The sequence below is a fragment of the Protopterus annectens genome, chromosome 6.part1 (genome assembly GCF_019279795.1).
Source record: "Protopterus annectens isolate FY-2018-M chromosome 6.part1, PAN1.0, whole genome shotgun sequence".
NCBI classification, from domain to species: Eukaryota; Metazoa; Chordata; order Ceratodontiformes; family Protopteridae; genus Protopterus; species Protopterus annectens.
The window spans coordinates 521,146,790-521,290,968 of record NC_056738.1 but is presented as its reverse complement, the minus strand read 5'-3'; the positions used below and the strand labels follow the sequence as shown (position 1 = coordinate 521,290,968).

The 144,179-nt window shown below is 44.6% G+C and overlaps 1 protein-coding gene across 3 annotated transcripts; it reads right to left on the bottom strand.

The window, feature by feature from the left end:
* Positions 1-65,247: 65,247 nt before the first annotated feature.
* On the bottom strand, positions 65,248-141,768 carry LOC122805661 (RNA-binding protein 4-like). Of its 3 annotated transcripts, none has more exons than XM_044075972.1 (4): positions 141,639-141,768; positions 132,423-132,846; positions 67,429-68,054; positions 65,248-66,043 (listed from the first exon to the last, which is right to left on the bottom strand). In XM_044075972.1, exons 2-3 carry the CDS (start codon positions 132,832-132,834, stop codon positions 67,453-67,455), a joined length of 1,014 nt encoding a protein of 337 aa, XP_043931907.1. In that variant the 5' UTR covers positions 132,835-132,846; positions 141,639-141,768; the 3' UTR covers positions 65,248-66,043; positions 67,429-67,452. The 3 variants fall into 3 exon arrangements, with proteins under 3 accessions (XP_043931907.1, XP_043931906.1, XP_043931908.1); XM_044075971.1 differs by having other exon boundaries at positions 67,444-68,054; XM_044075973.1 differs by lacking the exon at positions 67,429-68,054.
* Positions 141,769-144,179: the final 2,411 nt, after the last annotated feature.

Here is a 144,179-nt window from a genome sequence, read left to right as displayed (position 1 = left end):
ATGTAAAAACAAATACACCATAATAGATCCCCCCAGTTAGCTAATAGAGAGGTAAGCACCCTAGGAATACCACAGAGGGGAAGGAGGGAGGGTAAACCTGACTGCAGATGCATACCTATCGGACATCTACATTTATGGTAGGTACAAAACTGTACTATGTCCTTCAAGGATGCATCTGCAGTCATCACATATGGGTAGAATACCATAGCCAATCTGGGGGTGGAGGAACTAGGTAAAGGATGGTGTAGCTAAGATACCCTGCATGACAGCCGTAGCAAAGCCTGCTCTGGATCTGGAATATAAAGGTAAATTGTAATGCTTGGCAAATGTATGCGTGGAGCTCCATGTGGCAGCTTCGAAAATGTCTTTTGTAGCCACCACTCTTAAGAAGGCTGTGGAGGTGGCTGAGGCTCTTGTAGAATGAGGTCTAATGTTAGCTGGTACAGTCTTTCCATGGAATGAGTAACAAAAGTGAATGCAATTTCCTATCCATTTTGAAATTGTCTGTTTGGAAATTGCTTTTCCTTGAGTACCAGCAGCATATGCTACCAGCAGCTGGTCAGTTTTTATGAAACCTTTAGTTCTGTCCAAGTAGTAGCGCAACTGTCTGTGAATGTCCAGGGTGTGCAGCAGTTTCTCCCCTTTGTTTTATGGATTTGGGAAGAAGGTAGGCAAGTGAATGGCTTGATTCAATGAAACCCTGGATACCACCTTTGGCATAAAAGTAGGATTAGTTCTTAATGAAACTCTGTCCTGGTGAAAAATAATAAATGGCTGAACTGCCATCAGGGCCTGCAATTCCGAAACCCTTCTTGCTGAGGTTATTGCCAAAAGGAAAGCAGTCTTCCATGAAAGGTACTGTAGATCTGCAGATGCTGCTGGTTCAAATGGAGGCAGTGTTAGTTTTTCCAACACGTAGTTAAGGTCCCAAGCAGGTAGAGGTGGTTTCCGAGGAGGTTTGATGTTTTTGATTCCTCTTAGAAACTGTCTTAGGAGAGGATGAGAAAAAACAGGTGGATCAGTATTGTACTCTGCTGAAATTGCTGAAGCATGAATCTTAATAGAAGAGTAAGACAGACCATTGTGGAACATTTCTGCCAAATATTCCAGGATATGTGCCATGTTCATCATTGTCGCATCTAGGCCCTTTGTGGTGTTCCAGATGAGAAATCTTTTCCATTTTGCTGAATATGCCTTTCTTGTGGAAGGGCGGCGAGCTTCCATAATAATATTCTTCACTGTCTGGGATAGCTTATCCTGAGGAGGAGTCAAGGTATTGTCCACGCTGTTAGTTGCAATGTTTTCAGGTTGGAATGCAGAGTTTTGTAACTGTGCTGTGTCAGTAGAAGTGGCCATAGAGGTAGAGGCCATGGTTTCGTACGTGACAAGCTCCTTAGCAATGGGTACCAGTGCTGTCTTAGCCAGTCCGGAGCTATCAGAATCACTTTTGGCTGCTCTGTCCTGATCTTCAGTAGCACCTTGGTCATTAATGGGATAGGAGGAAATGCATACACTGTCAGATTTCTCCAGCTGAAAGACAGGGCGTCCACTTTCCACGCTTGTGGGTGGTATGTCCTTGAGCAGAATTTCTTCAGTTGATGATTGTGGGGGAATGCAAATAGATCTATGTCCAGGCTCCCCCAAGATTGTGTTATCTGTTGGAAAATGTCTGGGTGCAGCATCCATTCATGCGCATCCATGATATTTCTGCTTAAACTGTCCGCCAGTGTATTGTCTTTCCCTGGCACAAACTGAGCTGGTAGCTGTATATTGAGTTTCAAGGAAAGATCCCATAGATTCATTGCCAGTCTGCAAAGAGGATAAGAATGGGTACCTCCTTGCTTGTTTATGTACCACACAACTGTGGTGTTGTCTGTCCTTATTAGTAGATGGCCTTGATGCAGGAAGAGTTTGAAGGCCTCGATTGCATGTATCACTGCTAGCATTTCTTTTTGATTTATGCATGCATAGCTCCTTTCGTGACCACTGTCCTTGGATACCTCTGCCCTCCATGTGTGCTCCCCAACCTAGGTCTGAAGAGTCTGTTGTAATAGTTTGGGAGGTTTTTGGCTTTGTGAAGGGCATCCCTCTGTTGGACTGGCTGGCCTGAGCGCACCACAGAAATTCCTTGTGAAGGCATGGAATGAGTGGGATTAAAGTTTCCAAACTGTGACTGTGCTGAGTCCATAAACTCCTTAGGTACCACTGTAGCTTTCTCATATGTAGCCTTGCTTGTGGAATCAAAAGAATACAGGATGCCATGTAACCCAGGGCCTGCAGGATTTTCCTTGCAGTCAGCTGAGTTTGTCTTGTCAGATTCTTGAAGTAATCCGGTAGCTGACTTTGTTTTTCTTCTGTGAGATGAGCCATTTGGGTGGTTGTATCTAGATCCGCACCCAGAAAGGTTATTCTTTGGGATGGAACAAGTCTTGATTTGTGCATGTTGACTGTATATCCCAAGGCCTGTAGAAGATTGATGGCATAATTTAAGTCCTTTATCAAAGTTTGTTGGTTGTCCACTTGTATAACGCAGTCATCCATATATGGGTAGATTTGAATCCCCTGGAGTCTGCAGTGTGCTATTACTGATGCCAGGCATTTCGTGAATACTCTGGGCGCAGTAGATAAGCCAAAGGGCAATGCTGAGAATTGATAATGCTCTGACCCTGCAAGAAATCTGAGGTGTCTTCTGCGACTTTGTCTGATAGGGACATGCAGGTATGCCTCCTTGAAGTCTAGAGTAACCAGCCAAGACCCCTTGCCCAGCATGGGAAGGAGTTGCTGTAGAGTCAGCATTTTGAATTTTGGCACAATGAGATAAGTATTTAGTACGGACAAGTCGAGAATTGGCCTCCATTGATGCTCTTTTCTTGGAACAAGGAATAGCCTGGAGTAAAATCCTTGGCCTTGTTCTGAAATAGGAACTTTTTCTATGGCTTTCATTTGTAGTAAGTTTGAGATTTGTTTCAAAGCCTCTGCCCTTTGATTTGGTGGCAGACCTGGCATGCCTTTTCTTTTTGGCAATGTGTGGAAATGGAACCTGTATCCGTTGTCTATTATTTGGAGTGTCCATTTGTCTCTTGTAATGTTGTGCCAATTTTTGAGAATAAAAGCTTTCCGCCCAAAGGTGCTTCTAATTGAGCCCTGGTTGGCGGAGTCAAAGCAAAGTCATTGAGTTTGTCCTTGTGCAGCAGTTGCAGGTCCTGAACTGCCTGTCTGGATTGGAGGTTGCCATTGACGGCCTCTGTAGGAGCCCCTAGCTTGCCCTCTACCTCTGTCACGCCTGTTCCTGCCCCTTTGAAATATTTCTGTGTCCGGAAAGGACCAATTCTTGGAAGGCCAGTTTCTGCTGAATCTAGGCGGTTGAACTTGAAGAAAATCCTTAACTGTTTGTACAGATTTTGCCTTTTCCTCAAATTTCTTTAGGACTTCTTGAGCAGTGGAACCAAATAACTTTTGCTTTTCCAGTGGAGCATCCAAAACTTAGCTTTAACATGGTCTGGCAGAGATTGTTCCTTCAGCCAAGCATGCCTACGTATGACAACACCTGTCATTGCTGACCTACATGAAGCTTCCAATGCATCATAACCACACTGCAAGAAATGGTTGCTAACCTGCTGGGAGTTCTGTACCAGATCCTGAAGGGATTTACGGACAAGGGGTTCAGTAGAAGACAATTTCTTATGCATTTCTTCTAACAAATACTCTTGATACTGTATCATGTGAAATTGACAATTTAATGCCCTCATAGCAAGAGTGGCAGAAGTATACACTTTTTTACCCCATCTCTCTAATGCCCTGGACTCCTTTGCAGAGGGGAGTGGGTTCTTAGTAGTAACAGCTGCAACCCCTTTAGGGCCCTGTGATATAGTTTCAGGGTCAGCAGAGTGGGCCTTATAAAGAAAATTATGTGTGTCCGGGACCCTGTAATACCTATCGGGCTTAACAGGGGCCGGAGGCAGAGTGTCAGGGGTCATACTAGAGTCAGAATACACATCATCAATGACATTTAAAAGAGGAGGAATAGCCAAAGGTCTATGCTGAGGTAAATGAAGAAAAGTTCTTAGTCTTTTCCTGGAATCAGAATATTCCTGGCCCTGCCATTTGAAATGCTCTCTCATAGTGTGAAGGGTCTCCCCAAAAGAAAGCTCCTCAGGAGGGGAGGCTGAGGGAATAGATTCCTCTGCCTGGTAGTCTGAGTGATCCGAGCCAACAGAGGCCTCCTCTGAGGAAAGGGGATCAGGGGGATCCACCCTGGGCCTTTTGTCTAGAGGGGGTTGGGAGCCCCTGTCCGGATGAGGCTGAGAGCCCCTAATTAAGGAGATAAGGTCCTCTGCTAAAGTTAGAATCTGTGAACTAGAAGAGGGTCCCTGAGGAATAACTCTGGGAGGCATGGCTTTAGCGTGTTTTGCAGCTTTAGCCCTGGTGAAGGCCTTAATAGACATGGATGCAGGAGGCCTGGCTGCACCACGTGCTGGTGTAGCTTTGTCTAAAGGTATGGTGTCGGAAGATTCCAATACACCAGTTTCGGAAGGCAATTCTGTAACCGACTCGGTAGGAGCCTCCGGGGCCGAGGCTGTCGGTTGTATAATTTCAGGGTTCGGAAGTTCCAAGGACTCTATCAGCCGAGACCAAGACAATCGCGGTAGGCCTAGCCGCGGTTTCAGCCGAAACCGCGGCCCGTGTGTGTTGGTCCTTGTCTTTCCGTTTCTTAATTAAATGTGATGTTGGGGTTTCCGATGGCATTTTGTATGAAAAACTATCCCCAAAAAACTCTTCTGCGAACTCCAACAGACGTCTAAGAGTGCGTTGGTTGAAGGAAGCGCAGGCTGAACAGGCCGAGACGTCGTGGTCTGGGCCTAAACAGGGGAGACAGTAAGAGTGGAAATCCTTATGAGGTATTTGTTTCCCACAAGTTAAACAATTATTAACTTTTTCTGACATCGGCTGAGGCAAGAAAGAGTCCCCAATGGGGTACTTATCTTTTGAAGTCTTCGGATAGCGAATTTACAGGAGCTGGCCGACCGGCACTTGCGAACTGCTTCTGCTTCGGGCACCACGCGGCAAGAAAGACTGAGGAAGATGGCGTCGGCTGGCCTTTTATACCCAGGCTGTGGCGTCGGGAAAGGGCGACATTATCCGACGCCTGACCCAGACTTTGGAATCCGGCCGACCGAAGGGCTGCCTGAGGCAGGACAACCCATATGTGATGACTGCAGATGCATCCTTGAAGGACATCACTTGCAAAACTAAGAGAACTGCCCTCAGTTCCAGGACATTTATGTGCCAATTGACCTCAATGAGGGTCCAGGTGCCTTGGACAGTCTTTCCCTGAAAATGCCTCCCCTCCCATCCTAACAGTGAAGCATCCGTGGTAACCGTGGGCTGGGGAAGACCATTCTTTTGTGGCTCCATCCACCATAACATTTCTTCCTTGCAATGGTTTGTAAGGCGTATCATGTTGTTGACTGGGTGGGTTAACAACGACCATTGTGTGGAAAGGAGCCACTGCAGGATTCTCATGTGCAGTCTCGCCAGTGGTACTAAAGTAATGGCAGATGCCATGGAGCCCAAGAGTTGCAGTACAAGACGTGCTGGTACAAACGTGTGAGGAAGAAAGTCTTGAATTTGGTGTCTTATTTTCAAAAGCCTGTGAGGGGGGACAGAAGCTTGACAAGATGTTGTGCCGAAGAACAGTCCAATAAATTCCAGTGTCTTCATTGGGAACATCTGAGATTTGTCTTTGTTGATTGTAATCCCCAAGCGGGGAGCAAGACCTTGAGTGTAAAAGAGGCTATGTACTAGGAGATTCCTGGTCGGAGTGGTAAGGAGCCAGTCATCTAGATAGGGAAACACCTGGAGTCCTTGTAGTTGAAGATGGGCTACCACAACTGCCATAAATTTGGTAACACTCTGGGGGGGGGGGGCTGTCGAGAGACCGAATGGCAGTGCCCTGAACTGGTAGTGATTGGCTCCCAGCTGGAAGCGGAGAACCCTCCGGGAGCGGTGATCCATCTTTATGTGGTAGTATGCATCCTGTAGGTCTATACAGCACATCCAATTGTCCCACCCTAGAATGGGAAGAATGGACTATACTGTGACCATCTGGAATTTTTGAGGTTTGATAAATTTGTTCTGTAGACTGAGATCCAGAATTGGTCTCCAATCCTTTTGGCACTAAAAAGAACCTAGAGTAAAATCCGGTTCCTGTCTGTTCTGGTGGGACTGGTTGGATGACTTTTTCTTAGCAGTTTTTCTACTGCTAAGGCTGCTAATTCCCTCTGATTGGGTGGTACATTGGGTATTTGTTTGACGGGTCTGGGAGTGAAGTCAAATGGTATTTGGTAGCCTCTGGATATTATTCTCTGCACACAAACATTGGTAGTAATCAGATGCCAGGTTGGTAGATGCAAAGAAAAACGACCCTCTCGACTACTTCTAGAGGAAAGCAATCAGGCCACTGCTCAGGTGCGCTGGTAGGGTCTGCCGGAGAAAGAATTACTGGTTACACGGACCCCCTCTGCCCCCGGGGGGGGGGGGATTGTTCACCACGAGTATCACGAAAGGATCCTTGGGATTTCTTGAACCATATCCTTCCTCCCTTCTGGTTCCTGGAGTAGGACCTTTGGGGGTTGGAAAAGCGTATGCCCACAGCTGGCAAGGTCTTTCCGTCTTTCTCACTACATGCAAGTGTGTCTCGTACCTTGGGTCCAAAAAGTGCAGATTCGCCAACAAGTGCATTGACGAAGGAAGATTTAAAGGGGTCTGTGAAGTCACACAATCGCATCCAAGCATTACGTCTCATGACAATACCAGATGCGGCAGCTCGAGCTGCCCCCTCCGTGTGAGATAAAATGCAGAGGAGTTTGAGATGGATTCAAGGGTAGCTGGCTGCAAGGCAAGTGTCACGCACCTCATCAGGCAGTATCCCCACCAGAGGAAAACATTTCAGAAATTAGGTCTCTTTGGAGTCGAGTAAAGTGTGCCAGATAATTCAGTGACCGAATGGCGAAGGTCGCTGACTGATAGGTCCCTAATCTGTCCATGGTCCGGAACTCCCTGTTTAGAGGATGGACAGTGGAACTATCTTCTGTCAGTTCCCTCTTGGTGGCCGCCGCTACGACCATAGAATCAACTGTCAGCTGCTTAGACCAATGGGGCTGGTCTTCAGGTGTAGATAAAATTTTGTCCAGCCTCCGGGGGACAGGTTCTACATTGTCCGGGGCCTTCCAAGCACGCTGCACAATTCGTTTAACAAGATCATCTGTTGGTAGGGTCACCCAGGAAGTAGATGGCTGGGCACGGAAGGCCTGCAGAAACAGAGATTCCTCAGAAGAAGGGTTAGAAGACTTCCATTCCCCCTGCTGTTTGAGGATTTTGAGAATGTCTCTGAATGAGACGTCATCTGGGGGAGAACATGGAGACCTTTCTCCCTCATCACAATCAGTGTCTTCTGTGATAGATTCCTCCGGGGAGTCTAGGTGCTTCCTCTTGCACAGTTTCTTCCGGGGTGGCTCTCCAGTGGGATCTTCTGAGGACGACTCCGGAGAAGGGGTTCCCTTCACAATGGAGTCTCTTGTGACTCCCGTGCCTGGGGACCCAACATAGCGGGTTGGGAGAGGAGCATGCTAGGGGAGGTTTCTGATACTGGTGTCCTAGGTGCTGGCTGTGAGCCTTCGGAATGAAGGACCCTTTCCATCACCTGTACAGCAGGCCCACTCGAGCCCACCTCCAGTTGAGGGGTTCCGAGAGAACTGGTAGCTGCAGGAGCCATGGACAGATGGTGCCAGCGAGAAAATAGGTGCTGAATTAGGTGCCAAGGTACGGACACAGTACAAGCACCGCTCCAATAAAGCATTGGCTCCATCGTAGCTGATGCAGCAAGGGTGGTTGCTGCTGACAGGGGAGAGACTGCTGTCAGAGCAGAGACAGTATGTACCGAAGCGGACACTGGTACCAGAAACAAGGATGGATGCTGGAGGAGGATAAGCAGGGGAAGATGAGGTAAAAGATTCCAAGCCAGGAGGGATGGAAGGTCTAGCTGGAATAGGCAATCCCCTAGTAGATCTAAAGGAAGCTGCTGAAGGGGAATTGGGTCTTTTTAGAAATGGACTAAACCTCTGCCCCAAAAAAGGGTTGTAAGTTGGAGAATATCTTGCTCTTTGCAGGGTGCCATGGTTGAAACCGAAAAAGGAGTTAATACCGTAGTTGGCACCGAGGGATAGGACACAGATCCTGGTGCCGAGGAAGTCTGTGCCAAGGGCACTGGCAAAGCACAGAGCCAACTTGGTTCCATAACTGATGGATATGCAGGAACAGAGTGACTCAGTTTTTCCTTATTTTTTTTGGTCTTAGGAGGGGGGGGGGGTGAGAACTCCGACCCAGACAGAGCCTCAGAGAAAGGTGCCTTGAGTAAACCTTTTAAGAAAAGTTTATTCTTATGTTCTGCTAGTGTCTGATTACTAAAACTAGCACAAATGACACAATCAGCTTTAATATGATCTACGCCCAAACAGTTGACACAACTGACATGTGTATCGGAGTTGGGCATCTTCCATCCATACTTGTCACACTGTTTAAAACCCAACTTAGCTTTGTCTGACATGGTAATAAAACAATGCTATCCTACAGATAAAATAAGGAAGAAAATACCAGTGATATTATGTTAAGAAATACCACTAGTAAAAAGGGAAGGCCTGTCAAAGACAGGAGAGGACAGTAACAAAAAGGGTAAAAAATTAAATTACCAAGGAAAAGGGTAGGAAATAGGCCTAGGTTATAGGCGACAGTGAGAAAAGGCCAACCTGACTAAAAATGTTGTAATTTAGAAGAAAAACTGTCATAAAAACAATTTACTACTTAGCTTTGAGAGATGGCTAACATGTTTGACTAGGAACGTGGCAAACGAGACCTGGACTATCTAGGAGAGGGGCATTGTGGGTATGTTCTTAGCCAAGAGTTTTTGGCTTGCTCAAGCTGGAAAATGGCCTCATCTCCAATCTGTAATGTGTGAACAAAGATTCACATCATCAGATGAAACGTTTTGTGGTTGAGGTACAGGAGACAGACTAGGCAGAAAAAGAACATGAGCAAATCCAGGATTTGGAAAAATGTTCCTTAAAAAGTGTCTTTAAGGTTGAGTACTGAGAGACTTGACTGATAGATACTGGTAGTCTATTCCAGGTCTTGGCTACACAGTAAGAGTAGAGGGAGAGCCTGTTTGAACCTTAGTGGCTTGTAAATAGATAAAATCTGTTTGTGAGAATAATGTGTATAAATGTTGTAATAGGGCAGAGGTGACAAAAAGGGTTGTGAAGTACTTTGTGCGTTAGTAGTAATGGATTCATAGTAAATTGGTGTGGAAATGCAAGGTAGTTTAGTTTTTTTTTAATGGATGGGCAGTGGTGTGACTTGTAAGGTTGTCCTGTAGCAAATTTAGCTATTTTGTTATAAAGTACAGTTTTGTACCTACCATAAATGTAGATGTTAGAGTGCTAATACAGCTGCAGTCATAACAGATGGGTTTTCCTGCCGTCAGGCGGGTCCTCGGTCGGCCAAATTCCAAATTCTAGGTCCGGTGTCGGTTGTCGTCGCTTCCTCCCTGACGTCAGTGCGACAGGAGTATAAAAGATCCAGCCGACGCCATTTTCTTCAGTTTTTCTTGCCCCAGATGTCAGGTGCCCCCAGAAGGAAGGCAATACATAAAATTATGTAATAATGCAATGCAATATAATCAAAAAACAGTAGTTGCAAGCAAATACACCATAAAAGAATACCCCTAGAGGGGAAGGAGGGAGGGAAACCTGGACTGCAGCTGTATTAGCACTCGAACATCTACATTTATGGTAGGTACAAAACTGTACTATGTTCATCGTGCATACAGCTGCAGTCATAACAGATGGGTAGAATCCCAAAGCTAAAAAAGGGGTGGTAGGCACTAGGTGGAACTAGGAGGAGCCAGGATGCCCTGCAAGACTGCAGTGGCAAAGCCTGCTCTAGATTTGGAGTATAATGGTAGGTGATAGTGCTTGGAGAAGGTATGAACGGAACTCCAAGTGGCTGCTTCCAAAATATCTTTGGTAGGAACCCCCCCGAGGAAAGCTGCAGAGGTAGCTGTGGCCCTTGTAGAGTGAGATCTGATGCCTGCAGGTACAGATTTACCATGAAAAGAGTAACAAAAGCGTATGCAGTGGGCTATCCACTTTGAGATTGTCTGCTTGGAAATAGGCTTCCCTTGAGCTCCTGCAGCATAGGACACAAAGAGTTGCTCTGATTTTCTGAAAGGCTTTGTTCTGTCCAAATAATAACGCAGCTGTCTGTGAATGTCCAAGGAATGTAGCAGTCTTTCCCCTTTGTTTTGAGGATTAGGGTAGAAGGTAGGTAAGTGGATAGCCTGATTCAAGGCTACCCTGGATACTACCTTTGGCATAAAGGACGGATTGGTTCGTAAGGTAACTCTGTCCTGATGGAAAATGATGAAAGGCTGCACAGCCATGAGGGCTTGTAGTTCCGAAACCCTGCGAGCTGAAGTGATTGCCAGGAGGAAGGCTGTTTTCCAAGACAAGTATTGCAGTTCTGTTGAAGCAGCTGGCACAAAAGGAGGCAAGGTCAGTTTTTCTAGTATGAAATTGAGGTCCCAAGCAGGTACTGGTTGTTTCCTTGTGGGTTTTATATTCTTAGCCCCTCTGAGGAACTGTCTTAAGAGGGGGTGAAAGAATAAAGGAGGATCAGTGTTTTATTCTGCAGAAATGGCTGAGGCATGGATTTTGATGGAGGAGAATGAAAGTCCATTGCTTAGCATCTCAGCTAGGTACTGTAATATTTGGGGTAAATTCAGTATTCAAGGATTCTGACCCCTTTTCTCATTCCAAGCACAAAACCGTTTCCATTTTGCAGAGTAGGCTTTTCTTGTAGAAGGTCTTCTGGCCTCCAAAATGACATCTTGCACCTCCTTGGAGAGTACGGCCTGTTGTGAATTTATGGAATCTTCCATGCGGCTAGATTGAGTGTTTTCAGCTGACTGTGTAGAGCTTTGAAGTTGTGCTGAGTCAGTAGAAGAGGCATTAGAGGCAGGATCCATGGTGGGGAATGCATCAGGCTTTTCAGGAGTGGGTACCAGTGTTGTCTTGGCCAGTCTGGAGCAATGAGAATCATCTTTGGTCTGTCTGCTCTGGTTTTTAATAGAACTTTAGGCAGCAGAGGGAGAGGTGGAAAGGCATAAACTGTCATTGTTACCCAAATGAAAGAGAGTGCGTCCACCTTTCAGGCCTGTGGATGAAAGGTCCTTCAGCAGAATTTTGCGAATTAGTGATTTCTGTGGGAGGCAAATAGATCTATGTCTGGCCTTCCCCATGCTTGAGTTATCCTTGTGAAAACTTGAGGATGCAACTTCCATTTGTGTGGATCTGTCATATTTCTGCTTAGGCTGTCTGCCAGTGTGTTTTCCCTGCCTGGCAGGTATTGTGCTTGAAGCTCAATTTGTAATTCTAGAGCCATGTTCCAAAGAGACATGGCTTGCCTGCATAGGGGGTATGAACGGGTACCTAGTTTGTTTATGTACCACATTACTGTGGTGTTGTCCGTCCTTATCAATAGCTGGCCTGGATGCAGTAGGTCTTTGAAATCTATAATAGCATTTATTACTGCTAGCATTTCCTTCTGATTGATGTGTAGGTGCTTTTCTTTTTGGGACCATTTGCCCTGAATGCACCGATCTGTCATGTGCGCCCCCCAGGCGTAGTCCGAGGTGTCTGTTGTGATGATTTGATTTGCTTGAGGCTTGCAGAATGGGAGACCTGTGTTTCTTTGGCATGCTTGAGCCCACCACAGAAATTCCTTTTGAAGACATGGAATTAGTGGTATTATTGTTTCCAAACTGTGGCTGTGTTGAGACCATAGGTTTTTTAGGTACCATTGAAGTTTCCACATATGCAGCTTTGCACATGGGATTAGTAGGATGCAAGATGCCATGAATCCCAGAGCCTGCAGGATTTTCCTTGCAGTCAGCCTGGTGAAAGTTGCCAGTTTTCTGAAGTATTGAGTTAGTTGCCCTTGTTTCTCTGGCGTGAGGTAGGCCATCTGGGTGTTTGTATCCAAGCTGGCACCCAGGAAAATTATTGTTTGAGAGGGTATTAGCCCTGACTTCTTTTTGTTGACTGTGTATCCCAGAGAATTCAACAGCATTATTATAAATGCCAGATGTTTCATAAGTATGTGCTTGCTGTCCGCTTGGATCAGGCAGTCGTCCAGATATGGGTATATTTGTATCCCTTGAAGTCTGCCGTAGGCGATTACTGATGCCAGGCATTTCGTGAACACTCTGGGCGCAGTAGATAAGCCAAAGGGCAATGCAGGGAATTGATAGTGGGTTGAACCTGCAAGAAATCTGAGGTATCCTCTGCAATCTTGTCTGATTGGGACATGCAGGTATGCCTCCTTGAGGTCCAATGTTACCAGCCAAGACTCCTTGCCCAGCTTGGGAAGAAGCTGCTGTAATGTGAGCATCTTGAATTTTGGCATGAGTAAAAAAGTGTTTAGGATGGATAGGTCCAAAATAGGTCACCAATCTTTTCCCTTCCTTGGTACCAGAAATAGTCTGGAATAAAAACCTTGACCCTGTTCTTGTACAGGTACCTCTTGAATAGCTTTCATGTCCATGAGATCTGAAATTTGTTTCTGTGCCTCTGCCCTTTGATTGTGTGGCAGGTTTGGCATGCCTCTCATTTTTGGAAGGGTGTGAAAGTGAAATCTGTAGCCTCTGTCTATAATGTCCAGGATCCATTTGTCTTTTGTGACAATATGCCAATTTTTCAAAAATAATGCCAGTTTTCCACCTAAAGGTGCTGCCATTTGAGCCTTGCTTGGCATGCAAAGGGGAAAGTCATTGGTTCTGCTTTCTGAATGGCTGTGAACTATCCTCACCACCTCTGTGTGGGTGCTTGCCATTGTCTGCCTCTAAATGATCCTTGAGACTGCCCTCGGGCGCCTGTATCTACCTCTTTGGGGTCTGTCTGTGGCTGGAAAGGACCAATTTTTGGAAGGCCAATTTCTACTGAAACGTGGAGGTTGTATCTGTAGGAAATCTTTTACTGTTTGCATTGATTTTGCCTTCTCCTCCATTTTCTTTAATACCTCCTCAGCTTTAACACCAAACAATACATCTTTTTTGCAGAGGGGCATCTAGTAATTTAGCTTTGACATGATCTGGTAAGGTTTGCTCTTTGAGCCAGACATGCCTACGTATGACTGATCCTGTGACAGCAGCTCTACATGAGGCCTCTACAGCATCAAAACCACATTGCAAGGTATGTTTACCCACTTGTTCTGCACTATGTATCAAATCCTGCAACTCCTTCAAGTCTGGTTGTTCAGGTTGTGACATTTTGTTTCTCAACTGTGATAACAGAAATTATTGGTACTTTAACATATGGAACCGACAGTTTAATGCGCTCATGGTTAAGGTGGCCGAGGTGTAAACCTTTTTCCCCCACCTCTCTAAAGCTCTGGAATCTCTCTCTGAAGGTAATGGATTTTTAGCAGTGGAGGCCTTAATTCCCTTGGGACCCTGTGATATAGTTTCTGGGTCAGCCGCATGGCTTTTGTATAGGAATTGGTGCGAGTCAGGAACCCGGTAATACCAGTCAGGCTTGACTGGAGCTGGAGGTAAAGAATCTGGGTTAAGGCAGGCCTCCGAATGTCTAAGACAGGAGGTATAGCCAGAGGCCTGTGCTGAGGAAGCAAGAGGAAATCCCTAAGCCTTTTCTTGGAGTCTGAGTACTCTTGGCCTTCCCACTGGAAGTGTTCCCTCAAGGTATGCAAGGTTTCCCCAAAAGAGTAATCCTCAGGGGGGGGGGAGACAGAGGGAATGGACTCCTCTGCATCAGAATCTTCAAAAGGGGAGTAAGATTGTTCCTGGTCTTCAGAATGTTCTGAAATAATGGAGGCCTGGTCTGAGGAGGGGGATTCTTCCTCCACTCTGGGTCTTTTGTCTGGGGGGGGGGTTGAGAACCCCTAATAAGAGTAATCAAATCCTCAGCCATTTTGAGCATCTGCTTTTTAGGCATGGGGCCTTGAGAAAGGCCCTGTGGAGCTTGTTTTTTAGCATGCATGGCTGATTTAGACTTAGTGAAAGCCTTGATGGAAAAAGAAGAGGAAGGCCTGTAGACACCTTGAGAGGTGGCAGGTCTATCTAAACTGAGTTTCACTGCCAATAGTGGCTTCGGTATCTGTAGTTGGGGTGTGGGCCGAAGAGCCTGCGACCTCAGGCACAGAAGACACTGCCAATGAAGTGTCGACGGTAGTCAGGGGCTGCGTAGGCGCCTCACTGAGAACCGGACCACCTGCAGTCAGTTTTGGCGTGGTGTCGGTAGAAGTCACGGACTTCGTAAGTCGGTCCTTATCTTTCCGTCTTTTACTTAAAACTGGAGTCAGAGTATCCGACGACATAATGTAATTAATTTTTTTGTCAAAATAGTGTTGGGCGAACTCTGCCCGACGTTTAATAGTGCGTTTGTTGAATGTAGCACAAAAATGACAGGCCGAGACATCGTGGTCTGGGCCTAGGCAAGGAATGCAGAGGGGAAAGAAAATCCTTATGCGGTATTTGCTTCCCACAAGAAATGCAATTATTAACTTTGTCTGACATCGGTCTTAGGCAAGAAAAGTTTCCCCAATGGGGTACTTAGCTTTCAAGAAGACTTTGGCTGAAAAATATTCGTAATCTCAGGAGCTGGCCGACCAGCACTTGCAAACTGCTTCTGGCACCGCGCAGCAAGAAAGACTGAAGAAAATGGCGTCGGCTGGATCTTTTATACCCCTGTCGCACTGACGTCAGGGAGGAAGCGACAACCGACGCCGGACCTAGACTTTGGAATTCGGCCGACCGAGGACCCGCCTGACGGCAGGAAAACCCATCTGTTATGACTGCAGCTGTATGCACAATGAACCTCACTGACAATTTGTTTTCAAGGGAGGAATTTAGATTAGTTAGAATAGAGAAGGGAAGGTAAAGGGTAAGATGGGGCAAGTTTAGCTTTAGAAGAGTTGGTTAGGAATTGTTTAGTCCTGTACAGCATGCCTAGTTTTTGGTGGGTTAGTTTGATGGTGTTGTTTATGTGCAGATCACATTTGAGATTATCTATTGTGACACCTAATAGTTTAGAAAGAGAAAAAGCTTCAATTTCTGTATTGTTTAATTATGTTATTTTAAAGTTTAGTTCATCTAGAGACTATTGTTTGGGAAAAATAACAGCTGTTTTGTTTTTTGGGCATTTAGTAAGAGTTGGTTGTTGGGAAGGTAGCTGGCGATGGGAGTTAAAAATGTCTTGTGTTGGGGTTTGTAGACTGAGCCCTATGGAACTCGTGTTGACAGGTAGATAGGGGGATTGAGTGGAGTCCCATTTAACAGACTGGTGTCTACTGGAGAAGCATAATATGGTATTGCTGGCAGAACCAAGGAGAGAGAGTTGTGATAATAGGGATGAGAAATGGTATCAAACACTTTAGAAAGATCAAAAAAAAAAAAAAGGGGGTTGAGACAAAATTACCATCTCTCTGGCTTTATTGGCTGAATCAGTGAAAGTTAAGAAAGAAGTAGTGGTAGTGTGTGTGTGTAGGTCAGAATCCGTGCTGAGAGGGAGAAAGAAGTGCATTTTTACTTTAAGTGATTAAGGAATGTGGATGCAATGTTCTAGAATTTTGGATAGTGGTGACAGTATGCCAATAAGTCTGTGGTTAGATAGTTCTGTTGCGTTCCCACCCTTGTGAAGTGGAATAATGAAGATTTTTTCCACAGGACAGGGACATAAGCTTTACTGATTGATCTACTGATCAGTAACGAGAGGGTAGGTTTGGAACCAGCAGCAATTTTTATAAATTAGTTGGAGAGATTATTGGAAGAACAGTAAGGTTTGAGCTTACTAAGGAGGTTTTTAATGAGTGATGTAGGAACAAGTTTGAGAGAAAGGTGACTGTGAGGGGGATATGGGAAATGGGGGGGGGGGTAGCAGAAGTGGAAGAACTTATGGTCACAATGCTTTCTATGAAATGTATTAAACATGGAGGCTACATTAGCAATGGTGTTGTCAGTAGAAGGCTGTGGCACATAATTCGTGCCAGGATGGTGTGTTTTTTTTTTTTTTTTTTTAAAAACAAGAAACATCTTTACTAAACCATCACTTGTGACATAAGCAGTCATGCATTTATATAAATGAAAACAGACCACACCAACACACTCCTAATTGCCAAGCATTTTACATCACAAACCAGATGCAAACATTATACACCACTTATAATACACCCAATCATTTTCAAACAATACATAGCCTATTTAACTCCTGCCTTCTTTTAGACCTCATTCCTCCCATGTAAATATTGTTCCCACAATTCCCATTTTTCCAATATAGCCTGCTCCTGCTCTTCTAAAAGATCTCAATTCCAGTTGTTTCATCACTGTTACTATATTCACTGCTTCCAATATAGTTGGTTAACATTTTGATTTCTAGTTTCTAACTGCTTTTTTTGCAGCTACCATAGACACAGCAAGACCTTAACATGTATAGGCAATTCTGATTCTGTATCACAGCTCAGAAAAATCTCTCATCACACCAATCCGCTCACCCAGTATTTGACACTGCATCCCTCAGGAAATCCATAAGGTCTGCCAACCCACTGCACTCCCAGAAAACATGTTCCCAATTACCTCATTCTTCCAGTCGATTTGGGGTATAAAGAATCTATGTAAACATTTCCAAGCAAAAATCCTAAATCTTCTAGATTTTGTTGCACATTTGAGACATACATATATCCTCCCATTGCTTCCTTGTGAATTGCTTTATCCAATCTCTCTTCCCAATCTTTTCAAACCTCCTCTGAGTTATCATGCAATATTTTATATGCTCTACTAATTATTCATTTTTAATGGCAGCTTGGTTTCTAGACTACTAAAAACTCTGCTAGTGCTGGTCTTTCATTTATGACACCCCCCCATTTCTGTTTGCCTATACTCTGATATCAATCTTTGATAGGGAAGGCAATCTCTAAGCTGGAGTCCAAATAAATTCGTGTCCTCTTCCTATTCTATTACCTTTCCCTCTCTAATTATATGCTCCCAATACCTTGGTTCCTGTGCCAGTTTAGTTCCAGCCCCCTCTTGCCTATTATCTGTATCGCTAATTGCAGTCAACCCTATCAGCAGAATCTTTTCTCCATTCCCATGTTGATTTAGTTCTTAGAATTTCTATTTTCTGCTATTTTACAGATGTAATATTCTACAGGATTGTTCTCCTTAAAGGCCTGCATCCAAAATCCCAGTCGCTCCTTGTTTGAGTTTCACCCCCCGCTTCAATCATCCCCTTCCACTTTAAATTAGTTTTCTGCATGTGCAATTTATAGGAGCCTTAACTGTGTAGCTCTGAAATACCCCTTCAAATTGGGTAATCTGCCCTGTTTTACTGGAAAAATCAACATCCCACTTGACTCACCATCTTCCCCTCCCAGATAAAGTCCTTTGGCTATTAACTGCTGTCCAGAACCTCCTCTGGTTGATAAAAAATATGCCTGACCTGTGTACAACAATGTTGACTGCTTGCATCTTAATATCCATATAACAAAGCTTCCATTTTCTCAGTTTTTGTATCATCTTTTAGCCTCTCCCCACCAGAATCATTTTTAATCCATTTACTGAAATACTTAATTTTATCATTGCCCCATAAATGCAGTTACTGCTGAACCAATTTGTGTGGACACATAATTTACCACTATCGTCTTTGTTTTAGTTTCATTAATTTTGTACCTTGAAACTATCTGAAACTATCTGAAAATGTTGAACAGCATAATGTCTCTTTCCAGTTTTATCAGATATAAAATATCTGCAAATAGTCAGCTTTTCTTGACTACCATATCAATTATATCCTTGAATTTCTGGGCCCCTTATTTTCTTTGCCAATGGAATCAAACAAAGGGAGATAGGACACCTTGCCTAGTTCCTCTGCTTAAGCAGAAATTATCAGAAAGGAGACCCCCCCCCCCTTTTAATTTTTGCCTCAGATCCATCATATATCCTCCTAATCAACCTTGTAATTTTTTCAGGAAATGTAAAGGCTTCCATCGTCCTGCTCAAAAAGTCCCAGCTTACTCTGTCAAATGCTTTCTCAGCATAAAGACCCAACAACAATGTATTTTCTTACACTTTGCTTCCTTCTGGATCATCAATATTCTGTTAATGTTGTCAAATGCCTTGCCTCCCCCTCCACAAACACACACTGATCCATCAGTTTTGTTATTTTTTGTCATTCTTTTAGCCATTATAGACATGAAAACTTTATAAACATGATTTAGTATAGAAATGGGCCTGTATGAAGCTCTGATGGATCGTTACCCTCTTTAGGTATTACAGCTACCACTTTCTTCCAGGATGTTGGTACTGCTGCCCTCTTAAAATACCATTAACAAACCCTTCCAGATCTTTATCAGTTTCTTCCCACCTAACTTCCACAGGAATACCATCTATTCCCGGTGACTTTCCTGTAGATTGGTTATACATCACAATTTTTATTTAATCTCCTCCTATCCTGGTTAGTAATTGAGCCACATCTACCACTAATCTGTGGGTGGGTGCAGCTATGGTGAAATACCTGCTGCATTTTCTGTTTTGCAGAGAGGTTACAGCAAGGGGTGCCCCAGTTATTGAATATTTTGTTCGCAATCTCTGGAATGAGAAAGCACTTGTAAGGCAAAAGATTCCTACTGAACCTGTCCACAAAGGAATGTGTTGCTGTTGTCAGAAACCAATGAGAGGCCATCACCCATTCCCACACCCACCTTACATAATGGGTATGACTTGGTCTCCCTTGCTGATGTACCAGACTAGTGTCATGCTGTTTGACTAGATGTCACTCCTGGAGGGAGAATGTCCTGCCACACAAGGAGAACCACCATCTCCTTTATCTGAACACAAGCTTCTTTTTCTGTCCAAACAAATAATCCAAAACAGGAATCCAGGCACATCAGAGCTGGAAATAATCCAATATCCAAGTTATAATGTAAAAAAAAAAAAAAAACCTTTTAATATTGGCACTCTCATTCACATAAATAAAATATACTACTTCAGACAAGTAAAACGCATTCAAATGAGCACTTAAATACATTTCCTGATTCATGAATCACAAACCCACCCTAGGAAGTCATGTGATTATTTCCCATAGTTCATTCATAAACACATTATTCAAGTTTGATATAAAAAAAAATACAAACAATATATATACAGTTTCTTTAGACCCACTTGAGCATGTCACATCTTAAAAAAAAAACTTCACCCTAAAAAGTTTTGTAAGATTGCCACAATATCTCACAATTGGATTTGATGATACATTGAGGGTCTGACTAATACACTTTTTTTTATCTTTGACATGTTTTTGGCTAGATTTCACAGGTCGTGTAATAAATTTATTTTTCATGTAAATATTCCAGGCCTCATCTCTGTTGCACATAATCAATTTTGTATGTGATAAGAACCAAGGAGAGAGATTACATTTGGTTCTCTTTTTTTTTTTTTTTTTGGGGGGGGGGCCTAGGCTGTTTTAATATGTTTAGAAATACTGAGTTGAAATTATCAACTGCTTCTTCAACAGGCAAGTATTTAAGGAAAGACCATTTTATAGAGCTCAGAATACTGTCAAAGGTAGGTCGCAATTTTAATTTTTTTTTTTGGGGTGGGGGGTCTAATGGTAGTGGAATGATCAGTGAGTACCGCTTATTCTACATAGTTATTTGGGTGGGATACTAAAATCCAGTCTATGGCTAAGCTAAAGAGGATGGATAAGTGGGGTGATGTCTTAAATGGGGGGAAAAAAAAACAGAGAGGCTGATACTGTAACAAGGAAAATGTGTGGATAGGTTTCAGCCAATCAGTATCACCACCTAAGATTATGGTTTCATGAGAGACTGGAAGAAACCAGGATAATATATTTTCTATAGCAGATAAACTTACCCAGTGAGCTATATTAGAGAGCAACAGCTTTAGGTTTGAGAGGAGTATTTCAGCATTAATGAAATTAGGAACGGCAGGGCTATAAGACATAAGGGAGTGATGGGGATGGTAAATTATGGGGACTCCAACTGTTTTTATTTAGAGAGTCTGTTCTAAACATGTTAAATCCTGGGGGAAGTAATTCAGTCTTTGATGTGAGGTTTGAGCCAAGTTTCAGAGAAGTGTATTGGTAGTACAGAGCAACAAAAAAAAAAAAAATGTAAATTTGCAGAACACTGGGAAGGATATGGTGAGCTAGAACTTCCAGTATCTTCACTGTTTAGAAGACAGCAACAGTAGGAAGTTTGTTAGGGGTGTCTATATCATGTTATCAAAATCTTACATCAAATCACTAAAGGTCAACCTCTAGTGATTGATGTAGTAAGCCAAAGGGTAGTGGCGAGAATTGGTAATGCAAATAGCCTGCTTTGAATCAGAGGTATCTTCTGCAAGATTCCCTGACTGAGGCATGCCTCTTAAGTCTAGAGTTACCAACCAGGCATTCCTGCTTAGCATAGGCAGTAGCTGTTGTAAAGTCAGCATTTTGAATTTTGGAATGCCCAGGAAAGTATTTAGAATGGATAAGTCCAGAACTGGACACCATGCTTTGTCCTTTCTGGGTACCAGGAAAAGTCATGAATAAAACCCTTGTCCTTATCTTGTACTGGTTGAACAGCCCCCATATCCATGAGGGACAGGACTTGTTTCTGGGCCTCTGCCCACTGATTTTGTGGCAGATCAGGCCATCCATTTGGAATTGGCAGGGTTGTGGAACTTAAATCTGTACCCCTGGGATACCATATTTAAGACTCACTTGTCCTGGGTAATTAGATGCCAATTTTGAGCATGAAGTGCTAGTTTTCCCCCAAAGGGGCTGCCAAAAGATAAGTGCTTGGAGATAGAAGAGGAAAGGCACTAAGGCTGTTTACTGTAGGGTGGTACTTTGCTACCTCCTGCTTTGGAGGTGAAGGCACCCCACTGTTTTGTCCTGTAAGATCCTTGTGACTGAAACCTGGAGCCTTTGGAGCGTCTGGGTTTGGCCTAAGCAGCTCCGTTGGACATTGGAAAGGACCAATTTTTAGTAGGGCAGTGTCTACTGAGCCTGGGTGGCTGCACTTGCAAGAAATCTTTTACAGTTTGCATAGATTTAGCTTTGTCTTCCATCTTTTTTAAAACCTCTTCTGTCGTATTACCAAAGAGACTGTCCTGCTGTAAAGGAGCATCCAACAATTTAGCTTCAACATGATCAGGCAGATTTTGCTCCTTGATCTAAGCATGCCTTCTTATCACAGATCCAGTTACAGCAGCCTTACAAGAGGCCTCCAAGGAATCAAAACCACATTGCAAAGTATGCTTTCCAACCTGTTCTTCTGAATGCAATAACTCCTGTAACTTTTCTACAAAATCAGAAATCATCATTTTCTGGTTCAAGTAAGCCCATAACATGCTGTTGATATTTAAGTATATGAAACTGACAGTTTAAAGCCCTGATTGCCAAGGTTGCAGACGTATAAACCTTCTTACCCCATCTATCCAGCACCCTGGAGTCTATCTGAAGGGGTAGGATTTTTAGCTGTAGAAGCCTTTACACCCTTGGGACCCTGAGAAATAGTTTTAGGGTCAGCAGCAGGATTTTTGAAAAGAAATTTGTGGGAGTCAGAAACCCTGTAATATCTGTGGCTTACTAGGAGCCAGAGGCAAGGAATTAGGAGCCATGCTCGATTCTGAGAAAACATCAACAACGTCTAATACAGGAGGTATAAGCCAACAGCCTATACTGAGGAATAAGAAACTCCCTAAGCCTCTTTTTGGATTCTAAGTCCTGACTCTCGCAATGAAAAAATGTTCCCTTAAAGTATGCAAAGTCTCTCCAAAAGAGAAATCCTCAGGAGAAGCAGAAGGGATGGATTACTCTGCATCAGAGTCCTCATAAGGTGAGATAGAAAATTCCTGATCAGAAGAAATGGAAACCTGATCTGAAGATTCATAATCAGTGCCTTGCCTAGGCCTCTTAGCAAGGGGGTAGGGGGTTGGGATCCCCTGATCAAGGCAATTAAATCTTCAGCCATTTTGATCATTTGTTTTTTTTAGGCACAGGGGCCAGTACACATGGCTCATGCGTTGGTTTTTTAGACATAGATGTAGGTTTTGGCCTTGATTTTGATGATAGTGTCAGTTTAATACACAAATGAGGCCAAAAAACACCCTCAGAAGCCGGTGCGTGCTCAGCAGCTCCGACCCATCCAAGGGAGAGAAATCTGCAGGTTTAATACTTGCAGAATCTCGTGGCATACCAGCCTCCAAATGGGTCTCAGTAGAGGCCTGCAACTAAAAAGTAGTGGGATCAGGGGCTGCGAAAGCACCTCGCTTAATACAAACGAACCGGCGACTGGCTTAGAAGCTTTGTCAGTTTTGGACCTTGACAGTCTGTCTTTTTCCTTGATTTTTGTGAATTCTGGTAGTCGGATTGATAATCGACAATTCAGGACAGTTAAATCTTTAAGCAAAAATATACAGACGCTTGGTTAAATTTACCACAAAACAGACAGCAAGGCACGTTGTGATCAGGGCCTCAGCAAGGAATACAGTACAAATGAAAATCCTTATGAGGTATTTGCTTCCCACAAGTAATGCAATTATTAACTTTTACTGACATCAGTAAGGAGCAAGAAAAAGTTTCCCCAATGGGGTACTTGGCTTTAGTTTGAAGACTTCGGTTCTGATACTCAAACAAAAATTTCAGGAGTAGGCCAACCGGCACTTGCAAACTGCTTCTGCTTCGGGAACCACGCAAGAAAGACTAAAATGGCATCGGCTGCATGTTTTATACCAGATGACCTGACAACATGGAAGAGGAGACGGCAACCGACACAGGACCCAAGACTTTACTCAGGCCGACTGAGGGCAATCTGCCAGCAGATTACCCAAATGTAATGACTGCAACAGTGAAACATGAAGAACATGCAGTCTTAGACAAAAAGACAGGATCTGTTCTGAGAGACGCGTCTTTATGAAAAGAAAGATAGGAAAGTACCGAGGATAAAGCCTGCAGTACTGACAACACTGGCCAAAGTAACAGCCACCAGGAAGAGCCTTTCAAGGAAACTGTTGCTGAAGGTTCAAAAGGAGGTCCAGCAATCACTTGAAGCATAAAACAGCAGATCCCAGAGGACTGGGATCTTGGACAGAAGGCTGCAATAAAAACAATTTCCTTGAGAAAAGCCTATGAAACCTTTAAAGTCACTACTGGCATACATTATCTGTACAAATGTGAACGTCCGAATTGCTGCCAACTGTACCCTGATAGTGGAATAACTAAATCCTGAATGAAATAAGTCAGCAAGAAAATCAAGGATAGCCTCCAATAGTGCCGAAAAGGGGTCCAGACCCTTACAAGTCCAAAGACTTAAGAGTCTTCACTTGCTAGTGTAGACCGAGTAAATGGCTCCTGAGAGGACGACAAAAGGTGGACTGTCTGAAAGCCTGGGATCTCTGGCCATCAAGGGAATTGGAGGAACCATGCTGTTAGACCTATCCTATCATCGCACACTTCCTATCATTGCACACTTAAGTCCAATGGATGAGAAAAAATCCAGAACCCAGGGAGAATATTTCATAAAAGGCCATAGCAAAAGGGAACCACACCGATTAGGGCCAGAAAGGAGGAGTAAGGATTAAAGTTACTCTGCAACGAGCAATCTTCTGCAGGAACTTTAAATGGAGTTGGAGAATATGCACATGGAAGACCAGAGGGTCAAGCATACAAAAAAGCATCCCCTGTTGACAGTTTCTTTAGGGGAACCAAGGCATAACTGCTGAACTTGGTGTTGGAAGGGGAGGCAAACAGATCACAACACAGTGCCCCACAGCCAAAATATAAAGAGCAACACACTGATTTAGGAATGATTCAAAAGGAAGAATGCTCCTGCTCAGATTGTCCTGTAAACTGTTGGACCGCGCCAGGATGTGCATTGCTACCAGAAACAGAGATTAAATCACGAAGTCAGCAAGGGAATGAAGAAAGGGGCTGGAACCAAGGTATTGGGAGCAAATAACTAGACAGGTGATAGAATGGGAAGATGCCAAGAATGTAAGTGCACTTCAGGTTAGAGTTGGCATTCCCTATAGAGGATTGACAGATTACAGACACAAAGTAAGGGTCCTAAACAAAACACCGGCAGCATTTTTAGTAGAATCTAGAATAGCTGCCATTAAAAAAGGAATACAGAGCATATAAAATATTCCATGACAACTATAAGAATCAGAGGAGGTTACAAAGAATTGGGAAGAGCGACTGGATAGCAATTCACAAAGAAACAATGGGAGGATATATGTACTTCTCCCACATATGCAACAAAATTTAAAAGAAAGAAGATTTAGGATTTCTGCTTGGAAAAGTTTGCATAGATTTTTAATACCCCAAGTAGACTCCAGAGAAAGTACATTTATGTACACTTAACATAAATGTAGATTCTCAAGTGCATTCACTGCTTCAGTCATCACACTTGAGTTATCTGCCTGAAGGTAGCCCTCTGTCGGCCCGAATACCAGAGTCTCGGGTATTTGTGTCGGATGCTGTCACTTCTTCCATGACATCAGGGGTATAAAAACAGGCAGCAAACACCAATACATCAGTTTTTCTTGCCCCAAATGTCAGGATCCCCCAAATAGGGAGCTACTATATAGTGTGGAAACCACCACCAGTAAAAGGTAAATAGCAATACCATTAGGAATAGCCATAGAGAGGCGAGAGAGAAACAGGGTTGGAGGGAGGGAAGCCAGGTCTGCAACAGTGAATACACTCAAACATCTATATTTATGGCAAGTGTACACAACTGTACTGTGTTCTGTATTTCACTGATGCAGTCATCACACTTGGGTTGATTCCCAAAGCTGACAGGGGGGTGGAAGTAGTCAAGAAGAGTTAGGGCTGGCTATTAGGCCCTGCAAGACTGCTGTAGCAAATCCTGCCCTGGACTTGGAAAATATAGGCAAATGGTAATGTTTGAAGGTGTGTACACAACTCCAGGTTGCAGCTTCCAGAATGTCCCTGCTAGGAACTTCTGAGAGAAATGCTGTAGAGGTAGAAGTAGCCCTAATGGAATGTGTTCTGACCCCGAGGGGTTGGTTTTCCATGGTGCTTGTAGCAGAAATGGATGCAGTGTGCTATCTATTTAGAAATGGTTTGTTTAGAAATGGCCTTGCCCTCTGCCCCTATTGCAAAGCTGACTGGCAGCGGGTCAGATTTTCTGAAAGGCTTAGTCCTATCAAGGTAGAACCTGAGCTGTCTGTGCACGTCAAAAGAGTGCAGCATCCTCTCCCCTTTATTCTGAGGGTTAGGGAAGAAGGTTGGCAACTGGATAGATTGGTTTACGGCCACACTGGGCACCACCTTAGGCATAAAGGGCAGGTTAGTCTTGAGGAAAACCCTGTCAGCATGGAAGATGAAGGGTTCCACAGCCATCAGTGCCTGTAGCTCAGACACTTCTCGCTGAAGTGATGGCTAGGAGCAAGGCTGTTTTCCCAGAGAAGAATTTTAACTCTGCTGAAACAGCAGGTTCAAAAGGGGGAAGCATGAGCTTTTCCAATACAAAGTTAAAGTCCAAAGCAGGGGTGGGTGCTCTCCTTGGGGGCCTTAAGTTGTTAGCCCCCCTCAGGAACTGTTTGATGAGAGGGTGAGAAAAATAGCGGTGGCCCAGTGTTGTAATGAGCCGAAATGGCAGAGGCATGAATCTTAATGGAGGATAGGCTTCTGGAGTAGCTCTGCTAGGTAATCCAGGATTAGAGGTAAGGAGGGCACAGCTGTGTCCTTCCCTTTAGACTGAATCCAAGAACAATATCTTTTCCACATCGGATTTCCTAGTACTAGGCTTTCTGGCTTCAAGAATGACATCCAGCACCTGTTTACTTAGGGTTGCTGGTGGAGCATTCAAGGAATAAGCCAGTCTGCAAGATTTAGTGTTTGTAATTGTGGATGCAAAATCTGTCCCTCCTGCTGTGACAGCAGGGGAGGGGTCTGGTGTAGGTGGCACAGTTGTCAGGCTGTACATGAGTGGGTACCAGTGCTGGCATGGCCAGTCCTGGGTCTGGTGTAGGTGGCACAGTTGTCAGGCTGTACATGAGTGGGTACCAGTGCTGGCATGGCCAGTCCTGGGCAATCAGAATTGCCCTTGGCCTCTCATCTTGAGCAGTACTCTTGGGGGAAAGGCATAGATTGAGAGGTTTTCCCATTTAAAAGGATAGGGCATCCACTTCCCAGGCCTTGCTGTGAGGGTTCCTGGAGCACAATTTGCTTAACTGGTAGTTGTGGGGGGAGGCAAAGAGATCCACCTCTGGATCAGGAGGTTGAAGGCGCTGGGCTCCAATTTCCACTCGTGTGGGTCTAGGAGATTTCTGCTCAAGTCGTCTGCCAGTGAATTTTGTTTGCCTGGCAGGAATAGAGTTTGTAGATGGACTTGGTTGTCCAAAGCTGTGCTCCACAGAGTTATGGCTAACCTGTAGAGTGGTTAAGAATGCCCCCCCACTTGTTTATGTACCACATAACTGTGATCTGTTTTTATTAGAAGTTGTCCTGGAAGGATTAGGTATCTGAAAGCGGTCAGAACATTCTGTACAGCTAGCATATCCTTCTGGTTGATGTGCAGGAGAATTTGGCTTGGGCTCCAGTGGCCCTGAAGGCATTTGCTGGCCATGTGGCCACCTATGCATAGTCTGATTCGTCTGTGGTCAGGTTTTAGGCAGCGTGGGGTACAGTAGAATGCAGTCCCTTGTGATTGGATGCTTCTGCCCACGAAAGGAACTCTGCCCCTCAGACAAGGTACTATAGGAACAACTGTTTCCAGGTCCTGATAATGTTAGCACCAAAGACTTTCTAAGTACCACTGAAGTTTCCTCATATGCAGTCTTGCATATGGAATTAGCAGAATACCATATGCAGTCTTGCATATGGAATTAGAATACATGAGGCCATGAACACTAGGGCTTGGAGTATTTTTCTTGCAGTTAGCTGGGTTCTGATGGCCATTTGCTTGAAGCAGTCCATCAGATAGACTTGTTTTTCTGAAGTGAGAAATGCCATCTGGGAAGCTGTGTCCAAGCTTGCTTGCAAGAATACAACCTTTTGACTGGGCACCAGTTGTAATTTCTTTTAGTTGACGGTGTACCCAAAAGTAGTAAGAAGACTTCTTACAAATGCCAGGTGCTGAAGCAGCAATTCCTAGCTGTCCACCTGAATCAGACAGTCATCCAAGTATGGGTAAATTTGGATATTTCTCTGCCTGCAGTATGCAATGGCTAGAGCCAGGCATTTTGTGAATACCCTGGGTGCAGTAGATAAGCCAAAGGGAAGTGCAGAGAGCTAATGCATAGATCCTGCCCTGAAACGTAGATATTTCCTGCACGATTCCCTGATGGGGATGTGAAGATAAGCTTCTTTCAAGTCTAGGGTGACTAACCAGGCATCCTTTGCTAGCAAAGGGAGAAGCTGTTGCAGGGTAAGCATCTTGGGACCACCAGGAAGGTGTTGAGAATTGAAAGATCCAGGATTTCACCAAGAGCGCCCTCTTTCCTGTGTACCAGGAATAGTCTAGAGTAGAAACCCTGCCCCCCCCCCATTCTACTGGAACTAGCTGAATAGTTCTGATATTGAGCAAGGGAAAAAAAACATAGTTTTGAGCCTCTGCCCACTGGTCTGGAAACCCGCTTGGAGTTGGCAGTGAATGGAAATAAAATTTGTACCCATAGGATACAATGTTGAGGACTCATCTGTCCTGAGTGATGAACATCCAGTTTTTTGCATGAAGGGCAAGTTTTCCTCCAAAGGGCACAAGCAATTGGGCAGGGCTGGGAGATGGAGTTTAAAAGTCAGTGAACTTCTTTCCATAGGGAGGTGGCTTACCACTCCCTGTTTTAGGGGTGGGAGCACTCCATTGCTTAGATCTCTGCATACCCTGAGACTGCAGTCTGTGTGGTCCGTTTCCCCAGGTCTTGTTTGGGAAGGTCCGGAGGGGGCTGGAAAAGACCAGTGTTTTGAAGGGGAATGCCTATTGAATCGAGGTGGTTGCACTTTTAAGAATTATTTAACAGTTTGCATAGATTTAGCTTTTTCTTCTATCTTTTTAAGAACTTCAGCTTTGGTGCCACAGAAAACGTCCTTATTTAAGAGAGTCTAATTTGGATTTGACATGATCTGGGCAAGGTCTGCACCTTCAGCCAAGCATATCTTCTCAGTACAGAGCCAGTGACTGCAGCCCTGCTTCGAGCATCAAACCCACAGTGCAAAGTAGGCTTACTAACCTGGTTTGCGGAATGCATAAACTCTTGCAAATCTTTATTTTCTGCACAATCTGGAAATATTACCTTTTTTTGTTTAATGAGATCCACTATACGTTGCTGGTACTACAGCATGTGAAACTGGCAATTCAATGCCCTGATAGCAAGAGTTGCAGAGGTATATACCTTCTTACCCCATATGTCTAAAGCTCTGGAATCCCTGTCCGAAGTGGTAGGATTTTTGGCTGTAGTAGCCTCAATACCTTTAGATCACATCCCTGGGAAATCATCTCTGGATCAGCAGTAGGATTCTTTAAAAGAAACTTGAGGGGAATCAGGTACTCAGTACCTGTCCGGTTTCCTAGGGGCCGGAGATAAGGCATCTGGAGTTAAGACTGGATTCCAAGAAAACAACATCTAGGACAGGGGGAATAGCTAAAGGCCTGTGCTGAGGTAGCTCTAAAAATTCTCAGTCTCTCTTTTTGGACTGAGGTTAGTCTTAACATTCCCAATGGAAATGCTCTTAAAGTATGCAAGGTTTCACCAAAAGAGAAATCCTCCGGAGGGGAGGCAGAGAGAATGGATTCCTCTGCATCTGAATCCTCATAGGCTAAGGGCATGTCCTGATGAGAAAGGTCAGTCATCGGACTCCTGGTTTGTAGAATCTGAAGGCAACTGAATTCTTAGTCTCTTAGCAGGGGAAGTTTGGCTTCCCCTAATTAGCATTATAAGGTCTTCAGCCATTCTAAGCATCTGTTTGTGGCATGGGAGCCTGAGCATGCGCTTTGGTCTGTTTTCTAGGCGTAGTGCATACTCTGGGCCCAAGAAACTCTGTAGTTTTGGCTAAAAAAAAAAAAAAGTCTCTAATTTGAACATCGGTAGGACAGAAAACACCCTAAGAAGCCCGTGCCTGCACAGCAGCTCCAGACCCATCCAAGGTAGAGACATCCGCTGGTTCCATAGTCGAAGAAGCATCTCTCAGCATACCGAGCTCCGAATGGGTCTCAGCAGAGGCCTGCAAATCCACAGAAGTGGGAACCAGGGGCTGCAAAGGCACCTCACTGAGTACCGGCAAACTGGCAACTAGCTTAACAGAAGCATTGTCAGCTGTTTTGGACCTATGTGGTCCATCTTTATCCTTATGTTTTTTCAGATGATCAGTAGTCTGGCGGCTTACCGAAGCCATTTCGGAATGTGAAGAAAGAGCGAAAGAGCGAAAGAATTTAGCAACAAAAATAGCCCAAATGGTTCAGGCATTAAACAAGGCAGAAAACAGACAGCGAGGGATGTTGTAGTCTGGGCCTAAACAGGTGACGCAGTAAGAATGAAAATCTGTGAGGTATTTGCTTTCCACAGGCAAGACAATTGTTAACTTTTTCTGACATTCGTTAGCGCAAGAAAAAAAGGATCCCAAACAGGATACTTAGCTTTAGAAGACTTCAGGATTATTAACTCGAATAACGAAAATTTCAGGTAGCGGCTGACTGGCACGTGCAAACTGCTTCAGGCTCCTCCTCAGCAAGAAAGACTGGGGTAATGGAATCAGCTGCCTGCTTTTATACCCCCTGACATCATGGAAGGTCTTGCAGGCTTTACAGTGGCTGCCAAAAAAGCAATTACTAGAAAAATGGAAATCAAAATCGAATCCAACTATATTAGAAGTAGTAAATATAGTAACAGATAAACAATTGGAATTTAGACAGTTAGAAAAAGGTAGGAAAAAAATACAAGAAAAATGGGAAATGTGAACACAATACATACATGGAAGGAATGAGGTTTAAAAGCCTCCAGAAAGTACAGTTTTGTACCTACCATAAATGTAGATGTTAGAGTGTTCACCCTGCTGCAGTCATCACACTTGGGTTATTCCTGCAGTCAGGCGATCCCAGTCGGCCCGAATTCCAAAGTCTTGGTCCGGTGTCAGTTGCTGTCGCTTCTTCCGACGTCAGTGCGCCTGGGGTATATGAAGCATCAGACGCCATTTTCTTCAGTTTTTCCAACCCCAGATGTCAGGTGCCCCCAAATAGGTAGGCTATATATACACACACATATAGCTATATAAAAATAAAACAAAACCCTTAGGCACAAGCAAATACATCAGAGGTAGTATAGGATAGAGTGGTAGAGATAAGTTCAGCTAGTTCAGAGGGGATGGCAGGAGGGTAACCTGGACTGCAGCAGGGTGAACACTCAAACATCTACATTTATGGTAGGTACAAAACTGTACTATGTTCGTGTTACCCTGCTGCAGTCATCACACTTGGGTTGTGAATCCCAAAGCTAAGGATGGGAGGCGGAGTCAGGGTTAGAAGAAGCTAGTAAGCCCTGCAAAACCAGCTCTAGTCTTAGAGTATAGAGCCAAGTGATAATGTTTGGAGAAGGTGTGCACTGAACTCCAAGTAGCAGCTTCCAGAATATCCTTGGTTGGCACTCCCCTAAGAAAGGCTGATGTAGCTGTAGCCCTGGTGGAGTGGGACCTAATGTTAGCAGGTACTGGTTTCCCATGATGTATGTAGCAAAAACATATGCAATGCCCTATCCATTTTGAAATGGGTCTGTTTTGAGAGTTTTTCCTTGTGATCCTGTAGCATAGGCTACAAAAAGCTGGTCAGTTTTTCTGAAAGCCTTAGTTTTATCCAAGTAATGTAATTGCCTATGAAAGTCCAAAGAGTGCAGGAGTCTTTCTCCTTTGTTCTGGGGATTTGGGAAGAAGGTGGGCAAGTGAATGGTTTGGTTTAGGGCCACACTGGACACCACCTTTGGCATAAAGGAAGGATTAGTTCATAGAGAGACTCTGTCTTGATGAAAAATGATGAAAGGTTCCACCGACAGTGCCTGTAGCCGAGACTCTTCTAGCTGAGGTTATTGCTAGTAGTAGGGCAGTTTTCCCATGAAAGAAATTTTAAGTCAGCTGAAAAAGCTGGTTCAAAGGGCGGCAGTGTAAGCTTTTCCAGAGCAAAGTTTAGATCCAAAGTAGGTGTTGGAGCTCTCCTTGGCGGTCTTAAGTTCTTAGCCCCTCTGAGGAACTGTCTTAGGAGTGGATGTGAGAATAAAGGAGTTTCCATGCTGTAATGAGCTGAAATTGCTGAGGCGTGGATCTCAACAGATGAAAAGGAAAGTCCTTTGTGTAACATCTCGGTTAAATATTGTAGAATCTGAGGGATTTTGGATCAAGGGGGTTTAGGCCTTTAGCCTGGTTCCAGGTGCAAAATCTTTTCCATTTGTCTGAATAGGTTTTCCTGGTGCTGGGCCTCCTGGCCTCCAGAATGACATCCATAACAGCTTTGGATAAAGGTGTTGGCTGGCTGTTTAGGTAATTTGCCATGCAGCCAGGTTTAAAGACTTGAGCTGGCTATGTAGAATCTGATGGTCTCACTGGGTGAGCAAGTGAGGAATGTGTGGCAAAATCAATGGTGGGCCATGTTCCTTAAAATTGGGTACCAATGCTGGCATGGCCAGTCTGGTGCAACGAGTATAATTTGTGGCCTCTCTAATCGGACTTTCAGCAGTACCTTCGCTAGAAGAGTTAGTGGAAGGAAAGCACACAGTTAATGTTTTCCAACTGAATGAGGGGACGTCCACTTTCCAAGCTAGTAGATGGGGGCTTGCAAACAGATCTATGTCTGGGCATCCCCATTTTTGAGCCATCATTGCAAATACTTGTGGATCTAGTTTCCATTCGTGTGGATCCATGTTGTTTCTGCTTAGGCCTGCCAATGTGTTTTTCTTTCCTGGCAGGAATTGTGCTTGTAATTGAACCTGGTAAGACAGTGCAGTGTTCCACAAGGTCATTGCTTGCCTGCATAGAGGGTAGGAATGTGTGCCCCCTTGCTCGTTTATGTACCACATGACTGTGGTATTGTCCGTCTTTTTTAGTTGTCCTGGGTGTAGAAGGTCCTTGAAAGCTGTTAGGGCATTCTATACTGCTAGCATTTTTCAATTGATATGCAGATGCCTCTGATCTATAGTCCATTTGCCCTGAATGCACTGCCCTGCCAGGTGTGCTCCCCAGGCATAGTCCGATGCATCTGTTGTCATAGTTTGCCTGGCTGTGGGTAAGGTGAAAGTGACTCTTGTTGAGGTGACACGCCTGTGCGCCCACCATAGAAACTCCTGTTGAAGGCAGGGAATGAGTGGTATCATTGTTTCCAAGCTGTGGCTGTGCTTCAGGTACCATTGTAATTTCCTCATATGCAGTTTTGCAAATGGTATTAGTAGTATGCAAGATGCCATGAATCCCAAGGTATGGAGAATTTTTCTTGCAGGGAGTTGGGTCTTTGTTGCCATTATTTTGGAATATTGAAACAGCTGTCGTTGCTCGTCTGGCGTGAGATAAGCCATCTGGGCCGTTGTATTCAAGCTGGCACTCAGGAATATGTTTTGTGAGGGCACTAGTTTTGATTTTTCGTTTACTGTGTACCCTAGGCAACTTAGGTGTTTGACAAATGCCAGATGCTTTAAAAGAATGTCCTTGCTTTCTGCTTGAATAAGGCAGTCGTCCAGGTATGGGTATATTTGAATTCCTCTGTCTGCAGTATGCAATTACTGGTGCCAGGCATTTTGTGAAGACCCTGGGCGCAGTAGATAAGCCAAAGGGCAGTGCAGAGAATTGATAATGCATTGAACCTGCAATGAAGCAGAGGTATCTTCTGCAATTTTGTCTGATAGGGACATGCAGGTATGCCTCCTTGAGGTCCAAAGTGACTAGCCAAGCATTCTTGCCCAGCATGGGAAGATGCTGTAGTGTTAGCATCTTGAATTTTGGTACTTGCAGATAGGTGTTCAGAATTGAAAGATCCAGAATGGGTCTCCATGCTTTGTCCTTTCTTGGGACTAGGAAGAGTCTTGAGTAAAATCCTTGTCCTTGCTCCTGTGTAGGTACCTGTTGAATGGCTCATGTTCATGAGAGCTGTAATTTGTTTTTGTGCCTCTGCCCATTGATTTGGTGGCAGGTTTGTCATTCCTTTGATGCTTGGTAAGGTATGAAAGTGGAAACTGTATCCTTGAGAGACTATGTTTAGAACCCATTTGTCTTTTATGATGATGTGCCAGTTGTCTGCAAAAAATGCTAGCTTTCCTCCCAAGGGAGTTGCCAGGAGAGATTTGCTTGGGAGTCTGAGAATAGTCATTGTGTTGGTCTTCTGCTAGCTTGGGTCCTGTCTTTTCCTCCTTTCTGGGTAGCAGAACCCCATTGGCGAGGTTTGTAAGGGCCCTGTGACTGACCTCTGCCCCTTGGGTGTCTGTATTTGCCCCCTCTGTGATCTGTCTGAAGCTGGAAAGGACCAGTTTTTTGTTGGCCAATTTCTGTTGAAACGAGGGAGTTGTACCTGCAAAAAATCCTTGACCGTTTGCATAGACTTTGCCTTATCCTCCATTTTCTTTAAAACCTCTTCTGCTCTGACACCAAATAATACATCCTGCTGTAAAGGTGCATCCAATAATTTTGCTTTAACATGGTCAGGGAGGGTTTGTTCTTTTAACCAAGCATGTCTACGTATGAGAGCCAGTAACAGCTGCTCTACAAGAGGCTTCCAATGAATCAAATCTGCATTGTAAAGTATGTTTGCCCACCTGTTCAGCTGCATGCAACAGATCCTGCATTTCCTTGAATTCAGGCAGTTCTGAATGTGTGCTCATTTTTTGTTTTAACAGACATTAGGAATTGTTGATATTTCAACATGTGAAACTGGCAATTTAATGCTCTCATAGCCAGAGTAGCTGAGGTGTATATTTTCTTTCCCCATCTATCTAGAGCTCTGGAATCCATTTTAGAGGGCACAGGATTTTTAGCCATAGAAGCTTTTGCTTCCTTAGGACTCTGGGAAATTGTTTCTGGGTCAGCTACAGGGCTTTTATAAAGGAATTTGAGAGAGTCAGGTACTCTGTAGTATGTCTGGTTTGGCTGGAGCAGGAGGAAGAGAGTCTGGATTTAAATTGGACTCCCAAGTAAACATCATCCACAATATCTACAACAGGAAGGATAGCAAGAGGTCTATGCTGGGGTGGTAAAAGGAACTCTGAGCCTTTTCTTAGAATCTGAGTAATCCTGGCCTTCCAGTGGAAATGTTCCCTCATGGTATGTAAAGTTTCCCCAAAGGAGTAGTCTTCAGGGGGAGATGCTGAGGGAATAGAGTCTTCAGCATCAGAATCTTCATACGGTGGAAAAGTGTAATCCTGTTCCTCAGAAGAATCTGAGGAGAGAGAAACCTGGTCAGAGGATGCATAATCCTCCTCGTGTCTTATCAGGAGGGGGATGGGAACCCGATGCAGGTAATCAAATCTTCAGCCATCTTAAGCATCTGTTTCTTAGGCATGAGGCCTTGAACTGTAGACTGATGTACAGTTTTCTTTGGTTTTAAAGGAGTTAAGTTCAGCATAAGATTTAATGGTGAGTGTAGTCAGTCTGAAGACACTTTCTGCAACCAAAGGTGTTTCCGTTGCACTGGTATCTAGTTCTGCTCCGGTGTCGGTAGATGGCTGCATTGGCCTAGTAGACTCCACTTGGGAATCCAGCTCTGCAGTACTCAGGGGCTGCATAGGCACCTCACTGAAAACCAGAGAACTGGCGACAGGCCCAGCTGAGGCCTCTGTGTCTGGCTTATTCCTAGGCTGCCTGTCCTTATCCTTGTGTCTTTTTATAAATGGCGGTAGTCGGCTGCTCCGACGGCATGATATAAATTTCCTACCAAAGTAATGGCATGTGAAGTAAAAACGGCATTTGATAGTACATTAAACCTAGCGCAAAACCAACAACCTGTGACATCGTGGTCTGGGCCTAGGCAAGGAATACAATAGGAATGAAAGTCCTTATGAGTCATTTGCTTCCCACAAGAAATGCAATTAACTTTTTCTGACATCGGACTGAGGCAAGAAAATGTTCCCCAATGGGGGTACTTAGCTTTATTGAAGACTTCCTGACAGCAGGATAACCCAAGTATGATGACTGCAGCAGGGTAACACGAACATCTTAAATGAGCTATATAATGTTTGACTGAAAATGACTGGGTAGATAAGTGATTGATAATTTTTTGCAACTGGAAGTGTTTTTTGATGTAAAATGCTTGCAACTAGGATTGTGTCAGTGTGGTTTTCATTTATATTAACATATGATTACTTAGGTGGTAAAGTTACGTCTAACCAGAATGTTCCATCTGTATTGTTGATCCTCGTTCAGTCATTACACATGGGTATATGTTCCGAGCCCGGAACAGAGCCGGCTATTTTTCAAGCTCACGTCGGTGTCAAACTCGAGCTAAACTCTTACCCACAACCCCCCTCTTACCTCAGATTGAGTCTGCAAGTCAAAGAAAGTAGAGGCTACCCTCTGGTCAAATGACCTAAGACAACCAGATGGTGAGATCCACTAGAAACCACAGGAGGGAGGGTCGTAATGACTGAACAAGATCAACAATATAGATGGAAAGTTATAGTAAGGCAACTTCTTTATCGGATATTGTTAAGCCTCATTCATTCCTTCTGCATGGGACAGAGTCCCCAGCTACCTCTATTCCTGGGAGGCACTCCTGGAAGGACATTCCTGAACACCACAGAACCGAAGGATGCTCTTCTCCTGGAGACAAAATCAAATTTGTAATGATTGAAGGTATGAGGTGTAGCCCAATTTGCAGCTGCACAGAGGTCATGTACAGAAGCTCTGGCATGGAAGGCAGCAGAAATTGCCACCAACCTTGTTGAATGAGCTTTCATGGTAGTAGGCGAGATATGTTGTGTATAAAGGTCACAGTCCTTCAACCATCTAGCTAATGTAACCTTGGCAACAGCAAATCCTAATCTAGGTCCAGAAAAGCCCAAAAATAACTGGTCAGATTTATGGAAAGGTTTAGTCTGGTTTAAGTAAAAACGGATTTGCCTGGGTATGTAGGCAATACTCTCCTCGGTTTGAATGATTGGGAAAGAAAACTGGCAATTCATTGGCTTGATTAATGGACATTTCAGAGATCACTTGGGCAGAAATGACAGATTATTTTTCATAGAGAATCTCTAAGAACTAAAGTATGGACCCTTGATACATAAAGCTTGAAGCTCAGAAATACTTATGGCAGAAGTAATGGCGACCAAAAACAAGGTTTTCCATGACATATACTTGGTCGCAAGAGGAGGCTGGTTCAAAAAGTGACCTTGTCAAATGTAAAACTAATAAATCCCATTGTTGACTAGGTTCTCTATAAGGTGTCTTCAGATGATTCACACCTTTTATGAAGGTCTTGCACAATTTATGGGACATGAGGAATCTTGGACACCCTCATGAAAATTAGAAATTGCAGCCAAATGAACTCTAATGGTGGATGCTGACAGACCCGATTGAAACAGGTTGGTAATAGTCTAGTATTAAAAAACGACACAGGTGCTGAAAAGGGGTCTGTTTATCTTTCAGCAAACAGGTAAATCTTTTCCACTTGGCAGATAAATAATTCTAGTGGAAGACTTGAGAAGCAATGAGAATACCATGTACTGGTAAAGATCGATCATTCTGCCTGGCAATCAAGGGAATTGGAGTAGCCAAACAGTGAGCTTCAGGCTGTTCAAGTCGGGATGAATCAGGTTCTGTGGATGAGATATCATCTCCAGGGTTGGATGGAGAATCCAGGGTCGATCTAGTAGGCGAGGCATAAGGAAGGGGAACCAAATCTGTCAAGGCTAATATGGTGCTATGAGGATCACTTTACTCTTCAACATACTGGCTTTGTTCAGAAACTCGAAAAAGGGTGGAAATGCATAAAGACAACCCGAGGGCCAATCGTGGACTAGTGTCCCTGGGTGACTGTCCCAGCAGGGGAATCAGGGCAGAGTAGTTACTGCATTTGTAGTTGGTCAGGGATGCAGAGGTCGCAGCAAGAACAGCCCCTGCGGTGGAATATCTCCGCTGCTATCAAGGGATTCAGGGATCACTCGGGAGGTTGAAGAATGCACCTGCCGGTCTGCTATCATGTTGGAACTCCCGAGAATGTGTGTTGCTAAAAGAAAACAGTTGGTAGCCATCACCCATTGCCATATCCTCATAGCCTCTTGACAAAGGGGGTAAGATTTGGTTCCACTTTGCTTGATGTACCAGACCACCGCCATGCTGTCTGAATTGCAATTGTCCCAGATGGCAGCAGGGGATGGAATGCTTGCAACACCAGAAGCACCACCTTCAGCTCTAGAACATTTATATGCAGATGGGTCTCCAGTTTGGACCAAATGTCTTGGACCATCTTTCCCTGACATAGCCCCCCCACCCCCCATCAGGGAGGCATCCATGGTCACCGCGGCCTTGGGTTGCTGGGGGGAGAAGGGGCAAGACCATTGTGAGAGATTGTGTCATCCAGCAATTTAAATCCTGTTTGCACCTGCGGGTTATACTTGAATCATGGCTGAAAAGGATACCACCACTGGGTGAGCAGTAGCCACTGAAGAAGCCTCATGTGAAACCTGGCCAGGGGAACAATGGTGATGGAGGCTGCCATAGAACCCAACAGCTGTAGAACAGAGTGAGCTGTTGAGTTTTCCTTTGAAAGGACTGGAATTAGTTGTTGCTTTAACCTTAGAATTCTGTGCTCTGGAATAGCAGCTCTGCAGTTTTTTGTCCAAGATAACCCCTATGAATTCTGTCGACTTGAGATGGGGTGAGACTAGATTTTTGGCAGTTTATGGTTATGGGGCTTTTTCCAGTAGATGTCTGGTGGGGGCGGAAATGAGCCAGTCTAGGTATGGAAACAACTGGAATCCTTGAAGTCGCAAGTAAGCTGCGACAACTGCCACTTTGTGAACACACTGGGGGCTGTAGAGAGTCCAAAGGGCAGTACTCTGAACTGGTAGTGACTGGCTCCCTCACGGAAGCGCAGAAATCTTCTTGATGGCCTGTCCACCTTTATGTGGTAGTACACATCTTTAAGATCTATAGAGCACATCCAACAGTCTTTTTCCAAAAGCGGGAGGATAGACTGCTTTGTGACCATCCAGAATTTTTGAACTCACAAGCTTGTTCAATACACTGAGATCCAAAATTGGTCTTCAGTCCCCGGTTTTCTTTGGCACCAAAAATAGTCTTGAGTAGAATCTGGATCCCATCTGTTCTGGAGGGACTATTTGGATGACTCTTTCTTAGCAGCTTTTCTATCTCTAGTGCTGCTGCTTCCCTTTAACTGGGTTGAACATCTAAGATTTTTTGACGGGACAAAGACCGAAGGGGATATGATAACCTCTGGTTATAATCCTCTGTACCCAAGAATCGGTGGTGATGGTTAACCAGGCAGAAGGGTACAAGGAGAAACGTCCCCCAACCACCTCCACAGGAAAGGAGTTGGGCTGCACTTCAGGAGCACCGGTAGGATTGACCAGGGAAAGAATCCCTGGAACCCTAGTTATGCGGATCCCCCTCTGCTCCAAAAGGAGGTCTTCCCTGTGAGTTTCCCCCTCTGCCTCTGGGGGAGAACTCTGCCCGTGTCACGGAAAGGACCCTGAGATTTCTTTAACCATATCTTCCCACTCTTTTGGTTTCAGGAGAAAGCACTTTGAGGGGAAGAATAACTGACCCCTACGGCAGAAAGTGTCTTAGTCTTGTTCACATCTGGCCAGTGGGCTTTTAACTTTGGGCCCAAACAAGGAGGCCTCAATGAGGGCATTAACAAAGGAAGACTTAGTTTTCCACAAAGTTGCACAAGCGCATCCAGGCATCAAATCAAGACCGCAGCTGAACCCACTGCTCTAGCTGCTCCTGATGCACGAGATATCAATCGCATTGAGGAGTATAGATTCAATGGTGGCCAGCTGAGACACCACTTTGTCATGGACCTCAGACACGGCACCAGCCAAGGTTTCAGACAGCTCAGAAACCAGATCCCTCTGAAGCCTGGTAAAATGTGCCATATAATTCAGTGACCCGATAGCAAAGGTCGCTGGATCAAAGGTGCGCTTCCCTATCCTGCCCAGGGCCCAGGACTCAAGCAGATGAACAGTCTGGCTTTCTTCTTCTGCCAGATACTTTTTCGTTGCGGCCGCCACCAAAGCATCCACAGGAAGACCTTTGGACCAATGGGGATCCAAAGCAAGAGGGGACAATCTTATCTGGCCTCCGGGGAACAGCTTCTATGGTATCAGGAGCCTTCCAAGCACGCTGCACGATGAGCCGGACAAGTTCAATCAGCAGGTGGAGTAACCCAGGAGGTAGGGGGCTGAGCGTGAAAGGCCTGCAGGAACAGATTCCTCAGCGGTCGGAATAGAGGACTGCCAGTCACCTCTTTCAGGATTTTGAGGATACCACCAAAAGATACCTCAGTGGTTGACAGAGGGAATCCTTCCCCCTCAAATCGGTCTTCGGTGAGGGACTCCTCTGTGTGCTTCTTACACGAACTTTTCCGGTGGACCTCCTCAGCGGGAGAAGCTGGAGAAGACAGCGGAAAAGGGTATTCCTGAGGGAATATATCCTGCAGCCCCTGCACCTGGTGTCCGCTAGGTGTGACTTGTGAAACCAGTGTACCAGACGGCGGAAGAGGTATAGACAGCCTGGAATTGCCAGCAGCAGCAAAAGCCTTCATCAGCTGGAAGGCTGGTCCACCCGAAGAGGAGTGCATGTCTAGGACAGGGGTCACCCCTCCTAAGTGGCTCAGCCTGCCAACATGGAGTCCCCGAATGGCTGTGGAGCAGCAAACTATGCGTGTCACAACAGATATCCTGGGTCATAGCAAAACTTTCCTGCCACGAAGGCAACTGCAGTTCCTTGGCAAGATGCATAAAGGGAACCGCAGAAGGGGAAGACTGCTATATCCATGGACTTCAAAGGCAATGCAGAATAAGAAGGGGTCTTTGGAGATGGGTGATCATCTCCCAAGGAGGGATAGTGCCTGAGGGGTGGGGTACCTCTGGCCAAGAGTACCTGGCCCACAAGATGCAACACATGTTCGGAAAGGCTTCTAGTGAACCTCATGGAGACTGAGGGGTGCCCATCTCATCTGACTGCACAGAGGACAATGGTGCAGAGACTGGACTACTGGTGTCTGCAAAGTCGTCATCGGTGCCAAGGTCATTGTCTGGACTGATACAAGGATCGGTGCCGAAGTGGTAGTCTGTGCCAAAGCTGAAACCGGGATCGGTGCCGAAGCTGGAACCGACAAAACTGGAGTCAACAATAAAGGAGTCTGTTCCGAGAAAGATCTCGTGGTCAAGGTCATCGCCAACTGAACAGTCGGTGCCGATACAGTGGTAATGGTCTGAACAGGGGAGCCCTTCGGTGCCGATATATAGAAGGCTGCAGGAGAAGAGAGCCGAAATCACTAATGGAACCTAAGGTCTAGGCACCGAAAGCACTGGGGCCGATAGAGCTCCGGCGCAGAAACTTTTCTTTTTAGGTTTTGGTTGGCAGGAGACCCCAGCCGGGGACGAAGGCAAAGGTTTAGCCTTGGTAGGAACACCCATTTTCTTATGGGCTCTAGTAGGGATCAAACCCGCGGACCCAGAAATAGCCTCCGAAAAGGGAGATTTTAGAAGTCCCTTCAGTATAAGCTTATTTTTCCTTTCCAACAATGTTCTATTAGAAAAATTCTCAAATAATACAGGATGGTTCAACAAATAAACGAGAAGCTCCCAAACACAAGTGTGCATCAGAAGTAGGCAGTGTGTCCACAATCAGAAAGAACACCGCTTAAACCAGTTTTTTTTTTTTTTTTTTTTTTTTTTATCTGCCATGACAGCAAATGAATTAATAGAAAAATACCAACAATGGTACAAGAGTACCCGAAGGTATAAGAAAAGGGGGGGGGGGGGGGGGAGAGAAAAAAAGATTACCGAAGACGGTAGAGAGAATACCTCATGGTAAAATCAGTAAGGAAAAAGCAGAAAAACCTGAAGAAAATTATGAATGCTAGATGCGATAGGGTAAGAGACAATAAAATATGAACTTTTCTGACAGAAGAGTAATTTGTAAAGCAATTAACCAATCGACTGTACTTGGCTCAAGAGAAGTAGCTCGACACGACTGGATGGCAACCTGGCAAAAAAATCTGGGTAACAGGGAGGGGGGGGGGGTAAGAGTTTAGCGCAAGAGTTTGAAGCTGAGAGCTTGGAAAATGGCCTGCTCAGTTCCGAGCTCGGAACAGATACCCATGCATAAGGAATGAACGAGGATTAACAATTAACCAAAGATGTTTTTCTTGTTTAAAAGGGTCAGGAATTGAATAATTTATGTAATGTTGCTTAGATTACTTGACAAATAGCAACATGTGAAGCATAACGTTTTAACTTAACACAGCTCGATTACTTTTATATAAATGTGCCTATGTCACAAGTCAGAATTCAAAGAGGTTTTAAAAAGAAATAAAACACTTCTCAGCCGAGATGATATTCCTACAGAAATGGAGGCATATTTAGGAGATAGTAGTAGGACTGTCAGTTTCCTACACCTTTAGAACTAGCCAAAAAATCTTAATGACCTTCAAGCTCAACTACAAACTAGCTTCTAAACGATGCAAGTTGACAAACACTTCCAAATTCTACTAAAGCCTGTGATCTTTATCACCCTCAAAGCGCTGCTAAATTACCCTCAGAGACACAGTGGGCGACAACTATTCCAAATGGCCCTGAAAGCAAATACTTGGGTCTAACTCTAGTCTTTCACCTATAGTCACAAGGTCTCGCTTGCATTTCAAATTGTCACAAAATTTCTCCTCAGCAGTACGGGCTGCTGCCAAAAATATGCTTGCACCTAGACTTGAATATCATCTTCTCTTGCTGTGTTCACACTCCTTTTTCTATAAACTGACTCCTGTGTGTTACAGGTCTTAGGTTTGCACTGTTGGCAAACTCATGCATACCACTGTAACCTCATTTGGGATCTCCATTGGCTACCATTAACTGACATGGCTACTTCTCAGTTTTTTCCTCAAAATTGAAAACCTGGCTACTGCCCACCAGTACAAAGCAAATTACCATTCAGGGAGCAAACTTAATCACTAAGCAGCAGCTGGGATAGCTTACACTTATCAAACCTCCATTCAACAGAATAGGAGAAGCGTCATTACTGTACCCAGTCTCCTGGAACCACTAACTGTTGAAATTATTTTATTTTCCACTCGGACTTAATAAAATTGGGGGGGGGGGGGTACACTAAGAAAACATCCTGTTAATCCATCTGCTTGTGCTTTAGGAAGAACAAACTACATCCCTAAACTGAGCGAACTGTCTCCTGCGTATCAAATGGTAAATTTGTACAACTTCATGATTGTTTAATTCTATAATAGCTATGCCTGTCTATGGATCTTTTTTATACCTGCCTAACTATCTACAGAAATTGTGCAATTCTATTTGTTCACTTGTGTTATATTGCTCAGGCTTGTTTTGCACAATTGTGTGTGCGCATATATATATATATATATATATATATATATATATATATGCATATGCTAAGTAAATTGTAAAAGGTCCCTTACAGAAGTTCATTCTGAGCAGCAGTAGCTTCATAAATAGGGCTGATGCAGAGCCACACCTCAGTCAGTTGCCACAGAGAGAGAAAATGTCTTCCAAAACTGAAGGGGGGGGGGGGATCAGTTAAACTTGTCTTGTTGCAGTCAAATGTATTAAACATTCAGCAGTGCTCAACTATTTGGGCACAAAATGTGATGGCAGCTTACATTAATTGCGATTCTTCTGTCATACCTGATGGATGATTAAGCACTATACCACTAACAGCTTACTTACAGTATTGTGTTGTACTCACAAATACACAGTGCCCAAAGTGTGATGGAGGATGGAGCTGGTAATTCCACTGAAAATAAGACCTTTATTCATGAGGCAGTCTTTTTAAATCAGAGGTTGGCAAAGTACAGTTTTGTACCTACCATAAATGTAGATGTCCAATAGATATGCAACTGCAGTCCTGACATATGGGTTGTCTTGCCTCAGGCAGCCCTTCGGTCGGCCGGATTCCAAAGTCTGGGTCCGGCGTCGGCTCATGTTACCTCTTCCCCGACGTCAGAGCGGCTGGGGTATAAAAGCATCTGCAGACACCATCTTCTTCAGTGTTTCTTGCCCCAGATGCCAGGTACCCTCCAAGGAAGGCTAAATTTAGGGAATGGATAAAAAAATCCAGACATGCACAACAGTAATAAACAGATACACCATAACAGAAATCCCCAGCTAATTTAGAAAAAGGGGGAGTGGACCCAAAAAGAGAATTAGAGGGGTAGGAGGGAGGGAAAACCTGACTGCAGTTGCATATCTATTGGACATCTACATTTATGGTAGGTACAAAATTGTACTATGTCCTTCAAGAATGCAACTGCAGTCCTGACATATGGGTTGAATACCATAGCCAAGCTGGGGGTGGTAGGATCTAAGATAAGGATGTAGGATCTAAGATAAGGATGGTGTAGCTAAAATGCCCTGCAGGACTGCAGAAGCAAAGCCTGCCCGGGATCTGGAATATAAAGGCAGGTTGTAATGTTTGGAAAATGTATGCACGGAGCTCCATGTAGCAGCTTCTAGAATGTCCTTTGTAGCCACCCCTCTTAGAAAGGCTGTGGAGGTGGCTGTAGCTCTGTTGGAGTGTGGCCCGATATTGGCTGGCACACCTTTTCCATGGAAAGAGTAGCAGAATCTGATGCAGTTTCCAATCCATTTTGAAATTGTTTGTTTGGAAATTGCCTTTCCTTGTGCTTCAGCAGCGTAAGCCACAAATAGTTGGTCAGACTTTGTTGGCCTTTGTTCTGTCCAAGTAGTAGCGCAATTGTCTGTGTATGTCCAAAGTGTGCAGAAGCTTTTCTCCTTTATTTTGAGGATTGGGAAAGTAGGCAGGTGAATTTAGAGAAACCCTGGATATCACTTTTGACATGAAGTATTGGTTCTTAAAGAGACTGTCCTGATGGAAAATGGAAAATGAGAAATGGAGGTACTGCCATGAGGGCCTGTAACTCCGAGACTCTTCTTGAATTGCCAACAGGAAGACTGTTTTCCAGGAGAGAAATTGCAATTCTGAAGATGCTGCTGACTCAAAAGGAGGAAGAGTTCATTTTTCCAAGACAAAGTTGAGGTCCCATGCAGGCACTGGTGGTTTTCTTGGAGGTTTGATATTCTTTATCCCTCTTAGAAACTGTCTTAGCAAAGGATGTGAAAACACAGGTGGATCACAGTTGTATTTCGCTGAAATTGCTGAAGCATGTATTTTTATGGAAGAATATGAAAGGCCATTGTGAAGCATTTCTGCCAAGTATTCTAGTATCTGTGGGATGCTCATTACTGATGAATCATGACCCTTGTTGGCATTCCAGATGTAGAATCTCTTCCATTTGGCTGAGTAAGTTTTTCTGGTGGAAGACCTGCGTGCTTCCAGTAAGATCTCTTGAACTTTTTTGGAGAGAAAGATATGGGGAGAAGTCATGGAACCCTCCAAGCTGTCAGTTGCAATGTTTGCAGGTTGGGATGAACAGTCCTGTAATTGTGCTGAGTTATAAGCAGAGGCCATTGAGGCAGGGGCCACGGCTTGGTGCGAGTTATGCTCCTTAGTAATGGATACCAGTGCTGTCTTGGCCAGTCTGGAGCTATCAAAATGCCTCTCGGTTGTTCTGCTTTGATCTTCAGTAACACCTTGGTCATTAATGGTAGAGGTGGGAATGCATAGATGGTTAGAGAATTCCAGCTGAAGGAGAGAGCATCCATTCACCAGGCTTGAGGATGGCGTGTCCTTGAGCAGAACTTCAGATGATTATTGCGGTGTGAGGCAAAGAGATCTATGTCCGGCCTTCCCCATGCATGAGTTATTTGTGAAAAATGTCTGGATGCAACATCCATTCGTGCAGGTCCATAATGTTACTGCTTAGACTGTCCGCCAGAACATTGTCCTTGCCTGGAACAAACTGGCATTGCAACTGTATGTTCAGTTTCAGGGACTTTTCCCCAAAGAGTCATGGTTAGTCTGCAGAGGGGGTAAGAATGGGTGCCTCCCTGCTTGTTTATGTACCACATAACAGTGGTGTTGTCTGTCTTTATTAGCAGATGACCTTGCTGAAGAAATTTTCCAAAGGCCTCGATTGCATGAATCACTGCCAACATCTTTTTGATTGATGTGCAGATGCAATTCCCGGGGTGTCCATTGACCTTGAATGCATCTGCCCTCCATCCATGGTCTGAGGCGTCTGTTGTAATGGTTTGGCTTGCTTGAGGTTTGTTGAAAGACATGCCTTTGTTTAGCTGGCTTTTGTGTCCTCCACAAAAATTCCTTTTGTAGACATGGAATGAGTGGAACAATTGCTTCTAAGTTGTGGCTGTGTTGAGACCATAAACTTTTTAGGTACCATTGTAGTTCTCATGTGTAGTCTTGCCAGTGGAATCAGAAGAATGCAGGATACCATGAAACCCAGGGCCTGCAGGATTTTCCTTGCAGTCATCTGGGTGTGCTTTGCTAGGCTTTTGAAGTAATCTGGTAATTGTTCTTGCTTTTCTTCTGTGAGGAAAGCCATTTGTGAGTGTGTCCAGTTTGGCTCCTAGAAAAATTATCTGTTGGGATGGCAGTAGTCTTGATTTTTGAATGTGGACTGTGTATCCCAAAGCCTGTAGTAAGTGAATGACATAGTCCAAGTTTCTTATCAAGGCTTGCTTGCTGTCCGCTTGTATAAGGCAGTCGTCCAGGTAAGGGTATATTTGTATCCCCTGAAGTCTGCAATGTACAATTACTGATGCCAGGCATTTCGTGAATACTCTGGGCGCAGTAGATAAGCCAAAAGGCAATGCTGAGAATTGATAATGCTCTGACCCTGCAAGAAATCTGAGGTATCTTCTGCAGCTGTGTCTGATTGGGACATGCAGGTATGCCTCCTTCAGGTCCAGAGTCCCCTTGCCCAGCATGGGAAGAAGTTGCTGTAACGTCAGCATTTTGAATTTTGGCACAATGAGAAAAGTGTTTAGAGCGGACAAGTCCAGTAGAGGTCTCCATTGCTTTTCTTGGAACAAGGAACAGTCTTGAGTAGAATCCCTGGCCTTGTTCCTGAGGAGGAACCTTTTCTATTGCTTTGATTTGTAGCAGCTTTGAAACTTTATGAGTGCCTCTGCCCTGATTGTGGCAGGTTTGGCATGCCTTGTCTTGTTGGTAAGGTATGGAAGTGGAACCTGTAACCTTTGTCTATTATGTCCAAAATCCATTTGTCCTTTGTAAAAACGTGCCAATTTTTTGAAAACAAAGAATTTTCTGCCTAAAGGTGCTTCTCTTTGAGCCTTGGTCGGCGGTGTCAGTCAAGTCATTGCGATTGTCCCTGTGGAGCAGTGAAGTCCCTGCGCCACTTCTCTGATTAGTAGGTTGCCATTGGCAGCCCCTGTAGGAGCCTCGGTATTGCCCTCTACCTCGAGCGCGCCTGTTTTTTCCCCTTTGGAACTTGTCAGTGTCTGGAAAGGACCAATTCTTCGAAGGCCAATTCCTGCTGAACCTTGGTGGCTGAACCTGGAGGAAATCTTTGACTGTTTGTACTGATTTAGCCTTTTCCTCAATTGATTTAAACACACCCTGTGCATTATCACCAAATAGCTTGTGTTTTTCCAAGGGTGCATCTAGAAGCTTTACTTTAACATGATCTGGCAATGCCTGTTCTTTCAACCAAGCATGTCTACGTATGAAGGCCCCTGTCATAGCTGCCCTACATGAAGCTTCCAATGCATCATAACCACACTGAAGAAAATGATTGCTAACCTGAGTATTATGAACCAAATCCTGCAAGGCCTTTCTATCTAAAGGCTCAGGAGAGGTTAACTTCTGCAAATCATCCATCAAGAAATCCTGATACTGAAACATATGAAAAAGACAGTTAAGTGCCCTCATGGCAAGGGTGGTTGAGGTATAAACCTTTTTACCCCACCTCTCCAGGGACCTAGATTCCCTGTCTGCGGGCAAAGGATTTTTGGCCGTGGAAGTGGCCACCCCTTTGGGCCCCTGAGAAATAGTTTCTAGATCAACAGAGTGGGCCTTAAAGAGATGTTTATGAGTTTCAGGAACCCTGTAATATCTGTCTGGCTTGACAGGAGCAGGAGGGAGAGAATCAGGAGAAGTACAGGAGTCTGAGTACACATCATCCAATACATCTAACACTGGGGATATAGCTAAAGGCCTGTGTTGGGGTAACTTAAGGAAAGTCCGAAGCCTTTTCCTGGAGTCGGAGAAATCCTGGCCCTGACACTGAAAATGCTCTCTCATGGAGTGGAGAACTTCCCCGAAAGAAATATCCTCAGGAGGAGAGGCAGAGGGAATGGATTCATCAGCATCAGAATCCTCGTAGGCTGGGAAGGTTTCTTCCTGGGAATCTGAATGGCCCGACTCAGAGGCTTCATCTGAGGACTGCCTGCTCAACCCTAGGCCTTTTGTCTGAAGGCGGCTGAGAACCTGTCTGGATGAGCCTAAGAGCCCCCGATTAAAGAAATTAGATCTGCAGCTAAAGTCATGATCTGTTTATCCGAAGTGGGACCCTATGAAAAAGATTTAGGAGGGTGAGACTTAGCCTGGCAGCCTTAGCACGTGTGTAGGCCTTGATGGACATAGGCACAGGAGGCCTAGCTGCCCCACGTGCTGGAGTAACTTTGTCCACCGGTATGGTGTCAGGCAAATCTTGGGCTTCGGTTTCAGGAGGAAAAACAACCGGCACCGGGGAAGCCTCCGGGACCGAAGTGTGCAGTAAAGTGGTGTCGGCCTGGAGCGGTTGAATTACCGCCTCCGAAAAGACCGATGCACTTGCAGTAGGATTTAGCGTGGTGTCAGCAGAAGTCGCAGGCCACGAATGTCAGTCCCGGTCCTCCCGTTTTTTTGGAAATATGAGCTGTCGGTAGTTCCGACTGCATGATATAGGAGTAATTTTCCCCAAAAAAAGTCTACAGCAAATTCTGCCCGGCGCCTAAGTGTGCGCTTATTGAAGCAAACACAGGCCGAGACGTCGTGGTCTGGGCAGAGGCAGGGAAGGCAATAAGAATGGAAGTCCTTATGAGGTATTTGTTTACCACAAGACAAGCAATTATTAACTTTTGCAGGTTTATCTGACATCGGCTGAGGCAAGAAAAGGCTTCCCAAACGGGGTACTTAACTTTTTGATGACTTCGGTATCTGAAAACACAGGAGCTGGCCGACTGGCACTTGCAAACTGCTTCGGGCACTGTGTGGCAAGAAAGACTGAAGATGGCGTCGGCAGATGCTTTTATACCCCAGCCACTCTGACGTCAGGGAAGAGGCGACATCAGCCAACGCCGGACCCAGACTTTGGAATCCGGCCGACCAAAGGGCTGCCTGAGGCAGGACAACCCATATGTCAGGACTGCAGTTGCATTCTTGAAGGACATCTAAGGTGATCTATGCAACAGGAAGATTTTACAACTCCCAGGCATTAAAGGCCAAAAATCTACTATGAAGAGGATGTAGACACTTACTGGGCAAACAAATTACCAATTAAAAATATATATATTCTTGAGCTGGGATGCATTAACTGAATTGTAAGGCTTTGATAAGTTCAATTCTGGTGGCTACCCAAAAAAAAAAAAACAAAAAAACAAAAAAAAAAAACACAAAACTAGAAATGGAAATGAAAATCTAAACCAACTAGAACGGAAACTGAATATTTTGAGATACAAAATAACAGTAAGCGATACCCTTTAGAAAAATGGTAGGGTTAAATTACCTCGAAATAAATGTAAATTGTTGGACCAATACATGCAATGTTTTTGAAGATGGAGGTTTAAGAGAAGGGCAGGAAATTAATAATTTCTGCATTGCTTACCTTAGATGATAAACATGTGATTTAGGTTTGTAAATGTGAGCTTAATGTAGTTTGAGGTGTCTATATTAGAACCACGAAAAGTCAGTTCAAAACGGCATTTTACATTGAAAATGTAATTCAAACAGTTATAGTGCAGTACAGTGAAGATTGGAAAATTTGCCCTTTCCTCACTGCAGTGAGGTCTTGAAGTTGGCATATATAAATAGCCAGGGGTGGGGGTGCAGCCCCCACAAGAGCGAGTTAGACAAACAGCATTTGCAATGTAAAAGCCATTCGCTTAACTGTGGTTCTAATAGAGACCACAATTTGAGTAAGTTTATATAAATGAGAAGTTATGTACCTACCATAACGTTCCATGTTAGTTGTCTTCTCTCGCCTTCTTTCTTGCTTGATGGGTTCTGAGCCGATCCTCGGCTCCGACTCGGCACTTGCTAAGCTCGAGAGTCACTTTTACCAGCTCGAGGCAGCCCCATATCCCATGATGCAAGGCGGTAAGTACCCAGATCTCGTTTGATGACAATAGGCAATAGCACCTAGCATAATAACTTCCAAAGGAAGAAAGGAGAGAAAAAACCCCGAAGGATGGTAGAAGGACCAGCACTGTATGGTCTTCAGAAGCATACTTCCTTGTAGAAAGAAAGGTCTGTCCAGGCCTGGGGGAAGGAGGGAGGGTCGCAAGAAAGAAGGCGAGAGAAGACAACTAACATGGAACGTTATGGTAGGTACATAACTTCTCAATGTTAAATTGTCAATCTCGCCTTCACTCTGTCCTGGGTGGCTCAATGGAACAGACTCTTGAGAACTGTAGAGCCAAAACTGGCTCTGTCCCTGGAGGCCAAATCCAATTTGTAATGAGAAACAAAGGTATGAGGAGTGGCCCAAGTGGCTGCTGCACAAATAGTGTCTAAAGGAAGTCTAGCTTGAAAGGCTGTGGAAGTGGCTAAGCTTCTAGTTGAATGTGCTTTAGGTTTCGAGCACAGCTGTTTTCCCCTGAGCTGATAAATTTCAGAGATGACAGAAGAAAGCCATCTAGATAATGTCACTTTTGAGACTGGAAGACCTTTCTTGTTATCAGCATAAGAAACAGAGTTGATCAGATTTCCTGAATTGTTTTGTTCTGTCCAAATAATATCCGAGTTGGCGGTGGACATCAAGATAATGTAATTTTTGTTCTGATCTGTTTGAATAGTTTGGGAAAAATACAGGAAGATCAATAGCCTGATTCAAATTAGTCTTGGAGGCGACCTTAGGCAAAAAGGTCGGATTAGTTCTCAATGATACTCTCTTTGTGGAAGACTAAACGTGGGGGGGGGGGGGGGGCGAACAGATAAAGCATGAAGTTCAGACACCCTCCTAGCCGATGTAATAGCAACCAGGAACAAAGTTTTCCATGAAAGAAATTTCAGGGAACATGAAACAGCTGGCTCGAAGTGAGGAAGAATCAAGGATGTCAGCACTAGATTTAGGTCCCATTGAGGAGGACTCCTGATTGGAGGTTTCAGGAGAAAAATTCCTTTCAAGAAGGCTCTACAAAGCCTGTGGGACATAATGTTGTGATCTGCGAACCCGACATGAAAGTTCGAGATAGCGGCCAAGTGAACTTTGACCGTGGAAGAAGAGGAGCCCGCGTGAAAAATTTCCGCTAAGAAATCCAAAACTGCTTGTACTGGAGCTGGAGCAGTGAAGGGATCAATATTTTTGGCTTTTGCCCAATAAGAAAAATGTTTCCATTTGCTAGTATAAATCCTCCTAGTAGAGGATTTTAAGGATTAGAGATCATAGGAAGCCTGGCTAAGGAAGGAAGTGGAGCAACCATGCTGTGATGTTGAGAGAAGGAATAGACCGGTGCAGCTGACCGGATTGGCGAATCAGAAGATCTGGCACTGGGTCCAGATGCCACGGCTGCACCAAAAGGGGACTATGGAGGAATGGGAACCAAATTTGTCGAGGCCAATAAGGGGCAATGAGAATCATTTTGGCTCTCAAAACGGTGGCTTTCTGGATTACTTGTGGGATAAGAGGAAAGGCATAAAGAAGTTCCTGGGGCCAATCCTGGGTCAGAGTCTCTGGGGGGATGGCCTGGCGGTGGGAAGAGAGAAGAAATCTGGGCATTTGCTGTTTTGGGGAGTAGCAAAAAGATCGCAACATGGGCGACCCCATTCTAGAAAAATCTCCTCCACTATAGATTGTTTGAGAGACCACTCGTGAGGCATGAGAATAGCTCTGCTCAATCTGTCCGCTAAAATGTTGGTTTTCCCAGGGATATGCGTTGCTACCAGAAACCGATGAGAGGAGATCGCCCATTGCCAAAGTCTGAGAGCTTCTCGACACAAGGGGTAGGACTTGGTTCCGCCCTGTTTGTTGATATACCATACTACAGACATGTTGTCTGTGTGGACTGCAATTGTCCCAAAGGGAAGAAAGTCGTTGAGGGCTTGCAACGTCAAAAGCACTGCTCTCATCTCTAGGACATGTGCAGGTGGTATTCGAATGGTTGCCACGTCCCATGAACCATCCTGCCCTGATAATGCCCCCCCAACCCGATCAGGGAGGCATCCGTAGTGACAGTGGCTACTGGGGCTGGGGGTACAAAGGGTCTGCCTTGGGGAGAAGTAATCCACCAAGAAAGACGATTCTTGCAAATCTGTGTCACCAGTATTTGGTGACACATCGGAAGTTGTTGGCAAGACCAGTGAGTAAACAACATCCACTGAAGGCGCATGTAGAAGCGAGCCAGGGGAAGAAGGGTAATGGCCGCAGCCATGAGGCCCAACACCTTTAGAACCATTCTGGCTTGTACTTTCTTGCTGGCTAGAATGATTCTCACGTGACCTTGTATATCTAAGATTCTTTGGTCTGTGAGGGTAGCTGACATCCGAACAGTGTTTAAGTTTGCGCCTATGAAAGTAATAGACTGGCAGGGCAATAAGGAGGATTTTCCGTAGTTGATCGAGATGCCCAATTGAGTGCAAAGATTTATTGTGTAATCCCTGGCTTGAAGAAGCTGATGCCTGGTGGTGGCTGAAAGGAGCCAGTCGTCGAGATACGGAAACACCTGGAATCCTTGACGTCTCAGGTGAGCCGTGACCACTGCCATACATTTGGTGAACACTCTGGGGGCTGTAGTGAGACCAAAGGGCAGGGCTCTGAATTGGAAATGACTGGACCCCAGCCGAAAGCGGAGAAACCTTCTGGAGCGGGATAGTACGCGTCCTGAAGATCTATTGAGCACATCCAGTTGTCCTTCTGTAAGAAGGGCAGAATTGACTGAAGTGCGACCATTCGGAATCTTGTCTCTCTCACATACTTGAGTCTGCTGAGATCCAATATTGGTCTCCAGTCTGTCTTTTTGGGGACCAAAAAGAATCTTGAGTAGATTCCGGGCTCTGAATGATCTGTTGTAACTGGCTGAATGGCTCTTTTTTGCAGAAGTTTTAAAACTTCTAACTCTGCAATTTCCCTTAGACCGGGTGGCACATCTGGAAGGGAATTTGAGTAAGAGAAGGGAGTTTCCTCGAAAGGAATTTTGTAACCCTCGGATATGATCGACTGTACCCATCTGTCTTGAGTTAGGGAAAGCCAGGCTTCTGGGTACAGCGATAGTCTTCCCCCGACTGCCTCCAAGGATGGACAGTCGGGCAACATCTCAGGGATGCTGAAAGGGCTTGTCAGAGAGAGGCTCTCTGCTTCCCTGGTTTTGTGGACCCCTCTGCCTCTAGAGCGTCTGTTATTGTTACCCCCTCTGCCTCTAGGGGTAAACTGACCACGTGAATCCGGCGTGACTCCTTGGGATTTGCGGAACCACATTTTGCCACCCTTCTGTCCTTTAGGGTAAGGTCTAGAAGGGGTGGAAAAACGGACCCCTATGGCAGAAAGAGTCTTGCCGTCCTGCTCACACCTGGTCAATGTTTCCTTCACTTGAGGGCCAAACAAAGCTGACCCAAAGGGAGAGTTTGTGAAGGACGCCTTAAAGGGATCTGCAAAATTAGAGCCGCATCCAGGCTTGGCGTCTAAGCCACACCTGTACCTGCGGCCCTACTCGCTCCATCTGCTGCATAGGATATCAGACGCATGGAGGAGTTAGCAATAGAATTAAGGGTTCCTAGCTGCGAAGCAATTTTTTCTTGAGCCCCTGCAGCTGTGGGATCCTGTACTGCTTCACCTAGCTCCTTAAGGATATCCCTTTGGAGTCTGGCAAAGTGGCATAAGTAGTTCAGCGAGCGCATAGCAAAGGTCGCTGAAGAGAACATCTGCTTACCATACCTATCCATGGTCCTAGAGTCCTTATTAGGAGGATGGACAGGTACGGAAGGATCTGCAAGTTCCTTCTTAGTGGCAGCAGCCACCACCATGGCATCAGCAGGGACACCTTTCGTGAGGAATTGCTTGTCCGAAGAGGCAGTAATAAATTTAGAAGGCCTCCTAGGAACTGGCTCTACAGAGTCAGGAGCAGCCCAAGCCTTTCGAGCAATAACCTGCATAAGGGGGTCGAAAGGCGGAGACACCCTGGAGGTGGAGGGCCGAGATCCAAAAGCCTCCAGGTATACAGACTCATCCTCGGAGGGATTATTGGAGGGCCAGTTTCCCCTCTGTTTAAGGAGTTCTAGGATGTCTGAAAAGGAGACATCCTCAGAGGGGGATCTTGGGGATCCTTCCGACTCATCTAAGTCGGTATCTGAAGTGACAGACTCGGGGGAGTCTACGTGTTTCCTCTTACAGGTCCTCTTGCGCAGAGGATCCCCTGACCGATCAGGAGAATCCTTGGAAGAGGGGGTTCTTCCCAGTGGGGAAACCTGAGGCGGAGGATCTCTGGGTCCGGGAGCAAGAGAGATGGCAGAGATATCGACAGGCACCGTAGAGGGAGGAGCTAAGGGAACAGACTGCTGGCTGAGACCAGTGGCCAGCACACTCATCACCTCAAAGGCTCCCCTCCCAGGGAGGTCAGAGAGAACCCGTTCCAAAGAACCAGGAACTCCAGGGCCCACCGAAAGGGAAGGCTCAGAGGCAGATGTCGGAGCAGAGCTCACCAAGGCCGAGGCTCCAAGGGGAAGAGTGGGGTCGGACAAGGGTCCGATGCCACTCACCCCCTCTGAGGAGACCAGGGAAGCCCGACCACCGAATCCCTCTAAGGAAGGTCTCGAAGAGGAGATGAGTAGAGGCTGAGGGAGCAGAAGGGGGGGGGGTATCTGTCCCCCAGCCATAGCAGAAACTATTCCCGAAGACTCCAGCTCCAAACTCTGGGGTAGAGTCGAAGGAGGAACTGCAATGGGGTGTGGACTAATAGTCGTCTGTTGAGACGGACTATGTAGCATCTGGGCCAGTGCCTGTGATTTTAATAATCTGACCACCCTCTAAATCATGGTCAGAAAGCCTGGACGACCTGGATGATCGGCTCCGATGGCTCCGTTCCGAGAGAAGCCGGAGCAGAGAGTATCAGTTCCAAGGAAGGGGACCTGGACCTCTTCCTCGAAGGAACCATCGGAGCCGATGAAACCATGGGTGTTGTCAGAGCCGACAACTTTTCGGCACCGACAGAAGGTTTCGATGCATCGGCTCCGGCTGGAGCCGATACACACATAAAAGTAAGGGTGTCTGAGCCGGTCGGCACAGACACCGAAGCCTGGGCCACATGGTGGTCGGAACCGATCGGAGCAGGCACCGATGTGACCGAACCAATATCGGCACCGATAGCCATCGGTGCCGATGGTTTGTGCAAACCAGGATCGGCTCCAGCCGGAGCCGATCTAGACTCGGAAAGAGTCTGAGCCGAGGCCGCAGGCTTAGACACAGAAGCCTGGGCCTTGGAAGACTTGGAAGTCTTGCTCGGAGCTGACTTAGCCGGAGAGCCCTCCGGTTTAAGTAGGCCCCTCAAAATCAATTTGTTTCCCCTCTCCTGCAGGACTCTCTGGCTAAAGGAATGACAAATCGCACAGGAGTCCTGCAGGTGGAGAGGTCCCAGGCAGTATAAGCAAGAAGTGTGACCATCTGTCAGAGACATCTTCTGACAGCAAGAGTCACTTCTTAAAGCCTGAGACCCTTTCCTTGGACATAGTTGCAGAAAAAACACAGACAACACAGCCCAAGAAACAATTATCCCAAAATTAGTGAAATCACTAACCTCTCACATTCGCGCACACACACACCCTAACAAGGGGTGGGGGGGATGGGAGGGGAGAAGGCCTGACTAAAAAAATTAAGGAGTGAGGGAAATTCTAGTCAGAAAAGGGACTAAATCTAAACTAAAACTGTTAAAAGTAAGTTTAAAGTGAAAAAAGGGACAAAAACAGTAATATATAAATCACTTACCAAGAGCTGGTAAAAAAAAAGGAGGACCTCATCAGCGAAGCGGCAAACGAGATCTGGGTACTTACCGCCTTGCATCATGGGATATGGGGCTGCCTCGAGCTGGTAAAAGTGACTCTCGAGCTTAGCAAGTGCCGAGTCTGAGCCGAGGATCGGCTCCGAACCCATCAAGCAAGAATGAAGGCGAGATTGACAACTTAACATTGTATATTTTCCTACATCACAAGTGACAATTCAATAAAAGTTTAAAATATTAAAGCAATATAAAAAATAAAGATGAAACTACCCACTGCCAGATGCTCATGGTCTCCTACATGTGAGGAGTTCCTCCCTGGCTGTTCACAGCAAATCCGCTACACATCTCAAAACTTCAAGAATGGTGTTCAATACCAAAGATAGGTTGAAAACATCTACAGTTAAGAGTTTATCTGTAACACTAAGACATCAGAACTATGTATATAGTGCTGGTGGAAGCCAAGTGAAAACACCTCCCATGTAAACCAATCACAACTTACTGGAGCAGAATTCAATGTAAAACAGAAGAAACTAAGACTAAAAATACATCAAAACTTTTAAAACCTGAACCAAAACAGAGAAAAAAAATACTAAAAATTTGATATGATCATTCTGCCAGCTATCCATTTTAGTTCACTGCTGACAGAAATACTGTCATTTAGACCAGGAAAGGTGGTAGCATCCATCTTAAAACTGCCATGACATCTCACGTTGAAGCAATTTCTGCCAGTCTCCTACATAAGGAGGATTTTGTATTTGCTCAAGAACTAGAAATGTAAATTAAACACTTTCACTACCCTCATTTTGAATACTGTAAACATGTTATGTTTATTCAAAGCATTCAGTTTTTCCCACATAGAAAGCAGGACACAATGCACATGTAGCCAGGTAAGTAACTGAGAACAGCAATTATAACCTCCAGCATGCACTAATTTACTTGGGAAAAAGTGTCTAACTTGAAGTCATACCATAGTTACAAGCCAGCACCTCCTTTCTGAAGCTCACGTATTCCTTTGAACATGACCAGATTATCTTGACACCAACCTCAGAAAAGGATATGAAGAATTCACTACCAGGATTTACAAGTCCACTTATCGTAACACATTAACCAGTTGCCACCCCTTCCCTCAGAAGAGGGGGGGGGGGGTGGATAAAACATCAGTTTATCAGAACCTCTTGGATGTAGTGAGTCTTGAACAATTCGGCTTTCTAAGATGTTTTGGGATTGTGGTCACCCACCCCCCCACCATTTCTGGATTCAACCAAGGATATGGCAAGCACTAAATGCCCTCATCACCATGAAAGGGCTGAATCAGCTCAACACGACAAACTGGTTGTAATGGCCAAACAAATAGGGTCCAGCATTACACTCTGGATGTCAAGGACATTGAAAAGATTTTGCAAAAGAACTGGTTCATGCTACAATGCGATGAAAGCAAAGTTTTTCTACACCATCTTTTACCAAAAATAAGTCCATCATAAAAGCCCTTCTTGAGAAATCTAGTGATCATAAGCGATTTGTCAACCAGGAAATGTGGGTATCGTCATCAGCACCCCTATATAAGCACTTGTTACAATGCCACCCTTTTAAGCAGAGTGACTGTTCTGTGCAAGGTGGAGCTTACAACTGCTTTTCTCAGAGAGATTTATCTGGCTACATGTGCATCATGTCCCGCTTTCTGTGTGGGAAAAACTGAGAATGTTTTGAATAAGCGTTAAACGTTTACAGTATTCAACACAAGGAGAGCAAGTGTGTGCCAGGCAGTCCATTGTTTGTAACAAGTTCACATTTCTAGTATTTGAGCAAATACAAAATTTTCCTTATGTAGGGAACTGGCAGAACAAACTGCTTCATTGGAAAAGGTCACTGCAGCTTAAGCTGGGTGCTACCAACTATCCTGGATTAAATAACTATGATCAGTAGTAAGAGTCAGCAGAATATAATGGTTTCAAACTTTGTGTAGTATTGGTTTTGCCTACTGTGTTCTGTTTCACATTTTAACAAGCAGACTTATTTTTAGTGTTTTTCTGTTTCACATTGGTTTACACAGGTGTATCTGCTGCACTTAAGTTTTAAAATGGCTTCCACAAGCAGTACATTCAAATTTCTTATGTACTACTCCTGTTGTAGACGAAAGCATTAAACTGTGGATGTTTTTAACCTAGGTTTGGTATTGAACACATTCAAGTTTAGAGTTCTGTGGGCGATTTGCTTGTTGGTTTGCTGTTCCTAGCAGTTTTCTTCAGTACCAGAGCTACACTCTGGTTGTTCAGTTACCAGACAGGTATCGGCAGTCTGTACAGAAGCCAAACCCTTGCAGAGGTTGTTAAGCCTGCAATGAGAAGAGGACTGCACTCCCCTCCAAGACCTTGATTTGAAGCATGGCTTCTGTAAATCAACTAGATCCCATGGGGGGGGAAGAAAAGGTCTGACACTAGTGAAAACTCCAACTACTTGATCCGAAATCCATAGGAGACAGGCAGGACCACTGCTAGTTTCCACTGCAGAATCTTAATGTGGCACCTCGCTGGAAAGCCTGCCTCCACCATGTGACCTACAAGTCTGAGGAGCACAGCCGTAGGAAGTTTTTTGCAAGATAAGTCACCGAGTTGGTCTGAATACTCCAATGGGAGTTTTGCAATCAGTGTGTGTTCAACAGTCTGGACTGGTTGAAGATTTGGACTTGGTTTACAGCAATTCCCAAGGCATGGCACAATTAGAGCAAGGAGTACCTGACCCTAACCAGTGATGCCCTCATGGAGGTGGTCAGAATCCAATCATCCAGATAAGGAACCCCCTGCAGCCTCAGCCAGGATGTCACAACTGCCACACCCTCTATGAACACCCTCAGCTGTGGTTGAGACCAAAGAGCAGAACTCTGAATTGGTAACGAATGGCTCCCAGACAGAAGTGTGGAAACCTCATGGACCACCTTGATGTCTTTAAATGACAAGCATCCATGAAGTCAATTGAGCACATCCAATCTCTCTTCCTAAAGAGGCAGAATGGGATAGTGTCATGACCATCCAGAAAGGTCTACTTCAAAGTGATTGAATTTGCTCAAATTCAAATCCAGTCCCTCCTTTGGAACCAAAGAGAATGGGGAATACTCCTTGGATCTGTGCTGGTCTGGTTGCATCTCCTGGATAACTCCATTTTCCAACAGCTTTCTGATTTTGTCAGCAGCCTCTCCTCGGACAGGGTGGCATCTACAAGGTGTTTGTTCTCTTTTGGGGGAAATAAAAATGGAATCATGTAGCCTATGGTTCACCAACACCCATACATCTAAGGTGATTTACAAAGCTTCTAGCTGTAAAACCAAATGACTCCCAAACTGCTTCCAGAGCAGACCGCCTGGGCACCCTTTCAGGGGCAATGGAAGGGCCTCCCAGCGAAAGCTCTGCAACAACCCTGACTGGACCACTTATGCTATGCAGTCAGCATCCATTCTGGTTACTTCATTGCCATAGGGGAACCTTCTGGAGGAGCATCCTGAAAAGTCCACTGTACTTTTTTTTTTTTTTTTTTTTTTTTTTTTTAACAGGCATTTTTTCCCCTTCTGATTGCTGGAGAAGGTCTGTTAAGGGGGTAGCAAAATGCATTCCAATAGCAAACAGCATCTTTCCATCCTGCTAGCTCCTGGTCAAGTTATCTTGCACTTTAGGCCCAAAGAGTGACAGTCATCATAGGGGGCAACAAAATACACCTTAAAGCAATTTGCAAAGTCAGTCTCATCCAAGGATGGCAACACCAGTGTCTGCAGCCTTGGGTGTGCCACTGGCTGCATTAGAAAGCAGACACATGGACATATTAGCAACAGACCATCATGTGAAACAAGTCTCAGACTCCAGAGTCTCACAAGACTGATGTTTTAACCACTCAACACCTTAGACAATGTTTCACAGTCAAGTGGGCAAAGTAATTTAACGTTTACTGCAAATGTGGTCACTTCTCCAACCAGTCCAATACCCTACATTTCCTGTTAGGGAGGGTGGACCAATGAATTCACCTCCAAGATGTCCTGTTTGATGGCTGCTGCAACAGTATCGTCAGTATCCTTACTCCAAAGCCAATGATCCTTGGGCGTGGCCAAGATTTTCAGGTTTTACAGAGCTTGAGTTTCACAATATTAAACTCTCTCCCATGTCTTCAAAGAAAAAGTCAAGTGCACGTGGAAGACATGGATGGGCTCAGTCCAAATGCCTCCAGAAACAACTCCTAGAGATGGGGAGTCAGCTGTACCCCCCCCCCCCGATGCTGAAGCAGCTACATACACAGTGCCAAAAGAAGCATCCTCATGGGGAAACATGGGGGACCCTCTCGTTAGCAAACAGAAGAGATGATTCAGAGACCAGAAGGGTCAAACATATGACAATGCCGGCTCCAAGACAGCCAGAGTCAAAGGCCAAGGCAGGGGTGGGAGCTTAAATCTACCAAGCTGCCAGATCACACTCCACTAATGGTAAGGCAAGCAGCTCCAGCAAGCCCAAAGTCAATGGGCCCAAGGAAGGAAACAAATTCAATGGAGCTTAAGCCCTGGTTCTGGGGCCCAAGGTTGAAGAAATTAGACCCAACTGCCCCTGGGCTGCAGTAAGGACATTAGCTGCTCTAACAGGTCTCAAAAACTCCTGACTGGTCGGTCTGGGACAAGAAAGCTACTAAGGGGCACGTGGAAGCCCTCCTGCAGGTAGAAGGCCAAGTGCCATGCTTGAACCACTCTGAATCGGGTGAAGATGAAAGACTAATATTGAGAAAGCTGTCAGTGAGTAGTAGGTGAAGGATGCCTGGAACCCTGCCCAAGGGAACTCACCTCACAGAAAACCACCTAGGGATACTAAAGAAAAAAAAAAAGTTAGGGAAACTAAGCAATGAAGAAGCCTTCTGCAGTCATTGGGTGGGAAGATTCATGGCAGTGCTAAAACAGAGGATGAAAACCTTGGGATCTTTATATCTGGCTGACTAGAGGGAACCACTCGTTTATCACCCCCCTCAAGAGGCTTAGGATCCTTAATTCCTTCTGACCCTGATCACCCTTGTGCTTGCTAGCTGAAAAGGATGAAGAAGCCTCCAACTGGCAAAAGCAGTTTCAGTAAGATTGGCCATCCTTTCATTAACATCCCTGGAGCCAAAGCAGACAGATGCACCAATCATGTGCAAGTCTTAAGAACATATTTTCAACAGGAGTACAGACCCCAAACAGGACACCATAACTTTCACAGCCATAACGAACATGACAAGGCAGGAAAAGCTTGCCAACATCAAGATCACACCTAAACCATGCTTTTTTTTTTATAACAAAAACTAACTATCCTATGTAATAAAGAGCAGGGGAGAAATGGGGTTTTAAAAATACACCAAGACACCAAGTCACAAAGCAAAGGATACAACCCCAACAGAGCTAGAGATCAAGCTGCTATCCCAGGTGGTGAGAAACTACATCTGGTAGTAGCCAGTCAGTGCTAGGAGTTATGGGTGGAAGCAACATCAAAGCTTGGAAAGCTGAAATCTTTTGGAAATGGCTAGTCTTGGATCAAAGACAGATCTGAAAACTTATTGGTTTAACCCAGACAGAAGAGACATCTGCTATGAAATTTTTGAGGTGAAGTACTTATCTGCCCAGATCCTGCTGCTACTCTGGAAGGTGTCAAGTGAGATCTGAGTTAGTCAGGGGGACAAATGCATTAAGGAAAGGAGAGATTCTTAAAGGGCTCAAGGCTGGAGCACTAAATTTGCCACAACAGATTTGAGCGGTGACTACAGGACCTATATGTCCGACTGGACAGACATAAGGAATAAGATCCAATTGATTCTGCAACAAGCTTCACTCAGTGTACATATCCTACATACTTTGTTACAACTGGATCTTCTCTCTGGGCCTCTTCTGAAGAGAGTCCATGTCCAGTGACTATCCTGACTACGAAATGCAAGTGATAAACACAAGCAACATGACGACAAAGCAAAGGCCCACATGCTCAAGGTTCTCAAAACAAACAGCACTGACTTCCTTCCAGTCTTTTACATACCAAAACCATTGCAGTGTTGTCAGTGGACACTAGAAATTTCCAGAACACCTGCAAGGCGAGAACCGCCATCTCCAAAGTTCGGATGTGCAAGACTGGCCTCAGAAGTTGACCCTGTGCATTTTGACTGCTCTAAAAATGCCATATCACCATATAGAAGCATCTCTGGTCACATCCACCAGGAGACTGGGGGGCTTTAATGGGATCTGCCAAGAGATTTGGCTCGACTGCCCTCCATTCTAAATGCTCTTTACTCTGCCTATGGTAACAGTTGTATGCTCAGATAAGTATATTCAGGAAGGGTAAACACCATGAAGCAAATTACTCAAGGGTAGAGAGTTACAGAAAAATTAATTCTAGATTAAAATGGTCAGAATTTTACATGAACGAAAGGCTCAGCAAGCTAGTGTTCTGAATGCATTCCCTGAAAATAACTTAAGATTTGTTGTTTCACCATTATAGCCAAAGACTGAAATAGCCAAATAAGTAAATCCCTGGAGTGCTCAGACTGTACACTGCCAAGAATGCTGGAAACCAGGTGTCTTTAGACAAACACTAAGCCCTGCGGCCACTGCCAACATGCATTCTGTGAATGAAATGGGTGCTGTAGTTAGACCAAAAAGTTAAGAAAATGCCCCCCCAGTTGAAAGCAAAGTAACCTCTTCAACTGAGAATTCTGATGTGCAGGCATGTACCCTTACAGATCCAAAGAGCACAAGCAGTCACTTAAGGAAGGAAACTGCAAGATAACCCTAAATAAAAGGGCTCTTCAGGAATTTGTTTCATTTAGGTTGCCTGCATAGGTTCACAGTAAGGACTACGCCAGTTGCCCTTACAGGCAATTTTAAGCCTAGCCAATTACCATTTTTATGCTGGAATTAACCTATCCCATTTGGTCAGGGATTGGCCATATCCATACCATGGACAGTAATTACACACTTCTCCAAATGATTACAACTAAGATCAGAAATAATTTGAGGGGACCCATGCATGGCATAAAGCATTTAGGAGCTGCCTCTAACCATTAGTACAGTGGGCAGTTCTGGGACAAATTTTCTGTTTCCCATCCATAGATCCTATTGCATTTGAATATGGACAGGGATGAGTTTTGTTTTATGCCAATGGGGAATCTGTTCCAGGGCAGTGGTATCTTCAGAGATGCACCTGTCCCTCCAAACCATTCTGTTTATGCTGTAGAAGTTTTAGATCCCTACACAAGAGTATATCCGACGTGTAGTACATCCATCAGTACTGGGTCAAAGGATGCCTTGTTTGCCAAACACAGGTCACTCAGCAGTCTAAGATACAGAGTATACTGACAAAGTTTGAGTCAAATTCATGTACGGCATGTTTGGCAGTTATCCTTTTAGTAAGGTATCGCTGTGGGCATTACCAGTTGCTGCATGTGTTTGGAAAGTTACATGTCAAATGAAGCATTATACTCAGTGACTGACCTAATGGACGAGTTAAGGGGACAATTAAATCCCTAGACGAAGTACCTTGGTTTATAAAACCTGTGCAGCATAGGAGAGCTTTCTTACAATGGACACCTGTTGGGCAAAAGTTAAGTCACTGTCCACAAAGTTCCAAATCTCAAACTGGGTCAACTCAGTCTGGTCAATGTGGTAAGTTCCCTTGGGTAGAGGACTTCCCAAAAACAATGTATTTTTAGCATTTATTTCGACCAAGCTGTCCTGCAGGATGGCAGTCATCTGGGGATTTACTGACTGCTACTAATTCACAGTCATCTATAAACAGCTCAACTTATACCACTAGTTCAACTACCCTAAGGAAGAAAATGGACAAAAATAGTAATTGTGCAAGAACTTGCCTCAACAGCTATCCATACTGACTTCTAGCTTGGAAACGGGTCATAAATGCAAAGCTGCCAAACAAGCATTTTATATTCCCTCCCAGAACAATGTCCTGCTGGATTTTCTAAGCAAGTCCAGGAAGACCCTCCCCACCTCATATGCATGGATGTCTTTGTACTTGGCCCACATATGGGGTATTCCTCGAACAGACCTATTTGCCTCTCAAACAGCAGCTCCAGGACTCCTTGCCCTTTCCTTGGGAGGGTAGGTCTCTATGCATTCCCCCTCTTATTCTAATCCAAAAGGTTCCATAAAGATCCACAGGGATAAGCCAAATTTTTTGCTGCCGACTCTGCTCACATAGCAATTTTCCCTTTTCTATCTAGCCACGGGTAATCACAAGTTACTCCACAGAGTGGACTTGCTCGTTTAAACAAGGATTTATTAGTTCATCCCAACTTCTCATTCTGACAGTTTGGATGATGGAATTCTCACTGACATTTTCTGAAGAGGTGCTACTGGTTCTACAGGAAGCGAGGAAACCTACCACTAGAAAGTCAAACAGACCCCTCCTCAAACCAGGGTTGCAACTAATCTTTTAGTTGTACGAGCCATTAAGAGCTGGTGTAGCCTACTACTCTAGTAAGGCACTTATCTGCCATTTCTGTAGGTTTGCTTCTGAAACCACCACCACTTTCTATGCTTAAGATTACAGATTTGCACAAGTGTCCTTCATTTGAACCCATTAGAAAATCAATACCCTCTGCTTAGGGCTTAAATTTTGTCTTGGAAAAAACAGCCAGTGTCATCCACTTCTTTTGAGCTTAAAGCCCTTATGGCTTACTCTTTATATTTATGCCCAAGGTTGATGAGCTGTCCCGTCAACCAGGCCATAAATCTTTCCACCTTCTTGCCTAACCCTTGGAACAAGGGTGAGCAAATCCTTCACTCTTTGGATGTGCACAGGTAACTCATTTTGAGTGAGACAAGACATTCGGAAAATTGACCGGCTGTTTGCTTCCTCCATGAAAACAAGTTGCAGTCCCTTCTGAGTAAACTAGATTTCTACATCCATTTACTTCTGTCCACCATGCCAAATCCTTACCTTCTCCAGTTAGAACTGCTACCTCCTCTGGAGCCTTTTACAAAGCAACTGATGCAATCTACAAGCATCCTTTTGGTCTTCTATGTACACTTTCATTTATTACTGGGTACGTGTCTTTCTGGAGATCTAGGGTTATCCTAAGAGTAATCCATCTTCCCTTTCAAAATATTAAGCTGTGTGAATAACACAACAGTAAGCCAAAGAAAGACATGGAACAGCTGTGTACAAACTTACCTCAACAGTGAATGCCTGTCTGATTACTCTATTCCTACATTACTTCCACCCCTTTTTCTTATGTATTGCCCTCTATTTTATGGACCGAGGAGCCATTCTCTACCTTCTCTTTTAGCTATTTTACCTTCTCAGGTGGCTCCAGACTGAGCGAGTAGAACAGTAATAATCTCAGACTTTTTGGAATACTGCAATAGTGTTTTAAGGAAGACTACCAAAGTCATGCAAATTCTGCATTAATAGATCCAGTAGCAGCTTCTCGGAATAAAGTTTCCACTCCATCATAACTGTACTTAAGCAGTAGGTTCAACTTTAGGAAATAATTTGCAATATACAATGCAGTTAAAGAATGCAAAAAATCCTAAAAAGGTACATATAGCTTTGAAGGGCATCTGGATGATGAATGACTCAGTAACACATCTGAAGGAGCAGGCTGCTCTCCCCTGGCATCCCACTGGTATTTTTCACGAAGAGGCGGCCTGCCAGGGGATATCCAAAGATCAGGAAATCAGGCTGGATTGCTGGGTGTTCAGAGACAAAACATCTTTTATGATTAGCGCAGCAGCAGGCATCCACACAATGATCAACCCTGTGAATAAATTAGGCAAGAAAATGCTTGTGCCGTGTTTAACACATGACCTTACAGGTGATGCAACTGAATAATACCAATACCTGTGCATTTAACAATTATGATGCAGGATGGAAACTTCAAGTAAATGCAAGTCTGTGTGTGGCTGAAACAGAAATGGATACATTTATTGTAGCCCAAAAGTGAGGGTGGGGTAGATACATCTTTTGGTCAAGTCTGCTTAAAGTAATACATAAATTTAACAGCAATGAATCTGTCAACTTCAAATTGCAACTTCTTTGCATCCCAGACTTAAGTAAGAAAACTGTTTATAATGAAATTTTATTACCTACTTGTCTTTGTGCTTCAGGCATTAAGCTTGAACCGGTTTTACATGAAAATGCTACAAAATAAATGCTTGCATTTCAAAGCAATGGAAGCTTGATTTAAAGGCACAAAAAAATCAATTTCAAAAGACTTTTATTCTGTTGCCAACAGAAGGAAGCTGAAATAGACTAATTTTAAGACAATCTCTAACCCTGTTTTAAGATAAAACGTACAATATATTCAAACTTTACAATAATGCATTTTTTTATCCCAAGAATACACATTAAAATGCAATTGCAGGCAAAGCTAAATGCTCACCCACTCCCACTTAAAAACAGAATCTTGCAGAAGGTAAGTAGGTTTTGAAATTCAACAAGTTTAATCAATTTATGGCAACAAAATTTTTCCTGCCAAATGTGTACACAAGATTCAGCAGTGATGTGAGGGGAAAACCTCCTTTGCAAAGTCTGTAGAAAACTGAATCTAGACTCTCCAAAATGCTTAAATGTCCATTTAAAAATTCACGCAAAATCATGTTTCAGACAGAACAGCAGGTGGATGCAATTCGCGTGGCTTACAAACGAACGCTCGCGAAAAATTAACAGAAGATCAGCACGCAAACAGTTTAACCTGAAAAAAGAGCAAATCACATTCAAAACATGGTTCATAAACTGTACAAAGCAAGGAAAAGATGTGCTACACTCTGCTCCCTAAGAATCTATTAACTGATGTTAACCTCTAGAAAGATTATGCCTGATATAAAACCAGCCAATTCTGCAGCTGTTCTGTAAGCCTCCGACTTGTACTCTGAAGAACATGCTACAAGTAAAACGTTATCAGCTACCCCAAACACAATGACCCCGAATTTGAAGACTATACATCAAGCATCATGAAGAGAAATCCTGAAACATCTTAGACTTGGGTATAATAAAACTTGCAATACCCAGCCTTCCTTTCATGCTGAGAAATTTTAACTTGGGTGATACCGCAGTACATTATATGTTACAGAAGACCAAGTGCAGAACAGAGACACAGAATTTCAGAGAAAATGTAATGTCAAGAAGAAAAGTGGATGTGGACCATCCAATTGTCACATCAGTCATGACACACCCCTTCCCATACTCTAGGGCTAGTCCTCTCCTTGCTTAAAGGGACTCGAGAAAGTAAAATCACATGACTTACAGCCTTAAACTCATTAAAAATGAGTTCCCTTACCATCCCCTGTCCACATCTGCCTTCACAAAAATAAAAGGCACCGTTTCCCAGCTAAGAACCGAAAAATGAAAATGAAGGAAATGTAGCAGACTTCTGTTCTAGCAACACATGTCCATCACCTTCTAGGCCACAAAGAAGTTTCTGAACACGGAGAAAGTAAAACAGAAAAGCAATAAGAAAATTGCAACTACATGCTATGAGCATTTCTTCCAAACTCACTCTCCAGAAGTCTTGTGATTCGATGCTACATCAAGAGATGGTATGATCCAACTATCCACTTTGCAAGAAGCTGCACAATTTCTGAAGAGACTCTGCACAGCAGACACCTTTATGCAGCCCACCACTCGTCTTGAACCAAGATTTTTTTTCTTGAACTACCATACAAGCCCACAAACATCCAAGTTAACTCCCAACAGGATCTACTACATCCTCGACCCACTTCAGAAATAAACTACCCTAATGCTCTAGTACAGTACAGATCCAGTGTTAATTTGTGGAGCCTAAACCGGCTTGCAAAAAGCAAACTACAGTACTCTACCCATAGGGCACTACTGGCATAATTTCTTGGTCCCCCATAGACCAAACTTGTGCATACAGCTTACTTGTAAATAACTCTGGTAGCAGTGCATGAAATTTAAGAAAATACGAGATGGTTAGCCTCCTCCCACCTCCAAACAACCCAACCTCATTCCTGAACTTGGGATGATGGCAGGTCCAGTATAATCTCTGCCACTACACTACATCAACCTTGAGAATTTACTACAAATTAATTGCTCAAACAACAAGAATTTCACCGTTACCTGCAATAAGCTCACCTTGAAGAGCTAATACAACGACCGTTCCAAATAAGAGCGTGGCAAATCATAGAGAGAACTCCTGGACACCGACGGGATCGGAGAAAGACGAGTGCGTTCCAAAACGTAGCCATTTTCTCTGGTAGTACTCAAACTTGACTGGGAACGCAAGGGACTCCTGTCCCGCTCGTAATGACTGGATGTGACAGGGGGAGGCAAACGCCTTCTCTCATAAAGGCCAAGGTTAGAAGAGAGCTGTCTCAACGTTGCAGACTGAGACACCTCATAGGGGTTTAACCGTCGCTGTGAATACAATTCATATTCAGAATCATATGGCCTCACACGAAATCTCTCATAATAATCAGAAATACGGACTCTGTCATGCCCATCATAAAAGGGATCATCTCCATACACAGACTGGTATGGAGAAGGTCTGACAGTTGGAATACGATCATTAGAGCTGGAAGAGTAGCTGGCAGACTGGCCCACAGAGCTAGTTCCGTCTTTTTGATACATGGGACACTCTTTGGACCAGTGCCCATCTTTTCCACACCGATAGCAGCCGGTCTTGTCGCCCATCCCTGGTGTAGTCCGAAGTCGACTCGTGGACAACTGTACACGAAGTTTTTTGCCTTTAAAAAGAGGACGCAAAAACAAAAAAAAAGTCTGTTGTAAATTAAACTGGCTAAAATAATTCAAGCATTAAAGAAACTCTACTAGAACTTGATGTTTTCATAAAATTTCAAATATGTTTTAAGAGAAAAACAAACACTATACATTAAAGCAATAACAAGCATCTATCCTACCAAATCAAAAACCTAGAACATAAGGATCATAGCCAAAAACCTACAATTTTTTTTGTTATGTAACTATTTTAAAAAGGAAAGGGAATTACCTACATATTTAACAAATGTTAAGCCTTCTCTCCAAAGTGAGCGTGTGCCAAGGGAGTACAGTTGTATTATGTACTCACACCACAGTAGGCCTTAAAGACTCCTGCAGGACAACAAAAAGAACCAACAGGAAAAAATGTGCCACAGTCTGCCCTTATGTTTAACTCCTGGACAAAAAGTCTCAAGATTCATGGCTTCATCAACAATAAGACTGCAGTCAATGCAGCTCTTTCCAGTGGCAAAATCAATATGCATTTTATCCATATCTAGTCCCCCCTCCCAAAATAAGCCAAATTATCTCCTCCTTTAAATGCCATCACTTGCTATTTACTGGTCTGCCAGCATCAGCTAATGTACACCACCGTACCAAATGCAACACAACCCTGCAGTCTTACAAGACATTTTAGAGTTAGTGCAGTAGCAGTAAGCACACCACAACTAAGCAAATTTATGGCCAACAAGTTATGAAGACCACATTCAAATCCAAAAGCCTGGGGTGGGGTTGCCATATTGCATCAATAATTTCTCCATTAATATAACTGCACAAGCTGCTGAAATTAAAATATAAACATGGATGCTTACAAAGATGTGAAAACAAAAAATGTTCTATAAGCAGCTGCACACAATCAACCTGACTTGGTCCCATTCACACTGTACACAAAATGGCAACAAAGCCATCTGCAATTCCCAACCATAACTGCAACCAAGGTTGTTGTCTTTCTGGACAAACTGTCACAAAAACAAAAATGATTAGTTTATCGTAATCCTGGTGTGGAACATAGATAATAAAACTCTAGATTACAACTACCAGTTATGTCTTTCTCCTGTTACAAGTAGAATCCACTACAGTGTCCTCATAGGAAGTACAGGCCTGACCAGAGCCATCACCATACATCAGACTCTACCAACGTTCACAAACTGCTGGTCCTCAGAAGGATGGACGAGTAGAATAACCATATGCAAATGTAACAAAACTTAAGAGTGCACCCAAGTTGCAGCACATGGCCAATTATGGAATGTGGCTTAAGTAGCAGCTTCACAAATTATGAGATACTTAACTCTCAGACGCTAAATTCAAAAGTGCTCAAACACCATAAAGTGGGTCACACCAAAGTTTTGTACCCACCATAAATGTAGATGTTAGAGTGCTAATACAGCTGCAGTAATCACATAAGGGTTCTTTGCCGTCAGGCGGGTCCTCGGTCGGCCGAATTCCAAAGTCTTGGTCCGGCGTCGGTTGTAGTCGCCTTCTTCCCTGACGTCAGTGCGACAGGGGTATACAAGTCACAGCCGACGCCATATTCTTCAGTCTTTGTCCCAGATGTCAGGTGCCCCCCAAAGGGAAGGCAATACATAAATAAGGCCATATGTATACACACACATATATATATATATATATATATACACACACACACACACACACACACACACACACACACACACACACACACACACACACACACACACACACACACACACAATGCAATGTTATCAAAAAATAGAAGTTGCAAGCAAATACACCATAGGTGGATAACCCAAAATAGGATATAAGAGGAGGAGTTAGCCACTAATCCTGTACCTAGAGGGGATGGAGGGAGGGAAACCTGTACTGCAGCTGTATTAGCACTCTAACTTCTACATTTATGGTAGGTACAAAACTGTACTATGTTCATAGTGTATACAGCTGCAGTAATCACATATGGGTAGAATCCCAAAGCTACGCACAGGGTGGTAGGCACTAGGTGGAACTGGGTTGAGCCAGAATGCCCTGCAACACAGTAGTGGCAAAGCCTGCTCTAGTTTTGGAATAAAGGCAGGTGGTAGTGTCTAGTGAAGGTATGTACAGAACTCCAAGTGGCTGCCACCAAAATATCTTTGGTAGGAACTCCTCTGAGGAAGGCTGTAGAGGTAGCTGTGGCCCTGGTGGAGTGTGGTCTGATGCCTGCAGGGACAGGTTTCCCATGGTAGGAGTAAGAATCGTATGCAATGGCCTATCCATTTTTGAAATTGTTTGGTAACAGGCTTTCCTTGAGCTCCTACAGCATAGGACACAAAAAGTTCAGATTTCCTGAAAGGCTTTGTTCTGTCCAAATAACGAAGCTGTCTATGGATGTCTAAGGAATGTAGCAACCTCTCCCCTTTGTTTTGAGGGTTGGGGTAGAAGGTAGGTAAGTGTATGGCTTGATTTAAAGCTACCCTGGATACCACTTTAGGCATAAATGACGGGTTGGTACGAAGGGAGACCCTGTCCTGATGGAAGGTGAGGAAGGGCTGTACAGCCATGAGGGCTTGTAGTTCTGGCCATTACCTCAGCTTGTAGGGTTTCAGAAGGAAAGCTATTTTCCAGGACAAATATTGCAAATCTGTTGAGGCAGCTGGCTCAAAGGGAGGCAATGTTAATTTTTCTAGAATGTAATTAAGATCCCAGGCTGGCACTGGTTGTTTCCTTGGGGGTCTTGTATTCTTAGCCCCTCTGAGGAATTGTCTTAAAAGTGGATGAGAGAATAAAGGTGGATCAGTGTTGAATTCTGCAGAAATGGCTGAGGCATGGATTTTTATGGAGGAAAATGAAAGCCCACTGTTTAGCAGCTCAGCCAGATACTGTAATACCCGAGGCAAATTCAGTTTTCTAGGGTCCTGGCCTTTTTTCTCATTCCAAGAGCAAAACAGTTTCCATTTTGCGGAGTAAGTCTTCCTAGTAGATGGTCTCCTGGCCTCCAGAATAACATCCTGCACCTCTTTGGTGAGGTGAGTCTGAGGTGCTAAGGGATTTTCCATGCAGCAAGATTGAGTGCTTTCAGCTGACCGTGAAGAGTTTTGTAGCTGTGCTGAATCAGCAGAAGAGGCATTAGAGGTAGTGGCCAGGGAGGAGTATGTGTTAGGCTCCTTAGGAGTGGATACCAGTGTTGTCTTGGGCCAGTCTGGAGCAATCAGTATCATCTTCGGCCTGTCTGTTCTTGCTTTCAAGAGTACCTTTGGTAGAAGGGGCAGAGGTGGGAAAGCGTACACTGTCCATCCTGTCCAACTGAATGCACTCAGTCATTCACTCTCCAGGTCTTTGGGTGAAAGGTCCTTGAAAAAAACTTTTCCAGTTGATTCCTGTGGGAGGCAAAGATCTATGTCTGGCCTCCCCCACGCTTGGATGATCTTTGTAAACACCTGTGGATGCAACTTCCATTCGTGTGGATCTGTCATATTTCTGCTTAGATTGTCTGCCAATGTGTTTTCCAAACCTGGCAAGTACTGTGCTTGAAGTTCGATTTGCCATTCCAGAGCCAAGTTCCAAAGTGTCATGGCTAGTCTGCACAGGGGGTATGAATGTGTTCCTCCTTGTTTATGTACCATATTACTGTGGCGTTCTGTTCTTATAAGTAATTGTCCTGGATGCAAGAGGTCCTTGAAAGCTATAATTGCATTTATCACTGCTAGCATTTCTTTTTGATTGATATGAAGGTGCTTTTCCTTTTGGGACCATTTGCCCTGAATGCACCTGTCTGTCATGTGCGCCCCCCCAGGCATAAATCTGAGGCGTCTGTTGTGATGACTTGATTTGCTCGAGGCTTGCAGAATGGGAGGCCTTTGTTCGTTTGGCATTCTTGGGCCCACCATAGAAATTCCTTTTGCAAACAGGGAATTATTGGTATTATTGTTTCCAAGCTGTGGCTGTGTTGAGACCAGGTACCACTGAAGTTTCCTCATATGCAACTTTGCACATGGGATTAAAAGGATGCAAGATGCCATGCAGAGCCTGCAGGATTTTCCTTGCAGTAAGCCTGGTACAATTTGCTAGTGCTTTTGAAGTACTGAGATAGTTGCCCTTATTTTTCTGGCGCAAGATAGGCCATCTGGGTGTTTGTGTCCAAGTTGGCACCCAGGAAAGTTATTTTCTGAGTTGGTGTTAGTCTGGATTTCTCTTTGATTGTGTATCCCAGAGAATTCAGTAAACGTGTTGCATAAGCCAGATGTTCCAGTAGTGTGTGCTTGCTGTCCGCTTGGATCAGGCAGTCATCCAAATAAGGGTAAATTTGTATCCCTTGTAGTCTGCAGTATGCAATTACTGATGCCAGGCATTTCATGAATACTCTGGGCGCAGTAGATGAGCCAAAGGGCAATGCAGAGAATTGATAGTGGACTGAACCTGCAAGAAATCTGAGGCATCTTCTGCAGCTTTGTCTGATTGGGACATGCAGGTATGCCTCCTTGAGGTCCAATGCTACCAGCCAAAACTCCTTGACCAGCATGGGAAGAAGTTGCTGTAATGTGAGCATCTTGAATTTTGGTACGAGTAGAAATGTATTTAGGATGGACAAGTCCAAAATGGGTCTCCAGTCGGTTCCTTTTCTTGGCACCAGGAAAAGTCTGGAATAAAAACCTTGACCTTGTTTGTGAGTAGGAACCTCTTGAATGGCTTTCATTTCCATGAGTTTTGAAATTTGTATTTGCGCCTCTGCCCTTTGTGTGGCAGGTTTGGCATGCCTCTCATTTTTGGAAGTGTGAAAATGAAATCTGTAGCCTCAGTTTATAATATCCAGGATCCATTTGTCTGTTGTGATATGCCAATTTCTTGTAAATAGTGCCAGCTTTCCTCCCAGGGGAGCTGCCAGCTGGGAGATGCTGGGCTGAAAAAGAAGGAAGTCATTGGGTTTGCTTTCTGTATTGTTGTGCACTGTCTTCGCCACCTCTTGGGGCTGCCATTGTCTGCCTCTATATGATCCTTGAGACTGTCCTCTGCCCCTTGTGCACCTGTATCTACCTCTTTGGGGCTTGTCAGTGGCTGGAAAGGACCAGTTTGATGGCCAATTTCTGCTAAAACGTGGTGGCTGTACCTGTAGAAAGGCCTTGACAGTTTGCATAGATTTAGCTTTTTCTTCCATTTTTCGTAGTACCTCCTCAGCATTAGTGCCAAAACACATCCTTTTGTAAGGGAGCATCTAGCAGTTTAGCTTTAACATGATCAGGCAAGCTTTGTTCCCCAAGCCAGGCACGTCTACGAATAACTGATCCTGTAATAGCAGCTCTACTTGAGGCCTCCAAGGCATCATAGCCACATTGTAAGGTGCGGTTACCCACTTGTTCTGCACTATGCATCATATCCTGCAATTCCTTCAAATCTGGTTGTTCAGGCTCAGACATTTTGTTTAATTGTGATGACAGAAACTGCTGATATTTAAGCATATGGAACTGACAATTTAAAGCTCTCATGGCTAGGGTGGCAGAGGTGTATACCTTTTTACCCCATCTTTCTAAGGATATAGATTCTCTTTTGGAAGGAAGTGGATTCTTGGCAGTAGAGGCCTTCATTCCCTTGGGGCCTTGAGAAATTGTTTCAGGGTCAGCATTGTGGCTTTTGTAAAGAAATTTGTGAGAATTAGGAACTCTATAGTACCTATCAGGTTTGACTGGGGCCGGAGGCAGGGAATCCGGATTAAGACAAGCCTCCGAGTAAACATCATCAAGTATGTCCAGGACGGGAGGTATAGCCAGAGGTCTGTGTTCCCCAAGCCTTTTCTTGGAATCAGAAAAGTCTTGGCCTTCCCAATGGAAGTGCTCCCTCAAGGTGTGCAAGGTTTCCCCAAAGGAGAAATCCTCAGGGGGAGATGCAGAAGGAATGGACTTATGCATCCGAATCTTCATACGGGGAGTACGAGTGTTCCTCTACATCAGAATGTTCTGAGACAATGGAACCCTGTTCAGATGAGGGGGAATCTTCCTCCACTCTGGGTCTCGTCTGGAGGGGGCTGGGAGCACCTGATAAGTGTAATTAAATCCTCAGCCATTTTAAGCATCTGCTTTTTAGGCATGGGGCCAGAGGATGGGCCCTGTGCAACAGGCCTCTTGGGATGCATGGCTGATTTGGACTTAGTAAAGGCCTTAATGGAAAAGGAAGAAGGTCTAAATACACCCTGGGTGGAAGTGGACCTATCCCCGGTAGGAGTTTCAACACTAACAGTGGCTTCGGTGGTGTAGTCTGAGTAAGGGCCGAGGTACCTGCGGTCTCTGGTACAGAAGCGTCGGTAGTCGGGGACTGCATAGGCGTCTCGCTGAGAACCGGACCACGTGTAGCCGGTTTTGGCGTGGTGTCAGTCTTTGTCCTTGCGTCTTTTGGACAAAACGGTAGTCTGAGTATCAGACGACATTTTATAATCAAATGCTTTACCAAAATAATGTTGGGCGAACTCCGCCTGACGCTTAAGTGTGTTTATTGAAAGTCGCACAAAAACGACAGCCCGAGACATCGTGGTCTGGGCCTAAACAAGGTATGCAGAGGGAATGGAAATCCTTATGCGGTATTTGCTTCCCACAAGAAATACAATTGTTAACTTTGTCTGACATCGGTCTGAGGCAAGAAAAGTTTCCCCAATGGGGTACTTAGCTTTAAAGACTACTCCGGCTTCCAATTTTTTGTAAATTCAGGAGCTGGCCGACCGGCACTTGCGAACTGCTTCTGCTTCGGGCACCGCACAGCAAAAAAGACAGAAGAATATGGCGTCGGCTGTGACTTATACCCCTGTCGCACTGACGTCAGGGAAGAAGGCGACAACAACAGATGCCGGACCAAGACTTTGGAATTCGGCCGACCGAGGACCCGCCTGACAGCAGAGAACCCTTGTGATTACTGCAGCTGTATGCACGATGAACATCTAGAATGGTTATTATATGGGAGCACAAATTCTTTGGCCACAAAACAGATTAAAAGGAAATTGTTTCTGCATAAAATTTTTAAAAATTTACCTTAAGATGAAGATCTCTACATTTAAGAAGAGAACGAATGTAAGCAGATACAATTTGAAGCAGGAATATAAGCGGATACGATTTCATAGCAATGCTCAACTATGGGCATGATGGGAATATTAGTAGTAATCGCCAAATAAAATCTGGTCAAAGCCTCAAAAAAGGTTTCAATAGTCCCTGCCCCCCCCCCCCCCAAAGATTTGACAAGGCATACCAAGATATAGTCCAAAACTGGAATGACTTGAGCTTTTTCTATTTGGGAGAACAGACCAATTGCACAGTTTACCCCAACAGATAGAAGATCCTGAATGGTGATAGAGCTCCAAACAATAAGAGCTTTAAACATTAAGCTATGTATGCAACAAACATGTTTGCTAATTTACTAATGTGTGACGCAGTAGTGTAGCAAGGGTGGGGTAAAGGGGGCAGCTGCCTATGGCGCAATCCTGATGTGCAATTCAGGCATTATTTCAGTACTGACAATTCTGAAATCAACTTCAGCACATTAACTCCGCATGGGATAAGCTGGTTTTCTACACTTTAAAAATGTATTTTTGTTTGGGGGGGTGCTTCTGCTGAAGTGCTGGCTCACCATGCATCTGCCTGGCTTGGAGAACCACTGAGCACAGCAGGCTTTGCTGTGCTGGGGAAGGGGTGTATACCGGGCTATAGACTGCTGACAGAAGTCTACTGGGAGTTTTTTTTTTTTTTTGCGCACTTCCAATGAGGAGCTTGGGAGGGGGGGCATTTGGGTGGCTTTCGACTGCTGAAATGCAGTCAGAGCAAACCCTTTTTTTGCTCCTCAAATGAGGAAGGGGCGGAGGGACTCCTCTGATTGGGGGGGGGGGGGGTTTATAATTTGCATGTCTAATCTAATGGTTTTCCTTTAGGCTTACAGGCACACTTTGTACCCATGTATATAAAGCAGGGCAAGCTTCCCATGTCTAAAAGAACTCATGTCAAGCACTAAAGCTAGAGTATGAAACATTCCAGGGAAGCTACTGCTGTGACAAGAAGCTGCCCTGATTAAACTGTACTTTGACACAAAATAAATGGAACTCAAAAGCCTTAAGAAGATATGGGAATGGGACAGAAGACTTAAGTCTCCAGCAATAAACCCAGTTTCCCCAGGCCACTAGTCCTCTCTCAAAGACCCTCAAGTATGGTCATTTCTGAACTCTCCCATTTTTTCACCCATGGTGTAAAATTTCAAGGGGAATAAACCAACTCTGACATTACTGACTGGAGGAAATCAGGGGGATTGCAATACATTATCTGCAGCAACCGCTTTCTCACTACCCTTAAGCGAGATCAGTGATTAAAAATAAAAACTAGTATATCAGAAATGGTTGGTAGAGGCACTGAGACCAAGAAATAACTCAGCCTGGAATTAATCCCAGAAATATAAAAAGGGATGCACCAGTGACTGAGAAGCCACCTAACCAACTTGTGTAAGCTATTGTTAAACAGTTCTCCATTTCCACTTGTCTTTTGAATGCGCAATTTCTGAGGATAACATTAGTGGTGAGCTTTTGAAAAAAGCGGTCACTGGTCACTACTGGAGCTGAAGCTACACCATATACCTCTAAAGGAGTCTAGGCGAGGTCTGCCCAATGACCACGCTCTTCTCTGAAGTACAGTTGTATACACTACCATAAATGTACATGTTAAGGAGTGTATTCACTGCTGCAGTCATCACATTTGGGTTATCTGCTTGCAGTAGCCCTCAGTCGACCTGATTAAGTCTTGGGTCCTGCGGTTGCAGTCCCTTCTGGGACGTCAGGTCGTCAGGGGTATAAAAAACATGCAGCAGATGCCATTACATCAGTCTTTCTTGCCCCAGATGTCAGGTGCTCCCCTAATGGGAAGCAATTCAACTTATAAATATACATGGTTACACCTACAACTAAACAAATACACCGAAAATACCGAGTGTATTCACTGCTGCAGTCATCACATTTGGGTTATCTGCTTGCAGTAGCCCTCAGTCGGCCTGATTAAGTCTTGGGTCCTGCGGTTGCAGTCCCTTCTGGGACGTCAGGTCGTCAGGGGTATAAAAAACATGCAGCAGATGCCATTACATCAGTCTTTCTTGCCCCAGATGTCAGGTGCTCCCCTAATGGGAAGCAATTCAACCTATAAATATACATGGTTACACCTACAACTAAACAAATACACCGAAAAGATTGAGCATAGTAAAGGAGAGTAGAAGTATAGCCAAAAATAGTAAGGGGGCTGGAGGGAGGGTAACCAGGACTGCAACAGTGAACGCACTCCAACATCTACATTTATGGCAAGTGTATACAACTGTACTATGTTCTTAGTGTTCCACTGTTGCAGTCATCACATTTGTGTAGATTCCCAAAGCCAAGGATGGGAGGAGGAATTCAGATAGAAATAGGGCCGGCTAAAGGCCCTGCAAGACTGCAGTGGCAAAGCCAGCTCTGGATTTAGAGAAAATTGGCAGATGGTAATGCTTGGTGAAAGTATGTACAGAACTCCAGGTAGCAACTTCTAGGATGTCCCTGGTAGGGACACCTCCAAGAAAGGCTGTAGAGGTAGATGCAGCCCTGGCTGAGTGTGGTCCGATCCCTTGTGGGATAGGTTTTCCATGATGCTTGTAACAGAAATGAATACAATGGCCTATCCATTTGGAAATGGTTTGCTTTGAAAGTCTTCTCCCCTGCAGCAAATGCCACCAGCAGTTCAGATTTCCTTCCGAGGTTTAGTTCTGTCCAAGTAGAATCTAAGTTGTCTGTGCACGTCTAAGGAGTGCAGTATCCATTCCCCTTTGTTCTGTGGATTAGGAAAGGTTGGCAAATGAATAGACTGATTAAGGGCCACACTAAATACCACCTTGGGCATGGAGGGATTGGTCCTGAGGGACATCCTGTCCGCATGAAAGATTATGAAAGGCTCCACTGCCATAAGGGCCTGTAATTCAGAAACCCTTCTTGCTGAAGTGATTAACTGCTTAAAGAAAAGCTGTTTTCCAAGAAAGAAAATTTAAGTCTGCAGTAGCAGCTGGCTCGAAAGGAGGAAGAGAGTTCCTCCAATACAAAGTTAAGGTCCCAGGCTGGAGTTGGAGCTCTCCTGGGTGGTCGTACATTTTTGGCCCCCCTGAGGAACTGATTGATCAGTGGATGAGAGAAGAGGGGAGGTTCTGTGTTATGAGCTGAAATGGCTAGGGTGTGAATTTTGATGGAGGAGAGAGACAGGCTCTTGTGAAGCATCTCAGTTGAGACTGATTCCAGGCATAGAATCTCTTCCATTTTTCAGCATAAGATTTTGTAGTACTAGGCCTCCTTGCCTCCAAAATGATATCCATCACTGGTTTACGGAGGGATGGTAAAGAGATTAGCCAGGCTGCAGGGTTCAGAAACTGAAGTTGAGGGTATAGAATCTGGTTCTCCTGCTGAGATAATAGGGTACGAGTTTGATGCAGGTGCCATGGGGCATAGTGACACTAAGAGGGGGTACCAGTGCTGGCGTGACCAGTCTGGTGCAATCAAAATAGTCCTTTGGAGAGAAGAGGCGGAAAGGCATAAACTGATAGCTGAAGGACAGAGCATCCACTTTTCAAGCTTGTTTGTGGGGAGTCCTTGTGCAAAGTGTCCAACTGATAAGCAAATGGGGGAGCCCAGATATGCCTTCCCCCAGGACTGTCATGTTGAAAACCCTTGGTTCCAGTTCCCACTCGTGTGGGTCTATGAGGTTTCTGCTTAGGTCTGCCAGTGTAGTTTTCCTGGCAGGAATGGAGCTTGTACATGCACTTGGTAGCTCAGGGCTGTGTTCCACAATGCCATAGCTAGTCTGCAGAGGGGGTAAGAATGTGTACCCCCCTACTTATGTACCACATAAAAGTGGTGTTATCAGTCTACCATTAATGGTCATGGAAGAATGTGGTCCTTGAAGGCTGTCAGAGCATTCAGTACAACTAATTTTTTGATTGATATGCAGGTGCATTTGACTTTGGTCCCATTTGTCCTGAATGCACTTCCCTGCCAGGTGAGCCCACCAAAGGAACTCTAGGTGTAGGCAAGGTATGATCGGAATCATTGCTTCTACATCCTGAGAATTTTGACACCATAGGCTTTTTGGATACCATTGTAGTTTCCTCATATGCAGTCTTGCATATGAAATTAGAAGAATGCAGGAAGCCATGAACCTCAAGGCTTGTAGCATTTGCCTTGCAGATAGCAGGGTTTTTGTGCCACTTGTTTGTAGTCTGCCAAATGAATTTCTCTGGCGTGAGAAAAGCCACCTGGGAAGTTGTATTCAAACTTGCTCCCAGGAATACAATTTGACAGGGTACCAGGTGCGATTTCTTTTCTTTAGTGTACCCCAAACAAGTTAGCACAGATGACTCAAAAGTATGTCCTGGCTTTCTGCCTGAATTAGACAATCATCCAGGTATGGGTATATTTGAATATTTCTTTGCCTGCAAAACGCAATGACTGGAGCTAGGCACTTCATGAATACCCTGGGTGCAGTAGATATGCCAAAGGGCAGTGCAGAGAACTGATAACGCATGTAGCCTGCTTTGAAGCACAACTATCTTCTGCAAGATTCCCCCGATTGGGATGTGCAGGTATACTTCCTTTAAATCTAGTGCTGCCAACCAGGCGCCTTTGCCTAGCATAGGGATCAAATGCTGGAGTCAGCATCTTAAATTTTGGAATCACCAAAAAAGTGTTTAGAGAAGACAGGTCCAGGATAGAACACCATGAATTGTCTTTTCTGGGTAACAGGAAAAGTAGATTAGAAATCTTGTCCTTTTTGCTCTTCTGGTACTAAGTGAATAACCCCCCCATGCTTGAGAGAGAAAGTACTTGCTTTTGGGCCTCTGCCCACTGATATAGGGGTCTATCTGGCCACCCACTTGGTGTTGGTAACGTGTGGAAGTGAAATCTGTATCCCTGGGACACTATTTAGAATCCATTTGTCCCGAGTAATGAGTTCCCAGTTCTTTGCATGAAGAGCAATCTCCCCCCCCCCCCCCAAAGGGGCAGTCAGTTGAGAAGTGCTTGGAAATTTTATAAGTCAGTCAGAGACAATTTACCATAGGAGGAGTTTTATTATCCCCAGATTTGTAAGTGTAAGCCCCCCACCCCCACTGCTTAGTCCTGTGCTACCCTGGGACTGGAGCCTGGGAGCTCTGCTGGATCTGGGTTTGGCCTGGAAGAGGAGGGAAAGGACCAATTTTTTGGAAAGCCAATGCCTACTAAACCTTGGAGTTTGCATGGATTTAGCCTTTTCCTCCATCTTCTTAAAAACTTCTTCTGCCTTGTTGCTAAACAGACGGTTCTGGTTTAAGAGAGCATCCAGAAATTTCAACTTTAACATGACCTGGCAAGGATTGCTCCTTAAGCCAAGCATGCCTTCTAAGTACAGACCCAGTTACAGCAGCCCCTGCAACAAGATGCCTTTAGTGAACCAAAACCACATTGCAAAGTATGTTTTCCAACTTGTTCAGCTGAATGCAGTAAATCCTTTTCAGCACAATCAGGAATCATCATTTTCAGTTTAAGCAATCCAATAATATGCTGCTGATACTTTAATACGAAACTGGCAGTTTAATGCCCTAACGGCCAAAGTTGCAGAAGTGTACACCTTCTTACCCCATCTATCCAACACCCTGGAGTCTCTAATCAGAGGGGGTAGGATTTTTGGCAGTAGTAGCTTTAATGCCCTGTGGTTCCTGTGAAATGGTCTTAGGATCCGCAGCAAGATTTTTAGAAAGGAACTTGAGAGTCAGGGACCCTGTAATATCAATCAGGTTTTCTGGGAGCAGGAGGTAGAGAATCAGGGGCCAAGCTAGATTCCAAAAATGCATAATCAAACAATATCTAGCACAGGAGGTATGGCTAAAGTCCAGTGCTGGGGCAGGAGTAAAAAATCCCCACGCCTCTCTAGAAATCCTGACTTTCCCAACAAAAATGCTCCGAGAATATGCAAGGTTTCAACAAATGAGAAATCCTCGGGGGTGGGTTGGGCTGAGGGAATAGTCCTCAGCATCAGCATTTCTTGGGTGGCGTAAGCCATGGAACCTTGTTGGCTAGGCTTACATAGCCTAGTACCTATATCGGCCCAAGGGCCTATCAGAATCCTCATAAGTAGATAAGGGCAAATCCTGGTCAGAGGAAACAATTCAGAATCCTATCATAAGCAAACTCGGTCCCAAGTCTCAGAGGGGGAAGGCTGGCTTCCCCTGAATAAAAGTACAGAAGTCAGTCTTCAGCCATCCTTATGTTTTTTAGGCATAGAGGCCTGACCATGCAGTCTGGGTGTCAATTTTCTAGGCATGGTTTGAGTTTTAGGCCTTGAAAAAGATGGCGTCTGTTTAATACACAAGTCAGTAGGCCTGAATACACCCTCAGAAGCCGGTGCCTGCACAGCGGCACTGGACCCATGCAAGTTAGAGACATCCACAGGTTCCACAGTTGAACCATCTCGTGGCATACCAGACTCCGAATGGGTCTCAGGAAAGGCCTGCGAATCTGAAGTAGCAGGTATTAGGGGCTGCGAAAGCACCTCAGAGTACCGGTGAACTGGCGACTGGCTTAGAAGTGTCGGCAGCTTCGGACTTAGATGGCCTGTCTTTATCTTCGTGTTTTTTCGGAATGTCGGTAGTCGGACGGCTTACCGGAGACATAGCAGGATAAATGAACAGAGCACCAAAATATTTAGCAGCGAAAATATAGACTTGATAGTTTGTGGTTTAAATAAGGCAGAGACAGCAAGGTACGTCGTGGTCAGGGCCTAGGCAAGGAATACAGTACGAATGAAAATCGTTTGAAGTATTTGCTTTCCACAAGCAATGCAATTGTTTACTGACATCAGTTTTAGAGCAAGAAAAAGTTTCCCCAACAGGGTACTTGGCTTTTAGTTGAAGACTTCGGTTCTGAAACTCGAAAATGAAAAATTTCAGGAGTCTGCCGACTGGCACTTGCGAACGGCTTGTTTCGGGCACCACACAGCAAGAAAGACTGATGTAATGGCATTTGCAGCATGTTTTACACCCCTGACGACCTGACATCACAGAAGGGACAGCAACCGACACAGGACCCAAGATTTTGTTAATCTGGCCGACTGAGGGCTACTGCAAGCAGATAACCCAAATGTGAGGACTACAACACTATAAAAAAAAAAAAAAAAAAAAAAAAAAAACCACATGCAATTCTCCTGGAAGTGAAACAAGCAATGAAAATCAAAATCAGCAAGGACCAGTAAAAGGCTAACAGGATGGCTCTGGTCTTTCTTGATGAATCTTAAAGGAAATGGAGGCTACAGCTCAGCATCCAGGAGCCCACTTCTACACCCCTTGGAAGCAAGATGAGGCATCACCAAACAACCAAGCCTCCACTATAGGAACCAGATCCCCACTGATTATGAGCTGCAATCAAAATGTGGTTAAAGTGAACAGCTTTTAGTAACACTTGTAAGCTACATCAACTTGTGAAAGTCCTTATGTACTCAATCTGCCCTTGTAATCGCACTTAAAACTACTGAACCCAAACTGTCCACTGCCCCACCCTCATGTTGTGGGCAGCACAAAGCAACAGGATAGATACCCTCCATGTAACTAGAACTTAATGTGTTGGGAGACACCATCTGCTTTTCTGAAAGATGTGCCCAAGAAAGATTTTCGAAATACATCTGATGAATGTTAGCTGCTGGGATAGGTTCACGGCAACTTTACCACATTCACTATAATCCTAACACTGAAAATGTTTTGTTAAAAGTATGCTTGACTATGCCAGACTGAAGCAGTCATATTGCCAGTTTGAATAATTTTTTTAAATGCATCAAAATCTATCATCATGCAAAACAATGTTACTTATGAGCAATATATGAAATTTGTCTCAACCTTAGTCGTGGCAGATAAAGGGATCAGGCAAGAACAGTTGTGCAAAGTCTTACCATAACCATAGGGGTCCTTCTCTTCCATGTTGCAGTATTCTTTGTGTGGGATTTCCTGCCCCCAGGCAATGTGTATATCTGCTCCTATACAAAAGCTTCAGCTTGGCTGTTGCAGCTGCGTGGGACGTCCCACATAGGGCCATAAACCAGGGACTTAAGACATCGGCACGCACAATCCTCAGAACTTTATTCTGCAACCTAAGAATATCTAGTCTTTGTCTGAGTTCAGGGAGGACTTCTTGAGGTTTGGGTGAACCCTAGACTTTGTAGAAGGGACAGATGAAGAGTAGACGTCTTAAGAGGGAATCTTCAGACTGTGCTAGGATAAGGATGCCATTCCAGATATGGGTAAATCTGGACTCCATGGATCCTGCAGAAGGCAATAGCTGGAGCTAGGCACTTTGTAAACAATCTTGGGGCAGTGGATAAACCAAAGGGCAAGGCCGTAAATTGAAGTGTGATGATGGGCTACAGAAACGCAGGAAACTTGTGAGATTCCTGATGGAATGTGCAGGAAAGCATCTTTTAGGTCCAGGCTGACCATGAAAGCATTTGAGGGTATGAGGGGTAAGAGTGGGAAGTGACAGCATTTTGAAGGACGGTACCTGCAGGTAAAGGGTTTAGGAAGGAGAGGGACCAGGAACTGACTGGAGTAGAATCCCTTTCCTTCTTGTCCTGTGGGAACTTGTTGCAGGGCTGACAGAATGTAGGAGATGGCATTGTCTTTTTTGGGGGGAAAAGACATGCCCTTCCGGGGGGGGGTTTGATTCCAGGATAGAAAGTATCCTTTCTGAATAATGGTAAATACCCACTGGTCTGTGATGACAGTGGGTAAGGCGAGATGAGAGGGGCAGATGGGCAAAGCAGCCATGCCTTATTAGAACCTCCCCATCCTGAAGGGGGCTGTCTAGGCTGAGGTGGGCCTGGATGAGGAGACAGCAGAATGCAGGTTACACCTAACAAAGGTTGTCTTAGCCAGGTAGTTCCCATAGAATTTTGGGTATAGGGGATACCTTGAGATGTTTAATATCCTGTAATTCTTTGCTTTTTTCTTGCAGATTCTTAAAAAGGTCTGCCGACTGCTTTCCAAAGAAGTAGTTTAGATAAAGGGAGGCATCAAAAATTTTGGACCAAGTCCTCTGGCAGAGTCTGTCTAAGCCAGGAATATCTCCTAGGGGTAGATGCTGATGCTGCAGAGCAAGCATATGCTTCTGCTGCATCTTAAGTAGTGTCTAGCCACTTGTAGTGCTAAGGATAATTTGGAGGAGATACCAGTTTTAATGGGACTGTCAGGAATTGAAGCCAGCACAGAGATGGCTTGGGATACCAAGCCCAGGGCATACTTGGTCATGCGAGTCTGATAGTTAATGGCTCTGAAGGCCAAAGTGGAAGAAGTGTACATCTTGCCTAGCCATGGATTTGCCATCTTGATCAGTGGGCAATAGGGAGGCAGAAGGTAACAACCTAGACTGTGTCAGGGACAGTGGCAATTACTGCTGGGTCTGCTAAGGGTGGCTTTGCGGAATTTTTGTTCCTCCTACACCTTGTAGAAGCAGTCAGGGCGCTTAAGTGCAGGAGGCTGTGAATCAGGTGTTCTAGAGGCTGCAGTAAAGGCTTCCACTTATGCAGGAAGGACAGGGGGACTCCACTTGCAGCAGTTCAAAGCATCCTTTTTGAGTTTGTCATTTGGGAAGTATCCCATTTGAAATGGTCTTTCATTTTGGTGATGGTTTCACCAAATGTAACGTCTTCAGTTGAAGACCCTTCCATAATACTCCTTGGGAGAAGCAATCTGGGATGCATAAGAGCTGGACTCATCTGAGAAAGAGTAGGTGGATTTGTGTTCTTACTCAAGGAGGGGAGCCATGGGAATGAAGAAGCAGAGGGAGGCCTAGGGCTTAGCAGAGGCAACTTAGTTGGGGTGAGGCAGAAGGCCTAAGGACCCTAACTGCCTGCATAAGAGAAGAGGTGAAGGCCTCCCAGTCTGGAGGGCCTTCAGAAGCAGGTGTTATGCATTTTGTTTTCTGCTTCTTTTTGGTTGGAGTCAGTCTAGAGCTGGGTTTGGCAGCGTCTGTATCAGAAGTCTGTATCCCGGTCGAAGGAACCACCAAGTTTGGCCCCCCACTTGACAGACAGGCGGTGAAGCTCTGCGGACGTGCCGGTCATCAGATGTGCATCGGCCTCCAGGATGGAGCCGACGGATCTGCAGAGCACTCAACTCCTACATCTGTAGCTGGCAGGGCGTCTGGGTGTGAACCAGCAGGCGATGAAGGCCTAGGCATCTTTTTCTTACGCAGAGGTTCTTGGGCACCCTCTGAAGCGGGATCCATCCTGAGAGCCAGCCGTTTGCGGCATTGGTTTTCCAAGTAAAGATTTAAAGCTGCCCAACAACTACATAAAGTCAAATAGGACAGGCATTATGGTAGTGTTTCCGGCCTAAGCAGAAAATGCATTTGTCATGGGCGTCCTTATGGGGAATTTGGCACCCGCATTGGCACTTTGCCTTTTTACCTGACATCAGCTGAAAGCTACAGCCAAGCCTAAACAATGTGGAAGACTGGTTAAAAAAATTAGAAATGCAAAAACAAATGGGTTACTTATCTAAAGTAGATGCGTCTTGAAGAGCGATCGTACGATGTAAAGTCATCTGCAGCTGAAAAGTTGAGGATTGTGCGTGCACACATACTCAAGGTCCCTAGTTTATGGCCCTACGTGGGACGTCCCACGCAGCTGCAACAGCCAAGCTAAAGCTTTTGTATAAGAGCAGACAAGAGTCACCTGAAGGCAGGAAATCCCACACCAAGAATACTGCAACATAGGAATAGAAGGACATCCAACTTACTCAGTTGACAAATACATTAAAGAAATGCAACTACCTGAACTTGTGGAAAGGAGTGAATGAGACATGGGATCAAATGTTACACGCAGCTTCACTGCCAGAGAAAAAGGAGGCATGTTTGAATTTGTGTGCTTTTCCTTATTCTCATATCAGCAATGACAGTAGACAAATGGCAATAATGAAATGGCAGAAACATGAACATGTAAAGACCACGTGTTGTGGCAACCAACATGAGGTATAATTGTTTCCTGTGCCTACATTTGTTCCTGGATGCTAGAACTAAAAAACTTGGGGGGGGGGGGGGATCCAAAATATGCAGATTAAGTTGCCAAAGCACACAATGAAGGAAGATGGCACAGCTTGGTAGTGTCAAATTAAATGGAAGAGGCAGGCACTGACCTCAGTCACATGGTAGCTGCTTCAAGCTAAAAGCCATCACACAAGACATGGAGTTAAAGGACAGCATGGCAACACATCTTAAGCATATCCTATTAAACTGCATCAGTATCATTCTCCACATTCTTTCGTGCTATGCCTTTGTGGAGCAAACATGCAATTCCTTGTGTTGTAGATTTTATCATACACAAAGTGATATACTTACCATAAATTATACCGTTAACTTTCACATGCTTACCATACCACAGATACCTGGATGAGCAAAGCCCATCATAACAGCAGTACCAAGGCTGACATTCACAAGGATGACTCCATACGCAAATCCTTACCACACTATACAAAGCCCCTTGAAGCATCTCAGGAGGCAAAGCAGTACCACTCCTCTCAAAGACGTGATCCATGAGAAGCCAAGAAAAACAGCATCATGACTAGACCTACTGCATGACAGCAGGGAGGGATGAGAATATTTGCAGGATAGACCTGCTCATGCAAATGTACTGTTAAGAGTCAAGTACATAACTTCTGTGGCTTTAACTGTGGTACTCGGGGGCAGGACTGGGGAAGTGCAGGCATGTTTGTCTTGACTAATACAACACTAATTTAATAATTTTAGTTAAGTAGCTCAGTGTTTCACATGCCAATATAGTTAGCCAAAAAAGAGACACGTATAGCAATACACGAGATTACTGGCACTATTGGCTTAGTTACAGCAATTTTACAACCTTTTGGTATTACTCCAGAAGAGGAGTAATGCTCTGACAGTGGGAACCCTGCCTCAATAGATGTGTACATGGTCGGCTGTCTGCAAATGCCAGAGTGGAGTGGAATGGTAATTGGCACTCTTCCTACAAAAGGTCAGACTTCCAAACCTACTGAAGGATTATCTACTGGTGGACTTGTGGCAGCTAACCATCTTGAAATTACAATAAGAGCCATGATAGACTGGTATCAGTTCATAAAAGGTGAATCAGTAAGCTTTTGCAAGACGCAGTGTTACTTGTTGGTCGTACAAGGTGTGTGTGTGTGGGGTTGGTGGTGGCTGAGATTATACAAGAGAAAGAAATCTGGAAAGAGAGGGCATCAGCAGTGGGTCCTTCTAATGAATGTCTGCACAGAAAAATAAAAGGGATGCTGCCACACCACTACCAATCAAAATGCACTACTCCCCTGGAACTACTACTGCATCTACGAGGGCAGCACACAGTGTAAAAACAGACTTGTCTGGCACAAATTATCCCCACCATACTGTGAATCAGAGACTTTGTGGATTAACAAGTTCAACAATTAATGCTTGAAAAGATTGTGTGGGCCAAGGCAATGAATGGCACTGAACCTACACAGGATTCCTCCACATCCAAATTCATACGGTAGTCCAAATAGAGGGGAAATTGACCACATTGTTTGCCAGCATCCCGCACATGTGAATGTTACACTGCTGAAGGTTCAGCAGCTACACCACATCCTACAGAAAATGAATATGACAAAGAAAAGGAGTACCTCTCAAATGATGGGCTGTGAAAGCCTATCTGGTTGTGTGCATCTAGAAGTCAGGAGGCTCTCAAAGCCTGAGCAGGGTAAATCAAATTGGTCTGTCCCAGTAAGCAACAATAGCAATCAAGCATGGTTTGCAGGTTGGGGTCTTTACAGAAGTGTGGGTAGGTAAGGGAAGCATAAAGAATCCCTGGATTAACTGTCCCTCTAACAGCTTTATGCACTTGGTGTTTGAGAGAGAAGTTGCAGCAAGACTGGCCCCAATTCATGCAATGCTAATCAGAATGAGAAAGATGACGTCAGATTCTAAACTCCTTGGACCACCCCCAGCTTGAAATGTACCCCCCCAAACTCCAGACAGGCAGCTTGTTCCACCTTCCTCGGTAGCAGTAACTACAGAGAGTCTTCCCATTTGAAGGAATGGGGACAGCCAGTTTAGAGGATTCCTACATGTCCAGGTCAAATATATGGTCGCTACAGGCAAGTGTTAAATGTGACCAGTCGCCAACACCATAAACATTCGGAATGGGATCAACAGGTTTATGCCACCAAGATCCACAACTGGCTTGAGGTCCTTGTTCTACTTAGGACCCCAAAAAAATCTTGAATAAATTTGACCATCTCTGGACTGGTGGGACCTCCTTGTTGGCCCTTTTTTGGAGGCTTGACACCCCATGCTCATATTTAAGGGGGTGGAATCTTTAGTAATAGTGGTTTCTAAGGTGGTGGTCCTTGGGAAAACTCAGTTATCCTGTATGATGGCCACCCATGCGGCTAGACAAAGATAAGTACCCCTCCAAAGATAGATAGTGGGGCATGTTTTCAGGTGTTCTGATGCAACTGAGATGGGTTCCATGCAAGCTTGGTTTTGCAGACCATTTGACCTTTTGGTCTGTGTCCATTAAATGGGCCACTTCTGCCCCATCATTGGGGAAGTCAAAGGGTTAACACCGATTTCTTGAAACAAAGGGATTTGGAACTCAGATTTCCACTGAAGAAATTTGGTGGATTCTTTTAATTTTATTCCCAAGGCAGACAGCATCTTCTCATCTTGCTCCCATCTTGTCAGTTTCTCTATAGCTGGACCAAAAGATGATTATACAGAAGGGGCACTGGCAAGAGACACCACAAAGTCTGACACGTAGAACAAGGCATGACAGGGTTACGCGAATCCCTGCAGCCCTGGTTGCTCCATAGATTGCATTGTGAGCATGGTATTCAGGGTGGTCAGTATTTTAGTACACTACCGAGTCGTGGGCTAACCTAGTGTCCACAGCTTGTTTAGCCAGGCACTCTTGTTTGGGGACAGAATAGAAAACTCACCCACGAGTTCTCAGTGGCTGCTGCAATGACCATGTCCAACATAGGACCGCGACCAAAACTTATCTACCCTTAGGGAGATGCAAGACTACTGGATTTCATGGAACAGCTTCCACTATATCTGGTTCCTAGCATGCCCTCTCTGCATTCAAATCTAGGAGCCTGTTTGTAGGGGGAAACCAGTCAAGATGTAGAAGCACAACCATATGCAAAAAGTGCTTACTCATCTTTAGGTGGTGGCTCAGATGGCCAAGAACCCTCAGCAATTCTGTAAGTCACCAAAACTGACCTTCAGGAGCAGAATGGGGGGGGGTTCTCACCCAAATCAGTATGTGCTGGACTCCCAAGGGGAGTCAATGCACTTCTCTTTGCAGGACCTCTTCCTAGGAATCTCTGGTTGTGCCAGGTCAGAGTTGGAAGAGTCAGAATGCACTTGTGTGAAACTACAAAGGCAAAAACTGTTCTGCCGCTAGGAACCTTGATAAATGGACTGAACACACTTGAGCAACCCCTAAATATATGCAACAACGAAACATCTAACGGCAAAGTAGAAGAATGCTTAGAGTATATTTTACTAAGAGTCTATCACAAAAACAGAAGGGTGGGAAGGGGAAGGACTTGGCTGTCCACGAGACACCCTGTCCGCATGAAAGATGATGAAAGGCTCCACTGCCATAAGGGCCTTAATTCAGATAACCTTCTAGCTGAAGTGATTGCTAAAAGAAAGGCCGTTTTCCAGGAAAGAAATTTTATGTCTACAGTTACAGCTGGCTCGGCCCCTCTAAGATACTGCTTTAGAAGAGGATGAGAGGAGGGGGGGGGGGGTCTGTGTTGTAATGAGCTGAAATGGCAGAGGCATGGATTTTGTGAGAAAAAAAAAAGACTGGCCTTTATGAAGCATCTCAGTGAAGTAATGCAAAATCGGAGGTAAATTGGGCACTGCTGTGCTTATCCCTTGAGATGGATTCCAGGCACAGAATCTGTTCCATTTGTCAACATAAGATCCAAAATGACATCCATCACAGGTTTGCTGATTGATGCAAAGGGTGAATTTAAGTGATTAGCCAAGCTGCAAAATTAAATGTTTGGAGCAGAGGGTGCAGAATTTGGCTCTCCTGCCGAGACAGTAAGGAAGGTGTCCGAGGCAGGTGCCACAGAGAAATGTGTGACACTGCGCAAGAGTGGGTACCAGTGTTGGTGAGGCCAGTCTGGAGCAATCAAAATAATTTTTGGTTTGTCCTTTTGACTTTTAGTAGAACTTCTGAAAGACACAGCATCCACTTTCCAGGCTTTTTTGTGCTGGTTCTTGTGCAAAATTTTTCCAACTGGTAGTTCGGGGAAGAGGCAAAAAAATAGATGTCTGGGCTCCCCCATTTGCGTGTCAACATTTTGAAAATCCATGGTTCCAATTTCCATTCAAGAGGATCCAGGAGATTTCTGCTTAGTTCATCTGCCAGAACGTTTTGCTTTCCTGGTAGGAATTGAGCTTGTAGTTGTACTTGGTAACTCAAGGCCATGTTCCACAATGCCATGGTTAGTCTGCAGAGGGGGTAAAATGTGTACCCCCTCGCTTGTTTATGTACCACATAACCGTGGTGTTGTCTATCAGCAACTGTCCTGGATGAAGGTAGTCCTTGAAGGCTGTCACGTGCATTCTGTACAGCTAGCATTTCTTTTTGATCGATATGAAGGTGCATTTGATTTGGGCTCCATTTGCCCTGAATGCACTTCCCTGCCAGATGAGCCCCCCCCCCCCCCATGCATAGTCTGATGAGTCTGTAGTTTAGGGTTTGGGCAGCAGGGGACGGTGTGAATGGCAGGCTCTTGTTTTGATGGCAGGCCTCTGCCCACCATAGTAACTTAGGCGCAGGCAAGGTATGATAGGAATCATTGTTTCCAGACTGAATGTTGACTCCATAAACTTAAGTACCACTGAAGTTTCCTCATATGCAGTCTTGCATATGGAATTAGAAGAATGCATGAGGCCATGAACCCCAAAAGCTTGCAGTATTTGGCTTGCAGATAGCAGGGTTTTTGCAGCCACCCGTTTTGAAGTAAGTCATCAAATGAATTTGCTTTCCTGGCGTAAGGAAAGCCATCTGGGCAGTTGTATTCAAGCTTGCACCCAGGAATGTAATTATTTTCAGAGAGTACCAGTCGAGATTTCTTTTTTTGTTTATGGTGTACCCTAGACAGGTTAGAAGTCTTTTTACAAATGCCAGATGTAAAAGGGCCTGGTTTTCTGCCCTAGACAATTGTCCAGATATGGATACATTAGAAATATTTCTTTGCCTGCAAAATGCAATTACTGGAGCCAGGCACTTGAGGGCACTGCAGAGAACTGATCATGCATACAGCCTGCTTTGAAGCGTAGGAATCTTCAGCAAGATTCCCCGATTGGGATGTGCAGGTATGCTTCCTTTAAATCTAGTGTTGCCAACCAGGCATTCTTGTCTAGCATAGAAGTAACTGGTGAGTCAGCATCTTGAATGGACCTGTCCAGAAAGGTGTTTACAGTAGACTGGTCCAGAATTGGACACCATTTGTCTTTTCTGGGTACCAGGAAAAAGTCTGGAATAGAAACCTTGTCCCTTTCCCTCCTGAACATGGGGTCTATTCAACTAGTACCAGAAGAGGGAAAGTACTTGTTTCTGAGCCTCTGCCCACTGATTTGGGAGCAGGTCTGGCCACCACTTGGTGTTGGCAGCATGTGGAAATGAAATCTCTATCCCTGGGACACTATTTAAAACCCATTTGTCCTGGGTTATAAGTTGCCAGTTTGAGCGAAAAGCCAGCCCCCCCCCCCCAAAGGGGTGGCTAAGAGGCAAGTGCTTGGTAATTTCAAAGGAAATTTGTTTACCATAGGGTGGTGCCTTGTTTCCAGTTTGGAAGTGGAAGCACCCCATTGCTTAGTTCTGAAAGCAACATGGGACTGAAACCTGGTGGTTTTGGAATGTCTGGGTTTAACCCTAGCGGTTCTGAAAGGACCAGTTCTTAGTAGGCCAATGCCTACTAAATCTAGGAGGTTGGAAATCTTTCACAGTTTCCATAGATTTAGCTTTATCTTCCATCTTTTTTTAGAACTTCTTCAGCCTTCTTGCCAAATAAGCAGCCCTGCTGTAAAGGAGCATCCAAAAGTTTTGCTTTAACATGCTCAGGCAGAGATTGCTCCTTAAGCCAAAAATGCCTTCTAAGCACAGACCTAGTAACAGCAGCCCTACAAGAGGCCTCTAAGGAATCAAAACCACATTGCAAAGTAAGTTTGTCAACTTCAGCAATAAATCCTGCAAATCTTTATTCTCCAGAGTCAGAAATCATAATTTTCTGATTAAGTAGTCCCACGATATGCTGTTGATATTTTAGCATATGGAATTGAAGTTTAAAGCCCTGATTGCTAGGGTTGCAGAAGTATAAACCTTTTTATCCCATCTATCCAGCGCCCTGGAGTCTATCAGAAGGGGTAGGATTTTTTAGCAGTAGAAGCCTTAATGCTCTTGGGCCCCTGAGAAATTGTATTTTTGAAAAAGAAATTTGTGGTTCTCTGAACCCTGTAGTACCAGTCTGGTTTGCTAGGGGTTGGAGGCAAGGAATCAGGGGCCATACTGGATTCCAAAAACAATATCTATAACAGGAGGTATAGCCAAAGGCCTATGCAGAGGAAGGAAATACCCCAAGCCTCTTTTTGGATTCAGAGAAATCCTACTTTCCCAGTGGAAATGCTCCCTTAAGTTATGTAAAGTTTCCCCAAAAGAGAAATCCTCAGAGAAGCAGAGGGAATGGAATCCTCTGCACGAGTCCTCATGAGTAGGTATGGACAAATCCAGATCATTAGAAGAGTCAGAAGAAACAGAGTCCTGTTCAGAAGATTCATAGTAGAATTCAATCCTAGGCCTCTTGGAAAGGGGGGGGGGTTTGACTACCCGATTACAGTGATCTAATCTTCAGCCATTTTGATAATTTGTTTAGGCATAGGGGCCTGAACATGCGGCCTGGGTGTTGGTTATTTAGACAGGGATCGAGATTTAAGCCTTGGCACTGAAGTTGGGAATCTGTTTAATACGAGTCTGTAGGCCTGAATACACCCTCAGAAGCCGGTGCCTGCTCAGCGGCTCTGGACCCATCCAAGGTAAAGGACATCCATGGGTTCCATATGTGAAGCATCTCACGGCATACCGGACTCCGAATGAGTCTCAGTAGAGACCTGCGAATCAGAAGTAGCAGGGGCTGCAAAAGTGCCTCACTGAGTACCGGCAAACTGGCGACAGGCTTAGGAGAAGTGTCAGCAGTTTTGGACCCAACTGCCTGTCTCTTCGCATTTTTTCGGTATTCCGGTAGTCGGATTGCTAACAGACATTTCTGGACAATTAAACAGAGAACAGAAAATTTTGAAGCAAAAGTGTACAGACTGACAGTGCACCGATTAAAGTACAAAACAGACAGCACGGTACGTAGTGGTCAGGGCCTAGGCAAAGAATACAGTACAAATGAAAATCCTTATGAGGTATTTGCTTCCCACAAGTAATGCAATTATTACTGACATTGGTAAGGCGCAAGAAAAAAAAAAAAGGTTTCCCCAACGGGGTGCTTAGCTTTTAAGTGGACTCAGGTTCTGAAACTCAACGAAAATCAGGAGTCTGCAGACTGGAACTTGCCAACTGCTTCTGGCACCGCACGGCAAGAAAGACTGATATAATGGTGTCGGCTGCATGTTTTATACCCTTGACGACCAGACATCATGGAAGGGACAGCAAAAGACGCAGGACCCAAGACCTTGTTAATCAGGCTGACTGAGGGCAACCTGCCATCAGATTACCCAAATGTAATGACTGCAACAGTGAAACACGAACATCTGCACAACTGGGTGGGGCACCGTAAATTCTTACCGAGGACAGAGCCCACAATCCTCCTGGACATAACAGCCATCACTAAATGCAATCCTGGGTATTGATTAGCATTTCTATGGTATTGCATTGGGATAAAATGGCTAGGCTTAAAATGACCTCCGGGTCGATTGTCTAGTAATCTATGATCCTACGATACAAAAACTCAAGGCACCTTGGACAGTTTGTCCACCCACCCTAGGGCACATCTGTGGGCACCGACACCAGGACTGCCCCTCAAGGTTGGGCAGATGCAGCTACCATTCAAATGGACCACAAATTCATATGAAGTAGGACATATGATCTAACAACTGACACCACTATACTCAAGTGTTTAAAGGGATATACTCGATACCCTAAAAAGGATACTACTGAAGGGCAGCTGCATTGAGACCAAGTGTCTTGGACAGCTGCAGTGTTACAAAAAGGTATTAACCCTGATTGAAGGAGGATACGTTATGCACACTAAGGTGCACAGACTGCAGCCAATAAAGGTGATCACGGATGGACTTGGGATTTTGCAGCTCATTCCGGAAAGGAGCTGAACAAATTCAGTCAAGAACATGTCTGGAGAGGGGGAGCAGATAGTAGCCGGTGTCCAGGCAGGGAGTTTTGTTCCTTACCACCTGACTTTTCCATTGCTACACAAGTGCATATGGTGAAAACTGTGTGGGGGTTGGAGGAATCTCCTACAGAGGAGCAAAAAAAAAAAAAAACTCCTGAACTACTTGGCAATACTGATCTGTAAAGTAGATGCCTAGAGGTCCAAAACAGGACATCCCCTTAAGATGAGCACAGAATAAACTGCACTGTAACCAAATCAAAATTCTTTCAGATAGAGGATTGTCTTTTTGGCATTAAAAGAAATCTGATCCAATATCCCAAATCCCTTTCTGGTACAGTGGGATCTTTTTTTTTGAAGGCTGATGAGCTTTCTTCTTAGAGCAAGTTATTGACGGGGTGGGTTGTCAGGAAAGGGAGATGCCTCAGGTCATGGTCAAGAGTGAAGGCAATTTTGCACCTTCTGAATATAACTTATCGAAAACAGTCATTGGTAAGACTTTACCAAACACAATGAAAAGACATCCTTCCAAACAACTCTACAAGTGGGACAGTTGGAAAGGGCTTCAGGCATGTTCCTACTGCCCTAATGAACTGCAGCCACTGTCCAGAGACCTCTCGGCAGAAAAATACCAAAGCTGAAGGCCAAAGCTCCAATGGGAAGCGAGAGCTCTAACAAAGTCAGAGCCAAAGTCAGCACTGGCGCTCTGATCAGACAATAATGAAGCAGTGCTAGTCAGGAATACTGTCAAGAGTCGAGGAATCAACTCTCAGGATTCTGAAACCAGGGGTTAGATTGGAAAAGGTGTCTGAATGGAAGGAGCGCACTCAGATCTAAGATGGGATGGAGACGTCAACACCCCCCCCCCCCAAAAAATATGGATCTGCACCTTAAGGAACGTCTGCATTATTCTGCCCAGGTCAGCCTCAGTGAAGCTTCAGGAAGACCTGGAAGAAGCAGAGAATGCATGTCTTGATTTGGTAGGGGTTTGAAGGACCTTCAAGGTAAACACTGGGGATATTGGTTCCACCTGAAGGCAGATGTCAGGGTCCTTAACCATCTGATTCGAAGCCCAGGGATCAGAGGTGGTGGTGCCAGGAACAGGGGATCCTGAAATTATAGGATCAGAGGTCTCAGAGGTGTTCAGAGTTGAAGACGACATCCAATAACACTTTCGGATCAGACTCTGACCTCTGGACTTTAGGACTGATCAGAGAAGTCTCCTGATCCAAAGTTATACGGAAGTGCTCGATCGGATGCCCACTGATCATAGACCTTATTCTTTTCCTTGGCATGCTCAGACTCCCCCAGAGGAAGCTGAAAGGGAGCATTTGGAGCCAGCATGCTTAAAGGGGGTCTGAGCCCCAGAAGTGGCAGATGAAGGCAACAAGCCCTTTAAAAAGAGCTTGTTTCGGCAGTTAACTACTGCATGAGGATTGAATGCCACGCACACCACACACTACATTAAATCCCAATACAATACTAGATGAGAGATCTATGCCCAAGGTTTTTCTTGCGAGGACTACCCACGTCCAGGAAAGAAGCCAAGGCAATCCCCAGCAGAAATTTACAGATCTGATGTCCTTTCCATTTCTCTACTAATGGGTCTCTGATCCGACTACTGCTTTCCAAGACATGGATAAGAGTCTTGCTCCTCCCTCTACCAATAATGCACCATACCTTCCTCAACTCCTCAGATCTCATTTGCCACGCGTTGCGTCCAGACGTGGTTCCAGTCCCGAACTAGTGCTTTTGGTCAGATAAGTGAAAATTTCTAGTGAAAGTCCGATTACCTTTTTTCCTCTTTACCTCCACTCAGTTCTCCAAGCATCAGGGACCAAGTTTCCCTTTCTTCTCCTACTTTATTCCACTTCGTACTTTTGGCAATTTCCAAAAAAAAAAAAAAAAAAAATTTCTAGGTAAAGCTACAGTTAATTGTTTAAATTCTTCCGACTAGTTAGCTTTACTGTTCCCCAGTTTATTGCTTGTGTGCTGCCAGAGAAGCCAGCTGGGTTCAAGAGATGCCCTTCTTGTGGGCACAAGATCCCCAACTTGGTTGGCCATAAGTGTGCCTGTTGCCTAGGCCCAGACCTTTTGGATGTAGAGTGTGGTGTGCGCGGCGTTCATAAGTGTGCCTGTTGCCTAGGCCCAGACCATTTGGATGTAGAGAGTGGTGTGCGTGGCGTTCAATCCTTGTGCATTAGTTAACTGCCGAAACCAGCTCTCAAGGCCTTGTTGCCTTCATCTGCCACTTCTGGGGCTCAGACCCCCTTTAAGCATGCTGGCTCCAAATGCTCCCTTTTCAGCTTCCTCTGGGGGAGTCTGAGCATGCCAAGAAAAAGACTAAGGTCTCTGATCAGTAGACATCCGATAGAGAACTTCCCGTATAACTTTGGATCAAGGACTTCTCTGATCAAACAGTACTACTAAAGTCCCGAGGCCAGAGTCTGATCTGAAAGTGTTACTGGATATGTAGTCTTCAACTCTGAACACCTCTAAGACCTCCGATCCTATAATTTCAGGATCCCCTGTTCCTGGCTCCACCACCTCTGATCCCTGGGCTTCGGATCAGATGGTTAAGGACCCTGACATCGGCCTTCAGGTGGAACCAGTATCCCCAGCGTTTACCTTGAAGGTCCTTCAAACCCCTACCAAATCAAGACATGCATTCTATACTTCTTCCAGGTCTTCCTGAAGCTTCACCGAGGCTGACCTGGGCAGAATGATGCAGAAGTTCCTCAAGGTGCAGATCCAGATTTGGGGGGGGGGGGGGGGGGGATGTTGCCATCTCCATCCCATCTTGGATCAGAGTGCGCTCCTCCATCCAGATAGACACCTTTTCCAATCTAACCCCTGGTTTCATAATCCCGAGAGAGTGGATTCCTCATTGGCTATGTTTGTAAAGACCATCGGGTCAACCTAGTAACATCCTATGAACCTATAAGACAAAAATTACTCATTCTGGGCACTACGTTAAAGAAAATTCCTCTACAGGATACATTGAGGAAACATTTTCCTTTGAATCAGTCTGGAAATTGGACACTGTATATTGAAGTTAACCTATACTCCCCTTTCATGACCATACAAGGAATCTTGAGAAACTGAGGAAATATTCCAGTCACTCTCTCCTGGCTTTAATGCTGGTTAGACAAAATACTTTATTCTTCCTAGTCTTAAGTTAGTTTTTTTCTTTTTTCCTAGGGAAATCCCTAGGGGATAGGCTCAGGGATGGAATCTTATCCTCATAAACCTGTTTCTTACCTTGTCTATACAGAAATGCACACTCACTGAATCTCCCTTGTGCGAAGAAAGTGGCTCTCCTCCCATACCAGCTAGACACCCCTAAATGGCCACAGATGTGGCTAACCCAACCCCCAGTCCATAGTGATGGAAGGACTACACAAGAGGAATCAAGAAGAAAAAAAAGTAGTCTGAGTGACAACAAATGGCTACTGCCAGTCACTCACTAGTAGCTTAGGCACCGACTAATCTGGGGAATCAAAGGATCCTTGGGATGTTTCTTCCTCTCCGGAGCAGGGATCAAGGTACCAATAAGCAGTTTCAGATCCTAGCCAAAAATGAAGCTTGAACCCTGGTCAAAGCTTCTGGCAGACCGTGTACAAAAGCACCAAACACTTTCCCCTGAAAACAAGCCCCCCCCCCCCCAAAGTACAAAAGCAGCACATTTATCATAAAGGAGTTCCCTAAATAGGAACAAACAGTCCAGCTGAAATTAGAAGTTATGTACCTACCATAACGTTCCATGTTGGTGGTCTTCTCTCGCCTTCTTTCTTGCTGGATGGGTTCAGAGCCGATCCTCTGCTCCAACTCGGCACTTGCTAAGCTCGAGAGCTAATTTTACCAGCTCGAGGCAACCCTATATCCCATGATGCAGTGCGGAGACTACCCAGATCTCGTTTGGTAGCTAAAGAAATAGTAATATTTTCTTCCAACTAAAGAGGAGGAAGAAAAACAACAATACTAAATATCATAACCCTCTAGAAAGGATCAACGTAATCTAGTGACACTAGAAGTTGAACAGCTAGAAAAAGGGAATAACCTCTTAATAGAAGATGCATAATCTTCCTGGTTTGACCAGGCTAGGGGGATGGAGGGCGGGACGCAAGAAAGAAGGCGAGAGAAGACAACTAACATGGAACGTTATGGTAGGTACATAACTTCTGAATGTTAAGTTGTCAATCTCGCCTTCATTCTTGCTGGATGGGACCGCGTCCCTAGCACCTCTATCCTGGGTGGCTCAATGGAACAGACTCTTGAACGGTGGAACCAAAATTCGCTCTGTCTCTGGAGGCCAAATCTAATTTGTAATGTGAAACAAAGGTATGAGGAGAGGCCCATGTGGCTGCTGCACATATAGCGTCTATTGGAAGTCTAGCTTGAAAAGCTGTAGATGTAGCTAGAGCTCTGGTAGAATGGGCTTTTGGGTTAGAAATCAACTCTTTGCCTCTGAGCTGATAGTGATCACAGAAGACAGCCATCTAGATAAAGTTACCTTAGAAACTGGAAGGCCTTTCCTGTTCTCTGCATAGGATAGAAACAGTTGATCAGATTTCCTAAAAATTTTAGTCTTGTCCAGATAATATCTGAGCTGGCGGTGAACATCAAGAGAATGTAACTTTTGTTCCGCTAAAATACTGGAAGATCAATGGATTGATTTAGGTTAGTCCACAATGCCACTTTTGGTAAGAAAGACGGATTAGTCCTTAGAGATACCCTATCTTTGTGGAATATTAAATAGGGAGGGCGAATGCAGAGAGCATGAAGCTCAGATACTCTCCTGGCAGAAGTAATGGTAACTAGAAAAAGTGTCTTCCAAGAAAGCAATTTCAAAGAACAGGCAGCTGCAGGTTCGAACGGGGGAAAAATCAAGGATGTTAAAATTAAAATTTAGATCCCACTGTGGTGGGGGGTCTCTAATCGGAGGTTTCAATAAGATACCTCGAAGGAACGCCTTGCAAAGTTTGTGACAATGTTGTGGTCCAAAAAGCCTATATGAAAATTTGAAATTGCTGCCAGTTGAACTTTCACTGTAGAAGAGGATCCTGAATGAAAAATGTCAACTAGGAAGTCCAATACCGAATTAATTGGAGCAGTATAGGGGTATGTTCCTAGCTTTTGCCCAGAAAGAGAAATGTTGCCATTTACTAGTGTAAATCTTTCTGGTAGAAGATTTTAGGGAAGCTACTATGATATCCCGTACAGGATTAGAAATCATAGGAAGCCTGGCTAAGGATGGAAGTGGAGCAACCAAGCAGTGAGGTTGAGAGAAGGTATGGATTGGTGCAGTTGACCCGACTGGTGGGTCGGGAGATCTGGAACCGGGTCCGGATGCTATGGCTGTACCAAGAGGTAATGATGTAGGAACAGAAACCATATCTGTCGAGGCCAATAAGGGGCAATGAGAATCAACTTGGCTCTCAAGGCGGTTGCTTTCTGAATTAGCAGAGGTATCAGTGGAAAAGGGGGAAAGGCATAAAGTCGTCCCCGGGGCCAATCTTGGGTTAGAGCGTCTCTGGGGGGGATGGCCTGGAAGGGGGAAGAGAGAAGAAGTCTGGGCATTTGCTGTTTTGAGGTGTAGCGAAAAGGTCGCAGCAAAGAAGGCCCCACTTCTGAAAAATCTCTTCCGTCACTGACTGAGACCACTCGTGAGGCATGAGAATAGCTCTGCTCAATCTGCCCGCTATGATGTTGGATTTCCCGGGGATGTGCGTTGCTATCAGAAACCGGAGAGAGGAGATTGCCCATTGCCAAAATCAGAGAGCTTCTCGACACAGTGGATAGGACTTGGTTCCGCCCTGTTTGTTTATATACCACACTACGGACATATTGTCCGTTTGGACTGCAATAGTTCCCAGGGGAAGAGTCTTGTTGAGGGCTTGCAACGTTAAAAGCACTGCTCTCATCTCCAGAACATTTATGTGCAGATGGTACTCGAAAGGTTGCCAAGTGCCATGGACCATTCTGCCCTGATAATGCCCCCCCCCCCCAATCAGGGAGGCTTCCGATGTAACCAGGGCAAGAGGAACAAAAGGTCTGCCTTGATGGATTTGAGGGGACGATTTCCACCAAGTCAAATGCCTTTTGCAAGTTGGAGTTACTATGATAGTGACGCATGGGAAGTTGGAGACCATTGGGTGAATAGCATCCATTGTAGAAGACGCATGTAAAAGCGGGCAAGGGAAGAAGTGTTATGGCGGCCACCATAAGACCCAATACCTTCAGAGCAAATCTGGCCTGAATTTTGTTGAGAAGAATCACCTGGACGTGTCTTTGAATGTCCAGGATTCTTTGGTCTTAACTTTGCTGAAAGTTGTACAGTGTCCAATCTTGCACCTATAAAAGTAATAGATTGACGAGGCAGATTTTTCGAAATTTATAGAAATTCCTAGCCCTCTGCAAGTGTGAATGGTATAATTTCTGGCTTGGAGAAGCTGATGCCTGGTGGTGGCAGTGAGGAGCCAGTAGTCTAGATATGGAAACACCAGGAATCCTTGACATCTCAGGTGAGCCGTAACCACCGCCATACATTTGGTGAACACTCTGGGGGCTGTAGTGAGTCCAAAGGGCAGGGCTCTGATTTGGAAGTGACTGGTCCCCAGCCAAAAGCGGAGAAATCTTCTGGAGCGTCTGTGAATTGTGATAGTACGCATCCTGAAGATCTAGCACATCCAATTGTCCTTGCCCAGAAAGGGCAGAATGGCGTGACCATCCGATTTCTTTACAAACTTGTTGAGTTTGCTCCGATCTAATATTGGTCTCCAGTCCCCTGTCTTTTTTGGAACTAAAAAGAACCTTTAGTAGATTCCGGATCCTATTTGGTCCGCTGGGACTGGCTGGATGGCTCTTTACTAGCAGTTTTGATATTTCTAGTACTGCTAGTTCCCTTAGACCGTGTGGAACGTCTGGAAGGGTTCCCTTTTGTTGAATTGGGGTTTGAATAAAGGGAATTTTGTAACCCTCGGATATAATTGACTGTACCCATTTGTCTTGAGAAAGGGAAAGCCAGGCTATTGAGTACAGCGATAATTTCCCCCCCGACTGCCTCCGAAAGCAGACAATTGGGAAACATCTCAGGGATGCTGGAAGGGTTCGTCAGAAAGAGGCTCTCTGCTACCCTGATTCTGCGGACCAAATCTGCCCCTAGGGCGGCATCTATTAGTTACCCCCTCTGCCTCTGGGGGTAAACTGACTGTGCGTCAGGCGTGACTCCTTGAGATTTGCGGAACCACATTTTCCCTCCCTACTGTCCTTTGGGGTAAGGTCTTGAAGGGGTGGAGAAACGGACTCCTACGGCAGAAAGTCTTGCCATCTTGTTCGCATCTAGTCAAAGTGTCTTTCACTTGAGGTCCGAACAAGGTCGAGCCATCAAAGGGGGAGTTTGTGAAGGACGCCTTGAAGGGGTCTGCAAAATTACAAAGCCGCATCCAGGACTGACTCCTTAAAGCCACTCCTGTGCCTCCGGCCCTACTCGCTCCATCGGTTGCATAAGAAATGAGCTGCATGGAGGAGTTAGCAATGGAGTTGAGGATTCCTAGCTGTGAGCTAATCTTATCCTGAGACCCAGCAGCTGACTGATCCTGTAAAACTTCTCCCAACTCTTTAAGAGCATCTCTTTGAAGGCGGGTGAAGTGGCATAAGTAGTTCAGCGATCTCATGGCAAAAGTCGCTGAAGAAAAAAATCCGCTTACCGTACCTGTCCATAGTCCTAGAATCCTTGTTAGGAGGCTGGACAGGTACTGAAGGATCAGCCAATTCCTTCTTTGTGGCAGCAGCCACCTCCATGGCATTAACTGGGACACCCTTTGTTAAATATTGTCTATCTTGTGGGGCCGTAAAATTTTGAAAGCCTCCTAAGGATAGGTTCCACCGAATCCGGAGCTATCCACGCCTTCCGAGCCAATACCTCCATGAGAGGGTCGAAAGGCGGAGACACCCAGGAGGTGGAGGGTCGAGATCCAAACGCCTCCAGGTATACCGACTCCTCCTCGGAAGGATTAAGGGAGGGCCAGTTCCCACTCTGCTTAAGGAGTTCAAGGATGTCTGAAAATGAGACATCCTCAGAGGAGGACCTTGGGGATCCCTCAGACTCATCCAGGTCAGTATCTGATGTAGTAGACTCAGGGGAGTCTAGATGTTTCCTCTTACATGTCCTCTTACATGGGGGTTCCCCTGACTAATCAGGAGAGCCTCGGAAGAGGAAGATATTCCCAATGGGGAAACCTGAGGCGTTGGATCTCTGGGTCCGGGAGCAAGAGAGTGGGAAGAGACGTCAGCAGGCACTGTAGTGGGAGGAGCTGATGGAACTGTCCGTTGACTAAGCCCAGGGGCTAGTACACTCCTCATCACCTCGAAGGCTCCCCCGTCAGAGAGACCAGAAAGTTCCCGCTCTGAAGAGATAGGAACCCCAGGCCTCACCGAGAGTGAAGGCTCCGAGGCAGATGTCGGGGCCGAACTCACCAACGCCGAAGCTCCGAGAGGGAGAATGGGGTCGGACAAGGGTCAGATGCCACTCGCTGCCTCGGAGCAGACGAGAGACCAGATGCCCGGATCCCTCCAATGAAGGTCTCAAGGAGGAAATCTGAGCAGAGGACGACAGAGCTGAAAGGGGTGGTATCTGCTCCGAAGCCACAATGGTACCGGTTCTGAGGAGCTCCGGCTCAGAGCTCTGTAAGAGTCGAAGGAGGAATGTTTGGTGGATGTGAAATAGCTACTGTCTGTTGAGATGGGCTATGGAGTATTTGGGCCAATGCCTGAGACTTTAGTCGTCTCACCACTCTCGAGGTCGTGATCAGACAGCCTGGACGACAGAGAAGAACGGCTCCACTCCGAGAGCAAGGGTGATCTCTGAGCCGAATGTATTGATTCCACTGAAGGGGATCGAGATCTCTTTTTTGAGATAGATGGAGCCAATGGAGCCGAAAATACGTCTGCTCCAGCCGGAGCAGACACTGAATGTCTGGATTTGACAGTATCGGCACCAGATGGAGCAGATACTGAGACTGGTAAGGTGGAAGGATCGGCTCCGGCCGGAGCCGATCTCTACCCTGGTGAGGATGAACCTGAAGCAGACGGCTTGGAAGTCTGAGCTGAAGGCTTAACAGGTTTCGAGGGCTTCCCCGGCGCCGACTTAGTCAGGGAGCTCTCGGGATTTAATAAGCCCCTTATCAGCTTATTTTTTCGCTCCTGCAGGACTCTTGGGCTGAAAGCATGACAGCACAAGAGTCCTGCAGGTGCGAAGGTCCCAGGCAAACAAACACAAGTGTGACAGTCTCAGAGACATCTTCGGACAGCACGAGTCACACTTCTTGAAGCCTGAGACCTTAGTGTCCTTAGACATAACCGTGTCGAGGAAACAAAATAGTAACACACAAACACTCAATCCAACAATTTAAAATAAACAGGGATAACAGTCATACACAAAATCCCTGACAGGAAAAAATTTAAGGAGGGGAAGGCCTAAGCTACGGAAAGGGAATAAAATACTCGAAAAAAGGGAACACTGACGGGAATAGGGCTAAAGTAAGTAGTTAAGGTTAACAAAACACAAATATATATATATATATATATATATATATATATATATATAAATTTAAAGGGGGGGGGGTAGATGAAAAGTCTCAAAAACTATTCACTTACCTAGAGAGCTGATAAAAGGCACCACTTTAGCGAAGCGGCAAACGAGATCTGGGTAGTCTCCGCCTTGCCTCATGGGATATAGGGTTGCCTCAAGCTGGTAAAATTAGCTCTCTAGCTTAGCAAGTGCCAAGTCGGAGCAGAGGATCGGCTCCAAACCCATCCAGCAAGAATGAAGGCGAGACTGACAACTTAACATATATCCCTTTAGACTGCAATATTTCTGGTAAACTGGGAAACAAAAATGCAGGACATCTTTAAGAGACCTGGTATAACTATCAAAAAAACAACAAAATCTAGTGGAAAGGTTCTCCAAATGGGACTGGTCTACCATTTATCTTCGGAGGCCCAGAAAGAATGCGCTAGCAGAAAGCATGAACAATTGGTGTCTCTGCTCCTGTTGAACTCTGTGAAGCCTGAGCTAACGAGTGAGGGAGCCAAAGCTTTGGAGGACTGTCCAGCTGTTATACCCTGGGAAAATTATAAATCCTTATAGCCAAAGCTACTGCAGCAGCAATTTAAAAACATATTTTAAGCCTAGGGTCACAACAATTGGGAATCACAGGTAACAGGTTGTGTGAAGGGAAATTTTTTTAATTTTGTAACTATCAAACTGGTTTAGAAAGATGTATGACTGGTCTCCACGAAGCTTGATATCAAAAACATTTTTGAATAAACATAAGAGGAACAGAATCAAATACCTCCTAGAGTTAGATGTTGAATTGACAGGATGGAAAAAAATTGAGGGGGGGGGGGGGTAATCTGAAGAGGGAGATATTCCCACTGCCATCCGCAAACCTAATGAATTACTAGTCAAAGCCCACCTGTCTGGGCCTGCTGCCAAAGAGAAACGGAGAGCCATATTTTGGAAGAGAATTAAAGGTTTGCCAAAGTAGGAAAGGGTGGGGAATTTATGTAGTCAGACTGGTTAGGCTGCCCTGTTTCTTGGAGCTCCTATTTTTGGAGCATCCTTTTCATTTTACCTTTTAAGTCTGCCTACACAAGCAGTTTGCTATGTCTGCTCACTTAGCTTTTTGTAAAATGGCAAACTGGTAGCTGCAAATCCCTCAAATATGGAAAAGACTAAAAATCTAAGAAGTTCTCTGAATCGACTTCAATGTCTCATCACACTTTGGACCACCTGCTACAGAGGTCTTTAAAAACTTGGGCAGAAAATCAAAATTTCAGCTTTTAAATCTTCAGGAAGGTTGTGTATGCAACCAAAAAAAGCTTTGCACAACAGTTCCAGTAGCAGAAGCAGCAACTCTAAGTAGCATCAACTGAATCACAAGAACTTCAAAGAGTGTTTAGTCACTTTAGAAATAGAACTAATAAGATTGGACAAGGTTGACATTTCCTCATGGAGGAAAAGTCATCATTTCCTCACTCAAAAGCAGCAAATATGTGGGCTTGACAATTTTTTTTCTAAATTAAGTGTGTTGAATACACATACTCCACATCTTTCAAAGGTTTCCCCCATCCTTGAGAAAGGGGAGGGAAGTATTTAGATATTCAGCAGCTGCAGAATTTTCTTAGGAAACCACTGCCAAGTTTGATCTGGGATTAGAAAAACTTAAGTCCGGAACTTTAAACCCTCTACCAGCTTCCTTAGGGCAACAGGCTTATCAGGCAAGTTACAGGCTGCAATAAAGATCTTGCAACGGCAGAAGCATATTTCTAATTGTAAAAATAGTGACAGAAGACTGTTTTGTACCTAATGAAATAAATGTTCATTCTGGATATAGTTTCAGAAAAGAAAAAGCCCAAGGGACTAACAGAATAACTCTGTGGAGACAGAAATCACAGGCCTGAGCATATAAAGGTATCCCTTCACACCCATTTTTCTGTTCAATTCCCAAAAATCATTAGATAGCAAAGAATGCATAGCTCTCATCAGAAACCCAAAACTGGTAGCATTAAAAGCTTGAACTAAGCCCAGAGCCAAGCCCCCCTCCCCCCAAAAAAATTACTCATCCAAAGTAACACAGAAAAAGGATAACTGCATTTTTGCTTCTTTGACCAGCCCTTTCTAAAAGCGGCACACCTACTGTTGATAGGCAAAGTACCCCTACATACAGACATCCCAGTCGGGTTAAGCAGAAAAAAATTCCCTGATCTTTTCCACAAGACTAACAGTGTTCCCTCTTGCCCATCAAAGGCAGACAGACAGCCGCACAGGACATGTCTAACCCCTGGTCCATGGTGGTGAAAGACTACACCAGAGACCCAAGGAAAAAAAGATGGTCTGAAGAACCAGAAATGGCCACACTACAGCCACTCTGCGGTTGAGGCAATTAAATAAACCTGCTAATGGAACAAACACAGTTTCAACTTCTCATTTTGTGGCAGGAAGGAGGAAGACCATGGAACAACCTACTGGTTCCTTGTTAGATGAAAAAGATGCCCAAATCCTGGAAAGGCCCGGCAGCAGAAGTCTGTGAAACATATTAAAACAGATTTTACTACCCAAAAAACAGTGAACAATCACCCACAAAACAAAAACGATTTTAACAAATTTTAGTGAGGAAAAACTAGTTAAAATTAACACTCCTAGTAAAATCTTGCAAAAAAAAAAAAAATCAGTCTAAGGTATTACTTTTAAGCAATAAAGTGTCTTTAACAGAACTGCCAGAAAACAAGATGTGGAAAGTACAGTTGTGTACACTTACCATGTGTACATTCACTGTTGCAGGCATCACACTTTGGTTTTCGGGCAGACTGAGGGCTACCTGCAGGCAGATAACCAGAGTCTTGATTTCTGCGTTGATGCCGTCACCTCATCCATGAGGTCAGGTTGTCAGGGATATAAAACATGCAGCAGACAGCATTACATCAGTTTCTCAGCCCAGATGTCAGGAACCCCCCAAAATAGGAAGCAATAGTGTTGAACACATCCAGTAAAAAGTAAATACGATTTCCATAAGATATGGCCAAAAAAGACGATGGGTAGAAAGTACAGAAAGACAGGGGGGGCAACCAGGACTGCAACAGTGAATACACCAACATCTACATTTATGGTTAGTGTACACAACTGTACTATGTTAGTGTTTCACCGTTAGTCATCACACTTGGGTTGATTCCCAAAGCTAAGGGTGGAGGCAGTCAAGAAGTAGTAGGGCTGGCTAGCAGGCCTTGTAGACTGCTGTGGCAAATCCAGCTCTGGATTTGGAAGAGATAGGCAAGTGGTAATGCTTGAAGGTGTGTACAGAACTCCAGAATGCTGCTTCCAGGATGTCCCTGGTAGGGACTCCTCTGAGAAAAGCTGCGGAGGTTGAGGTAGCCATAGTGGAATGAGGCCAGATTCCCTGGGGGGGGGTAGGTTTTCCATGGTGTTTGTAGCAGAAATGGATGCAGCGTTACCCATTTAGAAAGGGTTTATATCGAAATGGCCTTGCCCTGTGCCCCTGTAGCAAAGCAGAGCAGCAGCTGATCAGATTTTGAAAGGTTTAGTCCTGTCAAGGTAGAACCTGAGTTGTCTGTGTACGTCCAAGGAGTGCAGGATCCTTTCCCCTTTATTCTGAGAATTAGGAAAAAAGGTTGGCAAATGGATGGATTGGTTTTAAAGCCAGACTGGATACCACCTTGGACATAAAAGATGTTAGTCCTGAGGGAAACCCTGTCCGCATGGAAGATAATGAAGGGTTCCACAGCCATAAGGGCCTGTAACAGACTCTCTTCTTGCTGAAGTGATAGCTAGCAGTAAGGCTGTTTTCCAAGAGAGGAATTCACCCTGCTGTAGCAGCTGGTTCAAAAGGGGGAAGAGCGAGCTTCTCTAGTACAAAGAGAAGGTCCCAGCCAGGAGTGGGAGCTCTCCTGGGGGGGGGTCTTAATTGTTAGCTCCTCTCGGGAACTGTGATCAGAGAGTGAGAAGAGGGGTGGCTCAATATTTTAATGAGCCGAGATGAGAGGCATGAATCTTAACTGAGGATAGGCTTTTGTGGAGCAGCTCTGCTAGATAATCTAGGATTTGAGGCAAGGAGGGCACGGCTGTTTCCTTCCCTTGAGAGAGGCTCCAAGAACAGTATCTATTCCACTTTTCTGAATAGGATTTCCTAGTACTGGGCCCCCCTGGCCTCAAAGATAACATCCAGCACCTGTTTGCTGAGGGTTGCTGGTGATTTATTCAGGGAATAAGCCAGGCTTGCCAGGTTCAGGGTTTGCAGCAGAGGAGGCAAAATCTGTCCCTCCTGCTGGGACAGCAGAGGGGGTTTGCTGTAGGTGCCAGGGTGACACTGCTGTCAGGCTACGTAGGGGTGGGTACCAGTGCTGGCATGGCCAGTCTGTTGCAATAAGGGTTGACTTAGCCTGTCCCCGTTTGATCTTTAGTACCTTTGGAAGGAGGGGGGAAGGCATAGATTGAGAGGTTCTCATGTGAAGGATAGGGCATCCACTTTCCAAGCTTGGCTGTGGGGAATTTTGGTGCAAAACTTGTTTAGTTGATGGTGGGGGGGTGGGGGATGCAAAGAGGTCCACCTCTGGTGGACAACTGTGTATTAGACATTTGAATGAGTTTGGTTCCAGTTTCCACTCGTGTGGGTCCATTAGATTTCTGCTAGTAGTCTGCCAGTGAATTTGTTTGCCTGGCAGGAATTGAGCTTACAGGTGCACTTGGTTGCTTAAAGCTGTGCTCCACAGTGTCATGGCCAACCTGCAGAGTGGGCCCCCCCCGCTAGTTTTATGTACCACATAACTGTGGTGTTGTCTATCAGTTGTCCTGGCAGGATAAGGTATTTGAAGGCTGTCAATGCATTCTGTACAGCTGTTTCTTTTTGATTGATATGCAGGTGAATTTGTCCTGGGCTCCATTTGCCTTTAATGCATTTGCCTGCCATGCGAGCCCCCCATGCATAGTCTGACGAGTCTGTCAATTTGGACAGCGGGGGTTGTGAGAAAGGGAGTCCCTTGTTGTGCTTGCAAGCCTCTGCCCACCAAAGGAACTCTGTCCCTGGGCAAGGAAGGATAGGAATTACTGCTTCCAGGCCCTGGGAATGTTGACAGACTTCAGTACCACTGGAGTTTCCTCAGGCAGTCTTGCATATGGGATCAGTAGAATACATGAGGCCATGAACCCTAAGGCTTGCAGGATTTTTCTTGCAAACAGCAGAGTTTGTGTGGCCAGTAGTTTGAAATAAGTTGTCAAATAAACCTGCTTTTCTGGAGTGAGGAATGCCATCTGGGAAGTGGTGTTCAAGCTTGTTCCCAGGAATACAATCTTTTGGCTAGGTACCAGTTGCGATTTCTTTTCGTTGATTGTGTACCCCAGAGAAGTTAGGAGTCTCTTTACAATGTTCAGGTGCGGAAGTAGCAACTTCTGCCTGAATCAGGCAATCGTCCCAAGCATAGCTCTCAACCATCCACCTCCAAAATGAGGAACACTAGCCCTCAGTGTGGAACAAAATGGGCAAAATGTGGAACACATACTAATGGGTTACTAACAACTTCAATTAGGAAAGTCATAGGATGGTTAAAATATGCCGATTTACTTAAAGATCTTTTAATGAATTAATATGATTAATTTCTATTTACCATGGATTTCACTTAACACTGAATGTGTGACTCTTTCAATGTGGAACTTAGAGGAACATTTAACTTTAAGACCCCAAATGAGGTATGTTCCTCATAATGAGATACACTTGAGAGGCATGGTCCCAAGTATGGGTAAATTTGAATAATTTCTCTGCCTGCAGTAAGCAATTGCTGGAGCCAGGCACTTTGTGAATACCCTGGGTGCAGTAGATAAGCCAAATGGAAGTGCAGAGAACAGATTGTGTTTCAGGGCAGGCTTTATGCACTGATATTTCCTGCAAGACTCCCTTATGGTGATGTGCAGATAGGCTTCTTTCAAGTCTAGGGTGACTAGCCAGGAGTTCTTGGCTAGCATAGGAAAGCGGATGTAGTAAGCATTTTGAATTCTGGTACCACCAGAAAGGTGTTTAGGTTTGACAGATCCAGAATAGGGCACAGAGTTCTCTTTCCTGGGCACCAGGAACAGCCTGGAGTAGAAAAGTACAGTTTTGTACCTACCATAAACGTAGATGTCCGAGAGGTATGCATCTGCAGTCCTAACAAATGGGTTGTCCTGTCCACAGGCAGCCCTTCGGTCGGCCGGATTCCAAAGTCTGGGTCTGGCCTCAGCTGGTGTCGCACTTCACCCGACGTCATAGCTGCAGTTCTTCGGGTATAAAGGCATCAGCCGACGCCATTTTCCTCAGTGTTTCTTGCCCCAGATGCCCTCTAGGAAGGCTAAATTTGGATAAATGCAAATGTTTCCAAACATATATACACATACACACACACACACACACACACCATAATAGATTCCCCCAGCTAGCTACAAGATGGGCAAATACCCTAGGAGTACCACAGAGGGGAAGGAGGGTGGGTAATCCTGACTGCAGATGCATACCTCTCAGACATCTACATTTATGGTAGGTACAAAACTGTACTATGTCCTTCAAGGATGCATCTGCAGTCGTAACAAATGGGTAGAATATCATAGCCAAACTGGGGGAGGAGGCCCTAACAAGATTATGGTGTAGTTAAGATCCCTTGCAAAACAGCAGTGGCAAAACCTGCTCGGGATCTGGAGTATAAGGGTAGGTTATAATGCTTGGCAAATGTATGCACGGAGCTCCAAGTAGCAGCCTCTAAAATGTCTTTTGTAGCCACTCCTCGTGAAAAAGCTGTAGTAGTGGCTGTAGCCCTTGGAGTGAGGTCTGATATTCTCTGGAGTTGCCTTCCCATGATAATAACAAAATCTAATGCAATTTCCTATCCATTTTGAGATTGTCTGTTTTGAAATTGCTTTTCCTTCCATTCCTGTGGCATATGCTACCAGAAGCTGTTTTTCTATTGCTCTTGGTTCTGTCCAGATAGTAGCGCAATTGCCTATGCACATCCAAGGTATGCAGCAGTCTTTCTCCCTTGTTCTGTGGGTTGGGGAAGAATGTAGGTAGGTGGATTGCTTGGTTTAAAGATACCCTGGAGACCACCTTTGGCATAAAGGTAGGATTAGTTCTCATGGACACTCTATCCTGATGGAAGATAAGGAAGGGTTGCACTGCCATTAATGCCTGTAATTCAGAAACCCTTCTTGCTGAAGTGATTGCAAGCAGGAAAGCAGTTTTCCATGATAAGTACTGTAATCCTGCTGTTGCTGCTGGTTCAAAAGGGGGAACTTTTCTAGCACAAAGTTCAAGTCCCATGTAGGCAATGGTGGCTTCCCTGGTGGCTTTACATTTTTGATTCCTCTCAGAAACTGCCTGAGTAGAGGATGAGAGAAGACTGGAGGATCCATGTTGTATTCTGCTGAGATAGCCGACGCATGAATCTTAATGGAAGAGTAAGACAGGCCATTGTGGAAAAGCTCTGCTAAGTATTCCAGGATGTTAGCTAGGTTTACCAGTGTTACATTTTGCCCTTTTGCTGCACTCCAAAAGAGATATCTTTTCCATTTCGCTGAGTAAGTTTTTCTTGTTGAGGGTCTGCGAGCTTCCAAGATGATGTCTTTAACCCTTTTAGATAAATCTGGGTTACTTTGTCTTATGCAATGCTCCAAGCAGCTAGCTGCAGTGTTTTCAGGTTCGGATGCAGGGTTCTGAAGTTGTTCTGTGTTAGCAGTAAAAGAACCTGGGGTAGAGGCCATGCGAGTTCCCGAGACATACTCCTCAGAAGTGGGTACCAGTGCTGCCTCGGCCAGTCTGGAGCTATCAGGATGATCCTTGGGTGGTCGTCTGATCTTCAATAGCACCTTGTGCATCAAAGGAAGAGGTGGGAATGCATATGCTGTCAGGTTTTCCCAACTGAAGGATAGGGAGTCCACCTTCCAAGCAAGTGGGTGGTATGTCCTTGTGCAGAATTTTTTCAATTGGTGATTGTGTGGGGATGCAATAAGTCTATTTCTGGTAGTCCCCATTTCCTGGTGATGGATTTGAAGATGTCTGGATGCAGCATCCATTCGTGGGCATCCGTGGTAGTCCTGCTTAAGATGTCTGCTAGTATGTTCTCTTTCCCTGGCACAAATATTGCCTTGAGCTGTATGTTGAGGCTTAGGGCCACATTCCAGAGATCCATTGCCATCTGGCAGAGAGGATCCAGCATGTGTGCCCCCCAACCAAGGTCTGAGGCGTCTGTGGTGATAGTCTGGCTTGGTTGAGGGCTGTGGAAGGGCAGTCCTTTGTTCAATTGACAGGCCTGAGCCCACCATCGGAATTCTTGCTTCAGGCATGGAATTATTGGAATTTGGGTTTCTAGGCTGTGCTTGTGCTGAGACCATAAATTCCTGAGGTACCATTGCAACTTCCTCATATGCAGTCTGGCATGTGGGATCAAAAGTATGCAGGATGCCATGTAACCCAGGGCTTGCAGGACTTTCCTTGCTGTAAGCTGGTTCTGCGTTGTTAATGCCATGAAGTAGAGTGGAAGGTGCTTTTGTTTTTCTGCTGTGAGGGATGCCATTTGATTTGATGTGTCCAGTTCTGCACCCAAGAAGGTTATCCTTTGGGATGGCAACAGTCTTGACTTTTTTATATTGACTGTGTATCCCAAGGCTTGTAGTAGATGAATGACCCTTCTCAAGTCTTTTGTTAATTTGTCTTTGTTGTCCGCTTGTAACAGGCAGTCGTCCAGGTAAGGGTAAATTTGAATTCCCTGAAGCCTGCAATGAACAATTACTGATGCCAGGCATTTCGTGAATACTCTGGGCACAGTAGATAAGCCAAAAGGCAACGCTGAGAATTGATAATGCTCTGATCCTGCAAGAAATCTGAGGTATCTTCTGCAATTTGGTCGTATGGGGACGTGCAGGTATGCCTCCTTGAGATCTAGAGTTACCAGCCAAGACTCCTTGCCCAGCATGGGAAGAAGCTGCTGTAGAGTCAGCATTTTGAATTTTGGGACAATGAGGTATGTGTTCAGTGCGGACAGGTCTAGAATAGGTCTCCATTGATTTTCCTTTCTTGGCACCAGGAAAAGCCTGGAGTAAAATCCTTGCCCTTGTTCCATAGATGGTACCTTTTCTATAGCTCTCATCCTTTTTAGGTTGTCTATTTGTTCTAGAGCGTTTGCCATTTGATTTGGAGGTAGGTTTGGCATTCCTCTCTTCCTTGGTAGAGTATGGAAGTGAAACCTGTAACCTTTGTCTATTGTCTGTAAAATCCATTTGTCTCCTGTAATGCAATGCCAGTTTACTGAGAATAAGGCAAGCTTTCCGCCTAAGGGTGCTTCTAGTTGTTCCCTGGTAGGCAGCTTCAGAGCCAAGTCACTGTGATTGTCCTGTGGAAGTGGTAGTGGCTGGGTCTGCAGCAGTACTTCGCTGGTTGTTAGGCTGCCACTGACGTCCTCTGTAAGCACCTCTGGATTGACCTCTGCCTCTTGTGCGCCTATTCCTGCCTCTCTGTGCTTTGCTGGTGTCTGGAAAGGACCAATTCTTGGAAGGCCAGTTCCTACTAAACCTTGGAGGCTGGACCTGTAAGAAATCCTTGACTGTCTGGACAGATTTTGCTTTCTCTTCCACCTTAAGCACTTGCTGTGCAGGAGAGCCAAACAAATTGTGTTTATCCATGGGAGCATCTAGGAGCTTTGATTTTACATGGTCTGGTAAGGACTGCTCTTTTAACCATGCATGCCTTCTGATCACTGTACCAGTCATAGCTGACCTAAAGGAGGCCTCCAGTGCATCATAGCCGCATTTTAAAGAATGATTACTGACCTGCTGTATGTTATGTACCATTTCCTGAAGAGACTTTCGGTCTATAGGTTCAGGTGAGGACAGCTTTTTAGATAACTGATCTAACAAATTCCTGATACTGAATCACGTGGAATTGACAGTTTAAGGCCCTAGCCGAAAGAGTTGCAGAAGTATAAACTTTTTTACCCCATCTCTCCAAGGCCCTAGATTCCCTTTCAGAGGGGAGTGGGTTTTTGGCAGAGGTAGCTGCTACAGCTTTGGGGCCCTGTGAAATAGTTTCAGGATCTGCAAAAGGAGCCTTATACAAGTGATTATGCGTGTCCGGAACCCTGTAGTATCTGTCGGGCTTAGCAGGGGCCGAAGGGAGCGAATCAGGAGCAGTACAAGCATCATTAAATGCATCATCCACAACTGTAAGTACTGGAGGAATGGCTAAAGGCCTATGCTGTGGCAAATGCAAAAAAGTCCTAAGCCTTTTCCTAGAGTTTGAGAAATCCTGACCCTGCCATTGAAATCGTTCCCTCATAGCATGCAAGATTTCCCCAAAGGAAAATTCCTCAGGAGGAGAGGCAGAAGGAATGGAGTCTTCTGCATCAGAGTCCTCATATGGAGAATAAGGGCCCTCAGGAGGGTTTGTATTTTCTGATTCATCTGAGGAGTAATCAGTAGAAATAGGCTCAGGGGGGGATCTGCTCTAGGCCTCTTCTCTGGAGGGGGTTGAGAGGCCCTATCAGTGTGAGACTGGGATCCCCTGATCAAAGAAATGAGATCCTCTGCTAGACTAAGCATTTGAGTACTAGAGCTAGGCCTGTGAGAGGGAGCTTTAGTAGGTACGGCCTTGGAAGATTTAGCTGCTTTAGCCCTGGCAAAGGCCTTAATTGATATGGATGCAGGGGGCCTAGCAGCTCCACGTGCAGGAGTAGATACATCTAGGGGAATAGTATCTGATAAATCCTGAGAAACTAAGAGCAGGAGTAATTTCAGTAGCAGATTCAGCCATGCTGGAAGAGGCCTCGGTAGGAGGCATGCTTTCGGCCGAAGAACCGCAGGCTCGGTTTCAGCCGAAACAGAGACACTTGCGGTTGGCTTAACCGCGGTTTTGAACGAAACCGCGGACCGCGAGTGTCGGTCCTTTTCCTTACGCTTTTTAGCTAAATGTGAAGTCGGAGTCTCCGACGGCATGATATAAGCAAAAGCAGAGCCGAAAAACTCCTCTGCAAACTCCGACCGATGTCTAAGCGTTCGTCGGTTGAAGGAAGCACAGGCTAAACAAGCTGTTACGTTGTGGTCTGGGCCTAAACAAGGTAGGCAGTAAGAGTGGAAGTCTTTATGAGGTATTTGTTTCCCACAAGTTAAACAGTTATTCACTTTTTCTGACATCGGCTGAGGCAAGAAAGAGTCCCCAACGGGGTACTTAGCTTTTTAGAAGTCTTCGGTAGTAGTCCTTGAAGGACATCCCTGTCCCCTCTGCTCTGCTGGCACAGGTTGAATAGCCCTGATACTGAGAAGAGAAAGTATTTTCTTTTGGGCCTCTGTCCACTGTTTGAGGAAGGTATGGCAATCTGCTTGGGGGTTGGCAGAGTGGAAATTGTACCCCAGGGTTACAGATTCTATGTTACACATCGGTCCTGGGCAATATAAAATATACTCCCAGTTTTGTTCCTCCTAGGGGAGCAAGTACTTGGGCATAAATGGGAAGGGTAAAGGACAACTCATTGTGAACTTTTTCCATAAGGGGTGGCTTACCACTCAGTTTTTGAGAACGGAGCACTCCACTGTTCAGATCTGTGCGTACCCTTAGACTGCAGTCTTTGTGGTCCGTTGACCCTGGGTTTGGGCTGAGAAGGTCTGGAAGGGACTGGAAAGGACCCAATTATTTTGAAGGCCAATGCCTACTGAATCTAGGTGGCTGCACTTGTAAGAATTCTAAGTTTGCATAGATTTAGCTTTTTTTCCATCTTTAAGAACTTCTGCTTTAGAGCTAAACAGACAGTCTTGGTTCAATGGAGCATCAAGTGCCTTGACATGGTCTGGCAAGATTTGTTCCTTCAGCCAAGCATGCCTTCTCAGAACAGACCCAGTGACAGCAGCCCTGCAAGATGCTTCTAAGGCATCAAAACCAAGTAGGTTTACCAACTTGGTTTGCAGAATGCAGCAAGTCCTTATTTTCTGCACAACCAGGAATCAACTTTTTAATTAGATCAATAATATGCTGCTGGTACTTAATTATGCGAAACTGTCAATTTAAAGCGCTGATGGCAAGAGTTCCAGAGATATACACTTTCTTACCCCCATCTGTCCAGAGCCCTAGAATCCCTGTCCGAAGGGGTAGGGTTTTTGGCTGTAGAACCTTAATACCTTTAGGTCCCTGGGAAATTGTCTCTGGATCCACAGTGGGATTTTGAGAAATTTGTGAGTCAGGTACTCTGTAGCATATGTCAGGCTTTCAGGGAGCAGGTGGTAAATATCAGGAGGCAAGGCTGGATTCCATTTAGACATCTACAATACCCAGGGACAGGGGGAATAGCTAGAGGCCTCTGCTGAACCAAGTCTACCCCCCCCCCCCCAGAGACATTTTGGACAGAGTAGTCCTGGCATTCCCAGTGGAAATGCTCTTACGGTATGCAAGGTTTCGCTGAAAGAAAGGTCCTCGGGGGGGGGGGGGGATTTGTTTTAGTCATTAACGAAGTACTGTTTAATACGAACATCGCAAGGTCTGAATACACCCTAAGAAGCCAGGTGCCTGCACAGCGGCTCCGGACCCATCCAAGGTAGAGACATCCGCATGTTCCATAGACTAAGCATCTTGCTGCATACCAGATTCCAAATGGGTCTCAGAGGCCTGCAAAATCTGTATAAGCGGGTAACGGGCTGCAAAAGCGCCTCTGAGTACCAGCGGACTGGCGACTAGCCTAATGGAAGCGTCTTCAGCAGTTTTGGACCCATCTTTGCATTTGTTTCAGAAGGTTGGTAGTCTGCTGGCTTACTGACATATTGGAATATGGAGAACAAGAGCGGAAGAAGTGACAATAGCCAGATGAATAGTTCAGGCACTGAACAAGGCACAAAAGACAGCGAGGGATGTCGTGGACTGAGCCTAAGACAGGTGACTCAGTACGAATGAAAGTCGTAGTCATTTGCTTTCCACAGGCAAGACAATCTTTTTCTGACCTCAGAGCAAGAAAAAAGGAAGACTTCAGGTTTGAAACTCGAAAAACGAAAATTTCAGGTAGCTGCCGGCCAGCACTTGCTAACTGCTTCTACTTCAGGCTCCCGCACGGCAAGAAAAGCTGATGTAATGGCATTGGATGCATGTTTTATAACCCTGTCATGGACGAGGCGAAAGCATCGGATGCAAAACCCCCAAGACTGTGGCATTCGGCCCGACTGAGGGCTACCTGCAGGCAGATAACCAAAGTGTGATGATTGCAACAGTGAAACACAACCCCCCCCCCCCCCACGGGAATATTTCTGGCAGGGAAAGCAGAAGCATTAGCCAATAGTATGCCTGAAATTCACAAGGGGGAGCGCACTCTTTGGCGGCAGGAAAGGTCTGAAGGGCCTGGTACCCAAACTGTTCTTTCTTCAATACTACTTTAACTTGTAATGGTTTGGGCACATGGAAGGGGCCTGTAATCTTTTGGAAGATGGCCAAGTTACGTCCTTGGTAGGATATAACCCATATGGCAGTGATCATATGATCAGCAATTGTACTTCTGCAATTCTGAACACACAAATTCCAGGTCCACCATTACCTGGTCTTCCAAAGCAGTGCGGGTGGCTGAACTTGAACATTTACAAAAAGGCACTACTCCAAAAGACCCTTTGTAGTGTCCACATTTGAAAAGACACTCACCAGCCCTTCACCCTCTGCCTCATTTCTAGAAACTCAAAACTCTAGGTCTTCAGGTGGGACGCTGGAAAGCCTGCATCCTCCTAGTCACAAACAACCTGTGGATTGCCCTTCACCTGATAACAGCCCCTTTCAAACAATGCCTTCCCTGGGATCATTAGAAGAGAGGGGATGCATTTTGCTTGCTTAAAAATATGGTATCACGTGCTATAGCAGGAGCACAAGTTGAAGGGCTTTAGAGAAGAATTTTCTAGTTAAAGGTCAAAAGGAAAAGGGAAAGAAAAAAAAAAAAAAGGAGCACTACTCTTACACACCAGAACAGCACCACTAAATGATATAGTCACTGCAGACAAATTACAAGAAATGGATATATACCACCTGAAAACAGAAGAGTAGGATCTTAAGTGTTGGTGGAATGAGCCTTTCAAAGCACAACATTGAGGGGGATGAAATAAAAACAGATCACATGGCCCTAGTCTTGCAAATTTTGAAGGATAACAAATTATCTTCCCTTCTTAGAAGATGTAGTAAAAGAGTTGAAAGATCAGAGAATGGTACCAGGTGCTGGACAAGCAAGCTAGAGCTTGGATAAGCAATATTTAAAGAAATTACTTGAAGTGCAAAAGACGGGACCCCATAACTACTAGACTACAACTACATACCTGGACAGAATGACCATACGAAAGTATCACTTAGGTTAATTGAGAACATCCCCATGGCCCAAAAGTACCTAGCACAAAGCTTAAGACAGACGCTGGTGAAGTCAGAAAGCTTTAAAAAAAAAAAAAAAAAAAATGCAGTATTCCAAACTGCTGGGTTATTTCACCAAATAACCTGTAAGTCTATTTGGGGTAACAAAGCCAAAACCTTCCGGCCATACATCCAATGTATGACCCAAACCCACAGGCATAAGGGCACATAAGCGGACATCCGAGTGCAACTCGGACACTCTTGCTGGCAGTCCAAACAGGCCTTTACTGGTTCAAACAAGTGCCCTGTTTAGGGAACCTTCCTCCCCCCCCCCCCCTGTTCTTCCTCTCACTTGTACTGTTTATTCCTCTATTACACGTCAGCTAGGGAGGCAAAACGGGCAGCTACAGTAAGCAGACTCCCTACAAACAAATCTAATCCAACTAGCTTTTCTGTTCAAATGCAGGGCATAACACGATCCACCAGTCCATTATTCCAAGACCTTAAGAACAAAACTTTCACCCAATCCACTTGGAAACTGTGCCTCAAGCTCCTCACCCAAGCAAAGACAGCTTATAATCTTGACATCCTGCCTGTTTGAAAAAAGAAGTTTTACCATAATGTTCCATCCGAGTTTATCCTTATTCATGCTTTACTGTTAGGACCTTGGTTCAGTCCTCGGAACCGATACAGCCATTTCCCAGCTCACACAAGCCAAAACTCTCAGCTAAGAACCTACCCACGATGCCCCTTTCCTAGATACCCCAGATAGAGTTTGTCCGCCCTAGATAAAGATGTAGTAATGGGAAAAAGGTAGGAGGCTCTGTCTGAGCAAATACCTTAACCAGGAGCACCTGAAGACCACCAGGAGTCCAGGGGGAGGGGATAGGAAGTAAAGAATGAATAGAGGGGGCCGGAAGTATTTACAAAGATCTACAACTTAGAGAGAAAGTTCATCTGATGTTGTAAATCTTTACTGTTAGGACCTAGTCCCCAGCTACTAGTCGTGGGTGGCCCTAAGGAAGGATATTCCTGAGCACCATAGAACCAAAAGATGCTAGTCCCCTGGAGGCCAAATCCAATCTGTAATAAGATATGCAGGTATGAGGTCTTGCCCACGTGGCTGCTGCGCATACATCATTCAGAGGCGCTCTGGAATGAAAAGCTACAGAGGTAGCCATAGAGCTGATAAAATGAGCCTTTATTCTGGAAGGCAAGGGTAGCTTACTCTGTTGGTAGATAAAAGTAATGAGGTTTCTAACCCAAGAGGATAAAGTCACTTTGGAAACAGGTTTACTCAATCTGGGTCCTGCAAAGGCCACAAACAATTGGTCCGTTTTCCTGAAAGATTTAGTCCTGTCCAAATAAAGCTGTTGCACCATCAAGGGTATGCAAAAGGTACTCCCCTCTGTTAGAATGCCTTGGGAAGAAAACTGGCAGGTCAATAGATTGATTAATGGAAAAAAAAAAAAAAAACAGAAATGACCTTGGGCAAGAAGGGTCAGCATGAAGGGGCACCCTATCCATGTGTGGAAGGTCAAGTAAGGACTCAACACTGAAGGCCTGCAGCTCAGATACTCTTCTCACTGAGATTAGTGCTACTAGAAGTATGGTTTTCCAAGACAAAAATGTTAAATCACATGAATCAATGGGCTCAAAGGGAGAGCCTGTTAAGAGATTGAAGCACCAGTCACCAGAGTCAGTCCCAGGGATCTAAGGGCGGCTTGACCGGAGGTTTAACATGTAATACTCCCTTCAAAAAGTCTTGCATAGGCAGTGTGACATAACTGAAGAATTTTCAAGACCATTGTGAAAATTGGCGATGGCTACTACATGTACAGTGATCGTTGAAGCGGTGGCCCCTGCATGCAAGAGAGTAGTCTGGTATTGCAGAATTTCTGAATAGGCATAGAGAAAGGGTCTAAGTTTTGGTCTTTGGCCCATATAGAGAACCTAGTCAATTTACTATAATAAACCTTTCTAGTGGAAGGCTTATGTGAGGCCAGAAGAATTTCACGAACAGGAGACAGGATGTCAGGCAGTCTGGCAATCATTGAAAGTGGAGGAACCAGGCTGTGAGCTTGAGACTGCGCAGGTTCAGATGAATCAATCCCTCAGGCTGGGATAACAGGTCCTGGGAATGATCCAGAATCCACGGGCTGTGAATCAAGATGAGGCCATAGAAACTGGAACCAGACTGGTCATGGCTAGTATGGAGCAATGAGGATCACTTTGCTTTTCAACCTCAGAGCTTTCTGGAGAAATCCTGGAATGAGGGGAACAAATAGTTACAGCATCCCTTGGTGGTTCCCCCTGAGGGGGGGGGGGGGTAAAGGCAAAATAGCTCTTGCATTTGTTAATTCAGGGGACAAGCAAACAGGTCGCAGCAAGGCTGGCCCCAGTGTTAGAATATCTGAGCTGCTATTACAGGATTGAGGGACCATTCCCCGAGGCATCAGGATGTTCCTGCTCAGAATGTCCGCAATAAGATTGGAACTCTTGGGAATGTGCAGTGCTATAAGAAAGCGACTGGGAGCTATCGCCCAGTGCCAAATCCTCATGGCATCCCGACAGGGGGCAAGATCTGGTTCCGCCTTGCTTGTTGATATACAAGACAACAAGCATGCCTGTCTGAATTGCAATGGTCCCCGAAGGCAGGGATGCATGGAACACTTGCAACACTAAGAACTGCCCTCAGTTCCAGGACATTTGTGTGCAAGTTGGCCTCTAGGGGGGTCCAGGTGCCTTGGGACAGTAGTTCCCTGGAAATGTCCCCCCACCCTAACAGCGAAGCTTCTGTGGTCACCGTGGCAGTTGCCTAGGGAGGATGGCACGGTCAACACCAAAGATTTTTGTGGCTCCATCCACCATAGCATTTCCTCCTTGCAATGGTTCGTAAGTCATTGCATGTGGCTGAGTGGGTGGGTCAACGACTATTGTGCAGAAAGGAGCCACTGCAGGATTCTCATGTGTAGTCTGTCCAGTGGTACCAAGGTAATGGCAGGTGCCATGGAGTCCAAGACAAGATGTGCCGGTACAAACGTGCGAGGAAGGTGGTCTTGAATTTGGTCTCATTTTCAAAAGCCTGGGGGGGGGGGGGAAGCTTGACAGGATGCTGTGTTGAAGACCGCCCCAATAAATTCCAGTGTCTTCATTGGAGACATCTGAGATTTGTCTTGGTTGATTGTAATCTCAAAGTGGAGAGATCTTGAGTGTAAGAAAGGCTGCGGACTAGGAGATTCCTGGTCGGAGCAAACACCTGGAATCCTTGTAGTTGAAGATGAGCTACCACAACTGCTATACATTTGAACACTCGGGGGGGGGGGGGGGGGGTGCAGCAGGTGTTCAGACCGAATGGCAGTGCCCTGAACTGGTAGAGATTAGCTCCCAGCCAGAAGCGGAGGAACCTCTGGGAACAGTGATCCAGCTTCATGTGGTAGTACACATCCTGCAGGTCTATAGAACATATCCAATTGTCTCTCCCTAGGAAGGGAAGAATGGACTGTACTGCGACCATCCCGAATTTGAGGTTTGATTAATCTGTTCAGTAGGCTGAAATCCCAGATTTGTCTTTTTTGACACTAAAGAACCTAAAGTAAAACCCGGATCCTGTCCTGGTGGAACTTTTCTTAGCAGTTTTTTTCTATTTCTAAGGCTGCGAATCCCCTCCGGTTGGGTGGTACATCAGGGGTTAGTTTGACTGGTCGGAGTTAGGTCTAAAGGTATTTGTTAGCCTCTGGATATTATTCTCTGCACCCAAACATAGGTAGTAATAAGATGCCAGGCTGGTAGATGCAGAGAAATTGCCCCCGACTGCTTCCAGAGGAAAGCAATTGGGCAGCTGCTCAGAAGCAATGGTAGGGTCTGCCTGAGAAAGAATCTCTGGCTTCCTGGTTATGCAGACCCCCTCTACCCCTGAAAGGAGAGTCTTCCGCTGGGGCATAGGGGGCTATTCATATGGGATTGCTCACCACGGGTGTCATGAAAGGATCTTTGGGATTTCTTGAACCATATCTTTCCCCCATTCTGGTTCCTGGAGTAGGGCCTCTGGGGGGTTGGAAAAGCATATGCCCACAGCAGACAAGGTCTCTCTCTCTCACTACGCGAGAGTATCACGTACCTTGGGTCCAAAAAGTACAGATTTGTCGACAGGTGCGTTAAAGGAAGATTTAAAGGGGTCTGCGAAATCACATAACAGAATCCAAGCATTACGTCTCATGAACACCAGATGCGGCAGATGGAGCTGCCCCCTCGGCGGTGTGAGATCAAACGCATAGAGGAGTTAGAGATGGATTCAAGGGTAGCTAGCTGCGAGGCAACAGTGTCATGTACATCAGGCAGTACCCACACCAAAGTGGGATCTTCTAAGGAAGACTCCAAAGAAGGGGTTCTGATGCTAGTGAGCCTTCAGAGTGAAGGGCCCCATCCATCACCTATACAGCAGGCCCACTTCCAGTTGAAGAGTTAGAGAACTGGTTGCCACTGGAACAGTGGACAGACTGCCAGTGAGAAAATAGGCGCTGGATTAGGTACCAAGGTACGGACACAGTCCAAGCACTGCTCCGAGAAAGCATAGGCTCCATCATAGCTGATGCTGCAAAGGGTGGTGGGTGCAGACAGGGGAAGCACTGCTGTCAGAGCCTAGACAGTACGTACCGAAGCAGGAGCTGGGGGAGGATAAGCAGGAGATAGATTCCGAGCCAGGAGGGACGAAGGTCTAGCTGGAATGGGCAATCCTCTAGCTACCAGAAGCTGGTCCACAACCCGCACTAGGTCTAGCTCAGAAAAACTAGTGGATCTGAAAGAGGCTGCAGAAGGGGAATCAAGTCCTTCTAGAAAGGGACTAAACCTCTGCCCAAAGAAAGGGTCATAAGTGGGAGAATATCTTGTCCTTCGCAGGTAATCGAATTTCGGAGCCGAGGAAGCTGTTTGGTCTGTGAATGGGGATGGTGCCGAGGCATTAGTCATTGGAGCCCATGGAGCACAGGAAACTGTCAAGCACAGTGGACAGGGATGGAGCAGAGACATGAACAGTCATCGGAGCTGATGTAGGAACCAAAGACAGCACCGAAGTCAGTGAATACCATGGTCGGCACCATGGGAGGTGACACAGATCCTGGTGCCGAAGAGGTCTGTGCCAAGGGTGCCGGTGAAGCACAAGACTCTACTCTGTTCCAAAACGGATGGGAGATGCAGCAACTGAGTGACTCGAAGTTTTTCCTTAATGTTTTGGTCTTGGGAGGGGGTGACACCGCCGAGAAAGGAGTCTTGAGTAAACCTTATTCTTACGATCTGCTAGTGTCCGATTAGAAAACCAGCACAAATGACAGAATCAGCTTTCAAATGATCCACCCCCCCCAAACAGTAGGAATACCACTAGTAAAAAGGGGCCTGTCAAAGACAGGAGAGCGGGACAATCAAAAAGAGGTAAATAAATTACCAAGAAAGAGGGTAGGAAATGGGTCTGGGTTATAGGAGACAAGTGATAAGACTAACTGGACTAAAGTTTGAAATTCAGAAGAAAAACTCAAAAACAAATTACTTAGCGTGAGAGAGATGGCCAACATCTGACTAGGAACATGGCAAATGACATCTGGAGTATCTAGGAGAGGGGCATTGTGGGTAGGGTCTTAACTGAGTTTTTGGCTTGCGCGAGCTGGGAAACTGCTGTTATCAGTTCAGAGGACGGAACAGACATCCTAACAGTAAAAAAAGGCTTACAACATCAGATGAAAGTTTGAGACCTAGGCCAGACATGACTGTCTGGACTAAATGTAACCGCAGAGGTCTCAGAACCCATGAAAGACCAGATATCTGCTCAGACTCTGGATACCATGACCCCACCATAGGCCAGTATGGCTTCTGAGGTGCATATGCCCAAAATGACAGACTCTCCCAATATACTGAGAAAGAACCCCCACTTACTTACCAAAGTGCACACAGCAGATAATTGGTACAGAGGAAATTCCTGGGTTGATCAACATGGTTGATCACAGACCAGAGTCTTCATGTTTAATCAAAACAGATACTGCACCTGGGGGTGGAGACTAAAAAAATGTTACTGCACCTGGGGGTGGTTACTAAGTGTTCCTGCACCTGTACCTCCTGCTCTGCAGGCTTTCCTTAAACTTTGCATCCACTTCCACTGGATAAGACTCCCAGCCACAAGCACCTAAAAATCCTGATCAGTTTTCCAAGCTACTAGAGGGCTTAATTTCTGTAAAACAACCCTGTGGTAGACTACTGTATTTTTAATGTCTGCATTAATTTACTACTTGCTGCCAATGCTCTCCCTTCCAATAAAGGCTGCAGGGAAAGGGACAAATCGGAGAAAAAGTTTACATGTCCTCCATTCTGGCCTTTAGAGGTCTGAATGATCACCCACAAAATGACCAAATACTTGTGGCCTGTTCTGCGGAACTTACATGCCTCCTCCCAGGGACACTGCCAAGTAGCTAGGCACAACATTAAACACAGCTTTGGTGCAACTTCCTCCAGGGTAGCTGCTGCAGGTTCTGTGTTCAGGAGGTATACACAATTAAGTTCTCAGCCCCTTGGAGGATAAGGGAAAACTTCTAGACTCTCCTTTAAACAAAGCATGGATGCTGCCAGTCTTTTCAAACAATTGCAGGAACAAGGCAAGTTTACGAAGGACTGTAGACAGATCTCATTACTCCTGTGCCAAGATACCAAAGGAATTACCCTGCAAATCCCACTACTTTCACTCGCAGGGAGCAAAGGCCTTCTCATGAGGCCAAGAAAATGCCCAAGAAAAGATTCCAAGACAAATGAGACAGGGACTCCAGATATGGGAGGCTAACTTGCCTAGTCAAGTTTGCCCGACTACCTTCTGCCACCCCCAGCCCCTCAGTATCATCCCTTCCCTTATCCAAAAGACTCAACTCATTCCTAAAAATGGAAGCTCATCACCTCAGACAAATGGGCATTTTCAATCATCCAAAAAGGATACAGAATCACCTGGAAAATTCCTCATTTCACTGGCACCCCCCTCAAAAATCAGATACAGTTGCTCCATCCCATCATTCAAACCTTACTAGACCATGGTACAATAATACCAGTATACCCATAGTATGTGGGAAATTAGTTCCATTCTAGACTATCCCTTGGCACAAGGGAAGGAGGAGACTATAGAGTCTAGATCTCTCCACCCACACATTCCTCCTTGTTCTACCTTTCAAAATGTTTTCCCTGCAAACTCTTCCATTCATTCAAGCCTTCCTAGTGCCCCTGGACCCAAAGAATGCCTATCTGCATATTAAAAGCTAAACCTGGGTCTTCCCTTTACACCACAGACTGAGGGAACTGCACACAGACGCATCAGACAATACATGAACAGCATGGAGGAGTAACCCAAGAGTTCAGAGACAATGTCCTACAAATCAAGGCTCAGCACAGTCTTTAGGAGAGGAGGACACCAATACAGACCCCTGCAGACATTCTCCCATTCTTGGAAACCACGTCCCTTAAGTGTGTTCACAGACAACACAACTATCCTGTGGTACATAGGTAGGTACTACGCTATCTGCCCGAAGGCATTTATAAGCCTAGCCAGAAATGTGTTGGCTTTTGCCACCCCCTTAGATTAGTTCCCTGTGCCTCTGTCCAGCAGAGCCACTGAAGTGATCCCCGGGGTAAACAGCTTCCCCCATCCACTTGTCAAGGTTTCTCTTGAGTGCTAGCTAGGAGCTCTGCCCAATGTAGACTGGAATCTTGTTTCAAAGCATGGGAAGTCTCTGGGATGGGAATCTATCCCTCCAGCACGTTCTCTCTGTTGTGGTGAGGTTTAGATCCCTAGAGCGTGTGGCTCGAGGGGATAAGGTTTTCTTTAGGTGGAGCATGTCACATCAATTCTGGGTTGGACATGGCCTTGTATGTTAGGCAGAGATCACCTCTGAGCAGGCGGTATGCAACAGAGTACAGTTGGAGTTTCTTCAGACAAGCTGCATAGGCATCCGTTTGAGGCCAGTGACCCTCTGTGAGGTACTTCTGTGGTCTTTCCAGCTGTTGCAGGGGTCTTGTAAGGTACATCCCAAATGGGGAGTTGTACTCTATGATGAGTAGAGGGGCACAATGACCTTTTTGATCTGGGATGTAAGCCTTGTGATTAAGGTGGGCTACAGAATTTTCCAACCACTCTGGCAATGTGATTATCAAGAGAGAGATTACTACCTACTTGGGTCCCCAGATCCCTTATTACATTTTCTGTATTTAGGGGACTACCACTATGTGGTAGTTTGTGGGTACTTTATTTACAAAGGGAGTAACTATGCACTTTTTGGCATTTAGCTTGAGGCCATGATTTTGACACCAGGTATCCTTCTCAGCGAGACCCTTTTGGAGGTCTGTCAGAGTCAATTATAGCCCCTAGTTTGCGTCTGCAAACTTGGTCAGCCATAGTCCTGAGCCCTGGGGAACGCCACTTGTAACCTGTTTAGAGTCAGACCTAGCTCCTGCAACTCACCATGTGGGTTCTGTCAGTGAGCCAAATTGGCAACCCATCTTGTGACATAGGGTTTATGTTCAGGCTGCTGAGCTTCTCTATAATACCAGAATGGGGAATGGTGTCTAGGTAGGCTGTGTACCACCTTCCCCTCGTCTATAGCCTTGGTAACTGCCTCAAAGTCGTCCACCAGGTTTAAAAGCAATGATCTGCCCTTAAAGCCGAACTGGGTAGGGTCCAGTGTTTGGAGGTTTCCAATGTCTGTTAATGAGTTCCATGATGATGCGCTCTATAGCCTCGCAGACCAAGCTAGGCAGGCTTATAGGGCGATAGTTCCCGGGGTCTGTTGTGGCTCCACCTTTGTGGAGCAGAATAACCATTGCTACTCTATGGGTACGTAGCCTGTGGAGAGGCAGAGTTTGAACAGTGTTTTTAGGTGAGGGGTTAGTCTTTGAGCAAGTGTAGGATGCAGCCTGGGGCACCATCCGGTCCCATTGATGCTGTGTTTTTGGCTTTGGAGAGGGCTATTTGATTTCAGGGGCTCCGCATTCTTTTGGTATGGTTATGGGCCCTTTTGGAGGAGGGAGAGGGAGAGGGAGAGGGAGAGAGAGATGTTTGCACTGAAGCAGTCTGCCAGGATGTTGGCAATATTGGTTGGTTGTGTATTTTGTGCAATTCTGCACCAACTCAGAGCAGATCTGAGCATTGCCATTTAGATTCTTGACATAGCTAAAAAATGCCTTGTGGTTAGCTGGAGTCCTTTGCAAGTTCTTTCAAAACTCACCTTGGGACGATTTTATGAGGAATCATAGTTTCTTGCAGATACTGATCAGGGAGGTCTTCCCTTATTGGGATTTTACTTTTTTCTGTACTAGTTTCCTCCTTGTCCAGGGGTAGGGGTAAAATGTGGATATCCAAAGTGATTTGTTTATGGTCAGATCTAACCAGTGAGGGGATGAACACCAGTCGCACATGTTGGTGATGACCAGGTCCAACATGTCACCTCTGGTGGGAGTGTTGACCAGTTGTTCCAGGGCGTTTTGAGTTTTATAAGTTCCAGAAATTGTTGGGCAAGGGAGTTAATACTTTTAGTTCTCCCAGTTATTGTTTGGGTAGTTGAAATCACCCAATATTAGGGTGTTTCGTAAGACTTTAGTTACCCAGTGTTTCTAGAAATGCAGAAAGGAGGTCCTGGGACATGGGTGATCTGCAGCAAGCTACAATTTGAATTGCAGTTTTGCCTGTTAGTTGCATGTGGATAATCTCTGAAGCATCGTGCTGTGCCACTAACCTGGAGGTGTGGGTATCCTTGATGAATATGGATACTCCCCCGCCTTTTGTATTTCGGTCCAGGTTCTGTGGCCGAAATGTATTGTACGAGTTGTAGCCTGGTAGTGCTGGGGTGCTCTCTGGAGCCTTAAACCAGGTTTCCGTTAACGCACATATATCGATTCTCCATACTGAGGAGTGCCTCGTGTGCGTGCATTTTGAGGTTTAGACTTCTGGCATTGAGTAGTATTACCCTCTGATTTTTTACTTGTGCCATTTACGGCGGTGGGTTTGTCTTTTGGGCCTTGCCTAAAAAAGGCACTATGGCGGTGGCAAGAGCCTTGGCCAGTATTTAAATGCCTAAGGGTGACAGGTGCAAGCAGTCTAGTAAAGCAGCATGGCTTGTCGGGCATGTCATCCAAGGCAGACACTGGATCCCCTTTGAATGACACCAGAAACTTAATTGTTGAAACTAATAATTTTCTTTATACCATGGTATCATTCTTTGTGAGGTCAGGATGCTACTCAGGGTCATACCAGCCTGGGCGGTACGGCTCCAGTCATTCACACCAACATGGACAATGACAGCTGTATTTGTTCTGGAATTACCCGAATGTTTGTGTTGTGGCGGATTCTGGCACCTGACAGGCAGCTAACCGTAACCTCCTTATTCAGCCTAGTGAGTGGGACGTCAGTGTGCCTGACTAGAGTCACCCATTACGTTAGGTATGTTATTTTGCCTTGAGGGCTGCGATTGCGTGGCACACTGATTTTGCGAAGTATGTGTTTCATGGCTTGGGGGGGGGGGGGTTGCTTGGATGTCTGCTTTGGGGGATTTGGTTGCTTTTGCTGGTGTTGGTTTAATGGGTCTGTGTGAGAATGGTGGTGCGATGCCAGTATTTCCCTTCTCCTCTTAGACTGTCTGATCCAGTCTTGGGTTGAGAGAGCTCAAGTCTCCAGTTTGGCTGTATAAAATTGCATGTCTCGCATGTATTAGTGTTTGGTGGTAGGAGGAGAGGGCTGTCAAAATGCCCAGATTCACCAGTTGGACTGGAGTACACCTGAAACTGCCCTTTGGACATGCCTAGATAGGTACAGTAAACTGTTTTAATGAATGGCTGGTAAGGTCGGAGAGAGCCTTGGCCTTCTGCAGTGCTAGGGTTTAAGGGCTTGCTATGAGTTTTGAGCAAGTGCTGGACTGAGAAATTAATGGCTTGAGTGCTCAAGTTGAATGTTTGTCTAGTTCCAAAGGAAAAAATGGAGAAGACTTTTTGTTGAACCATATACCCTAGCTAACCGGCACAGCCCAGCACGCAAAACCGGGCAAATGCATTTTTTTTATAGCAGGGAAATGAAAGATAGAAATCAACCCAAAATGGCCAATAAACCACTTTCTGGGCTGACATGACTCTTCCAGGGACAGATAGAGAGGGGAGCTTTGAGCAGCCTTACAGGTAAACAAACTTCCTTCTATCCAAATAAGGTTATGGGCAAACAGATTTTTTTTTTTTAACAGCCCTGAATTCAGCACCAACCTAAAAACTGGACTATACTAGCTTAGAAAGGCAGGAAACAAGTAAATGAACAAATCTGATTTAAAGTTACCCAATTAACTAGAAAAATAACAAAACTGATACCTGTTCCAGCAGTCTTCAGACAAATTCTAACTGCACACTCCCACTATTAGGGTGCAGGGGAGCCTTCTCCAAAAAAGATGGCCTGGATCAGTGCTCAAGTTATACAAACAAAAGACAGATTCAGCAGGCCTGAATCTGGTCCTATGCTACAGCAACAAGGCGCACCAATTTCAGAAAGAAACCATTTGAATAAGCAGGCACAATAAGCCTGTGATCAGAAATTCCCAGCTCAGAAGGGCAGAAGCCAGCTACTCCTCCCACAACAGTGCAGAGCACAAACCTCCTTAATGTAGAAGAACTGGCGTAAAGCCCAAGTGCTTAAACCAGAACTAATACTTTTAGAATAGCAGACACTGAGCTTTCAATCAGCACTTCCCAGCTTAGAAGAATGTAAGCTACATGTCTTGCCACAAACAGTGAAGACAACAAACCTTAATATAAAACAACCGGTATGAAGCCCAAGTGCTTAAACCAAATGACTTTAGAATAACAGTTGCAATTTAATCAGGCTACTACCAAGCAGCAATAAGTGCAACACACTCGTTGGCAGCAACCTCTCTTGATCACATTGCCACTGTGGTCAGAAAGTTCTGTGTGGTACATCTCATTACCAAGGATTTTGCATCCAAGAAGAAAGCGGTCATTGTCTCCCTTCCCTCGTTGGGCCCTAAACACTTGCCCTAAATAGACAAAAAACCCCCCACAAAACTCCCAACTATTCTCTCAACACCTAGAGGCGACCCCTGCTTGACTTACAACGTCATATCTGACCCAGCTCGGTTAGAAATGCTACATCTAAAGAAATCCCAATCCCTCCGCACCATAAGCACCAGAGACCTCAACCTCATTACCACAATTAACAGAACACACTAAACAACTTCATTACCACAATTAACAGAGGCACAGCAAAATAATGGATATAGTTCCCCATACTAAAGGGGTGGCGTAAGCCACAAAACTATGGGCTAGGCTTGTAAATGCCCTCGGGCAGATAGCCTAGTATGAACCTATGAACAGAACATGCTGGAGGGACAGGTTCATAACCCAGAGACAGCCCATGCAGAACCAGCTTCTCCTCCCACAAGAGTGCAGACCACAAACCTCCTTAATGTAGAAGAACTGGCGTGAAGCCCAAGTGCTTAAACAAGAACTAATACACTTTTAGAATAGCCGACACAGCTTTCAATCAGCACTTCCCAGCTTAGAAGAACGTAAGCTGTCTTGCCACAACAGTGAAGACAACAAACCTTAAGTGTAAAACTGGTATGAAGACTTCCCATATATATCAAGCAGAGCATCTCGCTGACCCTCTTTCAAGAGGGATCTTGAGTGGATGGGAAACAAAATTCACCCTGGGGTAATCCTATGGCTAAGGCTTGTAAAGGCCCCAGGGCCATTACCTTAGTACACACCTATGAACAAAACCCATTTACAAATGCAAGAATATTCAATTTAGTTTACATATGTTTGAAGTCAATGATTATGAACCCTAGCAAGATAAAAATGTTGCAAGACAGAACATCTCAAAAGACAGATCTTAAGGAGACATAAGCATTAAAAACACCAATTATGATGGCCTAATTTTGGCTTTACTAGGTTTGCAGACTCCTAGAATCCAAACATTTGCTTGACTGGTAGTGTAATGGTTGCTTTTGAGAAAGATCTGGTAATTTTTAGTATAAGAATTCCCTATTCAAGGCTGCCAACATACCTGCAACTTCAGGACTCAAGCAATGGCCTATTCTCAAAAGAATATGGGAATTTCTGCCCAGCACTTTGGACCTTATACCCCTTCGCTCAAAGTATTGAATCACCACAACAGCAAATTGAAACAAGACCTTAAAGTACTAAGATATCATTTATGGCTTGCTCGAGTAGCTCACTTCCAAATTACCAGGCTGGCATTCAAAGACTGAAGACTCCACTAACTCAGCCTGGAAATGGAACCTCAGACCACAGCAGTGTGTATGAAAACGACAGCCTTGCACATTTGGCAGTGTATAGCTACCAATGAAGGAAACTATCAGGGTTTGGGATCTCAAAACCCATCATAATATATTCTTGTAAGGGCAAACGAAGGGAACATCTCAATCTGTCTCAGCTCCTCGAAAGCCTCTTGAGTCTGGATGGAGGAAAACGTACAAAAATCAATCTCCTCCCTGCATAGAAAATAATCAGGAAATACCAAGCTTAACAGCATCAGGCCCAAGCTAGGCAGGACTCTGTATTAACACCTACCAAACAAACCACTCATCACCCTGCGATAAACATCAGGAAATAGAAATCCTAACAGAGCCATCAGGAAGCTATGCTGGACCCCTGATGGATACCCACCACACAATCAATAGAGTAGTAACACCGTTTGCAAATCCCACAACCATTACAGACAAAATAAACCGAAGCACACGCGCAATATTCTCAATAGAATACAAATGAGAACAGGAAAGTTATGTTCACTAGATCATTCTATGAAAACCAATTCAGATTACATTTCAATCAACTTACTTGATATCCAGTAGTTAAGCAACATGCAACACTAATTCTGAAACAGCAAATACCTTACCTCTCCAAAGAAACAGAAGTTAATATGGCAGTTTACTTACTGGTACAAAGCATATAATCTGCCTTACAAATAAGCTAGAAAAGCTATAGCCAAAAGAATCAGCCACCCATAAGCACTGTGGAGAGTTTTTTTTTTTTTTTTTACTTCACCTTTGAATTCTGTGTTGTCAAGGCCTTTGATTGCCTCTATTGCATCTTCGGATCTTTCCAGGTGCACAAACGCATAATCCTTTATAATATCACATTCTATTACAGGGCCGTACTCCTCGAATTTTGCTTGCAGCTCTTCCACACTGCAGGACTTGCTAACATTTCCAACGTGTAGCTTGGTCGACGTTTTTGGTTTGCTCTTGCTAGCTTCTACATTGATGTTAACACCATGAAGTTTGTACCGATTCAGGCCTTTAATAGCTTCATCAGCATCCCTTTTGTCTTTCATGTGTACAAAGCCATAGTTTTTGATGATGTCACACTCTGATACCTTCCCATACTTTTCAAATAAACTCCTGAGATCATCTTCTGTTGCTTTTGGTGGCAGGTTTCCAACAAACAATTTCACCATTTTGAGGGATCCCTGGGAAAATGACAGAAAATTAGCAACAGTAAATACCCAACAAAAAAAACTTACCTCAACAAACCAAATTCATGACAAGATTAAGGTTAGATTCTCTGCTCCGAACCAGTCAGTTAAGAATGTGGCGAGAAAGGACCACATTACAAACATTTTCTATCATCCTCCTCTCTCAAACCATTTAATTCATTACACCAGTGATACAATATTACCAAGGCCCACCAATACACAGTGTCGTTACACAGCTGTCTTGCCTACAAGAGATTCAAGCTGCAGACAAGAAAAATTAGATACTACTAGAAAGCAGTTATACTCTGCAAACAGAATAGGGAATAATCTGCACTTCTTTTTCCAGTCACCTTCGTAGTCCAAATAATGGTTGTACAGAAGTCAAATCTATCCAGGCAATCACCATGCAACTAAACGATAACTCTGGACAACATGCCAGTCTGTACCACCGTGGACACACTAAGTCATCTATGGCACACCTCTGGGAGAAAACTACAGCATTCTGAAAACAGAGGCTAGTTCTGCAAAGTAGCCAATTAATAATAATAAAAAAAAAAAAACATTCTGCAAACTGTTGGTACATGTCAGGCAAAACAAATGAAACTTACTTGGGGGGAGGGGTTGTCACCATCATGTGCACAAGTACCTAAAACCAATACCTGTCCACCCAAAAGCAGCAAATATGGCTAACTACTTCGTCTATATACAGGAGTGACAGAGTCACAGTAAGAACAGGTAAAGGCACTTTTATCTGTTAAAACAGTACAACTCAGTTACAATACTTACTTCAGCAGATTAGCCCACCCCACCTAAGTAATGTGGACATAGCAATGTATGTCAATTTTTCTGAAAGAAAAAAGTGTTTAGTAATTTATTCATTTTCAATCCAAAAGCCTGTAAAGTCCAGTAAGTATAGTGCACTATAGTTGTGGCCCACTGGGACATAAGGCACAAAGGAATTATGAATGGACAACCAGCCCAATACAGAATGTGTACACATGTAAGAGTATGCACAAATGTACACAAATATTTTCAATTTACACAATCACCTGTGGGATGTGGCAAGTAACCCAGACTAAGTACCTGCAGACTCAAGGCAACAGAAGACAAGAGACTACTACATTATAATAAAAAAAAAAAAAAACGTTTACTATTAGAAACATTCAATAACTTCATTTGCACAAGCTTAAAACACTGGAAAGCAACATGCAAAGCTGGTTCTAACCAATGCAAAAAAGTTCACAGATGATGCACCAGCAATCCACATTAAAAATGTAAAACAATTAAATACCAAAAGGGTGAGGGCTAAAGGTAGAAATCAGTGTGTTACTTCAGAGTAAACAGTGGCTACCAAAAGATCTAAGAACTTTGACTGAAAAGCAGTTTTCAAAATGGTACATTCCAATCAAATTTGGTAGCACTGAGGAAATGTACAAGACTGAGCAAGATATACCATCTGCCACTTGAGCGACTGAGCAAATCAGTTATAACCACTGTTTCTTGGCTGCCTCTAAAACGGGAAATTTCATTCATGTTGTATGTTATACATGTGTACTCGTACAAAACACTACACACACACTTACACGTGGGTGTATGACAACTGACTGACATCACAAAATAAACAGCCTAAACACTGAAAAAATGTAACGTTCAAAATATTGGCAGTTAAAATGTTTTAGCAGGGTGGGGAACCCCCCCCCCCCCAACTAGGAGGTCACACAACAGTGGGGAAAGGGCACAAACCATTCCCTGGTGTAACTCAGTATTTCATGTTTAGTTATTCTTAACTGATATTTTGTGTTTTGATATTTTGCCAGTAGAGAATTCAATAGTCATGCACGTATAAAGTGCATACTGGAAAAAGTAAGGACTACAGTAAAGGGGAAATGTTGCTGGAGAACACAACACTGTTAATCTGGTTTTATGCAGAAATAAATTTGAAATTTCCCTGCCTTCACTAGGTGGATGACCTATGAGTGAAAAGTAAAGAGGGACAGACTACAAAACTGACAAGTTAAATTTCTGCATGCAGTTTTAGTTTACAGAAACAAAACATGATATGGCTCAAAGACTGAAGTTCTGCCTGTCTACAAGACAAATTGAGAGGTATTTATTACTTTTAGCGCTTGCATTTGTGTTTCACTACATTAGTGGTGGGAATGTAGTTGGTATTCAACCTAATGAAGACAGATTAAGTAGATCTATCAATGGTCTAAACAGAACGAGGAATTCTTAGCTTGTTTTATGTGGAATTTATAATTCTCTGCAACAGGGCAATCCCAGAGTGACATCAAGTAACAAAGGGATATTTTTTAGGGGAGACTGCCTGCATGCAGCACACAATTAAACAAGAGCATTTTTCCTCATCAAGGTTTAATTTAGAGCTGTATAAAAGCAGGATGCCATTGACAGAAATTAACAATAATATGAGATAAAGAACTCACCTGTGAAATATTATCCAATTAGTGTTTTATGGTTTCACTACTCTAAGAAATATATGAACTCAATGTGCTAACGATTAGCAGAAGGAATGGGAAAAGAAATGTATCTGAAGTGCTGGCTCAGCAAGGTGCTTTTTAAATTGGTGTATTCTTTCCCATCCGGCAGATGACCATTAATTTGATCAGGTGCCACTCCTATCCTTCAGGCCTAATGATCCCTCCTGGCCTCCCCTCACACTTTCTACCAATAAAGATCAGAATCTACAAAGAGATCAAAGCTTCCCAGATGCTTGTCAGGAGCATTTTTACCCAAACTTCTTCCACACTCTGTGCTTTACAATAATATCCCATGACGGAGGCTTGCAATGGATGAATTGCACCTAACTGCCCCTTCACTTATGCAAAGGTCTGATGTCAGCAGACTCTTTACCAAGAAGTACTTCACAGTTGTTTCTTCCAGCCTCCACCAGGAAAATCATAACTGTGTGATGCACCTACACCCCCCAACAGGTATGCTCACCCCCAACACTTGCAACCCATGACCACTGAAATATTTACAGCAGAGCATTTACCCAATTCCTATGCAACAGGCTGAAACAATCTTGGAGCATGAGGGTTTCACATGCAGTAACGCAAAATATCTTGACAGTTCAATTAAAACAAAAAAATGAATGTAATTAAAGCTGAGGTAAGCACTTCCAGTGAGAACATTTTACATGAATGTAATTAAAGCTGAGGTAAGCACTTCCAGTGAGAACATTTTACATGAAGCAACAGCATTCTTTCGGCATAACTGGTAGATAATTTTCTAGAAATCTCATCCAGTACCCAACCCCAGGTTTCACACTTGGCAGCACTGAAGACATCTCAGAACCACTTCTCTATGCAAAATGCATCTCTCTCAACACAAATTCTTGAAACAGGGTCTCCAGCCTACCTGAAAACTAGTCCTGCTTTAAAGAATAGCCCAAGAAATTCTGAATACGCTACAGAACTAAAAACCCTTGTGCACTCAAACTAGTTTTGTTACTTAAGCAAAATAGTCACAATGGTGTGTGTATTTTGTGCAAACGTACAGTTGAAGTATTAAGGCATGACATGGAAAATTTTAAATCTGTTGTGTGTTTGGGGGCTGTTCTGCTACTGCATAAGGCAGCATATTACTACTGGAAATCCAGGATAGGATAAAATGAGGCAAGGGGAATATAAAAAACAGTCCAAACATATTTCAGATGTACCATCCTGAAAATATCATTACTCCCACAAGCAGGGCATTCCAAAAGTAACAAGGTGCTAGTTAAACAGCAATAAATACAAAAAATGCATGCGATAGCACAAATCAACTTCATTCCATTAAATTTTGAAACAAGGCACAATGGTCTGAACTTGTCACTGTCAGGGAAATACAGCTGTCTTAAACAATCCTCTTCCTTCCTGCCTAGTATACTTCAACTCACAGTTTCTACAGTGGTTTACTGTCCCCCACAGAAGTATAAATTAGCTGCAAGTACAACATTTATGTGAGATGTTATTCGAAAGCTTTTCACACCTAGTACCTTGCCAAAAATACTATGGAGTGACTAGTTACAGTAGGAGTTCACAACTTGTGCCACGTTCTCAGACAATTTGCAGCACCTAGTTACAACTGCCCACCATAATTCAGTACTGCCCCCTTACTTTCATTAATACTGGCTCTGTAAAACTTCCTTTCGGCTTTTTCCCCGGTTAGGGGTCACCACAGCAGATCACCTGTCCGCTCTGGTTCTGTAAATGAAGGGTAGGAAAACCGGTGCCCTCTAGCTCCCACTTAGCCAGTGGGAAGGGGGGGGGTGATTTAAAGGAAAGTCAGCTCCCCTTTTCTTTCCCTATTCAAACTTCGGACCAGGGCAGTGGACTGAAATACAGGACATACACAGCCCAAATAACCCCCCCCCCCAAAAAAAACAACAAAGTAGCAGCAAACAGTTTCAAGTGAAAGAAATGTATTTTTCTAGCAGACAGTTCTTAACTTCATAAAGCCCCTCACCCTAATAAGTATATTATGCATCACCCCTTATATGAATGCTCATATTCCTGTGGTTGTTTTGATAGGTAAAGGTGATGCTCCCCATTTTGCCAGTATACAATATGCACACCTGCGAGGATCATGTTCAACTATCACAGGTACCTTCAGGTGTTCTATTTTTATACTTTAAGTTTTATGACTCTTGCACATTTTATCCATGCACCTCACAATCCAAAATCCACTATATACTGCCAATCAAGTAAAAATGTGGGCAATCAAGACAATGCATGGGGCTTGATACTACACATGAGACAGCTACATTAAAATATAAAGGGTGCGGGGCCAACACCTTACTCAAAGGAAATGTATACTCAGCACAAAATTTATTTTCTCCAGAGCATTTTCTTCTCTACAAAATAACCCCAATATTTCTACACTACTATTAAAAAAAAAAAGTGAGGACATGGCACTTCTCTGTGCCACTTCTATCCCTGCTCAGTTTCCTAACTGCACCATGACACATGGGCTAAGGAAACAAACATTAACTTTGCTGTCTATGGCTGGATCCATTTTGAAGTTCCAAAGACATGCATCTGGAGCATTTCTCCCCGGACCTCCGCTGAAAACAGGCTCTGTGGAACCTAGTCGGACTTTCCCGGTCAACAAATAAATAAAAAAAAAAAAGTGTTCAAACTAACTGCAGTACTTTTTTTTTAACACCTTATTTATCCAGGAGTTGTGTGCTATCTTGGCAACTACAATAGTTATGCTTGAGAGAGAAAGTTTAACTGCCGACATTTTCCCAATGCTGGAATACCAATGGCTCGTCCAGAACAGCTTGCAGTAGTTGTAACCAAACAGTGGTGTAGTGAATACTTTCATCTTAGTAGCCAAACAGTGGTGTAGTGAATATATTTTCATTTTCATCTTAGTTTTCCCCAAACTGTCACAGCTTCCATGGTTTGTCAGCTGCTAGACTGCACCCAGGGCAGCATTGCCTTGTGCTTATCTTAGCCTGGTTACTCTAATTTGCTTCCAGTAGTGCTGGGAGCATCAGTGTGCAGTGTTGCTCTATTGATGCCACTTAGGCAAGGGAGTGACATTTACCTCCCTTGTGCACTGGGCATTAGAGGTCCAGAAAGCTTCCATCGCCAGACTAACACTTGGCATCCCAAAACAATATAGTAATTGCATCATGCAGCCTGATCAAAACAATGTATTATCTGGGACAGGCGCAGATACTTCACTAGTATGGAAGCATTCCTCTAAAATTCTTCAATCCTACTCAGATTCTTAACTGCACCATTATGAGTGATAGAACACAATACAGCCACACCCTCTTCTCACCCACTACCACATTCTCATACAGAACACAAAAATATCACACGCTAATGACATAAAAAGATCACTGCCAAAGCCTTCAAGAACTTTTAAGAAAAGGTCTTGGGGAGATCCCTCAATTCACTTATTCCATGTACACCTACAATAGCTGTCCCCAGCCAAATAATGTTAAACTAGCTTCTGATAAGAATGTATGGTGCAATTTAGAGATACCAGTTCCCATTCCACAGAATGGGCAATGACAAGGTACTATCTGCCCCCATCGTGGTGCTAAGATTACAGGCATTACAAGGGCCCTTAAAACCCCTAAGACAATGATGACTACAAAATGGTGATGGTCTACGTGGAACCAAAGAACCCAGGATGGAGAACACTGGGGGACATGCAGGGAGACATCAGTACTACCTAACCCCATTTAACATATGCAGGTAAGACTCCATTTCAAAAGCTTTCTTTACCAAGAATGATGCCCATATACAAAAAGAAAAAATAACTAGCTTTAACAGTTGGCTTAATAGCTGGTGGCATTCCAAGATGACCCAGTATGCATCAACATGGGACATAAAAAGATGGTTCTACTTAATTTACAAGGGATGGCATACATCTTGTTCAAGGGTTTCCATATACTAGCAAAATAGGGCCTCCCTGGAGAGCCAGCTTTCGAATCTCAACCTCCCAGGCCTTACGATGTGGGAGATAGGTGTGTTAGACCATCTATGATCCAAGACCAAGGGCTTGGCCATTCACATGAGCCAGTCGAGACCCACCCCAGGAGCCAGTAGAGACCCACCCCAGGAGCCTGGTCTCAGATCTGAGTCTCCCAGGCCTTGAGCTGTGACAGTGGGGCATCTGACCATCCAGGACCTGGGTCTGGGTGGGGAGGGCTAGGCCATTCAATCAGGCTGGTTGAGGGCCACCACAGAGAGCTGCATCTCAAATCTGGGCCTACCACCGAGAGAGATGGGGACATCCAACCATCTCCGACCCAGGGCCAGGTAGTGGAGGGAGGGCTCCGCCATCCACATGGGCTAGTCAAAGATCAACCCAGGGAACCAGAGCTTGATTACAGGACTCATCCCCTAGAATCCTAGGGATATCTATGTTTGACCAACTTGCACCTAAATCCCTTGCTATCCCTGCGGTGACTTTTTAAGCAGAGTCCAGCTAAAGAACATCACAACTTGGCCAACTCTTCAAACCTTGAACTGGACCACATTAAAGTCACTCTGACTAGAACTGCTGGATTCTGAAGCAGCCCAACATCTGGAAGATGTCCATGTATGTGCAGTTACACAGAGATGCATTAAAGAAAGCACTTCCTCCACAGAAGAGTTTAGTACATCCAGTGCTTTCAGGTCTGCTGGAAGCTGCAGTGATGTTGCTGCACTTAAAGACAATGTCTCATCTAGACTGATACCAAGAACCTACAAATCAAGCTAATACAACTACTTACCGCAAAAAAAAAAAAAAAAAAAAAAAACTACAAGTTAAGCCTAGAAAAGAAACAGTTTTGCTGGCCAAACAAAAGTACAATGATAGAAAATATGATACTATGGCTGCTGACCAATTCCTTGGAAGTCTTTTGTATTTTTAATACCACGAGGGAAATGGTGTAGGATTTAACTTTATGAAATGAAACCGTTTGTCTGATGTTAAACAAAAGTGCTCTTCTCAGCATCAGCAATGTGCCCATAAATTACATGTACTTGTAGTATATGCAAATAAAACTATAAATTCTTTACTACACCTGTTGCTCCTACTACTGGAACTGTAGTCTTTTTCCACTGCTTTCTCCATGAAAACCCTGGCAACTCATGACCCCCTCTCTCTGTATATTTAACATTGTATTCTAATGTAAAGTAAGGTGGCAACAAAAAGTGTGGACACAGGACCACAGACTAAAATTCCATCTTTTTAGAAAGACTACCTTACCTCAGCTAAATACTCTCAACACAGTGGTACTGAAAAGTAAGACTTAACAGTAACTCTAGGACACTAGAAGCTGATAAGCTACAGTTTAATTATGAAATTCTGTCCAGAATAAACTTCCACGGGTAGCAGCTAGACTTGCAGTCCAGGGGCACTTTTGAGGAACCTAGCCCAAATTTCCAACTGTCCAAAGCAATGTCTGGCTAAATGACCTGTTGGTCACACGGTAGGCAAACGAGGGAATACTGAATCAAACCTGGACCAAAGAAACTACGGTTCAGTCTCAACTTTATGCACAAACTACTAAACATTTTTCCCGTGAAAATAAAGCGTCAGCCCCCACATGAATACCCAGGGCTGGGGAAATTATACTGGAAGGGCTTAACTTTGTACAACTTCATAACAGGATTTAAAATGACCGTTAACATTTATAAACACATACGTTTAAAGCTCTTAAACAATGTTAGTGACAAATATACAATGTGGCCAACATCCGGACTTTTATAACCACCACTATGGGCCAAGCATGATCCTCCTTGGCCACATCACTGCCATCAATTTTTCACATCACACAAGACAAGGAAATGTACAAAATTTTAAACGAAAGAGTGAAAACGTGAGCAGGTTTGAATTCGTTGGATACTGTTCGCCTAAACAGTCAAACCGTAGGCGTTTAAGCACGTCAAAAAACAAGGGCGAATACATTTAATTAAGCCCTCAAAGGCTCTCCACTACAAAATTAAATATAATCAAACGACAGCTCGTGCGATAGTACTTCACGCTCACTAACCGCGAAAACTGTGACGAATGGGAATGGCAACCACTAAAACATAACTACAAACCAACTCCCGATTACCCTTCTACGTTTTCTTTAAAAATGTAGACGAGTGATGCAATTAAATAAATCGAACCTGCACTTTAACACGCGTCTAGAAATACAACGACGTAAAGATGCAAAAAATAAAGTCAATTCCACTTCTAAAACAACCAAAAATTTAAAAACACAAACTTTAGATAACGCATAACACTTTTACTGAAACCTAATCCAAATAACTCGTTAAAATGCATACCTCGCGCAAAACTGGCACAAACTAGAAAAATAATGGCCGCAAAGCTTTAAAACCTTGAACAAAAAAGAACGTAGACCCGCCTTCCAAGTACATAAGAGGAAGTGGTTAGTAACGGAAGCAACCCCCAAACAGACACAACGCAATATCTCTACAGCTTGATAATTGGTGAGAGAAAAAAAAAAAGAGGGGGAAGGGGAAATCAGTGGTAGACTGGCCTCAACAGTCAGAAACTAACGTAAAGCTGGTTTTCGTCGCTTGCGAGAAAAGTTCCCCTTTATATGGACAGTAGAGTAGACGTACAGCTGTATTATATACGCACGATCCCTAACGAAAGTTCGTTATAAATAATGTTGATTTTTGTTTTCTTAAAATAAAAAGTAGGATTGTCACCTGTTCTACTCTACGCAGGACATTCTCTGATGCGTCCTGCAGAGGGTATAACAAATGGCAGACCTACTTAACTTTTATGACAAAAATATTTTCTACATTTCAGTTATGGATGTTAAGACAGATTTTCGTCGCATGTTTTTCTCTGCTCCGTTTAACGTGCGCTTTTTGTAATAAATCATTAAGGTCAGGTTTTATGCCTTTCAGAAAACGCATGGAACGATCTTGAAAATGGCAACCCACCCTTCGGCTCGCACAAGAATGGGCGTGGCCTGTTTGATTGACAAGAAGCGGGCAGAGTTTCAATATGTAAATACACAATGATTGACATGGAATGCAATGTAATGTATTCAGGGCTTAAAAAAACAGTTCTTTAAAGAGCAAGACATCAGCAATGCGTTTTACTGTAAAAGATGCAGCGGGTTTGAAATTATTCTGTAATGTTTTGGCAGGTTCCTTTGCCAGACACAGCCCCATAAAAAATATTAATGCACACAACGAATTCCATCCTCGCTGAAATTATTATTTTTTCTCCTTTTTCAGGGGGGCAAGCCCACCTGCACCCCCCCCCCCCCAACAAGTGCTATGTAACGGTGCTGGTACTGCAAACAATTTCAGCCATTAATAACAGTATCATTTAGAGAAACAGTTTTGTGGTGTGAACTCTGCCCGATTGATTGACTGAAATGTGATGTACAACAGGCATTTTAGTTTTATGTCCCTAATAAAACATTTCTTTTTTGGTAGTGAATATCTGCAATAAAATATTGGATTGCTTTCGGCACAGATGTTGAATATTAATTACATTGCAATGTGTCAGGTGGGGTTTGGGCAGGGCTTGCTACTGCACATCTGGTGGGCTAACTATCTTCAGTATCACCACGCATGGTAACACAACACGTTTTAGTTTATAGCAGCCTTCCATTACAAAAGTGATTTTTACAAATCTGGGCAATGTGTTACTGTTATTAACCCCGGTAGGTTTGTGCAGAAGTGGGAGTAGCCTGCTCGACAAGGTAAATAACTGTGACGTAAATCCAAATGAAGTATGATTGACATGGGATGCAGATTTGCTTCACCATCAATATGAACATTCATTGAGGAGCAGTACAATTATCTATTGTTATGTAGTGATCTGATATCACTCTTCATTCATTCATTCTTGACTGATGGGTTTGGTTCCGACCCCTTGGAACCCACTAGGCCACTGTACACACCTCGTGCCAGCATTAACTCTCAAGTTAAGGCTCTACCCACAACACCCATCTTCTCATTACCTCCGATCTCGTTTGCCGCTCTGAAATTGGATGCGTCAACTAATACTCAGCTTTCTCTAGTTTTTTGACTAAAAGTTACTTGTATTTCCTTTTTGATAGTCTCACTATTATTTGTGAGTGTTTGACTACCTTCTACTGTATTTTACCCACTCCCTTACTGTAAGTTTACCATTGGTAACAGGCCTGCCCTCCTTTTTTACCGTTGGTAATCTTTGGATACCATCGTTGGAATGTTTCTTCCTTTTTCCCTTATTACCCTGTGGGTATTTCTGGTATACCATTGCTGGTAGATCTTAAAAATAAAAAAGCACTTTTCTATTTTCTCCTTTCTGCCTGTGTGTGTGTGTGTGTGTGCGCGCACCCCACATCTGAACATTACATGTAAAATTTGTTAGGGCTTTAGTGCCCATACTTTAGCAGAGAGACAAAACAACCTCATCCTGAAAGGCTTGTTGAAATGTTCTTTTAATAGTGCCCTCTCTAAGGCTGAATCTTATAAATCCTCGAAGCCAGACACAAAAAGAAAAAGCCATTCTGTGCCAACCTCACCACTGGCACAGGCAAAGCCTCACAAATTGCAGGTTCCGTCTGCCTCTTCGGAACCCAAGGCCAAAATACCTAAACTGACAGAATCAGCACCTTCAGCACTGACTTGTTTGGTATCGACGATTATGGAACTGATCAAGACTACCTCGGCACTGACCACTGTTTCGGTGCCTACAACCTCTTCCGCACTGACAACAGTTTCTGGACCAGCATCACTCTCTTCTCATTCGGTACTGCCTTCCCCTTCTGCACAGCAACCAATGGTGACGAAAGTCGAACAAGTAACACTTCCCAGGACTAGATATTCCCCTTCTGTGGACCCGTTCTTGGG

Bases quoted from the DNA above. Each gene is read 5' to 3' on its own strand.
- LOC122805661 (XM_044075972.1), bottom strand. From the start codon at position 132,834: ATGGTGAAATTGTTTGTTGGAAACCTGCCACCAAAAGCAACAGAAGAT. The intron at 68,055-132,422 runs GTGAAGTAAAAA...CTCTTTTTAAAG, and splicing joins TGACAACACAGAATTCAAAG to GCAAAAAACTTCGTGTACAG.